General features: G+C 40.7%; 3 protein-coding genes and 3 long non-coding RNA genes across 6 annotated transcripts; 2 read left to right on the forward strand and 4 right to left on the reverse strand.

Moving 5' to 3' along the window:
- Window positions 1-7,387: 7,387 nt before the first annotated feature.
- Window positions 7,388-15,536, forward strand: LOC110967988 (uncharacterized). Its single transcript, XR_007943628.1, has 3 exons — window positions 7,388-7,541; window positions 7,950-7,997; window positions 15,269-15,536. It is a non-coding gene; the product is annotated as an uncharacterized LOC110967988 (long non-coding RNA).
- On the reverse strand, window positions 13,902-82,291 carry lsp1a (lymphocyte specific protein 1 a). Its single transcript, XM_051951571.1, has 13 exons — window positions 81,898-82,291; window positions 51,906-52,052; window positions 38,799-39,189; window positions 38,368-38,501; window positions 37,874-38,114; window positions 36,542-36,679; window positions 30,630-30,673; window positions 26,494-26,575; window positions 24,628-24,765; window positions 23,466-23,564; window positions 22,556-22,642; window positions 21,456-21,564; window positions 13,902-14,847 (listed from the first exon to the last, which is right to left on the reverse strand). The coding sequence occupies exons 1-13, from the start codon at window positions 81,954-81,956 to the stop codon at window positions 14,825-14,827; spliced, it is 1,692 nt and encodes a 563-aa protein (XP_051807531.1). The 5' UTR covers window positions 81,957-82,291; the 3' UTR covers window positions 13,902-14,824.
- Window positions 82,292-89,496: 7,205 nt separating this feature from the next.
- On the reverse strand, window positions 89,497-96,163 carry LOC127534988 (uncharacterized). The gene is made up of 4 exons (XM_051951586.1): window positions 90,597-96,163; window positions 90,333-90,490; window positions 90,141-90,230; window positions 89,497-89,573 (listed from the first exon to the last, which is right to left on the reverse strand). The coding sequence occupies exon 1, from the start codon at window positions 95,140-95,142 to the stop codon at window positions 94,024-94,026; it is 1,119 nt and encodes a 372-aa protein (XP_051807546.1). The 5' UTR covers window positions 95,143-96,163; the 3' UTR covers window positions 89,497-89,573; window positions 90,141-90,230; window positions 90,333-90,490; window positions 90,597-94,023.
- Window positions 96,164-125,772: 29,609 nt separating this feature from the next.
- LOC127534991 (uncharacterized) lies at window positions 125,773-126,950 on the reverse strand. The gene is made up of 3 exons (XR_007943626.1): window positions 126,774-126,950; window positions 126,636-126,697; window positions 125,773-126,313 (listed from the first exon to the last, which is right to left on the reverse strand). It is a non-coding gene; the product is annotated as an uncharacterized LOC127534991 (long non-coding RNA).
- Window positions 126,951-135,430: 8,480 nt separating this feature from the next.
- LOC127534993 (uncharacterized) lies at window positions 135,431-138,048 on the forward strand. The gene is made up of 4 exons (XR_007943629.1): window positions 135,431-135,590; window positions 135,687-135,793; window positions 137,632-137,776; window positions 137,920-138,048. It is a non-coding gene; the product is annotated as an uncharacterized LOC127534993 (long non-coding RNA).
- A 2,073-nt stretch (window positions 138,049-140,121) lies between these two features.
- On the reverse strand, window positions 140,122-142,130 carry LOC127534989 (uncharacterized). Its single transcript, XM_051951587.1, has 2 exons — window positions 141,424-142,130; window positions 140,122-141,135 (listed from the first exon to the last, which is right to left on the reverse strand). Exons 1-2 carry the CDS (start codon window positions 141,928-141,930, stop codon window positions 140,674-140,676), a joined length of 969 nt encoding a protein of 322 aa, XP_051807547.1. The 5' UTR covers window positions 141,931-142,130; the 3' UTR covers window positions 140,122-140,673.
- Between the last annotated feature and the right edge of the window lie 2,049 nt (window positions 142,131-144,179).

Here is a 144,179-nt window from a genome sequence, read left to right on the forward strand (position 1 = left end):
GAGCGAGGCAGGTGGTGTTTCTGAACCTCTTACAGAAGTCTGCAACGCATAAACATAATGTATAACATGACCAAAGGGGGGCAAGTACCTGAATAATTTCTCTGTCCAAGCTTTAAATCCAGCTCTTGTTTGCATGTTTGAACTTGTTTGTCTATGATTCCCCAGTTTGCAAGAAATCTTCAAAAAAAACATTAGTTATACCCACACAGTTTAACAAACTGCAGGCCCTGTAAAATTCAAAGGCTCTATTAGAAGACAAATCATACTTAAAAAATAGAAAAACGTTTTGCCATCTGGCTGACCCACAGGAGTTCCTAAATGGATGACAAGTTTAAGAGAAAAATACTGTGAAATTCAAGGTAACCAATGTTTTATATATGTACTTCTAGAGATAATTTGCTACACATGTCAATAATCGTATACCTTGCCTTCCCTTATAATTTGATTAAGTCATAAAAGTATAAACTCATAAATCTCTTTTAGTTATGCCTTATAAAGTTCTCTGTAAGTCAAGTTGCATTGAATTGAGCTCCCTTTAATTTATTTGATAGTGAATAAGTGGCTGTGATTGTAAATATGTATTTCCAATGTGCTTTTGTCTAAGAAATAACTGCTTATCTAATAGCAATCCTCTGCAGGATCACTTTGATCTGTTTTAAATGTCTTTCTGTTCAACTGTTAGGTCCAAAAAAGTTACAGCTTAGGGATCTTGAATGATCCTCTAATTTCCTCCAGGGGGTGCTCCAATGACAAAGTTTAGAAGAGAGACTCTTGGTCACCCACTTGTAAGACTACCAAATCATCAATGCCACAGAAACACAAACAGACAAACATCAGGCTAAGGACTATAAGTTTGCTTTGGTTGCTGCTGATTTAAAGTTGAACTACGGCGAACACTGAAAAAAAAAACACATAAAACAGGTTTACAGTGCACTGTCTCAATGAAATAACTTCATGTAAAATACAGGATTATCAAAATATTTCTATTCTGCCTAATGAATTCCAAAGAAAATGACAATCCTTCTCTAAGATGACATCTAACTTGTAAGGAACAGCTGGTTAAAGACTGTTTTGCCATTGCAAACTATAATTAATTGTTATGATCCTGTTCCAGCTCCTGCCCTTCTTCCTCCTTTTTCCTTCCCTTCCCCATTATTGCTCATCTGTGTGTTTTGACTTGTTTTTCTTTGGCTCCCTCTGTCTGTCATCTCTCCCTCCTGTCTCTTTTTCCCAGTCACTCACCCCTCTACCAGCTGATTGCTGTTATGAGTGTCAGCTGCAGTAATCAGCTAATACACTACTCACCTGTCCCCCACCTCACCTCAGTTATATAAGCTCTGTGCTTTCTTTCAGTCGCCGCCAGATCATTGAATCACATGTTGCCACAGACTCTGTCCCCCACAAAACCTACTACCTCTGGACTGCTTCTGTTGATGGACTATTCTGCTTCCCTCTTGTTGTGGATTCCCCCCTCTTGGACTCAGTTGTGCTCCTGTCAGTTTTTGGACTTTCCCCAGCCTGTCTAGCCCCATGGTTTACAGTTTCCCCATAGTGTGAGTACCTCTCCTTAGTTCTACTGTATTAAGCGATTTTGTTTTGTAGCATTAGTTTGATTTTTGCTCTGCCTCCCCAGTTCTGGTCTCTGTAATTTGGATTCTTGGTTAATAAAACCCCTTTCCTGATCACCAGTCTGCCTATCTGCTTGTGCCTGCGCCTGGGTTCTCCAACCACCCCGTAACATGAATGTGCTGTGATGTCATTTGAACCTCATTAAGAATCCATAAACTTCTCTCTGGGTAACCTGGAACTCGCGCAATGGCTTCGAGCGAATCCCATTAGAAATACACAACAATTTGAAAGACCTCTTAATGTTACCTCATCTGGGCCTTGGGGAATATGGTAAGGACCATTAGTAACCATGAGGTCCCTACAAGGACCGATTTTAAAAAAAAAAAAAAAATCCAGGAAGTTCCTAGTAACTTGCCTTAGGGTTCTTCTCTCAAGGTTCACATAAACCCAATGAAAGATGCTCTAGAACTCAAGGAACCCTAAAATCTCCCAAGGAAGAAATTAAAATACTTAAATTCTTCAAAAACACGAAGAACATCCCTTGGAGCCTAAGGACACATTCAAGTCATAATGGAGAAATGATAGAAATGGGGGGCTGCACAGTGGGGTAGTGGTTAGCACTTTCACCTGGCAGCAAGAAGATCCCTGGTTCAAATCTCGGCCTGAGCCCGGGATCTTTCTGCATGGAGTTTGCATGTTCTCCCAGTGCATGTGTGGGTTTTCTCTGGGCACTCCGGCTTCCTCCCACAGTCCAAAAATATGCTGAGGTTAATTGATAACTCTAAATTGCCCGTAGGTGTGAATGTGAGTGTGATTGTTTGTCTGTATATGTAGCCCTGCGACAGACTGGCGACCTGTCCAGGGTGTCCCCTGCCTTTGCCTGAGTCAGCTGGGACAGGCGCCAGCATCCCCGCGACCCGAGTGAGGATAAAGCGGTGTATAGAGAATGGATGGATGATAGAAATGGGAAAGATCTTAGTTTCAGTTTAGATCTCTGTTTGATAGTGTTAACTCTATGTTCAGACAAACTGATATTACATGAGTTAGTATACTGTGATTCACTGCTTCCATTAAATATAATTGATTTAAAGCATCTGTATTTGTTTGGTTTTCTGACACATTTGTAGTGCTAAGATGGATTCATTAGAGCTTTTAGCTTCCAAGTCATAATTATGACTTGGAAGAAACTTGTATTTACAACAACTCTGACATGACATGAAACATGACATTGGAACTCCCCTGTAGAACAATGAGAGCACCACAAGAAATAAAACTTAGTCAGAAAAATTACAGTCCCCGTTCAAAAACAAACTGAGCACCTCCATCTGCATCAAGGTGCAGACAAGCCTGGATGCTAAAATCTGCATCACCTTCCCTCTGGAGCTTTAGTTTGGACCCTGGATCAACATGAGTGCCTCCATCGTAGCTTAAAGACCTCATTGTACCATATTACCCTAACAGAGCATTTCACTCTCAGACTGCAGATTTACTTGTAGTAGCCTTCAGTTCTACACTAGAACTGAACTAGATCCCACTCCTCTGTTGTGGGATCTAGTTTGGGTTCAAGAAGGCGGACACCCTCTCCACCCTCAAGATTTGGCTTAAGACTTTCCCTTTAGATAAAGCTTATAGTTATGGCTGTTCAAGTGACTCTGAATCATCTCTTTGTAATGCTGCTATAGGTTTAGACTGCTGGAGGACTCCCATGATGCAATTAACACCTCTTATCTCCTCTACTCTCTCTCTCTCTCTCCCCCCTCTCGCTCTCTCTCTCTCTCTGTCTCTCGCTCTCTCTCTCTCCTTACAAATATTTGTCACCATTTCATGTCACTAACTTTATATCTTTTCTCTCATTTAGGTCCATAAATATTTGGACATTGACACAATATTCAGCATTTTGGGCTCTGTACACCATCATGATGGATTTGAAATGAAACAGTTAAGACGAGCTTTAAGTGCAGACTTTCAGCTTTAATCTTAGAGTTTTCACATCTAATTCAGGTGAACGGTAGAGGAATTACAACATTTTAGATGTAACCTCCACCTTTTTGGGGGACAAAAGTAATTGGACAAACGAGCATAATCACAAATCAAATTGTCTCTTAATAGTTGGTAGCAAATCCTCTGTAGTCAATGACAACCTGAAGTCTGGAGCCCATAGACATCAGCAGACTGTCAGGGTCCTCTCCTCACCCTATTCCTGCCTGGCATCCCAAATACCTCATCCTATCTGTCTCCCTCCTTTGTCTCTCCCTCTCTTGCTCTCCTCTCCATCTCCCTCCTTTTTCTCTCCCTCTCTTGCTCTCCTCTCCCTCTGCTATCTCCTCAGCGCTGCACCTGAGTGGAATGTGGCTTCGCAGCTGCCTTCACTCAGGTGATTACCCACCTCTCCCAGAATCCGGGCAGCTGTGGCTCGTCAGCTGAATACACACAACCTGCAATAAAAGACCGGCTCATCCTCCCACACGCTGCCAGATTGTTAAACTAGACGCTACTGTCAGTTGCTCTCTAGCCACACTGATTCTCTCTGTGGTTTCAGAGATAAGCCATACAAACATGCCTTTCTAAATAAAAGCAGAGAATGTCCTGTTCTAGTGAAAATCTCTCACAAAGAAAAAATCAGTAGTTTTGCAGAGCAGCCACTTGGGAGGCACATTCACCACCAGAAGACCCAGCTGCCCGGAACTCCGCCTGATCTGCCTGTCTCCCTGAAATTCCTCCGAACCCCTCCTGGACTCTGTCGGCATCAAGCCTTTCCCCTTGAACCCCCCCTACTCGGCTCATTTCCCGAATCCTCCAGCCATTCTCCGGCTTAGACCCACACCTGCCTCCCCACCGGCTCTTCGCCCTCATCTGCCTCCGGCCGTCAGTAATCCTCCACCACCACCACCCGCTGCACTCTTGTTCCTCTCACCTCCCTCCACTATTCACCTCCTTAAAGGCATTAGAGGAGATTTAATTTCCTACGACTTTGAACGTAGCATGCACATGCACACATACAACCTCTCCCTCACCCCCCTCTAACCTCCCCCCTCTTAACATTTACGAAGAAACGCCCCACTCCAGAAACTTGCGTAGGACTCGTGAAGTTGTCTTTTACTGCTGGGTCCCCCTGGATCTTTAGCTGCCATTATATAAAAAAAGATGAGCAAAACAAGTCGCCAGCTAACTACGAAGCTATACCAAAGCAACACATACAGAAAACGCGCAAGTCCAAGGCGTACGTAATCTACGTAACTAGGCCTGAGCCAGAAGATTTTTGATTGACAGGAAAGGGAGCAAACCAAACGCCTCGGTCCGAGCGCATTGATTGGCTGATGTTTTTCAGGTCCTGCCATGTCTACAGTTTTTTTTTTCTATTCTTTAGAAACCATACATACATGTCCACTAAAGGTCAGTATATTCATTTTATGTGAATCAGACAAATTAAACAAAAAAAAAAACATCCTCCATAATGCCTTTAAGAAATAAAATCACTTCATTTCACCCAGCCTTGGTGGTGTGCTCTCTGCTCGGGTCCGACCTCCTAGAAACGTGACACAGACACTGTGTTTGGTCCCTGGTGATGTTCTGCCAGGCCTCCACTGCTGCTGTCTTCAGCTGTTGGGGCAGATGAACTCCCCTCCTGAGTCTGGTCCTGCAATGTGCAGCAGGTCTCTTCTTTGTACAGGGAATTTTTCCATCAAAGGAAATCCACAAGAAACTTTGGATTTCTTGGGTTTCACTGTAATAGTTTTTTAAAGTGTCATCTTAGTATGAGCGCTGCCTTGAGATGACACATGTGAACTGGCACTTCATACACTACTGTTCAAAAGAATCTTATGTAAAGGAACACTTTGCATTTTGCATCCAGAGGTAATTGCAAAGGGCAGTAACTGATTCAACCAGAAAGGCTGCATGTGGCAGTGTGGCACTTGTTCTGCATGTTATCACATATGCAGTGGACCTGTTTTTTTTAATGTTGTTTTTACTTTGTCTATAAAACTGACCAACACATTGACTTATTGAGGCATTTTCATGTCCTAAGGCTCATTTTTTCTTACCCTTACCAGCATTTCCAGTTTTGAGTAACTTAACAGACAAATGTTGTCCACACAGTTTTGACAATGAATGTGACAGCCTCATAGTAAATTTCATTTATAACAAGGCTACCATGCATGGAATACTGAAGTAACACTTCAGTATTCAATTTGAAGTCACTTAGAAATGTCCTTATCTTTGAAATATGGCTGGGCAGGTTAACGCATTATTACGTTAATGCCATTATTAATTCATGCTAACAATTATTTTATTGCATGTTAATGCAATTTTTTACTTTTATTGTTCTTATTGTGAAAGTCCATTGCCCACTGGCTCTGAATACACAGACAGACAAACCAAAGATCCCAGGAGGGCTGGACATTGATCAGGATTTGGGATGGGCGTCATCATGTCTCACCCAAACTCACAGTGGAGGGAGGCTTTGGCAGATTGGTTGGATGTAGCGTGTGGGAGAGATGGAGATAAACTAAAACAAGACAACAAATAACTAATGCTAACAAATGCTGCAGCGAAGTAGTTAGCTATAGACTGAATTCTGATTAGTATTGTGGAAGGTGTTGGTCTGAGGAACGTTCTTAGAGTCGCAATGAGTGACGGCACATATGAGCTTCAACCTGCATCACTAGCGGGTGACCCATACACAGGGGCTATAGTCCCCAACGCATAGACTGTTTCTGCTGCTTCCTGATAAAAGAACAATGTTTTTGCTGGTTCCTGTTCAGCAAACATAAGAATATAGATTTATAAATGTTAACTTGCTGTTGCTGAGAAGGTGAATGCTACAATGTTATGGTCATGGCTCTGGACTCTGAAGGTAACTTGTTACCAGATAAAATGTTAATGCCCTTGCTGTGGCAAATAGCTTTAGTTTTATTTGATATGATTACAATAATGTGAAGATTGAGATTTACGAGAAATGCTACTGTGTAAAGGGAATACTGCTGTTAAAAAGCATTTTATTTGTTTAAAGTGTTTGTTCATATGGCAGTGCTTTTAAAATGAAAATACAGAATACATTACTTTTAAAATATTATTAAATTTTTCTCATAACAATGTTATATAACAATAACAATTAATAGTGGAAAAATCATGCAATTAATTGCGATTAAATTTTTTTTATCTTTGCCTAGCACTGATTTTTTTTTCAGTGAGAATAGCACTTAATGAATCAGAAATCGAGTCAAGACATTGTTATTGTGGTAAATGACTATTTCAACTGGAAAAGATTAATTTTTAATGGAATATCGACATATGGGTACAGAGGCCCATTTTGAGCAACCATCACTCCTGTGTTCTAATGGTACACTGAGTTAGCTAATGGTGTTGAAAGGCTAACTGATGATTAGAAAAAACCTATGCAATTATGTTAGCACATGAATAAAAGTGTGAGTTTTCATTGAAAACATGAAATTGCCTGGGTGACCCCAGACTTTTGAGGGGTAGTGTAAATAAAACAGAATTCTTTGAAAGTGGATACCCTCACAGTCCCTAGAAGTCCCAAAATTTCATTTAAGTCCTGTGAATAAGAGCTTGACAACACCCCTAAAAACACTCAGAGATTTATGTGAAATTAACCCTTTCTCATTTTTCTGAGCACATTGTGGAGCCCCCTGTTGGATCTGTACATCCTTGAAAGACCCCTGGGTGGCCCTCAGATCCCACTTTTAGAGCTCTGAGGTCGTGAAACCTTAGGTGCTGTGGCTTGTCGGTGCTGCATCTTGCCTCGCCTCGCTCTCTGTCATGACGACGCTACTGTCACTGAGCAGCTCACAGGACTCTCAATTTATTTTTGGACTGCCATGGCGCCTGTTCCTTCCATTTGTAGGAAGGGGGGTCGAGTTGGGCTCAACATGAACCTGACGTTCTGACACTCCAGGCTGGGACAAGCAGGCAGCAGCCGGCGGGCCGCCCCCCAAGCAGCAGCCGCACAGGTAAACACACCTAAATTGCACCTTTTATTCTCCAGATAGAGAGAAACTGTTAGCAGTGTTGGGCAGGCAGCTGCTGCCGAATGCAGAACCCCCCACCTCGGCAGGCAGAGGTCTGACATGTTTGGGGAGCTCAGGGTGTTTTTTCTTGTCCTCAGTGCAACATTAAAGCACCAACAGGGCTGATCTAGTTGTTAGCTTTGCGCTGTTTCTTCTCCCTGTGGCTTTCGAAACACACCCTGCCCTGTCATTTATCTATTCTGGCTGCAATGTGGCATGAGTAAATGATGATCTTGTTTTAGCTTTGACTAACAACCTTCCTGATGTGCATATATAGGGAATAAAGTTGTCCTTGCAGAGTTTGATTTTGGACATGGAAAATGAATCAGTGATCTTTCCGTTTTTGTCAAGGGGAACCTGCCTGGAGTGCTCTGAAAATCAGCAACAAGTTTATACCTGGTAAGTGTTTTCACTGCTTCCTGTGATTGTGCAAAGACTGATAACTTCACAACACGTAAATGACTTTTTGGGGTGGATTTATTTACTTAAGGAGGCCATTGTGGAGTAGCTTGGTTTTTTATTACACAGCTATTATTACTCTTTCCTCTTTTGAACTTACATCCTGAAGGCACTCCAAATACCAAAACTACCAGAGCCTTAAAAGGAGGAGAGGGTATCTCATGTGTCAGGCAGGCAGAAAGTTCAGGGAGGGAGGTGTGTGTGAGGGATGGGGGGGATTCAGGGTCTAAAACACAATCAGCAGTGGCCTACATTTCACTGAGGTGACACACATAGTAAACTTGGGATATTAAACATTTATTTTTGTAGAGACTTCGTAATGTCAGTGATCTTTCAAGCGCAAGTTGGATCACTGATAGCTGTTTAGTAAGCGTATACGATTCTTGGTTTATATTAATTCCACTAATGTTTGTGATGTAATGTATATGCTTTTTGGAAATGAAAAAACAAGCAAACAAAAAACACTACAAACCAGTCTCAGTAACAGTTCATTTCAGAGGGCCTCTTCAGTGTCAGCGAGCTGTGATGTCATAAAGTCAGATCTTCAGCATGCATTCACTTTCACCCCTCAGCACGCACACACATATATATATATGAACAGCGAACACGCATATACTGTGTGTGTGTGTGTGTGTGTGTGTGTGTGTGTGTGTGTGTGTGTGTACATATATGTGTGTGTGTGTGTGTGTGTGTGTGTGTGTATATATATATATATATATATATGTCAGGGTAGAGACTGCGATTTGGTAGAACTGGAGTCTCTACCAGTAGAGTTTGCGATTGTAATCTCTACCAGTAGAGATGGAACTTTAAATCTTACCCCTGCCCTGACCCCTGACCCTAACCTTAACTAACCCTGACCTTTAAATCTAACCCCTGCCCTGACCCTTGACAAATCTCTACTGGTAGAATTGACAATTCTACTGGTAGAAACTCCAATCGCAATCTCTACTGGTAGAAACTCCAATTCTACCAAATCACAGTCTCTACCATGATATATACACACGTGGACAAAATTGTTGGTACCCCTCAGTTAAAGAAGGAAAAACCCACAATTCTCACTGAAATCACTTGAAACTCACAAAAGTAACAATAAATAAAAATTTATTGAAAATCAAATAATCAAAAACAGCCATTACTTTTGAATTGTTGATTAACATAATTATTTAAAAAAACAAACTAATGAAATAGGGCTGGACAAAAATGATGGTACCTCTATAAAAGATTGAAAACTATTTGACCAGAGTGACATGATTAACTCAGGTGTGTCATTTAATTGACATCACAGGTGTTTCCAAACTCATAATCAGTCAGTCTGCCTATTTAAAGGGAGACAAGTAGTCACCCTGCTGTTTGGTGAAAAGGTGTGTACCACACTGAACATGGACAACAGAAAGCGAAGGAGAGAATTGTCCCAGGACATCCGAAAAAAAATGATAGACAAACATCTTAAAGGTAAAGGCTATAAGACCATCTCTAAACAGCTTGAAGTTCCTGTGACAACAGTGGCTCATATTATTCAGAAGTTCAAGACCCACGGGACAGTAGCCAACCTCCCTGGACGTGGCCGCAAGAGGAAAATTGATGACAAATTGAAGAGACGGATCGTTGGAATTGTATCCAAAGAGCCCAGAGCAACCTCCAAAGAAATTAAAGGTGAACTCCAAGGCCAAGGTACATCAGTGTCAGATCGCACCATTCGTCGTTGTTTGAGCCAAAGTGGACTTCATGGGAGACGACCAAGGAGGACACCACTGCTGAAAAAAACTCATAAAAAAGCCAGACTGGAATTTGCAAAAATGCATGTTGACAAGCCACAAAGCTTCTGGGAGAATGTCCTTTGGACAGATGAGACCAAACTGGAGCTTTTTGGTAAGGCACATCAACTCTATGTTCATAGACTCAAAAACCAAGCATATGAAGAAAAGAACACTGTCCCTACGGTGAAACATGGAGGAGGCTCAGTAATGTTTTGGGGCTGCTTTGCTGCATCTGGCACAGGGTGTCTTGAAAGTGTGCAAGGTACGATGAAATCTGAAGACTATCAAGGCATTCTGGAGAGAAATGTGCTGCCTAGTGTCAGAAAGCTTGGTCTCAGTCACAGGTCATGGGTCTTCCAACAGGACAACGATCCAAAACACACAGCCAAAAACACCCAAGAATGGCTGAGAGAAAAGCGTTGGACTATTCTAAAGTGGCCTTCTATGAGCCCAGATCTGAATCCCATTGAACATATGTGGAAGGAGCTGAAACATGCCATTTGGAGAAGACACCCATCAAACCTGAGACAACTGGAGCTGTTTGCTCATGAGGAGTGGGCCAAAATACCTGTTGACAGCTGCAGAACGCTCATTGACAAATACAGAAATCGTTTAATTGCAGTGATTGCCTCAAAAGGTTGTGCAACAAAATATTAAGTTATGGGTACCATCATTTTTGTCCAGCCCTATTTCATTAGTTTGTTTTTTTAAATAATTATGTTAATCAACAATTCAAAAGTGATGTCTGATTTTGATTATTTAATTTTCAATAAATTTTTATTTATTGTTACTTTTGTGAGTTTCAAGTGATTTCAGTGAGAATTGTGGGTTTTTCCTTCTTTAACTGAGGGGTACCAACAATTTTGTCCACGTGTGTATATTATTTAGTTTCTTTTGCTTTGATGATAGCTTTGCACACACTTGGCATTCCCTCCATGAGCTTCTTGAGGTTTTCCAACAGTCTTGAAGGACTTTGCAGAGATGCTGAGCACTTGTTGGCCCTTTTTGCCTTCACTCTGCAGTCCATCTCATCCCAAACCATCTCTGTTGGGTTGAGGTCAGGTGACAGTGGTGGCTCGGTCATCTGATGCAGCACTCCATCACTCTCCTTCTTGGTCAAGTAGCCATTAGGGTCATTGTTGTGTTGAAAAATAAATGATGGTCTAACTAAACGCAAAATGGGATGGCATGTCGCTGCAGGATGCTGTGGTAGCCATGCTGGTTCAGTGTGCTTTCAATTTCTAATAAATCACCAAGAGTGTCACCAGCAAAGCACCCACACACCATCACACCTCTTCCTTCATGCTTCACAGTGGGAACCATGCATATAGAGACCATCTGTTCTCCTTTTCTGCATTGCACGAAGACACGGCGGGTGGACCCAAAGATCTCATACTTGGAATCATCCGACCAAATCACAGATTTCCACTGGTCTAATGTCCATTCCTTGTGTTTCTTGGCCCAAACAAATCTCTTCTGCTTGTTCCTTTTCCTTAGTAATTGTTTCTTAGCCGCTATTTGATCATGAAGGCCTGATTGCAGCAGTCTCCTCCGAACAATTGATGTAAAGATGCATCTGCTGCTAGAGCTCTGTGTGGCATTTATCTCTAATCTGAGGTGCTGTTAACTTGCCATTTCTGAGGCTGGTCACTTGGATGAGCTTATCCCCAGCAGCAGAAATGACTCTTGGTCTTCCCTTCTTGGGGTGGTCCTTGTGTGAGCCAGTTTTGTTTGAGTATTTGATGGTTTTTGCAACTGCACTGAGGGATATATTCAAAGTTTTTGCAATTTTCCAGACTGACTGACCTTCAGTTCTTAAAGGAATAATGAGCTGTCATTTCTCTTTCCTTAGCTGATTGGTCCTTTCCATACTATGGATTCTAACAGTTGTCAAATAGGGCTGTCAGCTGTGTACCACCCTGACTTCTGCACAACACAAATGATGGTCTCAGCCCATGAAGAAGGCAAGAAATTTCACAGATTAACCTTGACAAGGCACACATGTGAACTGAAACTCATTTCAGGTGACGAGTTCATGAAGCTCATTGAAAGAATGCCAAGGGTGTGCAAAGCAGTAATCAAAGAAAAGAAAAGGTGGCTGTTCTGATGAATCCAAAATATAAATTTTTTTTTGACTTATTTCACTTTTTTTTGTTTAATACATAATTCCATATGTGTTCATTCATAGTTTTGATGCCTTCAGTGGAATCTACAATGTAAATAGTCATGAAAATACGGAAAACCTGTTAGATGAAAAAGTGTCAAAACTTTGACTGGTAGTGTAAATAAGTAATAGTAATGGTACATACTAGTATAAGGTAAATATGAAAAGTTTAGTAATTTAGGGTTAAGGTGAGAGATTAAAATAACCAGCTCAGTGCTTCCAGTGGGGAATGACATCACATCAAATAGTAGCCAAATGTCAATGAAATTAACTAACTTAAATTGCCACCATCAAAACAATTTTTCTACTCATACAATAGACCTATAAATAATTTATTAATTTCACATGTTCACACTCATATTAAAGAATTTTGGACGGGTGCTGTAGATGTCCATGTTCCCAGAATTGCTATTGATTTTGAACTACTACCATCTACACCAGGGGTCGGCAACCTTTAACACTCAAAGAGCCATTTCGACCCGTTTCCCACAGAAAAGAAAACACTGGGAGCCGCAAAATCCTTTTGACATTTAAAATGAAGACAACACTGTATATATCGCTTTTTATTTTACCTCTATGCCCTTGTTAAACAGTCGTGATTAATTAATTACAAAGCCTCTAATTAGATAGATTCTTTTTTTAAATTGTGTCCTTCCACTAATATTTATCTTACTTGGTTAATGTCATTTTTGCTCCTGGACCTCATATGTTACGTAATGTTAGCTGGAAATCAATATTTTGCGAATGTCTTGTAAAATCTATTTATCTATTTATCTTAAGCTAATAACTTTTCTCCGTAAGTTGCTGCTCTATTTTTCCAAGACGACACTCCTCTACAATGACGTGTGTGTGTATATGTGTATATATATATATATATATATATATATATATATATATATATATATATATATATACACTCATTGCTCCTCTGACTCTCTGACCTGCTGCCTGGATGTGACATCGAGCCGTGATCTTGCGAGTAACGTGTATTACCCTATCATTAGTACTTTTGACTCAAAGACAAGACGTGTCTTTCTTGGAGTGGAGCTTTAATATACAGGCTTGCCATTCTTGAGTACAAAACAATGTGAAACTACAGGCGTTGCTTCTCCAGGAGTAAAACAAAACAAGGCATGAAACGTTTGGGAATCGGAAGCTCCGTGTTGTCTCTCTGTATCAGCTTTGCGCTCTCACGTCACAGGCAAAGCACATCCGGTGGAGTGACACGTCAAAGTAAGAGCGGTAATTTCACAATAAAATTCTCTATATTAAAATACATTGAAACGCGCCTGAAAGGCAGAACAATGTATTTTCCAAAGTTACAGGGAGCCACAACAGAGGGCTGAAAGAGCCGCATACGGCTCCGGAGGAGTGGGCTGCCGACCCCTGATCTAGCATGTATTGTTTAGGACATATTTTAATTTTAGCCCTGTGATAGACTGGCGACCTGTCGAGGGTGTCCCCTGCCTTCGCCTGAGTCAGCTGGGATAGGCTCCAGCACCCCTCGCGACCCTAGTGAGGATAAAGTGGTGTATAGAGAATGGATGGATGGATGGATATTTTCATTTTTGGGGAATGTTGACCTAGAATGTTTTCATGTTCGAGCTCCCCCACAGAAGGAAGTGACTGGATAGCATCCTCTTTGCCTTTACACTAAAATTAGGCTGCGCAAAAGCTTCCAGGATCAGCTCTGAAGTGGTAGAATCATCCAGGAAGAGCTAATCTCAATTTTTTGAGTTGTTTCAAGCCCATAGTGCTGATCTCTGGCTTTAATAGACAATACTAACTCATGTATCACCCTAAGCACATTAGTGTGTCGAGCATTTTGCACAGGGCTTGTAGCAGTATGAAAATATCTTTTGGGCATTTGACTGATTTTATATTTTAACTTCCAGACTAAATAAAATCGAAAACAGCTCGTAGAAATTTATTTTAATTTATTCAAGAAAAATGGGTTACAAACACATACAGGCAGTTATCTCAATAAATTGATATTTAAAGTGAAGAATATTTGCAGTAGTACAGAGACAGAAACACCAGTGGGTTAAATGAAAACATACACAAGAAATAGAATGTAAATGATCAGGTTCATGCATCATAAAGCTTGTTTTTGTAATAGGTTCCAAATCAAAGTCCATTTCATGTTCATAGCTGCACAAAGTGTGCCAAATCATGATTTTTTTATGTCCCATCCTATCATCAACATTGTCATTTGGATGAACTATATTTACAGTTTTTGTATGAATGTCCCTCCCAAGCCTAGATTTTTCAGATTGTTCTTTTGCCATTGTGTACATACAGAATAGTGTGATTCATTAATTCTAAATGATTGGACAATGCAAACATTTTCTATTAAAAAAAAACTTTTATCTGACATGTCTCCCCAAACACCAGATTACAAGGGTCAATTAAATATTAAGAATGATTTATCTAAAAACTGCAGTGAAGACAAAAACAGTAACAGTAAAGCTCACCTTCACACATACATATATGTATATATACACACACACACACACACACACACACACACACACACACACACACACACACACACACACACACACACACACACACACACACACAGTATAGCGTACTAGACACAGAACACCAGAAAATGCAAAAACCAAAGAGTAAGTTGGACAAATACAAACCGTTGATTGAATCTTTTGGATTTTAGCTGTTGGTTGCATGTGTTCAGCTAAGAGAGTGGAAACATATGATTTATGGCACATAGGTGAAGTACTGAGACTGGAGCAGTAGAGGAGCCGCTTCTGCTAGTTGACTTTATCGCCAGTAAATGTTGTTGTGAGATCAAGAGGGAGCCTATCTCAGGAGACAGCTTCTCAGTAATCACCATGATCTAAATCTGCAAAACAGACATAAAGAACATGTAAGATATAGAGATGATACAAAGTCCTCTGATTTGTTACTGAATTATCTTTTGTTTTTTAATTCTGGGAAGTTTTCAGGCTTTTAGTTGAAATTAACAACAAAACATCCATAAGGATTAATCATCTTAATCAACTAAAAAGCTTTTTCATCAGAGTAAAAGCTCACAAAGACATGTCAACATTTAAAATATATTTTTAAACTTAATTCAAAATATATTTATTTATTTCCTTTGTTTAATTTAACTGCTGGTGAAACCTGAAGACCAGTAACCAATAGACCTTAATATTATGAGAGGTGTACATATTGCTACTTAACTGTTACGTTTACCAAAAGACGTACAGGTTTGTAGTTTATGTCTTCGTTAGCTTTGACTGTTTTTGACTTGTTCTCCACAGGGTGCAGAAGCACTCATGGCTGTCGCTTATGGTACTGCCAACCAGTCAGGCCTGCTTTCCCAGCAGTACCCTCCCCCTCTGCTGCCTAAGCCTGGAAAGGACAATGTTCGGCTTCAGAAGCTCCTCAAGAGAACTGCTAAGAGAAAGGCTTCTGCTCAGGCATCACAATCTGCCGCACCTTTCCGCTCCAGCCTTTCCCCTGTGAATGAAGCAAGCCCTGACCTTGAGCACAGTGACCACTCCACACCTACCAAGACTCCTGAGACAACACCCAGTCTCTACAGCATCCAGCAGCCTCCACGATTCACCGTCAGGCCACTGTATCAACATGTGGCATCACCTTACCCACAGCGTGCAGCTTTTGGCCGGGCAGCTAGGATGTCGCCTCAGACAGTGGAAATCCCTTCATACTCTTACTCGCAGGATGTCACTACAGTTTCTTCGTATTCACCATCTACTCACCTCTCTGGAGTCTCAGGAGCAGTGGGGCAAGTCACCCAGCCAGCAGTACTCAAAATATCTCTGCCAGCTTCCTCTGTGTCTGAGGCGACAGTACCAGCTGCTGAGTTGAAAAAGCCAGCTGTTAGCACATTTGTTGAAACTCATGCTGGTCTAAAACCTGCTGCAACTATAGCAACCCCACTGTCAATATCAACAAGTCCAAGTCCAACATCTTATCCAATGGCAGGAGGTCAATTTATGACTCGTCCTCTCACTGTGTTAACCCCGCTTGTTAAATCCAAAAGCCCACGTCCAACATTTAAAGCAACTGAACCCTCAAGATCACCAAAACCGATGTTTGATGTCCCTCAAATTAGGATGTACACAGCGACCACATCATATTACGAGACATCCAGGACGCCACCAGTGTATGACACAGCTGGATTAACTGCTATTGGCAGCATGGTACCTCAAAGTAAAACAGATTTTACTCCAGCATCTGAAGTGAGAAGAGGTACAACACCAACAACTCATCCTTCTTTATTAGGCACAGATATCCAGAGGAAAACAGCATCTTCAGATATCGAAAGAGACACTGCACCAACAGCAGAGGTTAACATAACTCCTACATCAGAAATCAAAAGAGTCACTCCACCAGCTGAAATAAAAAGAGCCACTCCAACATCTGAAATGAAAAGAGTCACTCCAACATCAGAAATGAAAAGAGTCACTCCAACATCTGAAATCAAAAGAGCCACTCCAACATCTGAAATCAAAAGAGGAACTCCAACATCTGAAATCAAAAGAGCTACTCCAACAACTGAAGTGACTGCTAAAACACCAATTTTTGAGTTCCAGTTATCAAGAACTTCAGCAGGCCGGCCTAAAACACCAGCATACCATGTAACTCGGGCTACAACACCTGTCTTTGAAATCTCAAGGCCTAATCCTCTCTTGTTTGCTGTGTCGCCAATCACGGTACAGCCAGAGAGGTCAAGAACACCCCAAACAGTTCCTGCTGCAAGCAGTTTACCTGCATCCCGAAGTCTGAAGACTCCTGAACCTCCTGAAACAATGCTGAATGGGGACATCCACACAGACATGACATCTGCAGCCAAACCAACACAACAAAATATTACAAAGTCAAAGTCAGAAAATGACCTGACAAAAGGAATGATCCAAACTTCTCCGGTTGGCTTGCAGAGACCTAAAACTCCGACAACTGTGGAAGTAACAATAGCAGTGACTGGCTGTCAGAGGCCAAAGACTCCAACGTATGAGGCATCTCGACTTATGACCACATCGCCTGGCTATAAAAGACCAAAGACTCCTACATATGGGGCATTGCCTTTAGGTGTGTCACCTGTCGCCTTTCAGAGACCCAAAACCCCTACCCAAGTGTCTCAAAAGTCTGCCTATCGTGGATTGACACCAGCTGAATATGCTGCTCATGGTGGAATTAAAACTTTCTCCCCAGCATTTGGTATCATAAGTTCAGTGCCACCAACTCAAGATGAGGTTAAAGCCAAAGAAGAGGTATTAGGAGTAAGCAAAACACCTAGCCAAGAACCAATTGTGAAGGAACAATCTTCAGTCAGTGTGTCTACAGTCAAAGAAACCCCCAAAGCTGTAGATAAACCCCATCAGAGAGATGAAAACTTTGCCATCACCCCTTCAATCCCCAAGATTGTTGTTTCACAAGCATCTGACTCATCAGGAACAATGTTAACCAAGGAGACACGTTCCGCACCTGGTAAGGCTGCAGAAAAACAAGCAACAACACTGATTAAAGAAATACCAAAGGCCAAATCTCCAACAGCAGAGGGGAAAATTTTAGAGAAACATAAGGTGGAAACACCTGTTCAAGAAACTACTCCAAAGACAAAGACTCCTGAAGCCAAACATCCTCTGCCTAAAGGTGCTGACCAAGATCCCCTGAAGGCAGTTAAGAAACTTTTAGGCAAGGATAAGGTCCAGACCCCTGAGCAGAAAGCAATACCTGATACAAAAGCAGTCTCAGAACCACGAGATCCAATGAAAGCTATAGATGCTACCAAGATTAAACCTGAAGACTCAAAGACAAGCATTGCAGCACCTATTAAGGATACTGCTGCTGAATCTGGAACTGAAAACAAAATGAAACATGGGAAAGCTGAATCAGCTTCCACAGTTAAATCTTCACTTGAGACAAAGGAAGCTAACAAGACCATGCCAGAAGCAGAGCCCCTTCTTAAAGTTATACAAAAGCCAAAGGGAGTGAAATCTAAAGTGAGTGGTTGGTCCCGACTCAAGAAACACATGGTGGTGGAGCAAGAGGAGCCCCAGTTTCCAGACTTAAGCTCTCAGAAGGAGGTCACTGTGCAGGACCAGACTGAGATGAAAAAGCTAGATGAGAAGGCCGAGGATAAGGCCAAGGATAAGCCAGAGGTCCAGGGCGAGAACCAAACCAAAGACACTCCCATGGCAACAAAGATGTGGGACGCTGTCCTCTTCCAAATGTTTTCTTCTAAAGAAAACATCATGCATCAGATCGAGTTAAACAAAAGTGAGGAGGAGAAGACGGAAGAGACAAAACAGGAGCTAAAAGAAATACCTTCATTTGCCTACAGACTGCCTGTACTTCTTTTTAGTCCAAGGTTTGATGCTAAAAAGCTTAAAGAGGCAGCATCGAGGCCGGTCACAAAAATTTCTACTGTGTTTGAAATGGGTCTAATTGGGCGAAAAGGTAAAGAAGAGGAACCAAAAGACTTTAATAGAACAGCAAGGGGGTTCACTCCTACTTAAACTATGTCTTATGTTAAGTGCTAAGACAAAATGTAAAAACCAAACAAAACAAGAAAGAAACAAAACAAAAAAGCTATGATTTATGTTTAATGTACAGGTGCAGAAATCTTAGTAACATAAATGATGTACAGGGCTGGAGTCTTAGTCTGTGTGTAAATGAATGATGTTTGTGGCAGTGTTAAAGAAAACTTGGCCTGATCTTTATACTTGACAAATGCTTTGTGTGACTGGTCGTCAATGTTAAATGTTTGTATTTATGAATTAGCTGGACAGAGATAGCTACATTTGCCTTAAAGTCATTCAGACATTACATCAGATTAAAGTGTTGATGTAATTTCAGAGCTTCTCATTTGTTCCTTTCATCACACATTCATGATAACTATAAATTGTTAGGTTAAGGATTATTTATATGCATTGGTGGCTAAAGATTAGGAGCTTTATTTATACTGGAAAGCTAACTAAACATTTTAGTAAACAAAATCAATTTGTAGTGAAAAATAAATGTTTAAAAAATCTAGTTTTTATAGATAACACATACACATTTTCAATAAAAAATATAATTGCCAGTTTTATTCAAAATGGTGCTACTTGCTTCAGGGTAAGACTTATTATTAGACAATGTAGGGTAAAATGAGTTTTGAATGTTTTTTTTTAGGTTGTAGATGGTTATGTTTTGTGAATGAATCTTATAAAGTCACACTGTAACAATATTTTGAGAGCACGTGTTAATTTCACCTTATACAAAGCCAAACCAAATTTAGACTGAATAAAATGGGCAAACAGAAGGGATTTCCTTCTGTGATTGATGGTATAATCTGATTTTAATATTTAAACACTACCTATTGGATTTTTTCTTTTTAAATAATCTTTATCAAATTAAAGTTCACATTGTGCTTCGTTCTGTTTTCATCTCCTTTGTGGTTAGTGGTAGTGTAATGACGAAAAACTATGAGATAAAAAACAATCAGTGATCTCTATATAATCAATACTCTACATAGTTTACCTGCTTTACATAGGAATAGCTGCACCATGGCAATTTTTAGGAAAATAAAGCAGCCCATTACATAAATCAGATTATACCCCTGGCAGATGTAAGTTAGATCAATGTTTCACATTAAAAATAGTAAAAAAAAAAAAAGAGAACAATTTTTTTATTAAATGAAGAAGTTTAATGTGACTTAAAGATGCTAAAAGCCTGTGAAAGTAGTTGAACAATAATGAAGAGCAACTTCTGTCGTGATGGAGGTGAGTGGGTTAGCGATTTGTGGGGTCAAAGGTCAGGATGCACAGAGGGAATTCAGTGGACAGTGATGCTGGGTGGGAAAGCCAAACTTTATTTTTCTAGCTTTCTTTTCAAACCTGCTGGGAGACAACTAAAGATTTTTTTTTCTAATATTCTTTTTAACACATGTGCTAGAGTTTCTGATTAATCAAGGTACAGCCTTAAAAACATGTAATCTTTAATTGATTTTTTAAAATTGATTTTCATCTTTGAGAAAATCAGAACCTGCACTTTCACTTTCACACTTTCAAAACAAGTCTCAAGCAGAGTCTCCCTTATGCTTAATTTATTTATGTTTTTTTGTGGAGCAGTAAGCTGCAATATTAAGATCATTTCTATTTTTTCCCTAATCAGATCAAAACAAGATTTTACCAACAGCGCAACTACTGCTCACATTATTCATAATATTGAATTCAGTTCAATATTATAAACTATATTGGGCAACTCGCATGATGCTGATTTTACAGCTTAGCATTTCAGAATAAAACCAACTGTGTTTTGTTAGAGGTAATTTATTTTCTGATCAATTATTTAAAGGGGAGCACTTTGAACTGTGTTGTTTTCTAATATGAATCACTGTACTACCCTGAGCAAGAGATGCTAAAAATAAACTTCATTTGAATTTAAGCATTTCTACTATTTTCTCACAGCAGACTAATTTTAGTTTGAAGTTTTGGACTCATTTGTTTTCATGCAGAGTAACAATGAAGAAAGAGACACAGGATTTGTCCTGTTGAAGCATCGGAGACACTTGCATGTCACAGCTAATTAGCAGTTTGCTATGGTGGATACGTATATTTTCTTTTATGTAAATGAATTGTAAGAATTGATTTGGAGTTTAATCATAATTAAAAATACATTACAACTCCTTTCTGGAATACCTAAAGGACAAGTAGGCTCACATCCTGTCTGTCTGAAAACAAGTCTTATGTTCACATGGACAGTGAACAAGTTTCTGATCCTTCCCCCTCACAGACACACTACCATTCAAAAGTTTGGGGTCACCTAGACAATTTCATGTTTTCAACGGAAACACACACTTTTATTCATGTGCCAACATAATTGCACAAGGGTTTTCTAATCATCAATAACCCTTTGAACACAATTAGCTAACACAATGTACCATTAGAACACAGGAGTGATGGTTGCTGGAAGTGGGCCTACCTATGTAGGTATTTATACCTACCTATGTAGGTATTCCTTTAAAAAACAGTAATTTCCATCTAGAATAGTCACTTACCACATTTACAATGTCTAGACTGCATTTCGAATTAATTTAATGTCATTTTCATTTTAAAAAAATATATTTCAAAAATAAGGACATTTTAAAGTGGCCCCAAATTGTTGAGCACTAGTGTATATTAGTACATTAAATAAAATAAAGGTACAGCGTTGATCACATTCAGGCTATGAGTTTTCTAATACAATATCAATAGTGAAGCAATATTCCATCTATATCACTGTCTATGATGGTCTGCTACACTTTGATGCAAACAATATCCGTTATTAAAACAAAATCCATTTGGCAGTACCATGACAATAAAAATTATGATATGAACCCCACACAGGGAATAAAAACAAACAAGAAAAAAAATTGCTTAATATTATGTCACGCATTAAACTGCAACTGCAAGACAGAGAAAGCTGTTTCTTGTTCTAAACCTGTGTCAGTGGTCTTACCAGACATTCTGCTAGTGAACCCTGCTTGATCCTTGTCCTCCAAGGATATCTTCTCATATTTGCCGTGCCCAGTGACGACAAATTTGTACTTTTTACCCCCTGCTGCGCCCTGAGGAGAGATGGGACAAAAATCGGAAAAAGCATGTCAACAGGTGCAAGACTAACAATTAGACTAACAATTAGAGCCATGTTGCTTAATATATACACCACCATTCAAAAGCTTGGGGTCACTTAGAAATGTCCTTATTATTGAAGGAAAGTTTTTTTTTAATGAAGATAATATTAAATGAATCAGAAATACAGTCTAGACATTGTTAATGTGGGAAATGACTGTTCTATGTGGAAACAGCTGATTTTTAATGGAATATCGATATAGGGGTACAGAGGCCCATTTCCAGCAGCCATCACTCCTGTGTTCTAGTGGTACATTGTGTTAACTAATGGTTCTGAAAGGCTAATTGATGATTAGAAAACCGTTGTGCAATTATGTTAGCACATGATTAAAAGTGTGAGTTTTCCTGGAAAACATGAAATTGCCTGGGTGACTCCAAACTTTTGAACAGTAGTGTACTTTAAACGTTAAAACTGAACACAGTGTCTTTAGCTAACATTAACTCCATACAGATTTCATCATTCCTTTTCAGTGTGTGGCTGAGGACCTGGCTTGACTCACTGGCAGATCATCTCACCTCATCTAGACTTCCATAAAGCCCTGGCTTCTGCTGTCACTATGACACAGCCATAGTGCCTCTCTGGCCACCTCCAGTGAAACAAGCTGAGAAGTGCTTCTTCTTTGCAACTCACAGATCTTTTCTTTTTCTGTGTGCTTCACTACCATAGGCCATGCTGCCTCCAGCTGATCATCTCTAACCAGCCCTCAGCCACCTCTGCTCCTCTTTAAAGGGTGTTAATTTAATAAATCCACCTTTTCCACTACAACTCTCAGTGTTATGCTTCTGGGTCCAAAACAAACCCAAACCTCACATGATGGTTTCAGCCTGACTGACAATATAAGACTTGTCTGGCTCTGCCACTGGACTTCCTTTGTGACAACAATGTCTCCATGTTTTTGATTAAAATATGTATGTGTGCATGCATACCTTCACTCTTTGCCCAGGTCTCCCTGAAGAGTCACCAATTATCTCCCACATATTTTTCTTCTGCATCACATCTCCAGGCTTCACATCCTGATGAAACAATAAATAATAAATAATAAACCTAGTTTATCAGTTGTATCTTGGTTCTCCATTAGAGGGAACCCTTACATAATAGACTACCAGCTCTGCACATGAAAACATGCCTTCAGGTCAGCAGCAGAAATGTGATCTCACTGCAGCTGCTCTGTTCATTAAAACCTGTTACACACAGGGTCAGCTTCAGGTTCTGCTTATTAAAATGCTCCTTCACTTCACCTTGGCTTTGTCAGTTGTTTTGTAAGATACAGTTTGAAAAAAAATTGCAGTATCATTCTAAAGTTTGGGGTCACTCAGACAATTTTGTGTTTTCCAGGAAAACTCACACTTTTATTCATGTGTTAAAATAATTGCACAAGGGTTTTCTAATCATCAATTAGCCTTTCAACACCATTAGTTAACACAATGTACCATTAGAACACAGGAGTGATGGTTGTTGGAAAATGGCTTCTGTACACCTCTGTAGATATTCCATTAAAAATCAGCTGTTTTCAGCTAGAATAGTCATTTACCACATTAACAATGTCTAGCCTGTATTTCTGATTTGTTTAATGTTATCTTCATTGAAAAAACTGTTTTTCTTTCAAAAATAAGGACATTTCTAAGTAACCCCAAACTTTTGAATCGTAGTGTATATTGAGACTCTCGTGATTCTTCAGAGGTTTGTGTGAAAGCCTGTTGTAAAATTTAGTGCAGGGCAGCATCACATCACGTCTTCATTGGTGAGGTAACAGACAGTTCAAACAGAAAATATATGTATATATACTAAGAGTCATATACAATCATTTCACAGATAACAGTCTTGTTTGTGACTTACAGTGGGTCTGCAGGGTAACTGTCTGCTGCTGCCGTCTGAAGGGACTCTGACCCACTGAGTGATCAGGTTTGCCACGCCCACCTTCAGACTCTCAGTGTCCTGATTGATAAAGCACAGGAAGGATGAGTTCAAAACACAGCAGGACCCTGAATATGTATATATGTATATATATATATATATATATATATATATATACACTACTGATTAATTAAACTTTTAAGAAGATTTAAGAAGATTTAACAAAAACAATCAAGCTGTCATAAAATCAACCACAATTGTTTTAAGATTTCATCCGTCAGAAATCATACAATGACTGACCAGCCTTGGCAGAGTACTGCCCTCTCTGAATACTTTTCTTGTATATTTATGTATTAGATTATTAAAAAATACATATTACATCTAAATGAAAAATATGTTATAAGAACATATTTATACATTTATTTGTTGAAAACAATATTACATTTAAATAAAAATGTTATGTAAGAAACTGTCGGCCATTAAAATAATGGATTATTATTCAACCTTGATTGTTTTAATAGTAATATTGCATTTTCAAACACAAAACAGAATTTTTGGCATTGTAATTAGTTTGATAACATACTTTTTCTACTGACAGAAGTGAACCTCTATACTTCCTGTATAAATAAAACTAATTAGATACAAACTTACTTCTTCTCTATCTATAATCCTTCATAGGTGGTGCTTGATAATGAACTTCACCTAACACTTATTTCCTAAACCTGATACTTTGATTTATTCTGGCAGGTTTAAAAGAGAAAACCAGACGTGACAGTCAGCAGTCTTTGCAGACATAAGTCCGTTTGTTTGTTTACTCCAGAGAACGCCGTTAAAACAGATTTATACTAAACATATGAGACATGAGAACATTAAAGCTGCTGCCAGGACTGAAAATAGAAGTGTGAACTTGTAGCTTTGAGGTCGGCCAAACTAACAAACGCGATCTTCATTGAGCAATCTGTCCCGATTAGCTTAAGGTGAGTGTTTTTATACTGCAGCTGTTTCTCTGGAAAAGCAAAAGAGATCCGGTTTCTCAATCAGTTTCTGTTAAACTAAATGTGTATTGTTTTGATAATATTACAGCACTTTTAAATTAATATTACAGCAAATTTAAATTCTCTTGAAAACTGGGTATTTGAAGGACCTTGCAGGCGGCTGCCTTGCTGGGACTCTGGCTCCAGGCCTCTCCAACCTCAAACAGGTTCTTCTTAGAGGTGACAACCTCTGGTGAGTTGGGCAGGTTGGTCAGCGATGCCTTCACTGTCCGGGCCTCCTGAGAGCTCTGTACAATGACAACCCTGTGGGTTAATCATCTGTATGTTGATGGAATGCGGATATCAAAATTTTAATTGAAGTCTTGGTGATGTGTATTACAATGTTTCCACTTGGTTATGGCACTCAAAAGTTCTAAATCTCAGTCCTGCCCAGTTATGTCATAACAAAATTGACTATTAAATAGAATAAGGCAAATACTGACATGAGAAACAAATGCAAAATAAATGGCATTTCTCCAGTATATTTTATGTTTTCAATTATCTGTCAATTTTATTATCAGTGTGGTTGTGTTGTCCTTTGGAGTATAACAGAAACTGTGGTGAGAGTACTATGTGTTCTTCATAGATTTCATTTCTACTCTTCATTATATTTTATGTTAGAGCAGTGTTTTTTGTAAGTGCTGCATAAATAAATGTGTCTAGAACAAACCTCAGGTCATACAACATTCTTCTACTAAGCCTGGACAATGGTGAATGGAGGGATAAAAATAAAGAGCTGTGAATGTCAAATTTTCCCATCATATATCTGCCAAACATTCTGACACAAAACGATCTAAGGCCAAAGGTGCTGCAAAGATTTGTGAAAGGGTCCACAGGGTCAAAGCTGCTTTTGTCCCTCAGCTGGTTTCAAACAATGTGAGTCCATAGGTTCAAAACTGTAACAGAATAAATGTTAGGCACTTCTGACTGTGAAGAAAACTTTAAAAGGTTTGCATAAACTTTAGAGGTGAATTTTGGGACAGAAAAAAAAGAATGTTTTTATGCTGACTAGTTTGAAATTTGGGCTGAAAGTGACATTTCAGCAACAACTGCACAGATTTCACAGAATTATCCTCAATATTCCATGCTTTCCAGTTTGTGTATCCAAATTATCACAGTGAGCCCATTACCTTTTCTGTAAGGTCACCATCAATACAAATGTGCATTTTTTAACTCCACTGATGATAAAACTGCCTCTGAAGAACACTAGTGAGGCAGTTTGTTATCAGAGATAAATTAAGCAAGAAGGGCACAATAGACACCTGCAGGGGGAGAGGCAGCCACTGGTGTGTGTGTGTGTGTGTGTGTGTGTGTGTGTGTGTGTGTGTGTGTGTGTGTGTGTGTGTGTGTGTGTGTGTGTGTGTGTGTGTGTGTGCCTGCGTTTGTGTGTGTGTGAGTTTACTTGTGTCTAAAATGGGGACATGCATCTTCACACACACCAGTTAATTGGGGACGCTGTTACATTTGGGGTCCATACACACAGTCCCCAAAAAGATTTTATTACTATGCCAAGGAACTGTGGAGTTATGTGACAACCATGAACAACATTACTCAAAACTGGATTAATGGATTTGGAAGAAATTTTCAGAGTTCAGAAATGACACAAGGACCAAGTGATTAGATTTTGGCAGCAATGGATGTTATATGTGGTAAAGTCAGATATTTTGAAGAAAACATTTGGGTTTTATTCATATGATTTGTAACAATGTATACGAGTGGCCAAATGAGTACACTAAAATATATATCTTTGTGTTAAAATAAACTGTAAAACTGAATGCATTGAATCATTAATTTTACCATTCACATATTTGTCACTATATATGGTCTTTTCTATGGATATACAAGTGAACCCTTCAGTAGCTGCACCGAGTTACAGCAGGGCTTGTGAACTAAGAGTCAGAGACTTTTTTAATTATTTCTGAGGATTTGGTTTTTGAATTAAAAATACAACACTACACATGTGTGTGTGAGCTGACCTCCACAGCATGAGTGTACTGCTCCAGCTTATCATCAATCTTGGACAGCAGGACGAGAGGCTGCGTCTTCTTGAAGCTGTTACTGATTCACACAAAACACAGGAAAGAAATTACAGCCAGTAAAAGTCCAGGCAATTTCCGCCCGAAATTTCTACTGAGATTTACAGAAAGTAAATTGAATGCTGTTCTTGAACTGTTTGGAGTATATGCATGGTTGGGGTCTCATTTGAAAGCTGACAACCTGAATTTTCACCCAGTACAGTCAGAATTACTCTAGGTGCTACTGGCACAGAGTATTTCATGTTGGCACACACTGAATTAGGATGAATTTTTTTCTCGCCTACATTTTTTCCCTAATAAAACACCTGAAAATGAGTGTGGCAGCACTGAAAGAGCTTGAAAACACAATATTGCAAAAGCCTGGGGTCTTACATAGTTCAGGTCAAAATTTCAGAGCAATACTACAAGAAATGAGTGTTTCACACATGTATTTGTACTGATATGCTCCGCCCCTGTCAATGTTGGATACAATCTTTATACACTGTGCACACTCTCTACAGAATGGTATAAATTCATTTTCACTTCATTTTCACATTATTTTCATTCCAAAAACTCATAAAGAACTCAAAAAAATCACTTCAGATAGGCTTCAGTGTCGATCACACACACAGATTGAGAGGAATACAGAGAAACAGCAGGTGGAGCCCGGAGCTCACGAATGAAATATCATATAAAGCCGCTGGCAGAGGCGGGATTTATATTCAAGCCATTCAGCAAGCTCATTGGCTACCAGGCCTGTCAATCTAACGTTTCCTCCGGCGTGATTTGCTGAGAAACAAGTCAATCAAGTGATGTAATCGATATCTGTCAGACTCGGCCATGGTTGGCTATATCGCCGAAGTAGGCGGAAACGAGTCACCTGATTGGTTGAAGTTCGGTTTGAAACGGAGGAGAAGTCTCCAGTATCCATTTTGAATCGCGAACAAAGGGAATTCGACCATGTATGATAAAGTTATAATAGAAAGATGCAGTGAATATGAAACGCACAGCGCCACCACGCGCCGCGTGCACGCGCACGGAGCCGATCGTTTTCTGGATTTTTTACTTATTTCGAGACATGTTTTGGCCAAAGTATTATGCTGGATTGTTTCCTCTGGATGGCTAAGCTTGGGTTCTGGCCGGTTTTTGTGGATTATCTTCTTTTATGACCAGAAACGAGCGTCCAAACTGCGTCGACAGGTGAGCTGTGCACGTTTACATGACTTGTTGTTTGTTGGATAAATGTGTTTATATTACCCGCTGTGGTAATCACATCTGAAAGTGGTTTATACCGGCGGATTCATGAGAATCTCAGCTTTCTATGTGTGTATAGTGTTTGTATAATCATGTTTGCAGTGTCCTTCTATTTAAAAAAAAGCGTAAAAATGGCCCGCCCGCGGGCCGGCGTACTTTAACGGGTTAAAGCCAGAGATGTAGATTCTGGGTTCCAGTAGTCACATTTCCCATTGTGAAAAGTAGGGACTTCATTATTTGTATGTCTGGGAAATGATTCTGCATTTTAATGTGTTTCTCTCTGCTGTCTGTCTCCCCACTTCTGCATATTCACACTTCAATCAAAACCAGAAAAGTCATGTCATCCCAGCACATGGTGACTCAACACACTCCAATCTGGGTTTGTGGTTCAGTAAATGAAAGTCTCTCGGATGTATTCTTGCCTATTGGTCAGATCCAGCATGATTTAATTCTTTAATTTGTTGTCTTCTCCAAGACAATTTCAACATCTTCACATGAAAAATCTGCCACATAATGATGTCACTCCTTCACGGGGAGGGGGAACCCTCATTCATTATCCCAATCGTTTGCTTCAACATGTCTCAGCTGACATCACAGTCTGCTGCTGATCTCACACTGTTGGAGCGAGACATTGGAGACACTGCTGAGAGAATTCACAGCTGGAAGGAGTGACTAAGTTTTCCCTTCAGCAAGAGGCGGGGAAATTTCCACTGTCATGAGTCAGTTTAATTGTTAACTAACATTTCTGAAAACATTTCTGTCATACACTATATGTTTGAGTCAACATTTCAAATGCATGACTTTTGATGATCCCTCCTCTTCTGGCCAACAGAGGATGTGTTTGCACAACTCAATTCACAAAAGCACTAATGCTGCAGGAGTCAAAGGCTATACTGCCATCATGACTCCTCTCAGTACATCCATCCATTATCTATACACCATTTAATCCTCATCAGGGTCGCGGGGGGCTGGAGTCTATCCCAGCTGACTTAGGGTGAAGTAAGGGTTCATTCTGGACAGGTCACCAGTCTACCACAGGGTTACATATACACTACTGATTAAAAGTTTGGGGTTACTTAGAAATGTCCTTATTTTTTTTGAAAGAAATTCTTTTTCAATGAAGATAACATTAAATGAATCAGAAATACAGTTCAGACATTGCAAATGTGGCAAATAACTATTCTAGCTGGAAACGGCTGATTTTTAATGGAAGGTCTAAGTAGAGGTACAGAGGCCCAAGTCCAGCAATCATCACTCCTGTGTTCTAACGGTACATTGTGTTCGGTAATCGTGTTCGGTAATCGTGTTGAAAGACTAACTGATGATAAGAAAACACTTTTCTATGAATTTTCATAGAAAACATGAAATTGTCTGAGTGACCCCAAACTTTTGAACAGTAGTGTAGAGACAAACAATCACACTCAAATTAACACCTACAGACAATTTAGAGTTACCAGTTAACCTCAGCATGTTTTTGCACTGTGGGAGGAAGCCGGAGTACCCGGACAAAATCCACACATGACTGGGAGAACATGCAAACTCCATGCAAAAAGATCCCAGAAAGGCCGGGACAAGAACCAGGGATCTTCTAGGTGCAAGTTGAAAGTGCTAACCACCAAGCCACTGTGTAGCCCCCCTCTCAATACAGTTATTTTAAAATAAAAGCATCCTCACAAAGGCTTCCCTCCTGCTGAGAATTCCTCAGAGCTGATAATTTCCTGCTGCAGACAGCCTGGAGCCAACATACCTCACCAACCACCACAGAAAACATAGCTGCCTGCATCTGGACAGAGTTAAGCAGAACCATAAATCACTGCCTGAGGAGTGTGATACACTGAGAGAGGTGGAGAGGTCACCTCTGACCCTCTCCATCTGTGTATACCTCCATACAGCAGAGAGTTAACCAACTCGGAGGCTCATCAGACAGAGAGAAGACAGAGCTGAGAGTTAATTTGTGTTGAAATGATTTGCTTGTGCTTTAGGCCTATCGGTCCAAATAGTTAAGTTTCATATCTCTGGTTCCAGTTTATATCAGTGTAAATTGAATATCTATCTGAGGTTTTAGACAGCTGATTGGACAAAGCAAGATGATTCAAGTTGTCCCATTTTAGAGTTAACAATTCTTCCATTATTAAGAATAAATAAAATCTGGTTTCTCACTTAGCAAAACCCACCACAATATCAACTTCCAGCAAAATATAATTCCTCCAAGTGAGACATTTTTACTTTGGTTACTCTGGATAAGATAAAATATTCTGACATTCGTTAACACTTTATTGTACTTTTGACTCAAACTGTGAAAGTGACATCATAATTTTTAATGAAAAATTCTATATCAAAATCAAAATTAATCCAAATTCGAAGTATCTTCACTTATGGGCTCTTGCTTATTCCTGTCTTCTTTGGGAATATTCATTGCTGAATGTGAGCAGTAGCTGAATGACCTCATCTGTTCACATACTGCTCACATTCAGCCATGAATGAGTTCAGCTTGAACCATGGAAATCACTGTAAATGATTTCATCAAGCATAATTTACATGTATTTATTTAGTTGGAGTTGGTGAGAAACAAGTACGAAAAAATGACAGAATGCTTGTCATGTTGTAGAAATAGTAGTCATAGTAACAGTAGTAGTAGTAGCAGCAGCAGCAGTAGCAGTAGTAAAAGTACAAGTAGTAGTAGAAGTAGTAGTAGGTTTTTCTTTTTAATGTTTGCCTAAATCTTTAATCTTTGCATTTGCACTGATATCAGGTAGAACAGCGTTCAGTGGTACAAAATGAATGAATGAATGTAAATCACTGGTTGCTGTAAAACTGATCAGGATATTAATGAAGATATTCACCTTTTCTTCAGCGAGCGGTTCAGGGACTCTGTTCTTTCCGTAATCTGTAAAATAAGAAGTCTGAGGTCATTTTTTCAGGTGACCACAGGAAGCTTTCCTCTGTGCTGCTGCCTCGATTCACAAGTGGGTTAATTACAGCTCTTCTGTGCATTCAGCCGCAAACCTCCATGAGTTGATCCAACACAAACAGAGGCAAGCCTTCTGGCCTTCATCAAATTGCGCAAGTCTTCAGAGCAGCCTCACAAGCTGATGGGAACATGAGGCTTTTTACCACATATGTTCCTGAAAAAAATACTGAGTCACACTGTGTATTTTTTTAACTTAATAGTTTTCATAGCTTGTTCTTAGGTGATAAAAACAATAGTGGGATTTAAACCCCATTGTTGTTCCGTATAATGGCAGGATGTAACACTGGAAAAAAAAAAGTCTAAATGGTGTTCATGGATTAAGATGCTGAGAAGTGACAAAACTTGTTTTAGGGAATAGTGTAAATCAGCTTTAAAACCTTTAGATTCTGAACACAGTATTGGAAATAGCATTTATTACTACATCTGACTTAATTTTGCAGTACTTGAATTTTCCTGGGATATTTCCATTCCATGCCACTTCATATAGCTGATCTACTATATTTTATGCGCTAGCAGAAATGCTGTACTATTTTTGTGAGTTACTTTTCAGATTAAGACTGTAAAGCACAGCATTAGTCTTTAAAGACAATGCACTGTAAAAGTTGACTCTACTCTGTTTCTTGAGACAATCTGAATGGTAATTGGCGCTATATAAATAAAATTTAATTGAACTGAATTGAAAAAGTAATATTGCTAAATAAAACAGTTTAGATTTGGTTTATCTTGACCAGGTACAACAGCAAAATGTGATTACTTAGAAATAATAGTATAATAACAAAATATTACTATTCAAAATAGTAGTATGACACTTACTGGGACAATTTCAGTTCACTGACTACATTTTGTTTGAGTACTCATCATTTTCACTGCAAGACTTTGATTTGTCCCTAAGGATTTGGAACAAAAACCACATCTGATGTTTTCTATTTTACTTTACACATCTACAGTACATTTCAGAGCCAAACATTGTACTTAGAAAATTATAGTGCAAAGCATGAGAAATTTACAAACAATTAAAAACAACACTAAGATTAAACTAGTAGTTTCCACCTTTTTTAGCTGGTGACTCTTTACAGTAAATCTGTGTGTCTATGAGCTCCTAGCAGTTCCACAAAATATATATTTTCCCATTTAACTTTCATTTAAATTGAGACATGAAGAGGTAAAGTGATCCAATATTTTACCATTTAAGTAAATATCCTTTCAAAAACTTTTGTTTATGATGTGCTTTGATCTCCGATTAATGACCCCTCATAGTTAACATGTGACCCCTTGGAGGGTTAAAACCCATCAGCTGGGGAAAGCAGTACTAAACCACCAAACTGTATCCAAAGCAGTTAAGACCTAAACCTAAAGGAACTAAATCACAGTAGTGCACCAGTCTCAAAAATCTAACAATCATGTAGAAGAATACACTTTTACTATTATCGTTGATATTTTAACTGAAATGTTATTTTTGGTTTTAAATGCAGGACTTGGACTATAATAATATGTATTTTATTTTTAAGCATTGTTACTTATACTTAGGGAAAGAATCTGAATGTCTCCACATCCACTGCATAACAGCACAGAGATGAAAAGTCCTAGCCATCTGTCCATGCTGACCTACACACCTTGAGAGGACCCAGTCACGTATTTGTCACATGTTCACAAAGCTTCATTTCACAGCATTTTAATTATCTCTCAGAGGACTGATGTTCAGGACAGGATCAGTATTTTCTCTGACCTCAGAGGTCAAACATCAAAGTCAGATTTTTTCTCTGCATGAACACACACACAGACAAAGGAAAGCCCTGAGCTTGTGACCAAAGCTCAGTCCAAACCAACTTCTTCCACAGGCAGCTAAACATACAATCAAATCAGACAGTAAACTGTATACGATGAATATTCTAAACATGAAAGGCACTCAATTGCTGTATGATTTCCAACAGATAAAATCTTTGACTGCAGCGATCAATTTGTAGTAAGATCACAATCATGTCAATGTCAGCAGCAGCTAATCTAGTGTTCACTTGTAGTCATAGTTAGAGTGACGCCATGCTGCTATCTTGGATCTTTAACTAATCCATGGATCCACATTATAAGCCGCATCACTGGCAAAATCTAATCACTTGGTCCTTGTGTCATTTCTGACCTTACCTGAAAATTTCATAGAAATCCGTTGATCCATTTTTGAGTAATGTTGCTAACAGACAGACAAAGCAATGCAGATCGTCACATAACTCTGCCGTGTTCCTTGGTGGAGTAATGATTAGTGTCTGCCACAGCTAAAACAGCAGCTTGTGACAACAGCTAATGGAAACTGGCCAGAAATACTTAGTTTTATTTACACTTTGTCTGGTATTGTTTTTCATGTTTATTTTGCAAATTTTATTAATCGCATGGGGCTTTTGTCACAAAACTGCTGTGTTCCTTGGCAGAGTAACTATGTTTACAGCTATGCTCATTTCTTGCCAAATATCCACAGATTTGTGCGTGCAAAAGCCTGCTGTTGTATAAATTAGTGTAGAATAGCACGACATCACCCATTTTACCTGTGAGGTAAAAGGTTCTTGCAACATGCAGCGAATGTATCAAATACATGACATGAATAAGAATGTGGGGACAAAGACTTGAACAGATGACCACATTCAAAGCACTATGCTTTCCCCTGACATTTCTCTTTTTTCCCACATTTTATTTTGAAACATGGTGGGATTTACCTGTTCAGGGACTGTTAGGCAGAAAACTGCTGGGGGCCCCAACTGACACCTCCACCCAACACCCTCTGAACCCTGCATGTCCAAGTGCTCACTGAGTCCTGTAGCCAGACCTCCTGTGCATAACAATATCTGATAAGTGTTAGTCTGTGAAGACGGACAACCTGATTTAGTAACGCTTCCTGTACTCCTAAACTTTGGGAACTTTGTGTCAGGACCTCTCTATAAGACAACAGCAGATAGCTAGCTATAAATGCAGGATATTGGTCTTGGTGGTAATAACTTGATGCAGCTGTAAGTAATCAGCCAGTCAAAGTTTAGAGGAGGTGAGCCTGATTTGAGGGATTTGGAGCTTGTTGTGATCTGGGTCCTCTGGACAGCTGTCGACATTGACTGGCTTAAATCACTAAGAAATTTTAAATTTTGTTTTAAAGGTCCTTTTTCTCACTTGTATGGACAGCATACCTTTTTCTCTTATCTCCTTAATCTGGCAGTATCACTCAGTGTACTTGTTCATTTTAATGTAAGGGGGAAAGAAATGCCAAAAGAAGATGCACCAGTGCAGAACACACATGCAGTGTCATGCCCATAGACATTTTCGCCAAGTGTCACTGATATAACATCCAACTATGGGGCCCTTTCAGTCATGAAAAATATTTTTGTGTTGAACCTTAAACATGAGATATAAATGTCTTTCAGGACTGAAGGAGCTCATAAAAGATCAAAACTTGTGTCCAAAAAGCATTACAATACAGCCATGTATGGTGGACACAGCTCATCATAGTGACACTATAAAACGTTTAGAATATCAGTGAGTTCTTTGACAACATAACATGCTGTTCCTGGTGTAGCCAGGACATGCTGGCTCTCCAAACACACACACAGACACCTACACACACACACACACACACATGCACGCACACGCACACACACACACACACACACACACACACACACACACACACACACACACACCTACACAACTTACAAGTTCAGATGGAACCCATCAGCTGTGAAGAGAACACACACTTACTGGTCACTCGATTTGTCTCTGGTGTGCATGTACACTAGTGTCCAAAAGTTGTGTCCTTATTTTTGAAAGAAAAGCATTTTTTTCCAATATAGATAACATTAAATGAATCAGAAATACAGTCTAGACATTGTTAATGTGGTAAATGATTATTCTAGTTGAAAACGACATGGGTACAACCATTACTCCTGTGTTCCAATGGTACACTGTGTTAGTTAATGATGTTGAAAGACTAATTGATAATTCGAAAACCACTGTGCAATTATGTTACCACATGAATTAAAATGTGAGTTTTCATGGAAAAGATGAAACTGCCTGCATGACCCCAAACATTTGAATGCCAGTGTATATGTACAAAAGTGGTATCATTCTATACAAGTCCATCTATAAGTTGTATTTGTGAAAGGATTACCAAATGGGAAGACAGATCACCCTTTGTCCTGTCTATCTACATAGGTATGGTTTGATCTGGTTATCAGCGGTAGCTCAACCAAACAGAAGACAGTCGTTTATCGTTTGTGTGTTTTCAATAGTATATATTTTTAATAAGACCATTGTTGCATTATTTAAAGGAAATAATGGCTCCACATCTCTACATATATTTTACATTTTTTCTATCTTAGAGCAACAATGACCAAATGTCTTTGAGGTGAGCTACAGCTGATAAAGACAAACTGCACTTCCTTATATCTGAGCTATGCTGACCAGTGGAGGCCCGTAACCAAAATTACCGAAGAAGCCAGTGTGAACAACAAATTAGATTCAGTGTTTTAACTGTTATTTTCATGTAAACAAATCAGCCTACTGTTACAGTACCGTTATTCTACTGACTTCTCATTCATTTCAGTGAAAAAAAAAAGAGGTTAAGTGCTCCAGGGGTTGTTCAGGGAGCCGGTAGACTGGTCAAATAGGAGACATGGCCAGCAGAAAAGCCGGTTAAGCTTGGCACTTCCCATTAGCCACTCGTTTCTGGTATAGTTAGCTTCACAAAAAGAGCGAGCTTTTCCATTAGCTCTACACTTAGTTAGATTGAGCTTTGGAGTTGGCCTACCGTCCCTTTTGAATTGTAGTTGAACTTCAAAAGGAAGTTTTGTGAAGTCATTTTTTACAAGAAATTCAAGGTCCCTGTCACCATCCATTCTCTGGCTAGCTTGATGGCTATACTTGCTGTGTGGGCTTGTTGGCGCCTGGTGGGACAGCTGCATTAGAGTGGGTATTGTTTATCACAGTTTGTGATTGGTTGGAAGCCAAATTTGATCTGGCCTCCATTATGTTTTTTTTAATGATGCATCGACCATTAAGCAATGAGCCTTGCTTCAATCTGATTGGCTAATACGGGCTGTTTTTTTTCTCTGAGGGAGGCAAGGTGAAGCTGGCCTCTGAACAGACAGACAGCGCAGAGGGCATGAGAGACGTAGTGTAATGCACAAAAAGAGCTTGACAAGAGGGGCGCTGTTTTGCTCCTCACAAAGCAGAAATGCCTGATGTAGTGTTTTGACAACAAGGAATGACAAAAATATAAAACATAAAATACATAGTGGTGAAGATTATTTATATTTTTCTTTCTTGCATATTTTTTGGGGAAGCCAGGCTTCCCTTGGCCTCCGTGAAAAACCGCCACTGATGCTGACACAAGGAAAACATATTTTTAGAGTGATTTTGGCTGAAACTGACATTCAAAACTTTGGTGTCGTACAACTTTGGACAACACAAACTTAGAGTCTTATCAGATTCCAAATATTCACAGTAGTGGACAACATTACGTGGGATTATAACAGTATACTTGTGTGAGCAAGATCTGTGTTTGCATAATATAATTTCATGCTCCCGGAAACTTTTCCTACATGACAAATAATTACTGCTAACTTTGGGGACTTTGCAAAGTGCAGATAACAGCGATTTCCTCTGCAGCATGAATATATGATCTGTCTGTTCAACAATTTGTAGCTCAGAAACTGCTTGTGTAGTTGAGGTTGATCATATGACAATGAAATAAAACACTTGAAAATAATTGAAGCTAAACATTGACCAGGTAGAAGCAGGTACTTCTTTTACCTTGTGTGTGGGAACTTTGGGACTGAAGGGACTGAACATCTCATCTCCATCCACACTGGACGTACTCAGGCTCTTCATCCTCTCTGCTGCCTCCATCCTTCTCCTCTCAATGTCTTCCTTCATCCTTCTCCTCCCGTCCTAGAAGTCATATCACACTTAGATTCACATTTCAATAGGTATTATAGCTACAAAAGACTTAGAAACAGCAACATACTGTATACACAAATATGACACGACTTTTTCACTTTTAAATGTTATTTTTCTTAGCCTCTAGGGAGCGCTGTAACTAAACAAAAGGCAAAAAAAAGGCTCCTGAGACTGCTGATATCTTTTAATATTATAAGATTATCATGCCTAAATGCTAACATTTTTTTTGACAGCACAAAAGAAGCAACATTATCATCCCGCTTGGTCTACGGGATGAATCAAAGTCCAGTCTGCCTGTGGCTCTGATTTGGTCTCCACCAGCTCCAACAAGGAACACATGCCTTTTCAGCCACTAGACGCTCTACTTCTACTAACTTTCACATTAAACATTCATCCTGACATGAGAATGAATATTGATTAACTGTACTTTACTGCTTGAAAACATTGTTTTGGGTAAATATACAGAACCTTGATTTTATTTTAGTCTCAAAAAATATCTGTACGTTCATTATCCAAGCACTGAAGAGGATATTGGGATTTCAATGAGTTGCTGGGAGGTTAAACAGCATCAAGGAGAATCTTTAATAGGCCAGATTGGCTCATGAACATTACTTTTACTAGTTTAGATGTAAAACAATTTTTTATAGACAATATCAAGGTTCCTTTACATCCATCAATCCATTATCTCTACACTGCTTAATAGTCATTAGGGTCGCAATGGGGCTGGAGTCTATCCTAGCTGACTTAGGGTGAAGGCAGAGGACACTCTGGACAGGTCACCAGTCTATCACAGAGCTTCATATACAGACAAACAATCACACTCGCATTCATAAGTACGGACAGTTTAAAATTATCAATTAACCTCAGCATGTTTTCGGACTGTGAGAGGAAGTCAGAGAACCCAAAGAAAACTCACACATACACAGGGATAACATGCAAACTCCATGCAGAAAGATCCTGGGAAGGTGGGATGCAAACTAGGGATATTTTAGTTGCAAGGCGAAAAAGTGCCTAACCGCCAAACCACTGCGCAATCCAGTTTCTGTTGTACCTTCTTCAAAATAAACATTTTACTTGAGACCTGGGGTAACATCTTAAATTCTCAAATTCCCTCTTGCAGTTATGAAAATATATAAGTGATGATGTAGTTTTTCACATATTGTGTTTTCATTGAGGCCTGGTCACCTCCTCTTTGGTCAGCTGTTGCTGCTCCTTCTCCTCCCTGCGACGCTCCTCTTCCTCTCGGACTCGGCGTCTTTCCTCCCTCCTCCTCTTCAGCTCCTCCAACTCCTGCTCAGCTTCGGCCTGTCGATGTCTCAGCTGCTCCAGCTCTTGGCTCTCCTTCTCCTGAAGGCTCTGGCGGATCTTACCAAGACGCTGCTCTGTCTCCAGGATGACCTCTGTCTCCTCAGGCTCTACAGCTCTGCTACTCACAAGGTATTACAAATATAAATCTTTGATTCATACCCCGGCTCTGGACCAAGACACAGCACAACATAGTTTTGTCCAAGGTCGTTTAAGTACTGAAACTGAAACTAAATACAGTGTTTCCATTTTCTGCCCCCTACTGTCAGATAAAAAAGATTATCTATCATTGTATTAGTTGTTAAACTCAAACATTTGTCAGTTTAACCAGAGTTAACTTTTCATTTTCACAAGAAATAAAACATGCTACACACCTGGTTGATATCTTTGTCTTGTTCATGTGTGCTGTCACCTCCTCAGTGGCTGCATTGCCATTGCTGTGTTTTGGCTCTTGGTGAAGGAAAACCTTTGATGTGTAGGAGACTTTAACATCTTTTCCTTTCTCGATCTGTTCATGAAAAGTTAAGGATAACAGACCTTCTTTCTGTACATGGCATGTCATTTTTATTTAACTGTCAAAGACCTTTAAGGCCTGGATGTTGATGAGTAATTTGTTTCTGAACATTTGTGACTCCAGAAACTTCACTCAGCTCAGATTTGGAATGGTCTTACCATAAATCTCCTGAGACTTGACCCAAATGATCTGAGACTGAGCAAGAGTTGACTGATTTTGGCTTGTTTTAAGGGAATAAGGACTGGTGCTTGTAGACTGGCTACTTCTTAAAGAACTCAGCTTAAGTCTTACCTCTGTATTTGGCTTTTGAATTTCTTCCCTCCTCCTTGGAATCAGTTCATTCATCTTCCTTTGCTCCTCCTGCCTTTCTTTCTCCATCCTCACACTCTCAGCTCGGATCACCTCCTCCTTACGCTCCTTCCTCCTCTCCATCTCTGCTCTTTCTCTCTCCTCCTGTTCCCGCCTCTGGCGCCGGCTTGAGGATGTGACTGAGGCCTGGGCAGTCTGTGAGGGTACAGTTTTGTTTCCTGCATCCTCCTCTTCGTCCTCGTCTTCCTCTCCTCCCTGGCTGAGCTCCTGCAGACGTTGCTGCCTCCTCTTCTCTCTGCGTTGAGTCCAGTCACTGAAGCCTTCATCCTCCTCCAGAGATGGAGAGCTATTCTGCTTCCAACCACCATCATACCTGAGGAGGAGATAAAGGAGGTAAAAGAGTCAAGACCATTCAGGTCATCGGCTTGCAAACTACACTGCTTGTTAAAAAATAAAAAAAAAACTGTTGCACACATCTATTTCATTGGACCGCCTTTAGCTCTCAGAATGACTCACATTTGCCGTGGCATCATTTCAATAAGCTTCTGCAATGTCACAGCATTTATTTCTGTCCAGAGTTGCAATTAATTTTCTACCAAGATCTTATATTGATGGTGGGAGAGTCAGATCACTGCGCAAAGTCTTCTCCAGCACATTCCAAAGATTCTCAGTGGGACTGAGGTCTGGACTCTGTGGAGGCCATCTAGCAGATGTCTCATGCTCCCTGATCCACTCATTCACAATGTGAGACCCCTGGAATCCTGACATCGTCATCTTGGAACATGCCCATGCCATCATGGAAGAAAAACTCCATTGATAGGAAGACCAGGTCATTCAGTATATTCAGGTAGTCAGCTGACTTCATTCTCTGTGGGCACATAACATTGCTGAACCTGACCAACACCAGATCATAACCCTAACCCCCACAGGCTTGTAGGCACTAGGCATCTGCCTCTCTTCCTAACCTGATGTGCCAATCACTTTTGAGCAGGGTAAATCTGGACTCATCAGACCACATGACCTTCTTTCATTACTCCAGAGTCCAATCTTTATGCTCCACAGCAAATTGAAGTCTTTTTTTCTGATTAACCTCACTGATCACTGGTTTTCTTAGAGCTACACAGCTGTTCAGTCCCAATCCTTTAAGTTACATTTACATTGGGTGTGTGGAAATGGTCTTACTTTCAGTATTAAACATAGGCCTTGAGTTCTACTGTTCATTTCCTACGATCATCAAAGAGTTTGTTCCAATAATATTTGTTCCTTGAAGCTGATGGTAAACCACTATCCTTCAGGTTTTAATAACACATTGGACCGATTTTTAGCAGTTTCAGAATTTCCTTCATTGTTGTCTTTGCTTGGTGCAGGCCAATAATTTCACCCTTCTGAATCAGATTAGCATCCTTTCCATAACCACAGGATATGTCTTCTGACACGATTGTTTAAGAAATGAGAAACTCCTCACTGCATCAGCTCAGGTTAAAGAAGTTGTTGCCAGCGGAAACATATTTATCACTGCAGTAATTATCCAGTGGAAGGATCTCACCTATTTGCTTAGTTAAATCCAAGTAGCGACTATTTTTGGACAGGGAGTACGGACCTAGCCCAGTTCTACTTTATGCATCTGAGTTTCTGATTGTTCAATACAATGTGCATTATAATGAGATACAATACAGAGAAGTAGTTCTAAACCTGTCAGTTATCAAAATCACAGGCCAAAATATGGGATTGAACAAGAAAATCAAAGATAAGAATTTACAAGAAGCCTGGTGATATTCTGCAAGCACCTTTGTGACAGTAATGAGAAACTATTCTCTTGGCTGTAAATTATTCCATTAGATGGGTTTTGTTTTTCCACATAGTTTTTCCTAATGGAGGCTTAACTTGTTGATTATACCCATGAAAGGACTTTGTGAAAGGGTAATTTATCCTGGAACTGGCCACTTTAGAAGTGTCAGTTCCTGACAGCAAGTCTGATCCGGTCCACAGCAGCAACTCAGTTTCTTTCCATCAAAAGGCATTAAGTGATTTTAGTAACAAGGCTCACAGTTCTTCAGCCAACACAGGATTAGACTGGCTATAGAGAGATGTTTAGTGACAGGACGAGAAGTCCAGACTGGATAAAAACAGAGCATACAGATTCATGATATTCAAAAGTGACCACTATTGGTCTCTGGGTTAATCTGTCCAACACTCTGGCTCACAGTCAAATATCTTGACAATTATACTTAACAAAAATATAAACACAGCATATAATACTTATAATTCTATTCATTCTTCAGGATTTAGTATTTGTTGTTCCAACACGTGACATCTCTACAACAGAATAGATGTCAGAAAACAACCAAGTACACACTATATTGTGGGGTCATAGAACAGAAATCACAAGTTAGTAATCAATGTGTCAACCATCTGCATCATGTAAAATCACATATCTGCAATGCACAGAGTTAACACGGTGGCTGATGCTGCTTGCGGAATGTCCGGCTCTTCCTGAAGGGTTTGGTGAAGTTGGTGGACATTTTAGGGGACAGAATTACGATATCAGACAATCATCAGAGCTTTCTGAAATTATTTCTTAAATAGCAAATGGTGAAGTTTTGGGTATCCAAGTGTCTGGCTAATACTCTAACACATAATTCTTTAGAGCAAGTTGTCACCTTCACAACAATGTTTTTCCAGTTTAGCTGCTGAAATGTATCATAGCACTCTGTTGCACCTAAACATGTGTCTGCACTGAGTGCATCAGTTTAAACAGAGCAGTGCAATACATTTCTAATCTGAATAACCCCTGTAATCACACAGTGAAAAAGAAAAGCATTCAGAGAGGGCAGTGCTCAGTCATTGTATGATTTCTGACAGATAAAATCTTTCAAAAATTTGTGGTCCCCAAAGGTCGATTTGTAGTAGGATTGCAATCATGTGATCGTTAGCAGGCGGCTGACGTAGTGTTCACTTGTAGTCATCGTTACAGTGTTGCCGTACCACTAGCTCGCAATGATACAGAAATTTTTAACAAATCCGTGGATCCAGGCTATAAGCTGCATCACTGCCAAAATCTAATAATTTGTAGTACAGCAGGTTAAGCAAACCATCGTGCACTTTGTGATATAAGCATGAAATTTGGCATGATTGTTGCTTATAGGTCACTTTTTCAGAAAAAAGTGCTAGCCACGAAAAAAATTCAATATGGCCTCCATTTTTCAAGATGGCCGCCAGACGCGTCCCTGTTTTGTAGTTTTGCTAAAAAAAAAAACACAGTTCAAATTATGATATGAACATAAAATTTGGCAGTGATGTTCTGTGTAGGTCATGCTTTAGGTTGAAAGTACTAACAGAACAAAACATTCAATATGGCGGCCATTTTTCAAGATGGCTGCCAGATGCATCCCCATTGAGTTGTTGTGCTCTTGTGTGCCCCTAAAATGGATTGCTATTGCCGGGATGGCAATGAGGATGAGCTCTCATTGCTTACAAAATATCCCAAATGGCTTGCGAACCACATAGCCTCTGGCAGTCAAGTGTCCACCCTAGCCTTCCCAAGCTGGCAGGGGTGATTTTGCAGATAGTGGTTGTGCGAAAGGCGGGTATCTGGCGCCTCAAAACCAGTAGCTCTTGGCAGACGAAACTGCACTAACTGGAACGGGATGAGGAGGACAAGGAATGTCACTTACTGGAACAGAATGAGGAGGCACATCTTTTGGCAGTTGATAGGGCATAAGGATCAAACGGAACAACAAGGACTTCTTCAAAACCAGGAAAGATCCAACAGAGAAGTCAGAGACACAGCTACTGAAGGAGGATTGTAAACTGTTCTCCCGGCTATTCATATCCTGCCAATCCAGAGGGTGTGATTTAGCTGAATTTTTCAAACATGAGAACCAGTCTTTCCCTCCATCACTCAGCAAACAGGGCAAACTATACGTCACCAGGAAGTCGGATCTCGTTGAATTCCTGCAAAGCAAAGTAGAACTTCCAGAAACAAAGCCAGAAACTGACGCACTCATTGTGGATGGTTCTTGCCTGGTGAATACAGTCACACCCAAAACACCAAAGACATTTGAAGAATACACCAAGAAGGACATTCTACCAAAGGTGGAATACTACAGTAGTAATTGCAAGAGGACCGATATCATTTTTGATGTCTACAAGCAGTCTAGTCTGAAGTCTGAAGCACAATCAAACCGTGGAAAGGCTATCAGGAGGAGAGTTACGGCAAAGAGCAAAACACCAACCAATTGGAAAAGCTTTCTCAGGGACAGCGACAACAAAACAGAGCTGTTCAGTTTCCTTGCTGATGAAGTCAGTAAAATGACTACAACAAATCAAGTCATCGTAACAAGGGAAGAAAACGTTCTGACAAGTTCCAGCCACCCTGATGCTAACCTGGAGGAATTGGCCCCTTGTTCACATGAAGAGGCAGATACGAGGATGTTTCTACATGCCTGGCATGCAGCAAGGGATGGATTTAAGTCTCTCCTGATTGAAGCCAATGACACAGACATTGCAGTCATAGCCGTCAGCCTTATGGCGTCCCTGAATGCGATTGGCACGGAGAAAATCTGGGTCAGGTTTGGAAAGGGACAGAACACTCGCCGGGTCCCTATCCATGAGCTTGCATCTTCTTTGGGACCTGAAAAAACCAAAGGCATGCTGTTCTTTCATGCATTTACTGTTTGCGATATAGTATCAGGATTCAATGGCAAAGGTAAAAGGACGGCATGGTAGACATGGAATGTATGCAATGAAGCCTCTGCTACATTAGCAAAACTCAGTGACTGCCCATCTGAAGTTGAAGAGTCAGATCTACGAGTTTTAGAAAGTCTATCATATGTCAGCCAGAACTTCCATGTCCTTCCAAGTGGGGATGGGTCAAAGATGGTGACAAATGGAAAGTCGTCTGGACTGCATTGATACCTATTTCTAAAAGCTGTCATGAACTGACGAAGTGTGGATGCAAGACCAAATGTGGTGGTGGACGATGCAAGTGCTCGAAGGCTGCAATAGGGTGTACTCCACTGTGCAGTTGCCCTTGTGAAATTTACTAAAGCGAGGAACAGTGACTGAACTTTAGGCCTATCATTGCCAGCTACAGCAAAGTAATCCAAATTGAAATGGTCTACCAAACTTCACTTGGACAGTGGTCCATGTTCATTCATAAATGTGAGCTGGCAAACCATTTTTATGGTAGGTGGCATTGTCTTCCTGAAACTGTATAATTGGGTGCTGGGGTAGGGGGTAGCAACTCCGGGATAACAGATAGATCTCAGCAATGGATATTTTTGTCGATGTCATAAATTTGACCAAGTTATTTTTCACTGTTGAACATTAGCACTATTTTCATTCACTTGTTTTTGTCTGAAAGGCCTATTGAGCATGCTGGAAAATCATGTGACCAATTTATTACGGACTAATGGAAGGATCAGTCAGCAAGAAACAACCCTTGGAGCTCAGGAAAGATATCGGAATTATCAAAAAAAAAAAGTACTGGAATGTACGTGTTTCACAAGATTATCCACTGTGAAAAATAGGCTTTTCATCAAGCCAGATTGGCTAATAGTGCAATCATTCTGTTTTTCTGCATGTAATTCAGTATTATGATGGCAATAAATCAAAATGTTTCATCGAATTCATCTTTGTACTTGACACTAGAACAAGACCTCTTCTTCTTTTCCTTTCGGCTTTTCCCTTCAGGAGTCGCCACAGCGAATCAATTGCCTCCATCTAACCCTGTCTGCTGCATCCTCTTCTCTTACACCAGCTACCTTCATGTCCTCTTTAACCACATCCATAAACCTCCTCTTTGGTCTTCCTCTAGGCCTCCTGCCTGGCAGTGGGAAACTCAGCATCCTTCTACCAATATATTCACTCTCTCTCCTCTGGACATGTCCGAACCATCTCAGTCTTTATCTCCAAAGCCTCTAACATGTGCTGTCCCTCTGATGTACTTCTTCCTGATCCTACATAAACTCTCTGCAACTGCAACTCTCTGCAATCCATCCTGGTCACTCCCATAGAAAACCTCAGCATCTTCAGTTCTGCTACCTCCAGCTCTGCCTCTTGTCTTTTTCTCAGGGACACTGTCTCCAGACCAAACAACATGGCTGGTCTCACCACAGTTTTGTAAAACTTTCCTTTCATTTTAGCTGAAACTCTTCTATCACACATCACACCTGACACTTTTCTCCAGCTGTTCCAGCCTGCCTGTACCCACTTCTTTACCTCTTTTCCACACTCTCCATTGCTCTGGACTGTTGACCCTAAGTACTTAAAATCCTCCACCTTCTTGATCTCTTCTCCCTGTAACCTCACTCTTCCACTTGAGTCCCTCTCATTCACACACAGATACTCCGTCTTACTGCGGCTAACCTTCATTCCTCTCCTTTCCAGGGCAAACTTCCACCTCTAGCTTCTCCTCCACCTGTTCCCTGCTCTCACTACAGATCACAATGTCATCTGCAAACATCATAGTCCATGGAGACTCCTGTCTAACCTCATCTGTCATCCTGTCCATCACCATAGCAAACAAGAAGGGGCTCAGAGCTGATCCCTGATGTAGTCCCACCTCCACCTTGAACTCCTCTGTTACTCCTACAGCACACCTCACCACTTTCTTACAGTCCTCATACATGTCCTGCACCACTCTAACATACTTCTCTGTCACTCCAGACTTCCTCATACAAAACCACAGTTCCTCTCTGGGCACCCTGTCATAAGCTTTCTCCAGATCTACAAAGACACAATGCAGCTCCTTCTGACCTTCTCTGTACATCTCTATCAACATCCTCAAAGCAAATATTGCATCTGTTGTACTCTTTCTTGGCATGAAACCATACTGCTGCTCACAGATGTTCACCTCTGCCGTTAGTGTAGCTTCAACTACTCTTTCCCATAGCTTCATCGTGTGGCTCATCAGCTTTATTCCTCTGTAGCTGCCACAACTCTGCACATCTCCCTTTTTTAAAAGATGGGCACCAGCACACTTCTCCTCCATTCCTCGGGCATCTTCTCACTATCTAAGATCCTGTTGAACAACCCAGTCAGAAACTCTACTGCTACCTCTCCGAGACACTTCCATACCTCCACAGGGATATCATCAGGACCAAGTGCCTTTCCACTCTTCATCCTCTTCAATGCCCTCCTCACTTCATCCTTACTAATCTTTGCTACTTCCTGGTCCACAACAGTCACCTCTTCTACTCTTCGTTCTCTCTCATTTTCCTCATTCATCAACTCTTCAAAGTACTCTTTCCATCACACTATTGGCACCTGTCAACACACTTCCCTCCTTATCCTTTATCACCCTAACCTGCTGCATGTCCTTCCCATCTCTGCCTCTCTGCTTTGCCAACCCATACAGGTCAGTCTCTCCCTCCTTACTGTCCAGCCTAGCATACAAGTCATCGTAAGCCCCTTGTTTGGCCTTTGCCACCTCTACTTTCACCTTACGCTGCATCTCTCTGTACTCCTGTCTACTCTCTTCAGTCCTCTCAGTGTCCCACTTCTTAGCTAACCTCTTTCTCGGGATCCACTCCTGCACCTCCTCATTCCACCACCAAGTCTCCTTATCTCCTTTCCTTCCAGATGACACACCAAGTACTCTCCGACCTGTCTCCCTGGTCACATTTGCTGTAGTTGTCCAGTCATCTGGAAGCACCTCCTGACCATCCAAAGCCTGTCTCAACTCTTTCCTGAAAGTCATACAACACTCTTCCTTTTTCAGCTTCCACCATTTGGTCCTCTGCTCTGCATTTGCCCTCTTCATCTTCTTCACCACCAGGGTCATCCTACACACCACCATCCAATGCTGTCTGGCTACACTCTCAACTACCACTAAACTAGAGCAAGACCACTAACAGGAAATTATTGGTGGCCATCTTGAAAAACTGGCCGCCATATTCAATTTTTGGGGGCCAAGCAGTTTTAGCTCATAACATGACCTACACAGAACACTATTTCCAAATTTTATGTTCATATCATAATTTGAACTTTTTTTTTTTAGCAAAACTACAAAACAGGGACACGTCTGGCGGCCATCTTGAAAAATGGCTGCCATATTGAATGTTTTGATCTGTTAGTACTTTCAACCTAAAGCATGACCCACACAGAACACTATTTCCAAATGTTATGTTCATATCATAATTTGAACTGTGTTTTTTTAGCAAAACTACAAAACAGGGACGCGTCTGACGGCCATCTTGAAAAATGGCAGCCATATTGAATTTTTTTTCGTGGCAAGCACTTTTTTCTGAAAAAGTGACCTATAAGCAACAATCATGCCAAATTTCATGCTTATATCACAAAGTGCATGATTTGAAGCGAAATCTGCCTTAACCTGCTCCACTATTGGCCTTTGTGTCAATTTTGACCTTCCCTAAATGTCTGTTTTTTAGTAATGTTGCTAACTGACAGACAAACAAACCAATGGCGATCATCTCATAATTCTGCCACGTTCCTTGTCAGAGTAGCAAATGGACAACACACCCTGATATGTCCATTGTTATATAAAATGCATGGTTGATGATTGTAATTTTAAACATAATGATCCATAATTATCAGGGGGCAGTGAGCAGAAACTCGTAAATTCTTGCTTTATGTTAAGGAGCATTATCACTACAGCAGATTTTTATCATCAAGCAAACTTACCAAAAGGAGGCTTCAAAACATTATTACATCACTGCTGCATATGTACAGAAAACCTTTCAATTACAGACTGCAGCTGTCGAGACACCTCATGTAGAGTCACCACAGCCTGAAACCAGCTGAACCTGTGATGAGATGTAGGAGGACGTTGGAGGTGAAAGCTGTAATTAAGAACCTGAAATTTAAAGTCAGCTGAGACACCACAAGCTTTGACATGGTGGTAGTTTTCTCTCAAGAGCCTTTGTAGTAAACATTCTTGGGAGATTGTGTAACGAGAAGGCAGCTGTGTGTCCGTCCACACATCAACACGGTGGGAGGGAAGAGGGTTGCTTACAGCTTTTCCCATTGGAAACATTTGTTTTTTGTCACCAGACATCCATGAAACTTAGTAAACCAGTGAGCATAAGGCAAACAGCCAGCGGCCTGAGTTTTGAATTTTGAGAATCATGACAGCCAAAAAAAAACAAAAAAAAAAACAACAAAAAAAAAACATTCAGTCCCACAGTTAGCAGCTTGCACAGGAAATCACTGGACACAAAACGAGTGAATGAATAATGTTCTACACTTAATAACAATCTTAGGTTCCCACAAGTACATGGACAAAGAATTTAACTACATTTGGACATCATTTTTACATGATTTATGGTGGGAAGAGGACCAGACCAAGTCTCATTATTAACAAGTCTTAATGACATCCAGTGAAACCAGTTATTTTTCATGTCACCATCGCAGCACATGGAAAAGTAGTTCATTTACAAAGCATTGCTTCCAAACTGCATTTTTAAATTCAGTCCTGACAATTCATGAGAGTTCTCTTACAGAAAACTGAGAACCTGCTTTCAGCAGTTACAGTGGGTACGGAAAGTATTCAGACCACTTGAAATTTTTCACTCTCTGTGTCATTGCACCCATTTGCCAAAATCAAAAAAGTTCATTTTATTTCTCATTAATGTACACTCAGCACCCCATCTTGACTGAAAAAACAGAAATGTAGAAATTTTTGCAAATTTATTAAAAAACAAAAACTGAAACATCACATGGTCATAAGTATTCAGACCCTTTGCAGTGACATTCATATTTAACTCACATCCTGTCCATTTCTTCTGATCCTCCTCGAGATGGTTCTGCGTCTTTATTGGAGTCCACCTGAGTTTAATTAAACTGATTGGACTTGATTAGGAAAGGCACACACCTGTCTATATAAGACCTTACAGCTCACAGTGAATGTCAGAGCAAATGAGAATCATGAGATCAAAGGAACTGCCCAAGGAGCTCAGAGACAGAATTGTGGCAAGGGACAGATCTGGCCAAGGTTACAAAAGAATTTCTGCAGCATTCAAGGTTCCGAAGAACACAGTGGCCTCCATAATCCTCAAATGGAAGATGTTTTGGACGACCACAACTCTTCCTAGACCCGGCCCTCCAGCCAAACTGAGCAATGGTGGGCCCTGACCTAAACCCAATTGAGCATCTCTGGAAAGACATCAAAATGGCTGTCCACCAATGTTCACCATCCAACCTGACAGAACTGAAGAGGATCTGCAAGGAAGAATGGCAGAGGATCCCCCAATCCAGGTGTGAAAAACTTGTTGCGTCATTCCCAAGAAGACTCATGGCTGTACTAGCTGAAAAGGGTGCTTCTACTCAATACTGAGCACAGGGTCTGAATACTTATTACCATGTGATATTTCAGTTTTTCTTTTTTAATAAATTTGCAAACATTTCTACATTTCTGGATATTTCTGTCAAGATGGGGTGCTGAGTGTACATTAATGAGAAATAAAATGAACTTTTTTGATTTTGGCAAATGGCTGCAATGACACAGAGAGTGAAAAATTTCAAGGGGTCTGAATACTTTCCGTACCCACTGTATCAATGTGAGTGAAACAGCACGAAGAGTTCAAGCTAGGAGCTCTGTGACATCTACACTACCGTTCAAAAGTTTAAGGCTACCCACACAATTTCATGTCTTTCATGAAAATTCACACTTTTATTCATGTACTAACATAATTCCACAACATTCTTCTCATCATGAATTAGCTGTTCAACATGATTAGCTTACACAATGTAGCGTTAGAACACACAAGGAATGGTTGCTGGAAATGGGCCTCTGTACCTCTATGTCGAAAAAAAATACAGCTAGAATAGTCATTTACCACATTAACTATGTCTGGACTGTATTTCTGATTCATTTAAAGTTATCTTCATTGAAACAAAAATATTTTCTTTCAAAAATAAGGGCATTTCTCAGTGACTCCAAACTTTTGTATGGTAGTGTATGTAAGAACACGCTACTGTTAGTGTGCTAACATGCTTGCAGTGACTAACATACTGACCTTTAGTAGTTACAATATTCACTACATTCACATTTTCCATTAAATGTATTAGCATGCTAACATCCATTGACAGACCTGTCACATAGCAGGCAAAACAGATGAAAAAATTACCATCAGTAGCAATGGCTCATTTCAAACTAGTGTCCCACTAAGTCATGTTAGTGAGCCAGCATGCTCAATATAACAACTCCTGGACAATTCCCATAATGGGATACAATCGTCATTAGTAACACTTGACTTACAAAAATGTCAACTAGGAAAAAGGTCCATTAGCACTGAAGTTGAAATGCCTGATGTTGCTTGATGAAAAGTTCAAGTACCACCACAGTTATTACAGTTATTACAGTTCAGACTGAGGGGAACAGGAACAGTTTATAGTAATCCATCAAAGAGTTCAAAAGACATTTTAGTTTCAGAGGGATTCCCCAGAGCTGGGTGACATGGCTAAAAAAATTTTCACAATAGAATGTTTGGTTTCAGTCAACACTGATCATTTTTATTGAGTTATTATTTAAAAATACCAGGAAAAAAAGGTTCAATTTGAATTTACCCTCATTACTTTGAATTGAACCAGTTTAGCCCATTTAGCCTATCAAGGCAAAAAGATAATAATATAATCATCATTTTTATATGATTAGTGTGGCCTAAAGAATCCACCAATACATTATCATTATGCTATCTATAGTGATTTTTTTTTTTTTTTGCTGTGGGTCTTGCTGTTATCTGTCATCACCAGGGGTGAAAGTAGTTTTAAATTCTTGCCGGTACTATTACCAAAACCCTCATCTCGCTCTAACTTCATGCATTTTAAAACAGCAAAGTTAAAATGCAAACAAATAAAAACATATTAACATTGTACTGTAGGCCAATGGAATAGGTAGGAATTAATAACACTTGAAAATACGGTAAACTTTTTGCTTTAATTGAAACACTAATAAACATCCAGAATACAAGGCTCTAAGAACAGATATGATGTCACATTCAGTATCCATACATAACATACACATGCATAACAAACGCCTGTGCTCAGCACAAGGTCATTTTGTTGTGGGTACATCTATATTAAATGGGTACATACTATGGTGCCATGATTTCTGCCATGAATTTTTTCAAGATTTCAGCCATCAGAAATGATACAACTGAGCAGCCTTGGCAGATCACTGTGCTCTCTCACTGCTTTTTTTGGGAATAAAATTAGGTAGCCCTATAAGGTGCAGTCAATTCCAGCCATTTTCAATACAAAAAAATCGCTAATATTTTATTTGTAAATAAAAATATGATGAGAAATACAGGGAATATTGGACGCGCATCACGAGGTGCATTTCCTCGAAAACGACCTATTCGTGGATTATATACCGACTTCAAGACATGTTTTGGACAAAATATTTTACTGGCTTGTTTCGTCTGGATGTCCAAGGTTGGATTATGGCCGTTTTTTGTGGAATATTTTCATCTGTGTGTAATAATGAACCCGCAAAGCCGTGTATAGAGAACGGATGGATGGATATTCGTTGTTTGTCGGACAAATGTGTTTATATTACCCGCTGTGGTAATCACATCTGAAAGTTGTTTATACCGGCGGATTCATGAGAATCTAAGCTTTCCATCGGCGTATAGTGTTTCTATCATTGAGTTGGCAGTGTCGTTCTATTTCGAAAAATGCTTATGCAGATATCAAAACGGCCCGCCCGTGGGCCGCTGAACCGCCAACAGGTTAATTTTTTCAGTCTTTCTATGTAATGCTGACAATTTTTTTAAAGAGCTCTTTATGAATTAGATTTTGACTCAGGTTCCTTCTATATGACCAGATGATGGAGGACCATTCATGGTGATACTGTGATGTACATTTCCAACAAATGTGCAATTATTTAAATTATGCAAATATTTACAACAGTAAACTTTTGATTTTTGATGTCCCCATAGGTCTTAGGCTGCTGAGTAGTTGCTCAAGTTGTTCATTTGGCAATCCAGTCTTAAAATAGTTACTGTGATGTTTCAATCTGGGCTAAAGTGGACAAACACACCAACAGAATGAACACCACTCTGGACTTTCCTTGGACACAACTTTATATCCCAATGTATTGATTTTTTTTTCTATGTCTTATCTTACATGCTCTCCTCTGTTGGCATTTCGCCCTCCGGAGATGACTCTTCAGGTGTTGAGCCACTGTTCCTCCTATGTAAAGCCTCCCGAGCTCTTCTACGACGCTCCCTCTCCACCTCTTCAGCATCCTCAATGTTCCTCTGGGCCATCAGTCTGGAGAGAAAGGACATAGTATATTAAAAAATGGAAGGTAATAGAGCATAGGCTGTTTCAGGCATGTAATATGTAACACTGCCAACTTTCCAACTTTGCCAAGCTCTTAAAATTGCCTTTGTACAATGTTGTTGTTTTTTTTTTTTTTTTTTTTTTTTTTACAAATTTATTTAGCCACAGCAGGATATGTATATGAAAAGTGTGTACGCTGTTGCAATATTTGGCAGATATTTGACAAACAGCATGACAGAGACAGAAAATCACATTCTAAATAAACACACACAAAAAAATCAATGCATGGCTGTGGAAAGAGATTAATATAAAGAGGAGCATGTCTGAAAGGAGCTTTTGATTCCACCAGAGACTGGTTAATTGATTACTCTAAATTGCCCGTAGGTGTGAATGCGAGAGTGATTGTTTGTCTGTATATGTAGCCCTGTGACAGGCTGGCGACCTGTCTAAGGTGTCCCCTGCCTCCGACTAAGTCAGCTGGGATAGACTCCAGCCCCCCGTGACCCTCGTGAGGATATAGCGGTGTATAGAGAATAGATGGTAGGATGGAGGACTTGCCCCTGCTGGCTAATTGAAAGAATGAACACTTGAGGCAGTTCTGCATTGGCTTCACTTTTCAGAGGCTACATTTTTTTAATAGACAGTCAACCATCTACACCAGGTCTGTACATCAACTTAAAGATAGAGTTTTCACTTTACTCAGCATTTCAACAAAAATAATGTGCACTTTACATCAACAATTGCCACAATAATCACAAAAGGCTCCTGTAATTCCTTTTTTTTTCCTGAATAGTTCATTCATCAGTGGTGGTTGGGGAACAATAAAAACTGATACAGGAAACATTTTGTCATGCATCCCAGATAGCATTGGTTTCTGAGTCATGTCTGTCTCTCAGACCTCTTGGGTTTCTAAACAGAGACTGTGTTAAGTTGTGAGGGACTGAGATGTGGCCAGATGAACATCTGCTGGGCCTTGGATGAGAAATGACAGCGGTTGTTTATGTACAGGATAAACACACGTTCTTCACCTCGTGTCAGCATGACATCACTGTATTTATTACAAACACTGTTAATCTTTGTGTATCCAGAGTCCATGAGCCAAACATGAGGTCTCTTTTCAACAATGCAGCGATTTACACCGACACCGGAGCTTTTATGCCTGCTGTAAATGGTAACATGAAAGAAACGTTGTCACGCTCCGCCTGCTCCAGTGATCTGGCTCATCAAGCGAACCACGAGCGGCTGTGCTGATGCACAGCTGACTCAAGTTCTAATCAGCACAGCCGGCGTGAGTTTCCAATCAGTGCGGCATATAAGCCCGACTCCCCTCACAACTCACTGCCGGGTCATTGCATCCTCTTCATACCAGACAACGCACTCCTCTCCTCCTCTCCTCCTCTCCTCCTCTCCTACACTCCTACACTCCTACACTCCTACACATCGCTTCCCGGACTCTGTTCTCTCAGTCGGATTACTTGCCTGTTTCCCTGTCATCGGCTCATCACCTCCATTGGCTCTGTCGGTTCTCCCCCTTCTTCCGCCCATCAGACACTGGACTGGACTTTCTGTGAATCACCTTCCCCGCAATTTAGTTTAGATTATGTTTAGCTTACCTTGGCCTTTGGGTCCGCCCTTAGTTTAGTTCAGTTTTTCTCCCCCGTTGTTTTCCTCCGGCTTTTTTTATTCAGTGTTTTCTGTTCATTTATATTTTTCATTAAATCGTTATTAATTTCACCACCCTGTCTATGCCTGCTGCTTGGGTTCACACGCCAGTCCGTGACAAACGTCTTACATATTTTCTTTATTTCCTAGATATAAAATAATTGTTTTGAATTATTCTACTTTACCAATTAAATGATTGTCTAGAGCATAAAATGTGGTTGTCAATAACAGGCCATTAGAACATTTTGTCCAGGGGATTCTTAGAAGATTAATCCAGCCATATGTTTGGCTAAAACTGACATGTGGAAGTGGCAACAAACCATTTATCCATCTATCGTCTATACACCACTTAATCCTCATTAGGGTCGTGCAAGGGCTGGAGTCTATTCCAGCTGACTTAGAGTGAAGGCACGGGACATCCTGGACAGGTGTCCACTCTGTCACAGGGCTACATAGAGAGACAAACAATCACACTCACACTTGACACCTATGGACAATTTAGCCTTACCAATTAACCTGAGCATGTTTTTGGACTGTGGGAGGAAGCCAGACAAACAATCACACTCAAATGCATAGCAACAAGACAGTTTTCTGAAAAGATTTTCATGTCGTGTCTGTTCTCTACTTTTCACTCTACTTTGCAAAGGACTATTGGGTCATCATCAGTCACACAGCCAACGTGACAGACAGCATAGCATATACAGAGACCAGCAATTACATCATGGTGACATAGCTGAATTCACAAGTCGTGGCAAAAACCTATCAGATTAACGATCAGTTTGCATTAGCAACGCTTTAGGGAAAACGCATTGTACGCTGCTAGTTCCCACCAAATCGGAAACTGGATTAAGTGTTATTTTCCTACGGTTTCGATAATGGTCCTTTCACTCAAAAATGTATTTATGCATGTCAGGTTTGGACACGCATATCCACTCTGGAGGTCTCTGTACTGGGATCAGGCTGCATCTCAAATGCAGCTGCCACTGCAGAGTGTAGCATTATAGCATTCATGTGCTTCATTCCTGTCGCACCAGTTTTGGTAGAACTGCAGCTGATCAGTTTTACAACAGGTTTAAGTACTCACCAATTTACAGTTTTTGTTTGAGGTGATAATGTTTTTAATGCTTCCTCTGGCCTGGAGATGGGGAAATTTATTGCATTTGAGAATTCACCCATTGTCTCCTCTCTGTAGAGTCAAAGGTTGATCATTTCGGCCTCACAGTGACTGACTGAATGCGAGAATGTTATTTCAGGTGAAATTTTAAGATTCAGTCGAGGGCTTAAGGGCTTAGCTAAGCTGTCTTCTTACTATTTTCCTGCAGTTGTGACAGTTGTAGCTAAAGGAATTTGAGGAGCAACTAATTCCAAAGAGTTAGCTTAACTGTGAAAAAAAATTGAATGTATCAAACTATTTCAGTTGTAACATGGTCTAAAGCTTGTCTTGATGTTGATCACAGTTCTGCCTCTCGAGCAACATTTGACAACTAACAAGCTCCATGTGGCTGCTCAGGTGTCCAGTTACTAAACTCACATTTGGCTCATTTGGCTTCTGGGTTGGGCTGCACAGTGGGTTAGTGGTTAGCACTTTCGCCTTACAGCAAGAAGATCCCCGGTTCAAATCCCAGCCTGGGCCTGGGATCTTTCTGCATGGAGTTTGCATGTTCTCCCGGTGCATGCGTGGGTTTTTCTCCGCGTACTCCGGCTTCTTCCCACAGTCCAAAAACATGTTGAGGTTAATTGATCACTCTAAATTGCCCGTAGGTGTGAGTATGATTGTTTGTCTGTATCTGTAGCCCTGTGACAGACTGGCAACCTGTCCAGGGTGTCCCTTGCCTTCGCCCGAGTCAGCTGAAATAGGCTCCAGCACCCCCCGCGACCCTAGTGAGGATAAAGCGGTGTACAGAGAATGGATGGATGGCTTCTGGGTTGCTAATGGATCCCTAATGGCTCCCAGGCTCCCTCTGTTCCTCCACCTTCTACTTTCTTGAAGAACAGGGTTGATGAGAAGAGACGGCTTTGCATCTCCAACTCTCTGCACCTTCACTTTTTTTTGTTTTACGCAGTTTACATGCAGACTGCAACATCACCTCCTTTCTCACTCCTTGCTCTTCCTGAGATTTAAATCACCACCAGTTACAAAGAGAACAAACTGAAGCTGTTCTTGGTTTTCAGAGTGACTCACTTGGGAAGTCAGGAATAAAAGCCGACACAGAAATGAGTAGGTTGGTTACAGCAGCATCTTCCTGTTTTGTCCAGTTTCTGAACTTTTTTTCTTTATCTATTTTGTATTTCAAAGTTCATTTTCTAAAAGAAACAGTCTTCAGGTGGCATTTAATTAAACGGACTGAACTTTATATACTTTACTGGGAAAAATTTTCAGCAACACGTTGACAGAAGAAACCTGGAATTGAGTACGAAACATTGTGAACAACCTGCTTTACCTCCTGATTCCCAGTCACCACAATTAAAATGTATTATTGTGCCAAATCCAGGTTTTATTTTTTACAGTTGGTAAATGTGCAGACCAAGGCAGAGCTACAAGTAATTAATGAAAAGGATGAAAACTGGAATTACAGCTATGATCCATGGGTGTACTCCAAAACCCAACACTGCTGGCTCCAATCAGGTGTACAGTTTCCACTCCATTCTACTTATGATTACTTGAATTGATGCCTTTGTTTTGCAAATAAACCAGTTTCTTTATATTTTTGAAAAAATGTGACACTGACACTGTCTCGGGTTGGATTAACCGACAGAGAATTATCAGTTAAATACAAGCTTTGCTAGGCTTTAATTTGCAATTCATCGCAAACCTAGTCCAGCCATGTTTTTGGCCTTGCCACAGTAAGATGATGTTACTATTCTTTGTGTACCCTAATGAAAAATGAGATTTGTTCACTAATTTAGAGGCCCACAACCGGATACAGATAAACTCTACACTGTTCAGCATTGTCATCTGTTCCTCCTCTTCCCCTTCTCTCATTGCTCTTCCTGTAGGCAAGCAGAGATGAGCAAAGTGGAAATGAGTCAGATGACAAAGGTGTAGAGGCCAGTGCTCAGCAGGATGTGTGTCAGCTAAGTGTTTCACCGAGGTGACCCAGAAAACCTTGATAGAGGGTGGTTGTAAATATTTTTTATTGCCAATTGTACATTGGATAGAATACATGTCTCTTACAAAACAATCATAGTTTTATATATTTTATAATATACTAAAATAAAATATAATGCAAAAAGAAGAAAAAAGAAACAGAAACAACAACAACAACAAAAAAAAACAGCAGCAACATCAAACTTAAATAGATTAGATATGACAGAATGGCGGATTTCTACACAGCTTGGGTTCTATGGCAAAAAAAACAAAAAAAAACAGTGTAAGCCTGAGCTGAAGTTTATAGGACAATGATGGTAGCATACACTAAACAGAAGCTGTACACTAACGACAGATGAAATCAATACCATATGACAGGGAAAAGGACCTTTTTACAACCAGCATCATGACAGAGTTATCCTGAGAAGACATTCATATTGTAACTTTGACCTCACTCGATTCCTTCAGGTACTTTAATACAGGCTCCCATACTTTATCAAAGATTGCCCGTCTGCCTGCATTTTCATATTTGAATTTCTCCATGCACAGGGTTTCACTGAGCTCCCTTAGCCACATTTCAATTGAAGGTACTTTGTCTGACTTCCAGTATCTTAAAATAAGTCTTTTAGCCAAAATGGCACCGAAACATAAAGACTGTTGTAAAGACTTACTACTGTTAGAATAGTGAGTTGAGCCACCCGCTGATCCCAAAATGGCCACCAGGGGGCAGGGTTCACACAACCTTTTAAATGCCTTTGAGTAAAAATCGAATATTGAAGACCAGAATGAGTGGAGACTGGGGCACGTCCAGAGCTGATGAGTGAGTGTTCCATCCTGATTCTTACATTTGTCACACAAGGCTGATACATTAGGATACATCTTGTTAACTTTTATCTTTGAGTAGTGTAATCTATGTATTATTTTAAACTGAATTAATTTATGCCTAACATTGATTGAGCATCGATGAATATTTGAAAGACATGTGTCCCAGTATTCTGTGGAAAGAGGCACTCCCAGTTCAGATTCCCATTCCAACCTTTGCTTTTCTGGGCTCGTTTCTATCTGGTTGAAGAGTATCTGGTAAAAATTTGATATTGCTCCTTTTTTTACCTGGTGTGATTTGAATTATTCTTTCAAGTGCGTGGTGTCGTGGGATGTCTGATAACGTTGATACATGGGCCTTTATAAAATTTCTGATCTGCAAATAGCGAAAGAAATGCGAGGCTGGCAGGTTATACTTAGCTTTCAGTTGCTCAAAAGACATCAGATGCCCCCTCTGGTATAAATCGCCCAAGGACCCCATTCCCTTCTCCCTCCATCGAGCAAACACTGGGTCTCCAGCAGAGGGCTTGAAAGCGTGATTGTTACAAATCGGTGTATCACTGTACATATTTGGGGCCTTCAAATGTAATTTGATCTGATTCCAAATTTTTACCGAATTATGTATCGTAAAGTTACCTTTGTACAGTGATTTACTAATTTTGATGGGGCTGTTCAATAGGGCTAAGAGAGAAGTCCCCTCACATGCTGCTTTCTCTAAAGAAAGCCATGCAGGGGATGGACTGGTTATACCCTCAGTAAAGTTTGAGTTCCTCCAAAAAACCAGAATATTTAGATGTGCTGCCCAATAGAAACATTTGAAGTTTGGTAGGCCGAAGCCTCCCTCCTGTTTTAATTTACAGAGATGTTTTTTGTTTATACGTGCTACTTTGTTTTGCCAGAGAAAAGGAGTCACTATTGAGTCCAGCCTCCTGAAGTATACTTGTGGAATAAAGGATGGTATTGATTGGAAAATATATAGGAAACGTGGGAGAACTACCATTTTCATAGCATTAATTCTCCCTACCAATGATAGTGGGAGGGTCTTCCAGAAATTAATATTCTGCTTCAGTTGTTTCATCTTTAAATTCCAATTTTCCTCAAGTAGCAGACCAGGTTTCCTAGTGACAGACACCCCTAGGTAGGTAAACCTGTCCGTGGCGATTTTAAAGGGAACAGACTTCAGTGTGGTACTGTTATGGTTTAGATGTATTGGCATTAATTCACTTTTTTCCCAGTTAATTTGAAAGCCTGAAAAGGAGCCAAAATAATCAAATACCTCCATAATTGATGAAATTGACTCTTTTGGGTTAGACACATACAATAATATGTCATCCGCGTAAAGCGACATGTGGTGTTTTTGCCCTTTAATAGAGACAGGTGATATCCTGGGGTGCTGACGTATTTTTGTAGCTAGCGTTTCTATGATCAAATCAAAAAGGTAGGGGGAGGTGGGATCCCCCTGTCTAGTTCCACGACGCAATGGGAATTCAGAAGAGACATCCTGGTTTGTAATAACACTTGCAGTAGGATGAGCATATAAAATCCGTATCCAGTCTATAAATACTTTACCAAAGCCAAATTCATTTAGGGTCTCATACATGTATGGCCACTCGACCTGGTCAAAGGCCTTTTGAGCATCAACTGATATTACAACTGTTTCTGTATTATGCCTAGTATACAGAATGTTGAATAGACGCCTTAAGTTAAAATCAATATGCCTATTAGGAATAAAACCTGTTTGATCAGGATGCACAATCGTATGAATATGTGTTTTTAAGCAATTTGCCAGGATTTTGCTAATCAGTTTTTTTTCGTTTAGAATCAGTGACACTGGCCTATAAGATGAGGCTTCCAACGCATCCCTGTTCTTTTTTAAAATTAGTGAGATGTTTGCTCTATACAGTGTTTGAGGTAACCTGCCCTTTGCGGCAGCATGCTTAATCATACGCAGCAGGAGCGGGGCTAATTCCTTATAGAAGCACTTATAAAATTCTGTTGTGAACCCATCCGGCCCAGGTGTTTTGTTATTTGGAGATTCCTTAATTGCTTGTATAAGCTCTTCTATAGAAATTTCCTTATCAAGCAGAACTACAGCTTCAGGGCTAAGTTGAGGCAGGTTTAGTTGGGAAAGAAATGATTTAATTTTATCAGTGTCATGTCCACCACTTGACTTATATAATTTTGAATAAAATTCCATAAAATGTGTGTTTATTTCTTTAGGGTCTGTGAGAATAGTTCCCGAACCTGATCTTATTCTGTGTATAGCTTGCGAGGCTTGAATGTGCCTCAGTTGACGTGCTAATAATTTCTGGGGTTTGTCACCTATCTCGAATTGCATCTGTTTGATTCTATTTAACTGCTTATTGACCTGTGAGGATAAAATTGTATTATGTTCTTGTCTCAGGCAGATTATTGAATTCAGGGTGTTGGAGTCTGACGAGACTCGGTATGAATTTTCTAACTCGGTGATGGACTCATCCAATTCCACTAATCTTTTTTTCGACTGTTTTTTCCTATTTGCCATATAAGAAATGATATTGCCTCTGAGCACTGCCTTGATAGCCTCCCATAATGTCGAATCATTGACATCTCCTGTGTCATTTGTTGCTATAATTTCTGGCAGCCTTTCTGACATATATTTCAAGAAGCTTTTATCTTTTAAGATGGTGTTATCAAATCTCCAAGAATAAGTGCTCTTACAGTGTTTAAATCTAATATCAAGGGACACTGGAGCATGGTCACTTACCAAAATATTATGGTCGTGCGAGGTTAGAACGTTGGGAATCAATTTTGAGTCTAACAACATGAAGTCAATCCTTGAGTAGGAGTTATGTACTGGGGAAAAAAAAGAATAGGCCCTGGTGGCGGGGTTACGCAGTCTCCAAATATCAACAAGATTTAGACTGTGCATTATGTTTTTTAGGACCTCACTGGATTTATTCTTTGCTGGTACCTTCTGCAACTGTTTATCTAAAGAAGTATCAATTATACAGTTGAAGTCGCCCCCCATTATAATGTTTGTGTCACTGATATCTGGATCATCGAAGTTTGGACCATAAATATTTATCAAAGTTACAGTAATACCATTGAGCGTTCCCGATACAATTAAAAATCTACCATTGGGGTCTCCGATTGTATATCTGTGGTCAAATGATATGTTATTCTTAATAATAATGGCTACTCCTCTGGCTCTTGCCCCGAAATTTGATTGGAATACCTGTGATCCCCAGCCCATGCGTAGTTTTTGTTTAGCTGTATTTTTAATGTGTGTCTCCTGTAGATAAATGACATCTGCATTTAAGCTTTTCAAATGTGCCAGTATCTTCCCTCTCTTAACTGGATGATTTAAGCCTCTGACGTTCCAGCTCACAATTCTTGCAATATCACCATTATTTGAAAACATGATGATCAAACGTATTTATGTAATAAACATAGATTACATCCATTTGTGCTGTAAGGACTCTGCCATTGTAGTATCAAAACATCTATGCTGCTGCATAACAACATAAACAAAAATAGAACCAAACCATAAAGAACGGTGTCCTCCGGGGTCTTCTGTCTCTCCTTCCCTCCCCTCTGAGAACGAACATCTCCTGGATCTATCCTGCTAGGCTCGTAACCGTCCATACTAACCCGTGCCCGCACCCGCCCCCTCGTTACCGTGAGAAAAACAAACTATCCATGTGCGTCGGGACACCGTAACTGTAGTCAGACGTGGACTGTGCAGGGATCAGCCGTTCCCTGTGACTTTAGCTGGGGCATCCGTCTGCCGTGGTATTTTGTTGTCATCGAGGAACCTCTCAGCATCCTTCGGATTGTTGAATGAGCGTCTGTCTGAACCGACCGACACCACAAATGTCGCTGGGTATCTGAAGCCGCATCTCAGCTCCGCTGCTCTGCATCTGGCTCTGATGCTGTCGAATCGCTGCCGTTGCTTCATTACCGCTGGACCCAGGTCCGGAAAAATGTAGAGTCGTGCACCCTCGTATTGTAGGGGAAACTTTTGTGAAGAAAGTTTCAGAATATGCTCCTTAACCGGATCGTAATGGATCCGTGCGATGATTTGGCGAGGAGGACCGTCAGCTGCAGCTGCCCTGCCGCGGATCCTGTGGGCATGGTCAACTTTGACAGGTTTGTTGCCGAAGTGTTCTTCTCCCAGCAGCTTCGGGATGAGTTTAGCAACAAAGTCTGTGGGGTTACCTTTTTCCAATCCCTCTTTGACTCCAGCTATGCGGATGTTTTGCCTCCTGGACCGTGAGACCAAATCATCCAGTCTCTCGCCGAGTGACTGGGCTACGTCCTCCGATCTTGCGCACCTGTCTTCCAAGGCTTTGATTCGGGACTCGTGCTCGTTCAGTCCGCTCTCATTAGAAGTCACTCTCTCCTCGACATCTTCCATTGTTTGTTTCAAGTCCGCGAGAGATAATTGGAGTTTGTCAAACCTTGTGTCGACATTCTGACTCAGCCGGGTGATTGCAGACATGATGTCTGTAGCAGTTGGCGTCTCACTCGATGGCGTAGTATCTGTGTGCTCCGGGCTAGCTTCCATGTGGCTGCCGCCAGCGTTAGCCTTACTGTTGGCGTCGTCGGCTTGTTGCTGTCTTTCGGTTCCTTTGGTTTTGTTAGTTTTGCCCATCGTTCAGTTATGTGTCTCCGACTATTGCTATCCAGCCTTTTAACAGTTCTCCTCTTTAATTGTATTTTTAAATTGTTAAACTTGTATGAGGGAGCGGAGCCTCACTCAAACACGTCTATCTCATCCCGCGCCCCTAGCGGTCTGATAGAGGGTGGTTGATGAAAATCAGATTTAGTTTCAGAGGTGCAGCAGAAGGGCTGCAGCCTTAGTGTGTCTGGACAGTTTATTCAATGTTACGCCAGAGAACACATATAAAATCACTTTAAAGTTAAAAGCTTTTTGCCATATATATTTCTTATAATTCAAATATATTCATAGTTGCTTTGGGTCCCCCAGAGTCTAGGACTGCCACTTTTGAATCCACTGTTTTGTTTACTTTTCATACAAAGTGTGATGTAATGTCAGTGCCATGTTAGAGACAATGCAGTTATGTGACTATCAGCATTGGTTTTTCTGTTGGTCTGTCTGTTCGCAACATTACTCAAAAATTGACAAAGAGATTTGGATGAAAAAAGGTCAGAAATGATGGGCTGCACAGTGCCGTGGTGGTTAGCACTTTCGCCTTGCAGCTAGAAGATCCCTGGTTTGCGTCCCAGCCTTCCTGGGATCTTTCTGCATGGAGTTTGCATGTTCTCCCTGTACATGTGTGGGTTTTCTCCAGGTACTATGGCTTCCTCCTACAGTCCAAAAACACGCTGAGGTTAACTGGTGACTCTAAATTGTCCGTAGGTGTATATGTAACTGTGATTGTTTGTCTCTATATGCTGCCCTGCGAAAGACTGGCAATCTGTCCAGGGTGTTTCCTGCCTTTGCCCTAAGTCAGCTGGGATAGACTCCAGCTCCCAGTTCATTAAATAGTAGGGATGTTTCCAACCCCCAATGTTGCCGCCCGCTACATATTTAGATCACGTGATTTGGTATCCATACATAACATACACGTCTGTGCTCAGTGCAAGGCAATTTTGTTTGTAGGCACATCTATATTAAATGGTCACATTCTATATTGCAATGTTTTCTGATCATCAAAAACAAATAAAAAATGTGGCATTTCAAAAAAAAAAATGCTGCATTTCTGACATATGAGGGAATGAACAACCTTGGTGGAGTAATGCGCTCTCTGAGTGCTTTTCTAGTTTTAATATTCGGTAACCCTATGTGATGAAATAAAAATGACTTGGTGCTTTATTCAACCAAGAAGAACTAGTGTAAAAATCAGTGAATAAATGAACACATTTGAACTAAATACAATATTCTTTGTCATAAGTTTGATCTGTTTTCATAACTTAATTGCATTGGCATGTAAAGTGACGTAACAAGATAAGTGATACAAATTCAAGTTAGGAGAGGTACAAACAATAGTGTCCACAAATTTCAACAAAGCACAGAGGCACACTAAGATGCTAAAATGTAACGAAACAGTAACCTCACAACTACAAAGTCCTCAGTTCGAATCTCTGTCTGGGATCCTTCTGTATGGAGTTTGCATGTTCTTCCTGTGTCTGTCTGGGTTTACCTTGGTTGCTGCAGCCTGGCCCAGCCCACCCATAGACATGCCTTGTAGGTTAACTGGTGACTCCAGATTGGGCTTAGATATGTTAGTGAGTGTAAGTACACATGGTTGTCTGTGTTGAGCGTGTGATGGACTGGTAACTTGTCGAAATGGAGCTTGCCTTTCTTAATGGACAAAACAGAGCAGACTGTTGAAAACCAACAGAGATGTTGCTGCCATTTTCTGATAGTATTGCAAATTCATGACTTTTTTAATGCTGAATTATTTATTGACACTTTATACATCGTTTTTAAACTATGCTTAAGAATAGCTTCTGAATTGCAATCAAAAATTGTCCTCCAACATGACATTTTTCTTGCCTTTCATTCATTAATCTGACTGTAAATTTTCCTGAAAAGCACTGCAGGACATCTGAGAGAGAGAAGTGTTTAATTATTTTAAAAACAAAGTGTCACACTGCAGAAGGATTTTCTATATTCTAGCAACCCATAAATGCTTTACAAATGATCTATAACTGATCTTTCAGCATTAGTAAATTGTACAGCTCTTTTACATCATTTACACCATGTCTAATCAGAAAGTAGAGCCTAAATATACGTCAATCCATTCAATGTCTATTCTGACTATCCTTTGATAGGTCATAGGGGTGAGTGGGAGGAGTCTACCCTAGCTGACTCTGGGCAAGTTGTACCATTTAGCATTGCTTCTAGACTAAAAGGAGACAACGTCACTATTTCAGTGACAGCATTCACTTACTGCCATTGTAAATACAAGGAAAGGAAAGAAGGAAGTTATGTGGCCACATAGACGATGCTGGGGTGAAGAGATGGGTCAAGAAACCTTCACACTGTAGACGAAAATTTTAAACATTCTACTGTATTTAATTTTAGAATCATTTTGTAGCCCTGTGTGAGTCCTGAAAGTGGTTGGTCAGAGGTGTTTAACTCATGCTGTCAGCAGTTTGAGTGTTAAAATCTGCTGGAGCAAAAACTAAACTCTCATTTCTCTGCCCTCTCATTACATTTCCTTTCTGTAATCATCGCTGTGGGATTCTGTCATGCTTGGCAGCAGCTCAACCGTCTGATTCAAGCTAAATGATTCATCACCATCAGAGTGATTTTAAAGTACCGGGATTACCTTCTTTACTTCCTCCTTTTTGTCCTGTGTTTTATCAAAATCAATTCTTTTTTTCTTCCTTATGTCATCTACTAAGCCAAGCAGTGCCGAAATCCTCCTCCCACACTCAAAACCCTGCTCATAGCACATGGCATTCTGGGGTGTATCAGAGTAATGTTGCCAGACAATGAAAACAATATGTACAAAGCGCTTTCTCTACCTCAGCAGGAGTTCAGCAGGTTTTCACCGATCTTATAGTGTTTGTCAGTAAACTGACACCAGAGGCAAGACTCAACATGTTTCTGCCTGAACGATTATGCAGATATCGGCTGACTAAGTGCCCTCAGGTCTTTAGGTCAGTGTGATTGACAGGAGATTCAACCTGACAAAAGAACTGAAGGAGCAGACAGGTGCAAGTGCTACTGAGGACTCTGGCTACAGCAGACATAGAGACAGAATGTGGTTCAAGTAGATCCAAGTTTTAAGAATGCTTTCAATTTGATTTCTTTGAAAATGGCATTGTAGCTGAAGCTATTACAATAACATTGATTATGATTATTTTGCATAGTAAATACTTGGTGGCCAGTGAACTTTTGTACAATAGACATTTTGGCATGTTATAACATGTGGAGAGCTTCAAGTACCTGGGTGTTAACATCATGAAGGACCTGACATGGTCCTGTCACATCAGCACCCTGATGAAGAAAGCTTGACAGTGTCTCTACCACCTCAGATGCTTGAGGGACTTTAAGCTCCCTCTCAAGGTGCTCAGGAACTTTTACACCTGCACCATTGAGAGTGTTTTGGCTGGGGGTATCACCACCTGGATAGGCAGCAGAACCCAACGGGACATCTTGGCCCTGAGCACCATCAGAACCACCCTCCCCAACCTGTAGACATTTATAACAAATGATGGAGGTTAGAGGCCAAGAAGATTGCTAGTGGGCCCACCCATCCCAGCCACAGACTGTTCTCTCTGCTGCCATCAGGGCGGCTTTACTGCTGCCTGAAGGCAAACACAGAGAGGATGAGGAGTAGCTTCTTCCCACAGGCCGCCTGCTGACCCCGAGGCAACAGACTCAATAGAATTGAAAATATGTGAATATATATATGTACATGTACTTACTTCATGTGTGGTTTTTTTGCATTATTCTTGTTATTCTTATTGTTTCGGTCTGTATAACTGTGTTTGTGATCAATAAAGGTCTTGAATCTAGACTCATGAATCAAGCATGTAAAGCGGAGATCAACAAGGAGAAAAGATCAGCATCTAAAAATGGTCACATGGAGGAAAAAAACTAAAATGAAGTAGAACAAAAATGTAGGTGATGAAGAGTAAGAACAAGGAAAGAAGATAAACAGGGACAAATACATAAGACAATTAAAAAATCTATCTTTTTTCAAGATTTTGAAATCATACCAACCAACTTCTCGGTTTTGGAGACACAGCTGGTTGCTAGCTAATTTGTAGAACAAAGACTCTACAAAAGAAAAAGAAACTTTCAGCTATATGATCACAACAATAGAACTAACCAACAGAAACAGCCAGAAACACAACACAGATACCCACAAATCAGATAAAAGTTGTGCCACCTGCCAACAGAGCTACTAAACCACATATTGTTGGGTTCTCTCTGTCTGCACTTGTCCAGGCTTCAACTGTATTGTCTGGCAACGATTCCCCAGAACGAGAGTAAAGAACAGATTCACCATCTGAGAGGAAAAAAGGTTGAAAGTATTAAACCCTCAGCTGCTCTTTTGTAAGCACACATGCTGTCATCGTCTGGATGACTGGTTTGAATGGCACAATAATAACAAGGTTTGCTTTCAGCCTGAAAGCCTGCCAGGCTCCATGGTGCAGACGAGGATGGTGGGAAGACGTTTGTAAGATGAAGTCACTGTTGTGCTAAAACAAGTCAAGACAGTGGAGGGCCCTGAATCACTTTGACACAACAACAAAAACATTGCAACTTCCCAGAAAAAAAAACACCACTGGAATCACCATACGAGTTGTGAGGAGGCAGCCGGGGGCTTCAATCAGCATAGATCAGACTAATAGCGGTGAACTGCTGTTTGTCTTTACTGGTTTTCATTTTGAACTTGAATATGTCACAATGGTTGCTCAACATAGCTTCTACATCTTCACTAGAACTTAGTCATTTTGCAGCTGTATTGGGGTCATTGCAGAATTGGAGGACATTTGGGCTTCAAAATAAAAAAAAAACAAACTTCTCTTTTACGGTTTGGCTCAGCGTACACATCAGTAGTACCATTTTTGTTCCATGTTGTATTTGTTGTTTGCTAATCCTACTCTAATTACAGTAACAGAGTTGCTAATCCATGCTAATGTTAGTTTTTTCTCAGGAGGAGAAGCTACATATTTAGCTAGCTGTTACTGCTGACCGAAAGGATAAACTTACAAATGGAAAAAAGGAAAGCTATAAAGATTATACTAACAGGGTTGCCTGCATGTTGTGGGACACACGTTCCATGTTTAATAATTATTATTTTTTAAATTATTATGGTGATATTTCAGTTTTTCTTTTTTAATAAATTTGAAAAAAAATTCTACATTTCTGTTTTTTTTTCTGTCAAGATGGGGTGCTGAGTGTACATTAATGAGAAATAAAATGAACTTTTTTGATTTTGGCAAATGGCTGCAATGACACAGAGAGTGAAAAATTTCAAGGGGTCTGAATACTTTCCGTACCCACTGTAGATTTGGTCTCAGGACAAGTACATTTACACAGCTGCATGTTTTAGTATTTTGTTCATGGATGATTTGAAATTTGATGGGTGGGATGTAAAATGTCCTCCAATTCCAGAATGACCCATTTGACAATCCTATTGAGGTTAGCAGCCTCCAAACTGACAAAAAGGGAGTCATCAGGATATGATGCTTAGCTTCAGAGTGCCTGAAGTAGATTATAGTGTCTTTCCTGGGGAACAACTGCACAAGAAAATGAGTCTATGTTCTAATTCAAGTGATCTATTTTGCAGTGAAGTTGATTTTGTTGGCATGTTGCCACACTGTGCTCTACTCGGACAGTCATTCATCCATGAATGTTAAATCAAAAACCCCTGGATACACTATAGAGTTCTTTGAGACTTTTAAAAAGCTTTCTAGGCTTTACCACTATTTATTAGTCAGAGCTGTCATTAGTTTAAAAAAATGTTTGGTGACCTTGGCATTTTTTCATTACTTTCCTGGGAAGTGACAACAGAGGGAAGTGAAGATAAGGAATGTGGAGGATTTATTCCTAAATGGCAGTAAAATGTTGAACACTAGCTGCATGTGCAGTGGACACAGCATTGAAGAGCACTCAGACACCAGTTGTCTGGACCAGAAGTCCAACAAACCCCCTGAGACTGTAATCACCATGTTATGGCTGGATGTCTGGGTGTCCAACCCCCCCATGAAGAGCACAAATGGACCACTGATCCTGAGGTCTGGGATCCCTGTAGGTTTGTTTGCATACAAGCTTTAATGGTGGATGGGAAGAAACAGAAAAGAAGTTTGAAGACGTTGACGAGGACAGATGGAATGCAGCATTAGGGAGGAAAATACGTTAATGTTATTGCTCAGTGTAAACCTAAATCAACTAAAATCCAAAAAATGTAGCAAAGGCATCTTTCTGTTTCAGGCCAAAGAAAATAAATCTTTTATCTGATTGCATTTGCAGCTACATTTTGTATTTTTTTGTTGAAGAGGAGAGTGCCCTAAGAGAAGTGAAGAATGCATTCAGCGTGTGAAAGTTCCAGAGTAGAAATTTTTTATATAGTTCCCACAAATTAGCAGTTGGTTTCCTTTTGGCCCCTCTTTATGTATGTTTATGTAGCACCACGGTTCTGGAGAAAAGTTGTCTTGTCTCCCTGTGTACTGTAACAGTTGTATGTGGCTGAAATGAACAACAAAGCTTCTTAGTTTATTACAACAAAAATCAGCATGGTACTAATTAGCACAGCTGATGTTTAAGCACTTGTAGTTATGGTTACAGAGCACTACCACTACTTAGTGTCTAACAAATACTGATCCACAAAAGGAATGTAGAAAATGTCCTTGCTGATAGACAGAATACTAAAAGATATAAATAAAATGGAAACAGGAAAATTCCATTAACAAAGTGCAACATATATACATTTTATATTAAATTTATTATATACATTTTATATTACCAGAAATATTCACTACTGTTCAAAAGTTTGGGATCACTTAGACATCTCCTTATTTTTGAAAGAAAATATTTTTTTTTTCCAATGAAGATAACATTACATGAATCAGAAATACAATATAGGAATTGTCAATGCGGTAAATGCTGATCCTAGCTGAAAATGGCAGTTTTTTAATGGAATGACTACATAGCGGCACAGAGGTCCATTTTCAGCAACCATCACTCCTGTGTTCTTATGATACATCGTGTTAGCTAATTGTGTTGAAAGACTAATTGATGATTAGAAAACCCTTGAAGAAATATGTTAGCACATGAATTAAAATGTGAGTTTTCATGGAAAATATGAAATTGCCTGGGTGAACCCAAACTTTTGAATGGTAGTGTTTATATTATGACAGATGTACAGAATGTACCACGCTCTGCAACAGAGACTGAGAGGTGTTTCTGCTGCCTGAGTGTTTAGGACAAAATGTGTTTAACTGAAGTGAAGGCGATAAAAACCTGTCATCTGTTCTCATAGATAGGGCCCCTGGAAACAGGAAACTGTGCTCTGTTTACTTTCCCTCCATCCCTCTAATACAGACAACCTGTGGAGGGAGGGAGAGTTCAGTGCCCCCATCACTCATCAGCAACTACACCCCACCTCCCCAAAACATTCCTCAGTCTCTTATCTCTCTGCATCGTAAACACTGAGGAAACCCACCCATGTGTAGGGGGCTTCAGGGGTCAGAGGTGGCTGCACTGCATTTGTTTTGAAGCAGGTATGCCTTCTGGATGACATCAGCACTGTGGGCCGAGCCAGGCCGAGCCAGGCTGGCAGGAGGGGGGGGTTTGTCTCCCACGTAGAGCTGATTAAAAACAGATCGGCTTTGCTGCATGCCTGCCTTGACCCGCTGTGATGAACAACACTTGGTCTGATAACATGTTCCTGGCACAGGTCTATGTTTGTTTTCAGTTTATCTCCAAAATTTTAATATGACACTGTGAAAGATACTACGATATCCTACAGATAATAATGTAGGACAGACGATCCCTTAGTTAACTAGAAAAGCACTCAGACAGCACAATATTCCGTCAAGGCTACTCAGTCATATAATTTTTGACGGCTGAAATCTTGAAAAAATCACAGCACCATAGAATGTGGCCAGTTAATATAAACTGTAAACCTTCTTTGCTGGAGTTTCTCCTCACCATATAGAGTTATATAGGCCTTTCCTAAAAATCCATCAGTCCGTTTTTGAGTAATGTGGCTAACAGACAGATATACAAACAGACAAACAGACGGACAAATATACGCTGATCATCACATAAGCAGGAGAAACTAGAAAAACACTCAAAGAGCACAATACTCCGCCAAGGCTGTTCCTTCCTCCATGTGGCATTGTCAGAAATGCTGCATTTGTTTATTAGTTATTGATGATCAGAAATCATGGCAACGTAGAATGTGGCCATTTAATATGGATGCACCCACAAACAAAATGACCGTGCACTGAGCACAGGCATGTGTTATGCATGTATATGTTATGTAAAGATACTGAATCGCGTGACCTAAATATGTAGCTGGCAGCAGGAATTGATGGGAAACGGAAAGATCCCCACAATTTAATAAAATGTTCTTTGTATAATTTGATAAATACTGATATGTCCACAGCTGTGGATTTTTAGTAGGATCACAATCGTGTGATTTTCAACAGGCAGCTGACATAATGTTCACTTGTTGTCATAGTGACAGTGACCCCATGCCGCTATCTCACAATGATACAGAATTCCTGACTATAAGCTGCATCACTGCCAAAATGTAATCACATGGTCCTTGTATCATTTCTGACCTTCCCTCAAAATTTCATACAAATCTGTCTGTTTTTGAGTAATGTTGGTAACAGACAAGCAACCAGACAGACAAACCAGCACCGATCGTCACATAACTCCGCCGCGTTCCTTGGCGGAGCAATTATAAAAAACCTTCACACTGAAACAGCAGTACTAGTAAAATTTCCATCCAGTTGCTCTTACAGCTTCTTGGCAACTTCTGATGCCAACATTCAGCATCAGTCTACCACAGACAATAGCATTGGTCATGTGGTGATCATCACCAAAAATATCCTCTTAACAAAGGCAGGTCGTGAAACAAAAGCAATGCCTGACCAGGATGTAAAAACATAATACACATCCTTCACTTCGCACAATGGAGGGAAAGTGTGACATCAGTCTGATGTCCACCTCTGTTTTCTCTTTAAACATATTACTTCATAACAACAAGCCAATAATGACACTAATGATGTCATCACATCTGGAAATGTAAATTTTTTTTTTATGTGTGAAAAGCTAGACAACTAAACCAGAAATTTTCTCATCATAGTTTCTCCAAGATGTCAGTGATGATCTTCAAATATTAAAACGAGTCCAAAACCATACAGAGACAATCACACAAAACTATTTGAGCAGTTTACTAATCATCAGAAATGTTGCTGACTAATTTTCTATTGCTCAATTAACTGATTAATCAGCTTTTGAATATTTTGGAATTCTTTAAGCAATTCTGGGAATTTTCAAAGGAAACGTTAAACAAATGAGTTTCTGGAAGAATGACAGTAGTTCAAATGTACCAAAATCAACAGAAGCGTCAAAAAAGTCTGGATGAAACTGAATTGCTTAATAGCTAAACACATAAGAATGTCGAGTGAATCAAGCCATCTGACATGGTGGATAGTAGATATAAGACAGTTTAGCTGAAATGCCTCCAACGTGCGAGTTGCACAGTGCTTTTGGATGATGTCATTGTTGCTGTCAACTCCTCCAGCCTGAGACCATCTGCTGACTGGACTGAATCACAGCGAGGCGCTGCCTTCTCCAGCTGTTATCTGCTTCATAAACACAGTTGACTGCTGCTCTCGCTGTGACTCACAGATGACAACACCTCAAGGCTCACTGAGATGCCACAAAGAGGCTCACAGGGCTGTAACTCAGTGCTGTAATACAGTGTATGACAAATCCATGCATCAGTTTCCTGTATAGAAACTCTTACGTAAATGGAAAATCACTTGATAGACTGAAAAGGGAACTCTTTCTGCTTTTACATTAAAGTTGAAAAACTCATTTTGAAGGCTAACTTCAGCTTAAAGATCTCTATAGGTCAAAAAAAATGTCCTGCAATCAGATACAAATGACCCAAAACGGAAACACCTTCTCAGACTGCAGTGTTCATAAATTAATTTTCAAAAACAGAGATATCTTAGGGCAGTCTAATACAAACAAGGACTGTAGATCTCATTCATATCACAATAGACCTGAACAGAGCCAGCTAAACACCATTAATTATGATGGGACTTTCAGATTGGCATTACTCTCGAAGAACAACTAAGGCTGATTGTCATGATCTGGACTGTCTGACAAGTAAAAGAGATACTGCGCTCTCTGAGTGCTTTTCTAGTTAATCTTTACCACAGCTCTGTCTGGTCAGATTTGTCTCTAAATTTTAGAGACAATAAGCATAACACCACACCTACTTGAATCACTGACCAGGTCAGACATGTGGGTGGTGATGCAGAGCTATGTATCCTCTGAATGTCAGGGGAATCTCATCCCTCTGATGTCAAGTCAAAAGGCTAAAGTCTAACTGATGTCACAAGTCACTGGTGTAGGAAAAGTTTCATATTTTAGGGAATACACCCATCCCTGTCTGGTGGAGAGTCAGATGAGAAGATTGATGCTACACCTATATAATAATAATAATAATAATAATAATAATAATAATCTTTATTTATATAGCACTTTTCATACAGGAGTTGTAGCACAAAGTGCTTTACAAAAAGACAAATAATTAAAATAGATGAAAGAAATTGTGACCCAAATCCACCCCACTCAGCCCTGAACCCACCCACTCGGCAATCCATACACTGTATTGTTAAAAAGCAACATAAATAAAAGACAATAATAAATCAGGGACATTGTTATACTCAGTACGTACTGAGGAAACACCACCTTAAAGGTTTAAAATAGGTAAACACTGGAGGTTAGTTTAAAGTGTAAAATAAATTAATAAAAATAAATGAATAAAATAAAATAAATCCATAAGTAGATCAGTAAAATAAATAGATAAATAAGTAAATAAATTCAATTAAATATATCATATAATAAAATAAAATAAACTAAAACAGAATAAAAGATAGATAAAATAGAATAATAATAATAAAGATAATAATAATAATAATAATAATAGTGATAATTATAAATTGGGACTTGTAAAAAGAATATGAACATTAAAAGGTAATTCAAGTAAAAGCCAGACTAAAAAGGTAGGTTTTAAGTTTTTAAAAAGCTTTTTTTGGTAATGTCCCGGATATGTAGCTCAAAACTGAGCTCTGAATTGAATAAAACTCCTAAATTTTTAGCCTGCCCACACGGATTAAAAGATAATGCTTGTAGTTTGCTGACCAGTTTCTCTCTCTTGACCCCTGAACCAATGACTAAAACCTGAGTTTTGTCCTGGTTGAGCTGTAAAAGGTTGTCTGTCATCCATGACTTAATATCTAAAATACAGTTAAAAAGGGCATCAAGTGGCCGTGTGTCATCAGGAGACACGGCAACATAAAGCTGAGTGTCTTCAGCATAGCTGTGGGAATTGATGCCGTGTCTCCTGATGACATTACCTAGTGGGAGCATGTAAAGATTAAAAAGAGTAGGGCCTAAAATTGAACCCTGGGGAACACCACAACCATGTCATGACATTGTGATAAATGATCCCCAAGGTTCACATAAAACTTTCTATCACTAAGATAAGATTTAAACCAGTTAAAACAGTGCCTGAGATGCCAATAAAATCATGGAGTCTACTTAAAAGAATTTTGTGGTCAACAGTATCAAATGCAGCACTCAGGTCTAATAAAACTAAAACAGAGGGTAATTTGTTATCCATATTGTACCTGAGGTCATTAACAATTTTGACCAGAGCAGTCTCTGTACTGTGATTTTTCTTAAAACCAGATTGATAAATTTCATAAATATTTCTTAAACTAATAAAATCATTTAACTGGTTTAAAACAATCTTCTCTAAAAGTTTACTTAAAAATGGCAAATTGGATACAGGTCTAAAATTATCAGCTACAGCTGTATCCAAATTGCTTCTCTTCAGGACAGGTTTTATAATAGAAGTTTTCAAAGCAGAGGGGAACACGCCTGTCTGAAGAGAATAATTTAAAATAGTAAGAAAATCCTGTTTAAAAAAAGTCATAGAAGTTCTTAAAAAGGGATGCTGGAAAGGGATCTAAAAGGCAGGTAGTTAGCTTGAGTTGTTTAAAAACTTTTTCAAGCATCACAGCATCAACCAGGACAAAACTTTCCAGTGTTTCCCCACTTAAAACCAAAGATTCTGAGGAGTTAAAACTCAAAGGCTGAGAAAGTAAAAGGTTTGATCTGATAAAATCAATTTTACTGCTGAAGTGGACTGCAAAGTCATCACATGACAAGTCTAATTCCTTAGTTTGATTAAAAACAGGGTTGATTAATTTGTCTATTGTTTTAAAAAGTACCTTACGATTGTTTTTGTTATTGTGAATTAATGTGGAAAAATGTTCCTTTCTTGCCTGTTTGATTGCTGTGTTCTAAATCGTCAGATGATTTTGGAAAATATTGTAATTTATTTGAATTTTGTTTTTCCGCCACTTCCGTTCAGCTTTTCGACAGTTTCTTTTGAGGTTAATGATATAACTGTTTGACCAGGGAGGCTTTGATTTTGTTGATATTCTTTTGATTTTTATTGGTGCAACAGTGTCTAGAGCTGACTTTAGTTTACTGTTAAAATGATCAACAATAAAATCACAGGAGGAAGGTAAAACATGTGTGGGGGTATCAGTTAAAATGTCATTAAAATTTGCAGTCACTTCAGCAGTAAGATAGCGCTTCCTGATTGTACGCACTGGGATATCTTGTTGCTTAAAATCATTAATATTAAAAAAACACACAAATATGTCCCTTAAATATAATGTTTTTTATGGATTAAACAAACAAGTCATAGCATGTCAATTATTGATCTATTGCAGTGCTGGGAGGAAGATTTTGTTCAGCCTGGAGAGAGCAAGGTTAGCTGTTTCCACTTCTAACCAGCTGCCAGGTAGCCCTTCATAGACAGGTATAAAATTCAAGTGTCATTGTCACCTAACTCTCTAAAAATTACATTATAAAAATGTCAGGCTTTTAAATAAAGTCAAATTGAAGTAGAATTTCAACAATTAGTCAATTAATCAATTACTATTAAAATAATCGTCAATTGTTTTTGCATTAATTAATCAGTTTGAGTATTATTTTAGGAACAAAAGTTAAAGTGATTTAAGTTTCTCTGATTGCAGCTTGGGAATGTGAATATGCTCTGATTTTGTTCCTCTTCTATGACGTTGCACAGAATATCTTTGAGTAGTTGACAAGACAAGATATTCATCATCTTGTTACTTCAGAAAACACTAATCAACAGTTTTCACTATTTTCTTAAGTTTTATATGCCAAACTACTAATCAGGTAATTGAGAAAATGATTAACAGATTATTCAACACGGTCTCACGGGGATTCGTGAAACTGTCACGTCAGTTTTTGTTTCGGTTTCGTGCGCACCAACACGATGTCGTCATGTTTTTCGTGCCGCTCACCACGAGCGAAACCGCTGTGGTAATCACATCTGAAAGTGGTTTATACTGGCGGATTCATGACGATCTAAGCTGTCCATCGGCGTTTGCGGCCGCAGCGGCCGCCGGACATTCTTTAAATTCCTATGCAAATTAGGCGGATTCATAACGATCTAAGCTGTCCATCGGCGTTTGCGGCCGCCGCCGCCGCCGCCATTGCGGCCGCCGGAGATCACATCTGAAAGTGGTTTATACAGGCGGATTCATGATGATTTAAGATGTCCATCGGCGTTTGCGGCCGCCGCCGCGGCCGCTGCTGCGGCCGGATGTCTGGCAGCCGCAATGGCGGCCGCGGCCACGGCCGCGGCCGCAAACGCCGATGGACAGCTTAGATCGTCATGAATCCGCCTAATTTGCATAGGAATTTAAAGAATGTCCGGCGGCCGCAGCGGCGGCCGCAAACACCAATGGACAGCTTAGATCGTCATGAATCCGCTGGTATAAACCACTTTCAGATGTGATTACCACAGCGGGTTTCGCTCGTGGTGAGCGGCACGAAAAACATGACGACATCGTGTTGGTGCGCACGAAACCGAAACAAAAACTGACGTGACAGTTTCACGAATCCCCGTGAGACCAGGCTGGATTATTCAATACTGAAAATCATTAGCTACAGCGATAAAGTCAAATTGCAAATCTGCAAAACACAGTAACACAGCAAACAGAGAAGAAAAGAACAGTAGGAAGAACAGCATTGTCAGTACATCTTCCACAAACACAACACACCAGTGACTTCAGATTCAGAAACTTTCAGACAACAACTGGTTCATCCCAAGGATAAAACACCAACACACAAGTGGAGCAACATTGTATATGCAGCCAATGCAGCAAGGAGTGAACAGACTTGTACATAGGGGAAACTAAACAACAGCTCCACAAGTGCATTAGGACAAAACTCAGCAATCCACCTGCACATGAATGATAAAAGACACTCCTCTGAGGACAGCAGTATAGCCATGCGGGCTGGAGTGACTATGCACACTCGCGTACAAAAGTTTGGGAAGCCGTTGGTAGTAAAAAGGATAAACTGTTTAATTTGGGTAACTAAGGAAGCTTAACAGCTAGTTTTTGGCTCAGGCTCATCAGGTTTACAATACAAATGCAGACGAGATGGGTCAAATTTCCATGACAATTTCAACAACATTGACAGTGCTGGTTCACTGTTCCAGGACCAGGTCGGTGTCAGGACCAGGTCAGGTCGGGGTAGAACAGTAGGCAGTATAGGCCTTACTCCCAGGGAGAATGAGCAGTGTGATATCTCAATAGATTAAACCCCCTCTGGTCCCCCTTTCTAAATATAGGAACAACCACCCCAGTCCCTGGACACTGTCCCTAACCTCCATCCAACACCGAAAAGGTGTATCAACCAAGAGAACCCTGCAGTGTCCAAAGCTTGAGTTTAGGTGTAATGTCATCTACCCCTTTCATCTGAAGCTCATTGATCACCTCTATATCCTCAATAAGGAATATATTTAAATTAAGTTTCGGGTCATGTAGAAATGTACTTATTTTTTGATAGAAAAGCATTTTTTTTTCAATGAAGAGAACATTAACTTCACTAGAAAATGACTCAGAGAGCACAGTACTGAAATAAGCCTGCTCAGTCGATTTATTTCCGACGGCTGAAATCTTTAAAAAATTTGTGGATACAGAGTATAATTCACATCACTGCCAAATGTAATCAAATGGTGTCATTTCTGGCTTCCCTGAAAATTTCTTCCAAATCTGTTAATCCTTTTTTGAGTAATGTTGCTAGTAGAGAGACAGACAGACAAACCAACGTTGATCATTACATTTCTCTGCCGAGGCTCCGTCTCCCTGGTGGAGTAATCAGAAATACAGTCTCGACATTGTTATTGTGATAAATGACTATTCTAGCTGGAAACGGCTGATTTTTAATGGAATATCTACATAGGGGTACAGAGGAACATTTCCAGCAACCATCACTCCTGTGTTCTAATGGTACATTGTGTTAGCTAACGGTATTGAAAGGCTAATTGATGATTAGAAAACCCTTGTGAAATTATGTTAGCACATGAATAAAAGTGTGAGCTTTCGTGGAAAACATAAAGTTGCTTGGTTGCCTCAAACTCTTGAACTGTATTGTGTATCTGAAACTGCCCATCAGTCAATTAGAACTGAGGAAACTTCTTGGATGTGAGGTGAAATGTCAACACCCTCAATGAGAGGTCCTGTCACTTTTTACCAAAGCTCTCATTTTCTTCAGTAAATGCTAAAGACTTTCTGTAGAAACATTAGGTTTAGTTTAGTTTAGTTTAGTTTATTGATAGGATCCCCATTAGCACAGCTTAAGCTGTCGCTATTCTTCCTGGGGTCCAACAGTAAATACAAATTAAAACAATAACATATATAAAAACCAATACAAATCAAACAAGACACATAAAATACATAACAAGCCACTTCAATTCGTTTTACAGCTTAGTCAACATCCGATTTCTTTGGTCCCATTTTCAATCCTAGTTCGATATTTAATCCACATCTAGTATTTCCTCCCGATTCACCTTCACTGACACCCAATTTCACCAACTGACTGCATTCTACACAATTTTCTCTTATCCTATGAACTTCCCTTCTGTTCTTTCAATAGGAATGTCTTTAGTTGTTGTTTGAATTTATTTGTTTTCTCTTCTAACGTTATCCTTTCTGGCAATTTATTCCATTCTGACATTACCCTGCAAAGGAAAGTTCTTTCCATAGTATGTGATTTTACTTTAGGAAGACAAAATTTTTTTGCACACGCATGTCTAGTATTGTAACTGTGTTTGTCACAACTGAATGAAAGATTGTTGTAAAGTATTTTAGGATTTTTATGAGTTATAATATTTATTAAAAGTGATAACGATGAATATAGTATCCTCCCCTGCACTGCTAACCAGTTTAATTTATTTAGCATTGATTTAGAGCTACTTTCCAATTTGTAGCCCAAAACCATACGAGCTGCTCTATTTTGTAAGATCTGTAACCTTTTTAACACTGTTTTTGTTGCATTTGACCAAACAGGCGAGCAATAATCTAGATATGAGAGGACCAAGGCGTGTGTGATTTGTATAATTGCTTTCCCTGTTAGAGCATGTTTGTACCTTTTTAACATTGAAATTGCTCTTGCCATTTTTGTACACATCACTTCTACATGTTTAGCCCATGTTAATTTATTGTCAACTATAAGACCTAACAATTTTGTCTCTTGGACCTGTGTTATTCTTACTCCATCTATAAATAATTGTAAGTCATGTATATATTTGATACTATTTCTTGATCCCACAACCATTGAAACTGTCTTAACTGTATTTAATACCATTTGATTATACTTAATCCAACTTATAACATTTTTCAGTTCTTTATCTAAAATACTTTTCAATTCATTTACAGTCTGTGCTGATGAATAGAGTGTAGAGTCATCGGCATACATGACAACTTTAGCTTTTTCTAGAACTAGTGGCATCTCATTGGTATAGATATTGTAGAGCAAAGGTCCAAGGCAACTGCCTTGTGGCACCCCACATGTTACAGTTTTTTCTGTTGAAAAATGACCATTGAAAAAAACAGACTGTGTTCTCTTATCTAAGTAGCTTCTAAACCATATTACTGCTGACTTCTCGAAGCCATAACTTTCGAGTTTATCCAAAAGTAGTTTGTGGTTTAGAATATCAAATGCAGCCGAATAATCTAACATAATTGTTCCTACAATATTATTTTTCTCAATTTCTTTTAACCAATCATCAGTCATTTGTATTAGGGCAGTGCCTGTTGAATGCTTCTGCCTGTAGGCATGTTGATAATCAGTTAGCAAATTATTTTCATGGAAATATGCATTCACTTGTTCATATACAATTTGTTCCATTACTTTTGCTAATACAGGCACTAAACTTATGGGGCGACTATTGTGCCCAGAGAATGTGCTTTTTTTATCTTTTGGAAGTGGAATCACTTTTACTTTCTTCCACTCACGAGGACAGTAACTATTAGTAAAACTTAGGTTTATTATATGACAAATTACAGGAGCAATGTAGTCAGCAGCCATCCTCAAAAGGCATGGATCTAAACCATCCAGACCTGCTGGTTTGTTTTTTATATTTTTAAGGATTTTCTCAACTTCTTTTGTTGTTACACTTTTTAAATTAAATCGACAGTGTTTGCGCTCCATCAATTTGTCTCTTATTAATTTGTTTGATCCGATATTATTATCGGTTTTTGATAATGTTGTCTTAAGGTTTTCAACTTTTTCTATGAAGTAACTACTGAAATAGTTTGCAATCTCCTTCGGTTTTGTTAGGAAGACACCTTCAGCTTCTATAAAAGCAGGTGTTGATTTCCTGTTTCTTCCTATGATGTCATGTATTATGTTCCACACTTTCTTACTATCATTTTGAATATTATTAATTTTATTTTCATAAAATAATTTCTTTTTATGTCTATTTAGTTTTGTTATTTGATTTCTTAATTTACGATATTTAATCCAATCATCCTGATTTCCTGAGGAGTTGGCAGCTTTCTTTGCCTGCTCTCTCTGGTTTATCATTTGTTTTAATTCTTGATCTAACCACGGTGTTTTTATATTTTTTGTGCAGAACCTTCTGAGAGGAGCGTGTTTATCTGCTATTGACCCAAAAACATTGTTAAATAATTTTATTGCCTCATCAGCATCAGTTTGCTTCTTTATTTTTAACCAATTTACCTGTTTAACTTCATCTAGGAAATGTTCCAGTATAAACCTTTTATACGACCTTTTATATATTATATTAGGTCCAACTTTATCTATTTTAACCTTCCTAACCGTAAGAATTAAATTATGGTCAGTACATCCCACAGGAATGGATACAGTGCCTGTACAGAGTTCAGGTGTATTTGTAAAAATATGGTCTATACACGTAGCAGTTGTTGTCCCATCATTTTTATAACATAATCGTGTAGGTTTTTTTATGAGCTGCACAAAACCATTCACAGAGGTTATTTCTGAAAGCTTGTCCCTTAGAGAACATTTCTTTACCAACCAATCAATGTTCAAATCTCCTACAAAATAAGTTTCATGACCCATCGCACTAATTTTCTCTAACATCATACTAATCATGTTCATATAATCATTATTTGCATTTGGTGGCCGGTAGCAGCATCCTATTAATAGAGGCTTTATGTATGGTAAATGTACTTTAAGCCAAACTGCCTCTAGATAACCCTGAGTACAATCTTTCTCAGGTCTTGCCCCTTTTTAATAGCTCTTACTATTATTGCCTTTCTACATTTGGTGAGCACTGATTGTTCATGATCCAATGTGTTGTCTGCAGTGTCCCTTAGCCAAATCAGCCAAGAATTTATGCCTCTCTACACATCTCATGTCTCAAAAGACAAACCATCTTCCTATTACATTGTGAGTCCTATACAACAGCAGAATGAGCTGTTATCATCTGTGGTAAAAAGAAAAAAAAACAACTCCCTAAGAGTCACACTAGAACCTGACAGAATGAAAAAAACATTCTTCCCAAAGACAGGACGTGCCACCACCCGTAAGCACCCAGAAGACAAAAGAGCGACCGTTCACCTCTGACATCTGTCGCTGATTCCACTTCCCTTCTCAGTGAAACAGAGCTGCCTCGACTGTTCTCCTCACCGCCAGTTTGCTCTCACAGACCAGACGTCAATTATTGCTATGATTCAGTTTGGAAATGTGTTTCAAATACTGAAGCACAAAATAGATTTCAATATGACTCCTTTGTTCTTATTGATTAATGTGAAAGAACGTAAGTTGATTCAAATCCCCCAAATCCCCCCAAAACCCCACAGGACCGAAAACACCCCCAGTAATCCCACTGTTCCCATTTTGACCAACATGTGTGCCACAACACACACACACACACACACACACACACACACACACACACACACACACACACACACACACACAGTTAAAATATGAAAACAATCCTCTTTGTCCTTATCTGCAGATAGGACATGCTGATGTTTTCCAACAGTCATCCTCCTCATATTTCACCTGTGAAGCTTAGCAAACCGAAGCATGAACTAAACTGTGTGAAGCATGTAAAGTGTATGTGGTGTTTAAATATTAACCTGAGCTGCTCCTTTCTGCGTGAAACAAACAGAAACCAACAACACAAACAGAAAATGATCAATGCATACCTCATGAGGTTTTGTAAACCTTCTTTGCTGGAGTTTCTCCTCACCAGAGCGTTGGACATGGTTCTTGTTTGTTGTCTTCTACTGTTTGTCTTGCAATCTCCCCTAGAAATCAAGTAGATCACACCGGCCACTGAGATTAGCTTTCTCCTCTTTTTCTTCTTTTCCAGATCGACGCTGACACTGAAGGCAGCTGTCTGTCCTGCAGCTGCACAGAAGCCCACGGCTCAGATTATGTGTGAGAGAGACAGTGGGATATACTAGAAAAGACCCACACACACATACACTCCTGTTGTTCTATATCACACACAGTTCTCTGCCCTGCAATGCTTGTTGGGAATGTCAGCGAAGCTCAGAGAGACTCCCTTCTCTAACTCGTGGAGGCTGGGTTTTTAGTCATTACACTCCCCCCTCCACACACACACACACACACACACACACACACACACACACACACACACACACACACACACACACACACACACACACACACACACACACCTCACCCCCTCCCTTTGTCCTACATATGGTTTTCATTGAAGAACTCAGTAGAGAGAGGCTTAACTTCTCCCTTTTTTCTTTCCTTCTTCTCTGCCTTTCTCTCTTATCCCGTGTGACGTGATCTTCCCTGAGGGGGAATGAAAGACGATACCTGCTCCCTGAAAAAAAAAAAAAAAAAAATCCACTACTGAACCATCCTGACCGCTCCTCAACATTTCAATCTCTCTTCGATTGCCTGGCAGATTAGCAGACAGCAGCCAACAAAATCAAAGTGAGGGAGCCCTAACTGAAGTATTGGTGTCAGACTGTGAAAATATTCTGATTGTAAGGAAGCCCACAATTACATACTGCTTTAGGTTAGGAAACATCAGCAGTGAAATGTGTACAAATGTTGAAAAGCTGAAGTAGTGATTCTAAAGAAAAGAAGCATTTTGTTTATGTCTGAACAAAGATGAGGAAACTGTCCTCCTCCTAACACCGAAATATTTACAAATATAGAGTCAGGTCCATAAATATTTGGACATTGACACAATTTTCAGCATTTCAGCTCTGTATGCCACCACAAAGGATTTGAAATGAAACAATCAAGATGTGCTTTAAAGGCAGATTTTCAGCTTTAATGTGTGAGTATTTACATTTAAATCAAATGAACAGTGAAGGAATTCAACCACATTTTATTTGTGCTCTCTATCTTTTTAAGGGACCAAAAGTAAATGAACAAACAAACATAATCCTAAATCAAGTTGTCAGTTTTAATATTTGGTTGAAAATCCTATGCAATCAACAACAGCCTGAAGTCTGGAACCTAGAGATGTCACTTGACGTTGGGTTTGGTCTCTCTGATGCTCTGCCAGGCTTCTACTGCTGTTGTTTTCAATTCCTGTTTGTTCTTGGGACATTTTCCCTTCAGATTTGTCTTAAGCAAGTGTAATGGATGCTCAACTGGATTCAGGTCAGCTAAATGATTTGGTCATTGCACAATATTTGCCTTAAAAAATTATTTGGTTACTTTCACAGCAGGCTTCAGGTCATTGTCCATCTGCACCATGAAGGGCCATCCAGTGAGTTCTGCAACTGTCACATCATCAATAAATATAAGAGCACCAGTTTCATTGGCAGCCATACGTGCCACCACCATCACACTACCACCATCATGCTTCACTGAGGAGCTGGTATGCTTTGGATCTTGAGCAGTTCCTTCCACATGCTTCACACAGTGAAGCATGTGAAGTGTATGTGGTGTTTAAATATTAACTTGAGCTGCTCCTTTCTGCGTGAAACAAACAGAAACCAACAACACAAACAGAAAATGATCAATGCATACCTCATGAGTTTTTGTAAACCTTCTTTGTTGGAGTTTCACCTCACCAGAGTGTTGGACATGTTTCTTGTTTGTTGTCTTCTACTGTTTGTCTTCAAATCTTCCTCTCCCTAGAAATCAAGCAGATCACACCGGCCACTGAGATTAGCTTTCTCCTCCTTTTATATATACACCACAAACCTGTTTGCATCCATTTCACTTGCTTAAGACAAATCTGAAGTGAAAATGTCCCAATAACAAACAGGAATTGTAATGTCGCTTAAAAATGTGTTTCTACTTTGTTTTAGCAGTTCAGTGTGGTTTGTTTATTCTTGTAACCATGGTAATGCAGTACCAGTGCATGCTGGGAAACAGGAAGTAAAAATGGCCATGCGGTTACCATGCGGCCAGCTGCATTGTCAGCAGGCAGCTGTCCACTGCCTGCTGACAATCATGATTGTGATCCTACTACAAATCCATCGCTGTAGACTTATTGGAACTTATGCGGTATCCATATGTAATGGACACATGCAAAACACACGCCTGTGCTCAGCACAAGGTCATTTTGTTTGTGGGTACATCTATATTAAATAGCCACACTCTATGGTGCCGCAATTTCTTATCAACAACAACTAATAAACAAATGTGGCATTTAAAAAAAGAATATGAGGGAATGGTGTACTGGTGGAGTACTGTGCTCTCTTGTTGTATTATTATGTTCATGAAGGGTCCTAGTTTAGCAAAGCAATTTAAATCATATCTAAATATTTTCATAAACATCGTCAAGGTTTATTTTTATGTCTAAATCAAACTTAACCTATGCAGTGGCAGTGAAGTATCAGAAAACTGTTATAGTTTTGCAGTGGTGATGGCCTACTGTTGACAGAGATGTTAGATTAGAAATGCTTACACACCGTAGAGTCAATACATTATGACTATGCACAGGTGAGCCATCAGTTTTTGTAGTCTACTGAAATGGGCACGTGCTAAGCTGACCTGAGTATTCTAAGTATCAGTATGTGAATGCCAGTGGCCTTAACCCTCATCAGTACACGTGGCAAAACCAATTAATCCGTACACTTGGGGTCCAATTGGACCATAGTAATATTTCATGTGTCACATTTCTGTATCTGTCCATGTCTTCTCAATATATTTTCCTGAAATGCGTGTCGTCTGTAGATAAAATATTAACAAAACAATGAAATTACTCCAGGGTTTATACACCAATCTTGAAGTTAAATTTACTACCATTTAATACCTTTTTTTACTACCTTCAGATTTTTTTTTACAACCATCAAGACACCGAGTTGCAAGTATTAATCAGAAACCTTTTTTGATATGCACGCAGATTTTGACATACAACACTTACATCATACTTACCACTATCCAAGGAGACCTAGTTATTTAGCTACAGGGTATTAGATACAGTAACTGGTGCAATGTGAGGTGGGGTGCCTTGCTTCAGAGGCGCTTAAGCGATGGAATGGTATTGAATTTAAACTTAGGTGCAACCTTTTCAAGATTGACTCCCAACCATTAGGCAACAGCTACTAATACTATAAAAGAAGAGATTTAGACAAAATATTGCACATTTATTTCCTGTCCCCATGGAAGAGTCCACTAGCCCATTAAGAACATGTTTAACAACCACACAAACCAGTAAAAACAAATTGAGACAAGGATTGAACAGCCAACTAGGTTTAAATGACCAACAAATCTGCACGCAAATTTTCACAAAACACTTAATCAAAAAGAGAGCAGGATGATAAAATAAAAAAATCTTGTGCCAAGTGCCTTAACCTTTCATAAAATAGAGAGAGAGAGAGAGAGAGAGAGAGAGAGAGAGAGAGAGACAAAATCAGAATCTTACAGCAAGTGCGTCAGCTGCACAGCCTGGTCCTCGTTAGTTTTGTCCATTTGCACCAATAGACTGTGTGCACGTCAAAAATGTTAACTTCTGGGTTCTGACCGGGAGGGCTTACAGGTCCTTCTGGAGGCTATTTCGCAGCATGGATAACATGGAATCAAAAAAGAAAAACACTGTTTTCTCGGCAAAACAAAAAAATCAGATTTCAGCGTGTTCAAGGTCGATATGGGAGGTACTGTAGTGTACCATTATGTTCGGCTTCTGGTGTTTATAACGGTTCTATAAGCCTTCACCGTTTTCCAAAAGACCGGCATTTGCGGGCTCAGTGGATTGCCAAAATTAGACGAAAAAAAATGTTTCACACTGAGCTGAGGATCGGGAATATTAATGCATAGTCACTGATCAAACAGCAAATATCTGATAAACTATAACAACAATCCGTGCACTCTTCAGTCATTTGTTATTCCGTTTTGACATCTAATCAAATATAGAGGACGCTACCACAGGCAACGCACTCCGTGGTCGGACAACTGGGGCAGACGGGGGCGTCTCGGTCTCGCCGCTGAGAGCCACGGCGGAGTTATGTGACGATCAGCGTGTGTGAATCATTTCCTTGTTACCCACATCATTCAAAACGGACTCGGGGATTTGAATGAAGTTTTCAGGGTCGGTCAGAAATGACACAAGGACTAAGTGATTAGACTTCGGCAGTGATACGGCTTAAAGTTTGGATCCACGTATAGGTTGTGGGAGAGCAATCTGCGGACAGATGAGCGCTAATCCACGATCCCGCAGGCCGCGGTCGCTCTCGGAAGTCGAAGTGGCATCATCCAGGGAGATGTCAAGTTAGCATTGCAGCAGCTAAGTCAGCTTTGTACTCAGTGCGCACACGGAGGATTTCAGCTCTCTAACGACCAATGAATGCATTGCTATGACGTCGACGTGAGCGACTGACGAACGTTCCGGTATAAAATTTTGCAAGCAAGATATGTTTATTTTATTTATGTTTATTTTTTGATCAAAATGAAACAGCTCATTGTCTAAAAGAAAAAAAATTAATACCTCGTTTTTAAAAAATAATACCTTTTGCCCAAATTTAAAACCTTTTAAGGCCATTAAATTTTGCGTTTTTGATTTATCACTTTTTAATACTTTTTAAAACCCCGCGGAAACCCTGTACTATAGATGCTTACTGACATGAATTGCTTACAATATTTGTGTAAGAACTCCTGAATTATAATGAAACACAATGCAACTGAAGCAATCATCACAAGAGCAACATACCATAAACATATGAAGAGTTCATTTGCAAAAATATAAAACTTTGTTTTATAAATTTTCAAAAAAATCATTTTTTATTGTTTACTTGAGATAATAATAATAATAATAATAATAATAGTAATAATAATAATTATTATTATTACAATAACACAAATAATTTATTTTTTCTCAATTTTGTCATGTAATTTTCTACTGAGTCAAATCCACTCAACTTCAGTTTGATTGATATCATCTCAAGTAAACAAAAAAAAAAGTTTTCTGAAAATTTGTGAAAAACGGAATTATCTGTTTCTGCAAATGAACTCTTCATATGTAAATAAAAGATGCACAGTCTGTCTGGGGTCTGGCTGGGGTCCACATTCACCCCAAACAATTTTTTATATATACACCACAAACCTGGTTGCAATCAAATAGGCTTTGGTGTGTGTGATGACAACTGCGTGGGTGACACCTACCTAAAGGGACTGAAAAATCCAACTTGTAAATAAAAAAAATATGACAAGTTGTATACCCCTGGGGTACGCACGGACCCCAGATGTACTGATGAGGGTTAATTATACTGTCTTGGGGATGTGTACGTGGTCAGCTGCAGACACTATGGACACCACAGCAATGTAGCTGTTGCTATTATGTACATTTTAGATTCTTTGAAGTTTGTGTTCCAAAAATGCACAGTAGAATGCATATTTCATGCACTTCTGTATATTTCTTGTATTAATGTCTGGAAGGTTCCAGTCTCCTCTCTGCACACAGATATGATATTTTCATGTCTTCAGTGGAAGATTTTGAGGTGTTTAAGTCACATACTTCCTGCACATCATGATTTATTTATGATACAAGTTCTGATTCAGACTACTGTTAAACAGATTTGGCTTGAAAAACAGATCCAGGTAAAATTAAAAGCTCTTATTTGAATTTAAGAATTGCAAAAATCCTGTTGATCTTCACTTGTACATGTGATGTATCCAGGTCAGCTGAATTCAGAGGCGAATTGTTGCTGAGCACACGCAGGAATTCTCCTTCTGCCCTTCACTCTGTAACAAACAAACTCTACATCTTTGTCTTGCCCACCCCTCCCAAAACCCTCACACACATATTCAACACACCGCCGTTACTATGGCAACCACTCAAGTGCTTGCTTGGTGGCACGTCAGACAAAAGGACATTCTGGGAAGTGAATTCATGGTGTGGACAACCCCCTTTATGCTGAAGCTCATAAAATAGAGCTGCAGTTTCCAGTGAACCCTGGCTGACCTGAACACAACCTTGACACTCAGACACAGAATGCAAGCACACAGCAGCTCAACAACTTTGCCTAAGTGCGTACCTGCAATCATTGTTTCTCCTGAAAAAAAAACCAACTCATATCTTGAAGAATGGCCCATGGAAGCTTCAAACACTAAGTCACTCACTATTACACAATAACAGTGTCAATAAAAGTCAAGAATGGCACATCTGCCCAGAGGTATGTATCCATACTATAAAAACTATATGTGCCAATGTAACAGTGAAGAATGGCACATGTAAACTTATGTAAACACACTCACAATCACACACAATATAACTCATATTCACTCTCTATTTCACACACACAAAAGAAAAATATGTGCCAAAGTAAGAGTCAAGATTGGCACATCTTGCTACAGGTATGTAGGTATGCATAGTATAAAAACATTTAAAAGAAAAAGATGTGCCAATTAAACAGTGAAGAATGGCACATGTAAGCTGTTAAATCTCACAATACAATAACAGTGACAAAATAACACTGTCTCAACCAGACGAAAGAAAAATATGTTCCAATGTAACGGTCAAGAATGGCACATCTGCCCACAGGTAGGGTATGCCAATATAAACATGCTAATACCAATATAAACAGTTCAACATTCTAACACATATCTTAAAGACAACTAAGTGTCCCAGTGAAATGCATGACATTGGTTTACAGAAGTAATTTGTTCTGTAATGATCGCACACGCTGGGTGCTATCAGAGCCCATCTCCATGAAGAGGTGTTGAAATGCATCAAAAGTGTACTTGAGTCTCTTTGGATATGACATATTGAGAGCATACAGCAGTCCAAAAAGGTATGCAAGTGCAGTGGGAAGATCTGGTACTTCATTCAGGACAATGGTCTCCTCCAAAATCAGAGCAATGTCCTGCACCATTACTGATGAAGTCGGTGCAACACCATCCTCCAGAACAAATAGTATGCCCACAGCCACTCCAGTCCCAGATAGCAAACTATGGGTGAATCAATGTTGAATCTATGTTGAGACCTAACGTCGAAATTACACAGAAAGCGCAAGGTTGATAAAATGTTGAGTCAACGTTTGCTTACATAGATTACATGTTTGCAAACATAGATTCAACATTAATTAAACACTGACCTGTCAAACATTTTAATTAAACCAAAATACAATGTAGATTCAATGGTATCTTTTAAACACAAACTTCAATGTTGACAAAATGTTGTTGAATCAACGTTGATCCAACCATCAGTCTTCAACTGTAACCACAATTCAACCTTCTTAACCCTAATTCAACATTGATTTAACATCTTTTGCTATCTGGGTAAAGTGTGATTTATGGTTGAAAAGCAAACGTTGACTCAACATTTTATCAACCTTGCGCTTTCTGTATAATTTCGACGTTAGGTCTCAACATAGATTCAACATTGATTCACCCATAGTTTGCTATCTGGGGTGGTTGCCTCATCTTCGGGATCACACTCCTGTAAAACAAGAGCAGTATTTACATTAGATTTTAGGTCAAATATTTTACTACAGTACAAACAACATGCTTACATTACACGTTTCGGAAAGCAAAGAGAAATCTGTCAAAGGACTGCACATCTTCACCGGGTGAGTAATTAAAACTTTACATCTTACTGTGTCAGAGTATTAGCGTCTGATGACACTGATACAAACAAATGAAAGCTGCAAAACTCCTGTGACCTTTCTATTATGTTTTATGAACATAGATTCAAAAGGTGTTAAAATATGGAGGTGCCATGGATGTCAAACTTTGAGGACTTATACAACAAAAACTGAACTAGGGATGATAACTTTTGTTCAGCACATCCTCCTCTGTCATATACTACATCCTGAAGTAAATGTGCGTGGTGTGGGCGTGTGTGTCGCAAAATATCAATAAACTACATTCTTGGGGGCATTCATGCCGGATGATAGAGGTTGCTTCTCTGAGAGTGTCCTGATAAAATACCTGGGTACAGCACTAGAGCACTTATGTGGGCATGTCAAAATCAAAATGCATTCTTTTTGCGATATGAAGTACTTACGAGACTTTGTCTGAACAAATCTTTGGGGTCCTCCCGAAGGAAAACTGGAAGGCCTCGAAGCGCAGCATCTTGGCGATGTCTGACAATGGTCTACAAATAAACACTGTATTTAGTTTTTTTTTTTTTAAGTTTTCAAACAAAGAAAATTATTCCACATGACATGATTAAAATAAAATGTTTCCAACATTGTACCTCATCATCAAGCTTATCCAAGACATCTTCCATTTCCTTTCCAAAAGCTCCTTTTCGGGCACGATACAGTCGCAGAAGTTTCGGTGTGTATTTGTCCACAGCCATTCTGAATGTTCCCAGCAAGTCCTTGTTTGTGATGTGGAAAACTCCTCACATATCTGCCAAAACACATCAGGATATGTACAAATCAGAATAATTAATAAGAATTCAAAATAACATTACACACATAAAAAAAAACAAGGGAACAGAAAAGCAAACACGTACCTGTTCTTTAAAGAACAAAGCTGGCCATCTATTTTGGACTTCCACCACCATTGGTTGCTCCTCCACTATCTCTCTTCTCCTTAGGGAAAATGTTAAGTCCATCTTCTCCCTCACAAGTGAATGATCAAATCATGCTTTCTTGGATGCTTCCACCAAGAGAAGTCTTTGTTCCTCAAGTGACGCATCATCTTGTTGTTGTGGATGTTGAGGAACATAGTTTACTTCTCCACGTCTAGCTCTCTTAAGTGTGTATTTAGTTGTATCCCCATCTACTCTTCTCTTTTTATTAACAGACACTTCACTGCAACCTGCCTCTCGCAGCTTTGCTCTGTAATTATTGAGCTTGTTTCGAATGCTAACCAACCATCCCTCATATCCCTTGCCTTTACCAGGCTCCTTTAGGCAAGGGTACTTGAGTATCAGAGCTGAAGCAATAGATTCAATTTCACCATGCTCTGGATAGGCCTTGATGTCAAAAGCTGACTGAGCAATTTTGTCAAGAATTTCAATCTTCATGTCTTTTGACACATCAATGCTGATTTGGGTCTTTTTATATGTTTCATTGCCTTTTCTCAATTTCAACTCTACATCAAGAGATAAATCAGGGATAGGAAATGGATCAGGCCACTCTGAGAGGCTGCGCAGATACCTTGGAGAAAGGCTGTTTGCCTGGCTTTCAGAAGAGCTCATGCTCACAGTGTCCAGGGATGATATGGAACCAAGAGACTGGCTGTCATTTTCAGCATGCTGAGAGCCTTTTTTCCACTGTATGTGGAGGACAGCGCGGCTATCAGGTAGCTCTGAAATGTCTGACAAATTACAGAGTGCATTTTGGAAATCAGGGTCTTCACACTGTAACGAAAAGTCTCCTTGGAGTTGTAATTTTTCTTTGAGAAGATCAATGAGGGCATCCACTGTTTCTGGAACTTGAGACAACTGAACACGCCATGCTTCCCCTTTTGAGATTACAACTCGAAGTAGCAGTGCCTGAGACAAAAAAAAAAGATAAATACATTAACTCACAAAGCTTTGTTAGAAGGATGAACAGTTATGATGAATTTCAAGATGCATACTTACCATTTTCCTTCTTTAATACAAACGTTGTGATGGAGCGAGTCCATCTCTAAGTGTCGACAGGCCAGGAGAGCCTGTCTCCTCCTCAGCGTACTACGCGGCGCCAAATTCATTTCCACAAACACCGACAATATACTCGTTTCATGCCATTTAATTAGCGCATTTTCCATCGTGTCTAAGGGTGCACACTTAGAAACGTTGGTCATTTCCATCTTAAACATGCTAATTTCCACACTCACCTTCCGTGTTGCGAGACGCTGTGCTCTGCGTCCTCTCCTCTCGCGCTCGGGATGCGCACTGGCAAAACCTGGCTGTTTCCGCTACGATAGATTAAATATCCCGTTCTCATGCACACTGCGGATCATGTGATTCCAAAAGAGGCGCACCTTAGCAATTAAGGGTTTTCTGATGAGTATAAGGTTTTATATGAAGGGTTTTGGGGCTGGTGGTTTCTGTTATACATGTGGAAATTGTGCAGGCATAGCATGTCACCCATTTACTTGTAGAAATGGAGTTTTCTTTAGTTTTCTGTCTTGGGGGTGTATCCCGGGAGGAGCCAGCGGGGTATATAGGGAGCTTCCCCGCTCCACAAGTGAGTCGGCTACCGGTTACATAGGAGCCCATGGGCTCTGTCTGAGTGATGCAGAAATTAAAGGGGAAATAGGTTTTTTTGGTTAAAAGTTGGGTTTTAACTTTTGATGGACTTTTTACATTTTGGGTCATTTCCACTGTTAATATTTATTCATATATATATATTTTTGGCACCTTTTTTTGCACTGTTCAGCACTAAATAAAACACGTTAAAACGCAGTTTTTGCCATTCTCAATTTTTTGTGAAGAATCCCGCCACAAACGTGCTCTCAGTGTCACCCAAAGCTTCCCTCCAACATAATAAGCTGTCAAAGGGTGATAATGAGTCAGTTCATTGGCATCCAGAACAAATAGTTCTGCATAATCACTGTCTTCAACTTCAAATGGTGCTCAAAGTACCACACAGTAAGTCTTTTTGACAGGAAAGACACTTTATCAGAACAGACTAAAATGCTCAATATCTTGGAAAACTCTGGCTGTCCAAATCTCTGCCCTGACATGATTATCATGTTTTGAGCATATTCTGTTCCAAACAGCTGTACTTTACAGGACATATTGACAATGTCAGCATTTGGAAATTTGGCCAGAATAGCATTTCTGCAGGGAGAATCCAAAGATGACACTCGAACAGCTTTCACTTTTTCAGTGTTGATATCAGACTTAAAGAGGCTCTGCCCATCCAAATGGTAGGCCATCAATTGCTGATGTTTTGTAGCTAAGGAGAGAAGCAAATTCTTTGTATTATGCACATTACGAGCAACTTTCTTGAAGAGACCATGTTTGGATTCAAACCTCATAGTCCAGAGATCGACCAATGGGCCAAAACAGCGTATGAGGTGTGGGTAATGCTCAATAATATGATGTTTTGGTTTCAAAACAAAGGTGGGGAATGTTGCTTTCACTAGTGAGCGGTGATCTGACAGCTTAAATGTTAGGTAACACAATGCCTCCTCTGTGAACTTATCAGACACAACAATTTCCACTATCTCTTTAAGATCCATTAGAATTTCCCATGACGGTTCATTTACCGGAACAATGTCACCAATCATGAGTGGCAGCAGTCTCAACAATGCCCAATTTTCATGTCCATTTCCCCCGATAGAATGTTTGGAGAAAGCTGCTTTTGGAATAATCTTTGGTTTGTTGACTTTGTCAGAGTTTTTGTAGGGGAATGACCTAATAATATGATTAAGCCTATCAAGTGTGAAAAAGCTCTTCGAAATTAAGTCTTGCAGACACAAAGATAACTCAATTGGAATTACTCCTTCAAATAAATCGTGCAAAATATCTGGAGGGAATCCTGTCACAGGATGGAAAAAAGAAAGGTGCTTGCTTAGTACACACTCTCCTTTCACTCCATTCACGCTCTTAAGAGCTGGATTTTGGTGGAGCTCTTCAACACATCTATTGTGCTGCTCCACAGTTCTCAAATGGAAGTCACTTGCTTTCACAGTTGCTATCTGACTATGACTGACCAAACAAAAACGACAAAATTTATCTACACTGAAACTTTCTTGGAATCCTGCTAAACTGTGTGCTCCTAGGTTATCTGCACAGACACAGAAAAGTTTTACTCTAAAGTTCTCTGAGAGATCTGCTCCATACTCTTCAATGAATTTCAGATCCTTCAACAATGGTTCCAGATATCTTTCATAACCAAATTTCTTCACATCAATACTTTTTCCTAATGCTGCCAACTGGATAGAAGTAAGACTAGCCCGGAACTTTGCTGGTAAATTTAAAACAATCCAATAGACACCTACTACTTTATGAATCTTCCTTGATGTACCCAAAGGATTGCAAACTTCGAATTCATCAATGTAAGAGCTAAAGTGATGTCTTTTTCTGTGTCTGTACAAGTATTACTCTGTTTAAAGTAATAGCTATCCTGGAATGATCGGAATACACCAGCTACGTGCTCTTGTCTGAAACTCAGTACACTGACAAAATCAGGACGCCTCAATAGATTCTGGAGAACTGCTTTCAGGGGTACGTAGACAAATTTATTTTTGCTGTTTTGTTGGTAAAGATATTCTACTGGTTCAATGAAAGGGAAATTCTGCTTGAAATACTGGTTCCTTCTGTAGTCTGTAGATAGACAGCCCTTCCCTGATGTTGTTACAAGTAATGGATTGGACAAAAACACAGATTCCACTATATCTTGAATAAGACTGTTGTCAGTAGCAATGTTGTGCTTTTGAAGGACCTCAGCTACAGACTGAAAACAATGGGACTTTGAAGCTGTAAGTATATCATTGGTTTCCTCAACTATTTCCTGAACTGCACTTCGGGAGACATGTAAGACTGTTTGCAAAGACAGTAAATGTTTTGCAATGTTATGTTCTATTGATTCATAAGGTATAAACTCTAAAGAATCAGTCTGAGCCTCCCCTGAAAAGCTGCCAGAATCTCTCTGTAAAGATGTTGAGGCTTCACCGGTCACCTTAGGAACACCAACTAACTCACTTGCACTAGAGTGAAGAACACTCCTTAGGCCACTGATTGTGTGCCCTTTGTGCTTCCTGCTTCTGTGTGAGCTAAATCCTGAGTAACTATTTGTTTTAAATTGATCATCTAAAAAAGGACACTGAATTGTTTCCTGAACTTTTAGATGATTTCCAAGATGCTTTGTGATATCTCCTTCGGAACACAATTGATGGAAATCACAAAGCATACATTTAAAAATTATGCCCGACTGATGACTTTGCTGACCTTTGCTGTGAACTCTAGATAAATGTGATTTCAGAGCTCCCCGAGTCCTAAAAACACATACACAGGTGGAATGGACACAAGGCCAATGATGAGGTCTTCGATGATGCACTTCGTAGTGTCGGATAAGGTTTCCCACGTTTCCCGTGAATGAACAGAGCTTGCACTGCATGTGGTTTTCCCTCCCTATAAATAAAAACAATAGTCAAGAACAGGTTGGGGAAAAACTTAAATATGTAAAACATAATCATTGGAAAATTTGCTGCAAGCAGATATACATAATATTTTATTAGGCATCAACTGGTGGTTTTACATGCATGCAACAGATCTAGGGTTTAACATAACTTCTCAACTGTATACAGAACGGCACCAACGTGGCGTATTAACGTATTTCATGCGCTTGCATAAAACGCGCGCACTGTGACAGCTGCATTTTGAAAATGTCCGATGTCATGCTATGCCAATGTATCACAGCAATGTCCCGCAGCACCGCGAGTGAAATGGCGTGCTGGCGGGCAGCCGAGTGACACAGGCGGCAGGCAGGTGAAACGAGGGCGGCAGAAGAGGAAAGCACCGCTGAGACTTTGCTTGTGTGACTAAATGCACGACTGTCAAACAAGTCGTGAGGGAACACAAAGCTAGGTTAACTTTCTAGCATGCAGGCTAGTAATGTTAGCTAAACTGAGAAGCTAACCAATTTACTCAGACACATTCGATATTCATTTATATAATGTCAACACGTACATTTTTAGACAAAATACTTACTTTCACATTTTGACGGAAGCTTATACCGGATTCAAATCGGCGTATTACTTTCTCCTCCAACTTCTCTCCTTCAGTGCAGTACTCCCGCAGTCTGTGTGTGCTACCAGACAGACCGCACTTGCCCTGCGCCAGTGGGGCAATGTCGGAGCTGCATTATGAGTATTTTTTTTGGCTTTGTTGTACCAACAACAAATTGCAAATCCTGGTAATTTACAATAACATATTTTTTCATGATTGAGGTGCACCTTATTGCTTTAACATTTATTTTTTAGTTAGATATTAAATATTTAATTTTCCATGTTCAAACCGTTTAGTATACACACTCTGGTGAATAGATTGTCGTTGTCTTTTTTACAGTGCTGACGCACTGCAGTGACAAGTTTGCCGGGCAGCGCTGCGTGAAATGCCGTGGATCCCGCAGCTTATTTATATACAGATACATTCATGAGTTACTTTGCATTGACCATTCATGGTAAAATGTGGATGTGTTGTGGGCAGAATGTGAGGTGGATCCACCTGTGCAATCTTCCAGCTGGTGTGTGATTTATCAAGAAATTGCATGCAGCTGTGCTTACGCGAAGTTTTATAAATCAGGGGTGAAGGGCATACGCCCTTTTCGTATTATAGGCGTACGCAAACTTTAGTATGAATCCTATGCAATGTTTTATAAACGAGGCCCCTGCACTTTTTTTTTGTTATTTGTGGCACTCAGAGTTGTTCATTTGCCCATATGGCATTGTCAGAAATGCAGCATTTTGTAAAGAAATGCCGCATTTGTTTATTAGTTATTGATTATCAGAAATCATAGCAACATAGAATCTGTCCATTTAATATACCCACAAACAAAATGACCTTGCACTGAGCACAGGCGTGTGATATGCATGTGCATGTTATGTATGGATATCAAATCGCGTGACCTAAATATGTAGCGGCTGGCGGAATTGATGGGACCCGGAAACACCCTAACAATTTAACAACTGTTCCTTGTATCATTTCCAAAAGAAAAGTTCTAAAATCCGCAGTGGTGGATTTGTAATAGGATCGGAATTGTGTGATCATCAGTGTAGCAAGACTGCAAAGGCTCTGGAATTCCTGAGCTGATCAAAACTCAGGTAAGCTCTCCCTCTCCAGCACTGACCAACACCCATCTCTATAGGAAGATTGAGACATTTGTATTTCTGTAGATTTTCATTCACAGAAGGATGGAGCTCCTGTGAACATTTAAACCCCTGGAATAACTTCTTCTTTTTAAAAGACAATGACTTTCAATTATATGCTATGGATGTTTGTTTAATGAACTTTCATGCTAAAATCCCTTTTCAGCTTTAGGAGACCCTCAGCCGGAGACGTCTCTGCATTCCACAGATCAGATAACAAGTCGTAAAACTTTATGGCAGAAGGCTGGAACAGAGAGAGACACTTTCTTAACTGAAGAAACTAATTACTTCAAAGTTCATATTTCTGAGATTTATTTTGTTCTTTCCTGATTACCAAAGTTATAGTGAGATTATATTGTACATCATATCCGAATTTGACAGTTATATCTTTCACAGAAGCTGATTATTAATTTGTGATGTTTAATCTGATTCCTTCTTTATTACTCCATTTAGGTTGAATGATGACCATCGTATTTACCTGTTACCAAATCTCTGACTTGTTGTTATATTTTCACTGTAATACATATTTTTAATGTCATAAACATAAACATATAGTTATGAATGAAATGATTCACATAATATGAACATATGTATTAATCTACACATTTAGGAACATGCCTGTCTCTTTCACACAACTGAAATATGGTGGAGAGATAGACAGATCGCGTTTTAATCGTTTAATATCCCAATGTTTTAATTCCCTCTGGAGTAGTTTTCCATCTCTCCTCTTTGAGACAAAGGAAGGGGTCATGTTACCACCCAGAGATTCACGCCGAAGCTTCCCTCCGCCTTGGGGTCCTCCCATGGTCCCTTTGGCCTGATATAAGCCTAAGCAGCCCCCACCTTCGCTCTCTTGCTATCTTAGCCCTCTTGCTCTCTTACCGACCGTCTCTCTTACCCGCTTCACTTCCCTTTCTTCACTACCTGAGGAATCCATAACAGAGATTCACATTATTTTCTTACCTAAAGCGCGTTTTTCCTATCTTTGAAATTCCCTCACCATCTAAGTTTGTTAACTATTTATCTTTTAATGTTTTTGTAACTTAAGGAGACATTTTGCTCGTTATTCGTTTTAATCTGAAGAACCGATTCAGAACCAGCATTTATTTTTCTTAATTTTGACCGTTTTTCATCAACACCCATTTTTCTTGGCTAAAGCCTGAGAACCATCATTTTTAAGCACTCAGCTGAGAACTCCGGAGACCTGCTGGATCAGGTCTTTGCATAGAACCGATCAACCCGCGGCAGGACATCCAGGCGGCCATAACGACGACACACCGCTCCGAACCTGCAAGTCCAGACGGTTGTGCTGCGAATCTGAAGGCCCCACCAGTCCCAGCCCATGACGGTTCACTTCAATAACTCCAGCTGAGTTTGCTCTGATTCCATTCTATGGGTGATGTACTAACCGCTTGGTCATTTAATTCATTTAATCAATTTATTCTTTTACAAATCATTAGAATTCTTAATCCAAATTACCGGTTACCTCGTCAGGTTAGCTCTGGCTAATCCTCACCATATTTCCTTCTCTCTCACACCTACTTACACACACACTCCCACATTCCACGCACACACGTAGTCCTGCACGCACACACACACACCATATCTACATTGTACATAGTTCACTTGTCATTATTTTCATAGAATAGTTAATAAATACCTCATTTTAGATCAAACTACAGTCTCAAGTGTTTCTTTGTGTAGAATGTGGTCAATTTAACCGAGGATTCAAGACTTTTTGACATGAGATTGATCAAAATTTTTATGAATATTAATTTTTTATTAAAATTAATATTTTTCCCTAGAGATCTAGGGTGGTGCCCCAATTATTAATAACGAGAGCTATAAATCATAATGTAGTACCGCTACATCAGCAGGCAGCTGACGTAGTATTCACTTGTAGTCATACAAGTCTTCAATGCCAAAATCCAATCAGTGGGTCCTAGTGACATTTCTGACTTTCACTGAAAATTCATCCAAATCTGTTTATCCATTTTCGAGTAATGTTGCTAACAGACAGACAGACAAACAGACAATCAAACCAACGCAGGTCATTAAATAACTCTGCCGCATTCTTTGGCGGTAGGGTTACCACCTGTCCCTTAAAATACGGAATCGTCCTTTATTTGACAATTAATTGTAGCATCCTGTATTGATTCAATATGGGACGCAAATTGTTCCGTATTTTCATAAATGTCCCATACAAGTCTGTCACACACGTATCAAAACTGCTTTATAAACAAAACAAAAAAACAGGAAATATTAAGGGCAGCCAGTTTCATCTTCGTTAGACCTATGTAGCAAGGACCCGATGCGAGGTCCAGCGGATACACTTTTGTCTTGTCACGGGTTTCCTGGTTACAGACGCTGCTGCTCCCGCGAGTTTAAAAATGTCTACACCCAAAACTCCACCACATCCAAAGAAGCAAAAACATTTTCAAAAGCACAGACTGGAAGACTGGAACCCCTGGTAATAGATACAGGGCAAACTGTGGTTTCTGTTGCTCATAGACTAGCTGAAGTAAGGCAGCATCAGGAGACCAACATGTAAGAAACATGAGAACAGAGAGAACCCAACCAGCAGGTCACAGTTCATCATCATCTAATCATCTCCTGAAGTCCCTTTGGTAAGGGACATCAGTACATGGTTGTGAATTTACCAGAGGATGATTATAGTCAGACTAATGTGGCCGTAGACTCTACAGTATTTTAGTTACTCAATAAATGCCTAAGTTGTTTAATAGTACTTTAAATGCTTTTAATTTTTTTAAATATCATTTATTTAATAGCCTATATGTGATTAATAAATGGCTTTTACCTATCTAAACAAAAACTCACTCAGAACTCTGATATGTTAACGGCACTAAATATATAAGTCAGTAAATACATTCATACACACATAAGTAAGTTAATACATTCATTGTGTTAAGAAAAGATTTAGATGAAAAAAATATCTGTAGAGAATTTCTTTGTACAGCATTCTGCATTCAATTGTTTATGTTTTTGCAGAATCCAGTATGGTTGGCCGTTACGTTTTATTAGTATGGTTTCACTGTTTAAAATGATGCCACATCTTTTTAGACAGATCCTGTGATCATAAAACAATACCAAACTCTTAGTTTTGCGTTAATAAAGCACTTAAAGCTTTAAGTATAACTACATGCTTTTTTCAAAATTAAATATACCACTCCTTGAGTGGTAGTGGCCCCGCGTTTGGTAAAGTTGGAAAGATATTCACAGATTCAAACTTCCAGCATCAGTAACTCATTAGATATAGGTTGTCAAAACATTAACAATGCCTCTTTCCCATCGTTGTAAGGCAGATGATGTGCTACAAGCCCAGTTTTATCTAAAGTAGCTGTCTTTCAAGTTGCAGAAATAATGTTGGTGTCTATGGAGGGAACAGGTACGGTCCGCAAATTGCAAAACCGCTGCAACAGCGAAGAGAGACACAAATATTCAATAACCTCACTCTGATACACTGCAGTGTCAACAGAACCACTGCAGCCTTCAACTGGCTCCAGTTGACACCAGTGTCATTCCTGCAGCTTGAAAGACAGCTACTTTTGATAAAACTGGGCTTGTAGCACATTATCTGCCTTACAATGAATCGAAAGAGGCATCGTTTATGTTTTAACAATGTATGTCTAATGAGTTATTGATGCTGGAAGTCTGAATCTGTGAATATCTTTTCAATTTTACTGAACTGTGGCCCCGAGGAGTCGTGGTGGGCGTCCTTTATTTTCATTTCTGAAAGGTGGCAACCCTATTTGGCGGAGTAAAAATCACCAGGGTAGGGTCTCAGCTTATACAAATCAATTCTTGTCTTGAATTTTCTGAACAACAAAACTACCTTTAAAAGAAACAGTGAATGGTGAAAAATGCTGAGGAATGTGAATCATTTTGTTGGCCAACATTCTCAGCTTCGGTGCTGATAGTTATTTATGTTGGCTGGTGTACTCATCAATCAGACGCTGTTACAACCTCGTCAAATGTCATCCTGTGACTGAATCTTTGGCTGACAGAGCTCTTATGAGATTTACAAGGTCTTATAGAAGTTTAGTGTACTTAATCAACCTCAGACAGGTGAACTGTCAGACAGTCACAGTTTATCAGCTGCAGTTTAATATTTTGTCCTCAGGTTGAGCTTTCAGCTTCACTGCTTAAGAAATCAGAAATAAACAGGCCTGTTAGTAATTTGAACAGTTTGATTAGCTGCTTTTAGTTATGTTTTAGTCTGTTATTGCTGTATTATGTTTTATACATAAGCTTGTGTATTGTCTATTCTCACGTGAATGACAAATATTGTGTGTTCATGGTGAAGCAGGATGAATGAGTACTGCATCCTGGCTTTGGGTTGGCTGGTGTTTTGCTCCTGTGACTTGCATTAACCAATCATGTTAGAGGACACACTATAAAGCTGGGCAATGGTTACTCACCGTTCTCTTGCTTTGACATCAGGAGCATGCCCCCGCTCCCCTCACTTCCTGTTTACATTTTGCCGACAGGTATGGTAGCAGTTGCTGCATCGTTTGCCCTTTGTTTAAGGCTGTTTCCATGTGTTGTGGCTATAGTAGCATTTATTGTCCTCATAGAGTCACCGTGGTGCGTCAGAAGTGAGCCGCACACAGGCTGTGTTTTGTGTGTGTCCAGTCCGACCTGTGAGCAGCTCACGGCCAGTTACCGGTAGGCCTCTTTTGCTTGCTTTTGCGTGCTGTGGTTATGTTGCATGCATATAATAGCTTGTCATTTTAGGCTGTTACTTTGGCTGCAGGTCGTTCCCTGTTCTTTCCTTCTGGACCGATGCCGTGGCCGCTGTCTGTCTGGAGCTGTACGAGCTACGCTGGATCACAGACACAGGAAACGCTGCTGCTTTGCCTTAGTGGGTTTATTTTGCCTTAGTGGGTTTATTTTGCCAATGTTGGTCAGCATTGTGGTGGAAAGACAGGGATAGGGCTAGCTGAGTGGATTGAAGAGGTACCGACATGTATGAGATTGTGCCATTTGTCCATTTCCGATCAGGCATTTTTTTGTTTGACCATCTTGGGGGCACCGTCCAAGTGCAGAACGGGGAGACCCAGCAAAAATAACTTCTGTGCTGCAAGAGCTCTATGGTTGTTGTGACTCCTACGTGGCCCTACAGGAGGCGTTCTTTTTGAGACGACAGCAAGAGAGAGACCCTGCTGGAGTTCTCCCTTGCACTAATGGGTCTTATGGCGTCAGTGAAGCAACGTGCACCTAGTGGCATGGCTAATGCAGAGATTTTGCTGTGCGACCAGTTTGTGGAGCACGTTATTGATAGTTCCCTTCGTCAGGAGTTGAAACAATTTGTGCGTAAACTTGTGTCCTCTTGTCCCCATTTAGATGTAAACATGGGTGGAGTCAGCATTCCTTGATACTGGTTCCATGGTGTCCACCGTAACAGAGAGCTTTTACCATCAGCACTTTGAACCTTGGGGTCAAGAAAAGCTTCAGTCTTGCCACTGGCTTCAGCTCAGGGCAGCCAACGGGTCGGCCATCCCTTACATCCAACCCGGTCTCACAAGGATTCGTGAAACTGTCACGTAAATTAATCTATGGTTACGTGCGCACCAACACGATTTCTCATGTTTTACGTGTTGCTCACAACGAAATTCAAACCAATGTATTTCAAGCAGAGGACTTTTCATGCCACTCAGAACGTATTTCAAACGAATATTTTTAATGTAAAAGCGTTGCGAATCCAAGCGGAGGACTTTTCATGCCACTCAGAACGTATTTCAAACGAATATTTTTAATGTAAAAGCGTTGCGAATCCAACGCTATATTTTGCATTACATCGTCCCATATATATATAATGTGATGCCTTTATTTTTGCTGCAGGATTTGGGTATTTGAGATTTAAAAACGTTAGTGTTTGTTTGTTTGCAAACGGGTTTGATTTTGTTTTCATATCTGAATCTTAATCACACCTGAATAGAATGTTTAATTAATCAAATATTCCTCGTGTGTCATGTTTCTCCTCGGTCAGATTTAAGCGAGTTACGTAGGGCATTTTGAATCGGTATATTATATTTTTAATGTAAAAGCATTGCGAATCCAACGCTATATTTTGCATTCGCAGAGGCCGGCAATTAGATGTGGCTTCGGGTCAAAATTTGTGTAAACATTATTCGGCCGTTTGACCGACAGGCCAGTGCACTGGTATTTATTAAATAATTTTGATGAGTGGGTATCTGATGCCTATATAGCTCAGCACGTTAAGCAGGTGACTCAAATACAAGAGTTGGTCTTGGACGTGGGTTTGATTCCGGTCTGCTTTATTATAATATTTGGGAAGTTTTTCATACACAAATGCAGATTTCTAAACGGACTGCTGTAAAACTTTTTAACATGACTGAAGATATCAAACTCATGGACAACTCCTAACCCATTGGACATTCATGCGGACAGACTCCTGTTTCAATTTAAAACAAAACAAAACAAAACAAAACGTGCAGCACTTCGACACCTTTCTTCTTCGGTGGTGTCTGTGTAAAACAATGTCCATAATGCAAACAGCACACCTAGCGCCATGAAGCACAAAATGCAGGTGTAAATCAATGGGGTGCTGAACATAGTAATATTCATAGCGGAAATAATAGGTAATAGAATATTCTGAAATGAAGCTCGACTGTAGACAGGTATTTTGCAAACACTGTAAACACACACACACACACACACATTAATATATGTTAGAGAAGCAGATAATGGCAGTAAAGTCAATTATTTTAATAATTTGAAGAGACAATATATGATTACGCTATATATACATATATAAACAAAATACTGACTAATGAACACATATTTCTATATAAAACTATATATATATATATATATATATATATATATATATATATATATATAATATCATTTTCTGACATATCTTTTTTAATATATATGTATGAATTATATTGATAGTCTATATGTGATTTATATAATAATTTTCTCTGATACATAACTTATCTATTACATATATATATATATATATATATATATATATATATATATATATATATATATATGTGAATGATGTTGATACTCCATCTATGATTTATATGTATTAATTTTCTCTGATATATAACTTCTATCTATTGTTTTATCTAAAAATATGTGTTCATTAGTCAGTATTTTGTTTATAGCGTTGGATTCGCAACGCTTTTACATTAAAAATATTCGTTTGAAATACGTTCTGAGTGGCATGAAAAGTCCTCCGCTTGGATTCGCAACGCTTTTACATTAAAAATATTCGTTTGAAATACGTTCTGAGTGGCATGAAAAGTCCTCTGCTTGAAATACATTGGTTTGAATTTCGTTGTGAGCAACACATAAAACATGAGAAATCGTGTTGGTGCGCACGTAACCATAGATTAATTTACGTGACAGTTTCACGAATCCTTGTGAGACCGGGTTGTTACATCGGCTACTTGGAACTTGAAATTGAGCTCTGTGGCAAGTTAATGGAACAGTGTGGGGTTTTGGTGGTCAAGGACCCTCCTGATGTCTGTTCAGGTCCCCGGTGTACTTGGTATGAATGTTATACGTAGATGTTACCATGTGCTCTTTGGGAACCATGGCCTGGCTTTGTTTGACTTGCCATCAGTATTTGAGGCTCCTGGAACAGTTGTGGAGGCCCTGCAAAAGTGCCACCAGTACAGCGTGCAGGCTCCTAAGCAGATCTTTGGCAAGGTTAAAGTGGGTGGCAGGAAGGCTTGGCGGATCCCTGGTGGCGTGATGCAGGTATTCCGGCCACGTGCTCCGAGCAATACTCGGGTAACACTGTCTTGTTTGAGCTTTGGACTCTGGCCTTCCTGCTGGATTACTTGTCTCTCCTGCTTTAGTTCGAGTGATACAGGACATGTCTGAAATTTCCATTGTGAATGTAGGATCCACTGATGCATTGCTCTATCGTCATACAGTTGTGGGCAGCCTGGATGAGATAAATGTTGAGACATCCTGCTCGGGTCACTGAGGTGCCATCTGGTCTGGCCACAGTGGCATCCCAATCAGTTTCTATTTCTGTACCGGAGCAGATAGCAGCCATGGATCTGTCTTCCTTGCCTGCTAGGGAGCAGGATCAGGTACGGTCCCTTCTCACAAAGTATACTTTTGTCTTTGCAGCTCATGAGGGGGACCTTGGCTATACCAACTTGATCGCTCATGACATTCCTCTCCTGGATGACACATCTGTTCGGAAGTGCTACCAGCGCATTCCACCATCTGATTATGAGCTCGTGAAGGAGCACATCCACCAGTTGCTTGACACACAAGTAATCAGAGCAGCAGTCCTTATGCGTCTCCTAACCCTTTAAGGTTTGGGCAATTTCCGCCCGAAATTTCTACTGAGATTTACAGAAAGTAAATTGAATGCTGTTCTTGAACTGTTTGGAGTACATGCATGGTTGGGGTCTCATTTGAAAGCTGACAACCTGAATTTTCACCCAGTGCAGTCAGAATTACTCTAGGTGCTACTGGCACAGAGTATTTCATGTTGGCACACACTGAATTAGGATGAATTTTTTTTCTCGCCTACATTTTTTCCCTAATAAAACACCTGGAAATCAGTGTGGCAGCACTGTAAGAGCTTGAAAACACAATATTGCAAAAGCCTGGGGTCTTACATAGTTCAGGTCAAAATTTCAGAGCAATACTACAAGAAATGAGTGTTTCACACATGTATTTGTACTGATATGCTCCGCCCCTGTCAATGTTGGATACACTCTTTATACACTGTGCACACTCTCTACAGAATGGTATAAATTCATTTTCACTTCATTTTCCACTTCATTTTCATTCCAAAAACTCATAAAGAACTCAAAAAATCACTTCAGATAGGCTTCAGTGTCGATCACACACACAGATTGAGAGGAATACAGAGAAACAGCAGGTGGAGCCCGGAGCTCACGAATGAAATATCATATAAAGCCGCTGGCAGAGGCGGGATTTATATTCAAGCCATTCAGCAAGCTCATTGGCTACCAGGCCTGTCAATCTAACGTTTCCTCCGGCGTGATTTGCTGAGAAACAAGTCAATCAAGTGATGTAATCGATATCTGTCAGACTCGGCCATGGTTGGCTATATTGCCGAAGTAGGCGGAAACGAGTCACCTGATTGGTTGAAGTCCGGTTTGAAGCGGTCGAGAAGCCTCCAGTATCCATTTTGAATCGCGAACAAAGAAAATAGGACCGTGTATGATAAAGTTATAATAGAAAGATGCAATGAATATGAAACGCACAGCGCCACCACGCGCCGCGTGCACGCGCACGGAGCCAATCATTTTCTGGATTTTTTACCTATTTCGAGACATGTTTTGGCCAAAGTATTATACTGGATTGTTTCCTCTGGATGGCTAAGCTTGGGTTCTGGCCGGTTTTTGTGGATTATCTTCTTTTATGACCAGAAACGAGCGTCCAAACTGCGTCGACAGGTGAGCTGTGCACGTTTACATGACTTGTTGTTTGTTGGATAAATGTGTTTATATTACCCGCTGTGGTAATCACATCTGAAAGTGGTTTATACCGGCGGATTCATGAGAATCTCAGCTTTCTATGTGTGTATAGTGTTTGTATAATCGTGTTTGCAGTGTCCTTCTATTTAAAAAAAGCGTATACCGATAAAAAACGGCCCGCCCGCGGGCCGGCGTACTTTAGAAAGATGGTAGTCTCCGCATGTGCATTGACTACGGGCAATTCAAGAGCAAAACTAGGAAAGACGCGTTTCGTCTTCCTCGTATCGAAGAGTCCCTTGATGCCTTAACAGGCGCTCGCTGGTTCGCCACCATGGACCTTGCCAGTGGTTACAACCAGGTTACAGTCGCAGAGGTAGACAGACCTAAAAAAGCCTTCTGCACTCCATTTGGCCTCTTCGAATGGAACCGCAGGCCTTTTGGCCTTTGCAATGTCCCAAGCACCTTACAGAGGTTGATGCAACAGATCTTTGGTGATCAGCAATGCCAGTCATTGCTGCTGTTCCTGGATGGCATCGTGGTTTTCTCTTCCACCGTTGCTCAACACTTGGAAAGGTTGGAAGTGGTGCTCAGACGGCTGCAACAAGCGGGACTCAAAGCTAAACTTACAACGTGTGCCTTTTTCCAGCGGGAAGTGCGTTATTTGGGTCATGTGATCTGTGGCCAAGGTGTTGCTACAGACCCAAGTAAGGTGGAGGTGGTGGCGAATTGGCAGCCTCCAACTACCATCTCCGAATTGCGGTCAGTTCTCAGCTTTGCGAGTTACTACCGCAGGTTTGTGGAAGGTTTTGCCAAATTGGTTACCCCTCTCCACAGGCTGGTGGCAGAGTTGGGGGGCTCCAAGTCTGGGAAGAGATCAAAGCATGACGGGGCTGAGAAGTGGTCCAACGAATGTCACCAGAGCTTTGAGGCCCTTAAAATCGAACTTACCACTGCACCTGTGCTGGCTTATGCAAACTTCTCTCTCCTTTTTATCCTTGAGGTCGATGCAAGTCATGTTGGGAGCGGTGCTGTCACAGGAGCAGGGTGGTAAAGTCAGGCCGATTGCTTATGCTAGCAGAGGTCTGCGGCCCACTGAGCACAATATGGACAACTACAGTTCCATGAAGTTGGAGTTTTTGGCACTCAAGTGGGCCATGACAGAAATTCAGGGAGTATCTGCTTGGTCATAAGTGTGTTGTTTATACAGACAACAATCCACTTTTCCACCTGTCATCAGCCAAGCTTGGTGCCAGGGAACAATGCTAGGCAGACCAGCTTGCACTCTTTGATTTTGATATTAGATATCGCACAGGGAGGGTTAATAAGAACGCTGATGTGTTATCCCGTCAGCATCCTTCTGGTGTACAGGACCTGGAAGCTATGCTCCCTTGCACATCACTTCCTGAACCCTTGCAGCAAGCCCTACAGTTGGTCCAAAGCGACCCAAGCTGTTATTGCAGCTTTGCCTCATTATGCCCCTGCTGACTTCTGTCAACGTCAGCAGACTGATCCCGTTATCCAGGAAGTCTTGGTGTTCTGGACCCAGCAGTGGCATCCAAGCCACACAGAGCGCAGACAATTTTCTCCACCTGCATTGGCTCTTCTCCGCCAATGGGATCACTTGGTGGAAAGAAGTGTAATCTTGTATCGGCAGGTCTGTCGTTCCGAAGGTGCTGCAGAAATTTTGCAGCTACTGTTGCCGACTGCCTTGAAAGAGGAGGTGCTAACTGAAGCGCACCAGAGGCATGACCATCAAGGGGTTGAGAGGACCCTGGAGCTGCTACAGCAGTGGTGTTATTGGCCAGGCATGTCCTCTGCTGTGGCACAGTGGTGCCAGTATTGTGACATGTGCCAGGTTGCCAAGAACACACAGCCAGTTGCTCGCAGCTTCATGGGGCACTTGCTGGCCTCTCGACCAAATGAAATCCTAGCCCTGGATTTCACTGTTAGAACCCACCCATACTGGGATTGAGAACATCCTCGTCATGACTGATGTGTTCAGTAAAAATACAATGGCAATCCCTACTCGTGACCAACGAGCCCCCACTGTGGCTCAGGTTTTGGTAACGGAAAGCTTTTGTAAGTTTGGTGTCCAGGCCTGCATACATTTTGATTAGGGCCGTAAATTTGAAAGCTGTCTGATTCAGCGGCTGTGCAGCCTTTATGGCATTGAGAAATCTCGTACCACCCCATACCATCCGGCTGGCAATGGGCAGTGTGAACAGTTCAATCGAACTCTTCATAACTTGCTGCATGTCCTGCCTGTCTCTCGGAAGCAGGACTGGCACTCCTGTCTGCCCCAGCTGCTGTTCGCTTACAACACCACCCCCCATCAGTCAACCGGTGAGTCTCCATTCTTCCTAATGTTTGGCCAGGAGCCCCGTCTCCCAGTTGACTTTTTGTTGGGTCATGTCCAGGACCCTGTTGGTGGTGCTGTTACGGAGTGGATTCAGGAGCACCAGACCTGCTTACAGATTGCCTTTGAGGGTGCCCAAGAGAAGCTGCGGGTCGCGGCAGAGCGCCGAAGAAACAATCATGATCGGCATGTTCATAATGCTCCCTTGCGGGAGGGCCAGTGTGTGTTGTTGCGGGACTTCAGTGTGAAAGGGTGTAGTAAGATTCAGGATCTGTGGGGCTCTGTAGTGTGTAGAGTCCTAAAAGCACCAAAGGACAGGGGCTCTGTGTACACCATTGCCCCTACAGGTGACCAGTCTAAGGTCAAACATGTCCATCGTACACAGGCAGTGGACAGTGCTGGTGTTTCTGATTGCGCTGCTGCCCCTCTTTTACCCTGTCCTGATCAGGAACCGATTTATTGGTTGTGAGGCATGACATCCCTCAAGCAGCTCCTGGTCGGACAGCTGCAGTGACCCAAACCACAACTTGGTTGCTGCTTCCACAGGCTGACTCAGTTCTCCCTGGACAGGGTCCTTTAGTGACTCCCTCTGTCACAGCAGACTTGCCTTCTGCGCCATCAGTGGGACGTGGTGCCGTTGGTCAGCTTTGTCCTCTTTCAGGTTATTTGTGTTGGGCTGCCTCGGCTTGTCTCTGTGGCTGCTGTCAAATGCTGCTTATTTAATGTTTGTATGTATGACAGCAGGGTATAATTTCTTTCTTTCTTTTCTGCGTTTTTTTTAGTATTTACTGCAGTCATGAGGTCATGTATTTGTTAGGTATTTTCTTTGTCTGACTTATGTTTGTCATGTGACTGCACTTGATTAGTTATTTTGTATTATCAGTGGATTTGGTTTAGTTATAAATTTGAGTTTATTAATTCTTTAATTGAACGTTTCAGTTTTCATAACTATTCTTTTGGTTATTAAGTAGTTTTCCTCAGTGTTTGTGATTATTTTATTTTGTCAATTGAGTTTTTGTAACCCTGCTAATGAATATCCCTTCCCTTTATGATTTGTAGGAGCGGTGGGCCTACGGGGGTGGGAACTGGTGTCGCCAGGTGGTGGAAACCCCTTCCTGTGTGGCGTGCTGCTCATCCCCTGGTTTTGTTTTGATTTTTCACTAAGGTGTGTGTGCATGTTCACATGTGAGTGAGGTGATTTCTCCTGGGCTCCTTTGTGATGCCCGTCGGCCCAAACCTCTGCCATATATGCCAAATAACAATACTAGACTTGTTTAGGTCAATAATACCTAGACTTGTTTAAGTCAGCAAATTTAATAAATTTAGCGCATTTTAGTTGATAACGATAACAAATTCATTCATGAAATAAATCGACAAATTTAATTAAAAAGCGGGCCGGATGTCCGGCGGCCGCAATGGCGGCCGCAATGGCGGCCGCAATGGCGGCGGCCGCAAACGCCGATGGACAGCTTAGATCGTCACGAATCCGCCTAATTTGCATAGGAATTTAAAGAATGTGCGGCGGCCGAAGCGGCGGCCGCAAACGCCGATGGACAGCTTAGATCGTCATGAATCCGCCGGTATAAACCACTTTCAGATGTGATTACCACAGCGGGTTTCGCTCGTGGTGAGCGGCACGAAAAACATGACATCGTGTTGGTGCGCACGAAACCGAAACAAAAACTGACGTGACAGTTTCACGAATCCCCGTGAGACCGTGTTGGGTATTGCCAACATCTCACAAATCTCTCTTAGGTTCAATTTCAAGTCTGCAGACCACTTGATGTCATTGTGAAGATCTGTAGTCAGTGTTTCCACCCATCCTTCAAATGGCTCGCAGAACTTTCTACAGGAATTATGCACATGATGACAAGAGTCTCCATTGATGTCTAGGAGTTGGGGAGCCTTTTCACTGCGAATCTTCACCTCCAGTCCATTTTTAGATCCCCTCATCACAGCACAGGAATCCATGAGGACAGACACAAGATTACCCCAAGGAATATTTTTGTCTGTAAAGAGTTTCTCCAATGCTGAAAATACACTGGCTGTATCCACTTTGAAGAGTTCTATTGATTGAAGGTGCTCAATCACAATCTGTTGTTGTTTCAGAGACACATAGCTCACTAGGATGGCCAGTATTCTTTTATCTGCGTTGCTGGTGCTTTCATCAATGTTTAGGGAAAAGGGCCCGTGTTGTGCTCGATGGTTTCATCTGTGAAAGTCTTCCCCAATCCATGGGTCATCTTGTAAGAGGCTGTCTTTCTTTCCAGTTTAACATGATTTAAGGCTTTTGGGTCTTTTGCTGTGTTTATGATGACTGGGGCCAACATCAAAGGCAGACTGTGTTCAGCAAGAACTTCAAGGACAAGTGCCTGTTAAATAGAAACAAATTTATCAGTAAAAATGACAGAATTTTTAAACATCAATTGATACATAATTAAAGACAGTAAAAACAATGTAAATTTATTCATTACAACAATGTTTCTTGAAGGTTTAAAAAGTATTCATTTGTCAATTCATTATCAATTTTACAAATGTACATATAAAATAAATAAATCACTTACTGTTGGATGTAGACGATTTACAGAAATGACTTTTTTGAAATAAAAACAGCGGAAATCCACCATCACTGAAACTCCATGCAAAAAGATCCCAGGCTGGGATTTGAACCAGTGATCTTATTGCTGCAAAGCAAAAGTGCTAACCACTGTGCAGTCCCCCTCCAGTCCTTGTTTTTTTTTTTTTTTTTTAAAGGAATAAGATCATGACAAAAATCATGTCTTAAAGAAGAATCGAGTAATAATAATAAATACTGAGATGAACTGAAATCTCTTTATTCACAAGTTATTTTTCATGACCCAGTGGCCTTAATATTCCTTCCTATTGTGTGACTTCACAGTGTCTAAGCCTGAACATTTTATAGACTACTTTATGAAGCAGTTCATGAAACATTTTTATATGTAGCAATCAAAGCAATAATTGGCAGCTGGCAGTTGATTCAGCAGTACTGTTATTCTACAGACATCAGTAGAAAGCCATTCACACTGACACACAGTTGTTTTTATCTCCTCCAACTTCCCTGTTGGAGAACAAACATTTCATCATCCATCAATAGAGAAACCACAGTCAGTCTGTTGGTTCACCTTCAGCTCTAAGCAAACAGTTTGTGTTTGTTGCTGGAGGTTATCTGGTTTCGCCAGGTATCATGCCGCTGCCAATTCCCTGAAGCTGGGGATTTTCGAGGTGAAATATCTATCCCGCCTGGATTCAAAATCAGAAGCAGCTTTCAGAGCTGTGTTTGTAGAGTTACACTTACAGCTTAGAGAGCCCCTAAAGATGTTACTACATAATAAAATCAAGTATCAAACAATGTTTTGGAAACGACTGAAAATGGGAAAGATCTGGACAAACCAGGAAATCCTAAAGGCCTCAGTGTCCCTCACACAAGCTAGTTTGTATTACATCATGTGACATGTTCTGAAGTGCAACACATGAAAAATCTTGACCTTCTAGCCACATTCCAATTTCAGTTGCTGTTATTATTCCACCAAGGAATGAGGCAGAGTTATGTGATGATTGCCATTGATTTGTCTGCCTGTTAGCAACATTACTCAAAAATGGACAAAGATTTGGATTAAATTTTCAGGGAAGGTCAGAAATGACACAAGGGCCAAGTGAGTAGATTTTGACAGTGATGTGGCTTATAGTCTGAATCCACAGGTTTGTTAAAGATTGCGAGACAGCAGCATGGTGTCACTGTCAATGACAAGTAAACACTATGTCAGCTTCCTGATGGAGATCACATAATGGAGATGCCACTACAAAGTACTAGTAGTCCTACTAGTACAGAGATATATTTGATGAAAACCTTGCTCAGGACCTTAGACTAGGCTGAAGGTTCACCTTCCAACAAGACAATGACTCTAAGCACACAGCTAAAATAATGAAGTAGTGGCTTTGGAACAACTCTGTGACTCTTCTTAAATGGCCCAGACAGATTAAACCCAATTGAGCATCTCTGGAGAGACCTGAAAATGGCTACCCACCAACGTTCACTATCCAACCTGAAAGAACTGGAGAGGATCTGCAAGGAGGAATGGCAGAGGATCCCCAAATCTAGTTGTGAAAAAGTTGTTACATCATTCCCAAGAAGACACATGGCTGTATTAGCTCAAAAGGGTGCAAGTACTCAGTCCTGAGCAAAGGGTCTGGATATTTATGGCTATGTGATATTTCAAATTTTTTTTTAAATAAATCTGCGAAATATCTACAATTCTGTGTTTTTTTTGTCAATATAGGGTGCTGTGTCTGCATTAATGAGGAAAATGAACTTGAATGATTTTTTAGCAAATAGCTGCAATATAACAAAGAGTACAAAATTTAAGGTCTGAATACTTCCGTACCCACTGTCGGCAACACACACTTGTGCTCAGTAAAAGGTCATTTTGTTCGTGGGTACATCTATATTAAATAGCCATATTCTATGTTGCAGTAATTGTTAGGATTGGTGGGAGTGGTGAACCCAGGTGCAGACAAAGACATAAACTTAATGCATAATTAAAGGATTTATTAACAAAACCAAAAAACCTTTAACAACTGAAAGCAAGACTTGGTGGACCAAAACTAATAGAGGAGGGAACTCAGGAGGGATAAACTAACTACACAACGACCACAGGAAGACTGAGAGAGAAGACCAAAACTAAATTAGACATCGACAACAGCTAGACTAAAAGGGAGACAAAACTAAACAAGACAAAGGCTACAGGAACACTAAGAGACTACAGCAGGGGAAACTACAGCTAACTAAAGAACAAAACTAGGATCTTACAACAATGAGTCCAGTGGGGGTAGTCCGGAGAGGAGATGAAAGATGACAAAATCCAATAACTGAAAGTCCAGCGGAGGAGGGTAGTGAAGAATAACTGCATGTTTTGTCCTACTATGCACCAGCGAAGGCTGAGGGGAAATGGCCGAGCTTAAATAACAGGGAAGGGGACCAGGTGAATAGAGTGGAGCTGATTGCAACAGGTGAGAGTAATGCACTAATCAAATGATGAAACCAAGGGACGAGCGAAAGGGAGAGAGACAGAAGAGGAAGACAACAGACAGAGGGAGACAGAGACACACAAACCAAACCACACAGACAAGCCACAAACACAGAAGGAACCAACAGGCCGCAAGAGGGCTAAATCCTGACAGTACCCCCTCTCTACGTGTGCCTCCAGGCGCACAACGAGTCGACACCAAAAGCACCAAGAAGAGGAGGGACAGAAACAAAAAAGCCAAGCGACGCAGGGTGGGTGGAGGGGGTCAGGACGGAGGGACAGAGACAAGAAACACGAGAAGGGCGGGTGAGGGGGTAAGGACGGAGGGCCAAAAAACAACCAGTCCACAGTAGTCCCGGGCGGCACGAAGGCGCGCAACAAAGGGCAAGTCCAAACAAAACAGCGTCCCAAGCAAGACCAGAAACCAAAAACAAAATACACTCCAAGAGGAGGGCGAAACCACTCTGGAGGCCGTCCTGGCCGGAGACGGCGGCGAAACCACTCTGGAGGCTGTCCTCGGCGGCGAAGGCGAAGCCCCTCTGGCGCCCGGGCTGGAGACCGGCGGCGGCGGCCGCAGGCATAGGAACAGAGGATTCCACTGGAGGAGGGCCGGCTTCGGCGGCCTCGACACTCGGAGGGCCGGCGGCGGCGGCGGCCTCGACACTCGGAGGGCCGGCGGCGGCGGCGGCCTCGACACTCGGAGGGCCGGCGGCGGCCTCGACACTCGGAGGGGCGGCGGCGGCCTCGACACTCGGAGGGGCGGCGGCGGCCTCGACACTCGGAGGGGCGGCGGCGGCCTCGACACTCGGAGGGGCGGCGGCGGCCTCGACACTCGGAGGGGCGGCGGCGGCCTCGACACTCGGAGGGGCGGCGGCGGCGGCGGCGGCCTCGACACTCGGAGGGGCGGCGGCGGCGGCGGCCTCGACACTCGGAGGGGCGGCGGCGGCCTCGACACTCGGAGGGGCGGCGGCGGCCTCGACACTCGGAGGGGCGGCGGCGGCGGCCTCGACACTCGGAGGGCCGGCGGCGGCCTCGACACTCGGAGGGCCGGCGGCGGCCTCGACACTCGGAGGGCCGGCGGCGGCGGCGGCCTCGACACTCGGAGGGCCGGCGGCGGCGGCGGCGGCGGCCTCGACACTCGGAGGGCCGGCGGCGGCGGCGGCCTCGACACTCGGAGGGCCGGCGGCGGCGGCGGCGGCGGCCTCGACACTCGGAGGGGCGGCGGCGGCGGCGGCCTCGACACTCGGAGGGGCGGCGGCGGCGGCGGCCTCGACCCGCGCTGGAGCTGCGGCGGCGGCCTCGACCCGCGCTGGAGCTGCGGCGGCGGCCTCGACCCGCGCTGGAGCTGCGGCGGCGGCCTCGACCCGCGCTGGAGCTGCGGCGGCGGCCTCGACCCGCGCTGGAGCTGCGGCGGCGGCCTCGACCCGCGCTGGAGCTGCGGCGGCGGCGGCGGCCTCGACCCGCGCTGGAGCTGCGGCGGCGGCGGCGGCCTCGACCCGCGCTGGAGCTGCGGCGGCGGCGGCGGCCTCGACCCGCGCTGGAGCTGCGGCGGCGGCGGCCTCGACCCGCGCTGGAGCTGCGGCGGCCTCGACCCGCGCTGGAGCTGCGGCGGCGGCCCGCGCTGGAGCTGGAGCTGAGGCGGCGGCGTCGACCCCGCTCGGGAGCCAGGGCTGAGGCGGCGGCGTCGACCCCGCTCGGGAGCCAGGGCTGAGGCGGTGGCGTCGACCCCGCTCGGGAGCCAGGGCTGAGGCGGCGGCGTCGACCCCGCTCGGGGACTGCGGCTGGGCCGTCCGAGGACGCGAAGCTTGGCGGCAGAAACTCCACGATGCTGGGGGGCGGCGAGGTTTGGGGGTTCTTTGAGCCCCGCTTCCGTCGAGACTTCTTTCGAGAAGGGGGCTTGTCAGAAAGCTGAAGTATGGAACCAGAAACAGCGGTCGGAGGGTTTCCACAGCTCACCGGAGAGTTCAAAAATTCAAGAAGGTAATCCGGTAAGTGGTTTATCAACTCAGGTCTCTTGGCGGCAGCCCTTCGTCCCAACACCACCAGTTCATTGGAATATTCTGGAACCAAACTATTTGCCCATTCAGTCCAAAATTTCACCAGGAGTTCGAGATACTGACGGTAATCGTTACAAGAAACAAAATAAAAGGCTTCTTGGGGGTCAACTGAGGACTCAAAGTCTGCTGGGTTTTCTGGTGGCTGGTGCATAATGTTAGGATTGGTGGGAGTGGTGAACCCAGGTGCAGACAAAGACATAAACTTAATGCATAATTAAAGGATTTATTAACAAAACCAAAAAACCTTTAACAACTGAAAGCAAGACTTGGTGGACCAAAACTAATAGAACAGGGAACTCAGGAGGGAACTCAGGAGGGATAAACCAACTACACAACGACCACAGGAAGACCAAAACTAAATTAGACATCGACAACGGCTGGACTAAAAGGGAGACAAAACTAAACAAGACAAAGGCTACAGGAACAGGGCGGCTGTGGCTCAGGTGGTAGAGCGGGTCGTCCAATGATTGAATGGTTGGCGGTTCGATTCCCGCTCTCGCCTAGTCATGTGCTGCATGCCGAAGTTTCCTTGGGCAAGATTCTGAACCCCGAATTGCCTACCAGTGACTGTTCCACTGGTGTGTGAATGTATACTGACTGATGTTGCAGGTTGATTAGCAACCTGCACATTAGTGTGTGAATGTGTGTGTGTCTGGGTGAATGGGAGCAATTGTTGTAAAAGCGCTTTGAGTACTCTGATGAGTAGAAAAGCGCTATATAAGAGCAAGTCCATTTACCATTTAACACTAAGAGACTACAGCAGGGGAAACTACAGCTAACTAAAGAACAAAACTAGGATCTTACAACAATGAGTCCAGTGGGGGTAGTCCGGAGAGGAGATGAAAGATGACAAAGTCCAATAACTGAAAGTCCAGCGGAGGAGGGTAGTGAAGAATAACTGCATGTTTTGTCCTACTATGCACCAGCGAAGGCTGAGGGGAAATGGCCGAGCTTAAATAACAGGGAAGGGGACCAGGTGAATAGAGTGGAGCTGATTGCGACAGGTGAGAGTAATGCACTAATCAAATGATGAAACCAAGGGACGAGCGAAAGGGAGAGAGACAGAAGAGGAAGACAACAGACAGAGGGAGACAGAGACACGCAAACCAAACCACACAGAAGCCACAAACACAGAAGGAACCAACAGGCCGCAAGAGGGCTAAATCCTGACAGTAATTTATTTATTTTAATCAATAACTAATTTTTTTTAATGCTGTATTTCTTACAATGCCACAAAGGGGAATGAACAGACTTGGTGGAGTACTGAGTTCTCTTAGTGAATTTCTAGTTCATTATACACTCAACAAAAATATAAACGCAACACTTTTGTGTCTGCTCCCATTTTTTATGAGATGAACTCAAAGATCTAAAACTTTTTCGACACTTTTTCCTGATTAGACACCATGATTAGTGCACAGGTGTGCCTTTGACTGCCCACAATAAAAGGCCACTCTGAAAGGTGCAGTTTTGTTTTAAGGGGGGGGGGGGGGGGTCCAGAGCATCCCGAACATGCTCAATGGGTGACATGTCCGGTGAGTATGCTGGCCATGCAAGAACTGGGACGTTTTCAGCTTACAAAAATTGTGTACAGATCCTTGCAACATGGGGCCGTGCATTATCCTGCTGCAACATGAGGTGATGTTCTTGGATATATGACACAACATGGGCCTCAGGATCTCGTCACGGTATCTCTGTGCATTCAAAATGCCATCAATAAAATGCACCTGTGCTCTTCATCCATAACAGATGCCTGCCCATACCATAACCCCACCGCCACAATGGGCCACTCCATCCACACAACATTGACATCAGAAAACAGCTCACCCACACGACGCCACACACGCTGTCTGCCATCTGCCCTGAACAGTGTAAACCGTGATTCATCCGTAAAGATGTTGCACCTTCAACAGACACGAGTCACGTTCCGTCTCAGCTCTGCAACTTTTTTTATTCTTTCCAGTTCACTTCGGGGTAATTCTTCTTCAAAGCGCTCGGAATCACATAGTACAACGACAGATCAACGAAAAAACTACCACGACCACCACGCCGGCCGATGACGTCACATGCACTATGACCCAACCCGGTCTCACAAGGATTCGTGAAACTGTCACGTAAATTAATCTATGGTTTCGTGCGCACCAACACAATTTTCTCATGTTTTTCGTGGTGCACACAACGAAATTCAAACCAATGTATTTCAAACAGAGGATATTTCGTGCCACTCAGAACATATTTAAAACTACTGCAACTACAGGTTTGATTTTATTTTCATATCTGAATCTTAATCACACCTGAATAGAACGTTTAATTAATCAAATATTCCTCGTGTGTCATATTTCTCCTCGGTCAGATTTAAGCGAGTTAGGGCACTTTGAATGGGTAATTATATTTTTAATGTAAAAGCGTTGCGAATCCAACGCTATATTTTGCATTACATTGTACCATATTTATAATGTAATGCAGGGGTTGGCAATTAGATGTGGCTTCGGGCCAAAATTTGTGTAAACATCATTTGGCCGTTTGACCGAAGGGCCGGTGCGCTGGTATCTATTAAAGAATTTTGTTTAGTGGGTATCCGATGCCCATATAGCTCAGCATGTTAAGCAGGTGACTCTTGTACAAGAGCTGGTTTCCGACGCGGGTTCGATTCCAATCTGCTGTGTTACAATAAAACAAATAGATGGAAGTAATATAAATTATAGAGTATCAACATCATTCACACATATATATAATAGATAAAAGTTATATATCAGAGAAAATTATTATATAAATCACATATAGACTATCAATAAATTCATACATATATATTAAAAAAGATATGTCAGGAAATGATATTATATATATATATATTGTTTTATATAGAAATATGTGTTCATTAGTCAGTATTTTGTTTATATACACACGTGGACAAAATTGTTGGTACCCCTCAGTTAAAGAAGGAAAAACCCACAATTCTCACTGAAATCACTTGAAACTCACAAAAGTAACAATAAATAAAAATTTATTGAAAATTAAATAATCAAAAACAGCCATTACTTTTGAATTGTTGATTAACATAATTATTTAAAAAAACAAACTAATGAAACAGGCCTGGACAAAAATGATGGTACCTCTATAAAAGATTGAAAACTATTTGACCAGAGTGACATGATTAACTCAGGTGTGTCATTTAATTGACATCACAGGTGTTTCCAAACTCATAATCAGTCAGTCTGCCTATTTAAAGGGAGACAAGTAGTCACCCTGCTGTTTGGTGAAAAGGTGTGTACCACACTGAACATGGACAACAGAAAGCGAAGGAGAGAATTGTCCCAGGACATCCGAAAAAAATTATAGACAAACATCTTAAAGGTAAAGGCTATAAGACCATCTCTAAACAGCTTGAAGTTCCTGTGACAACAGTGGCTCATATTATTCACAAGTTCAAGACCCACGGGACAGTAGCCAACCTCCCTGGACGTGGCCGCAAGAGGAAAATTGATGACAAATTGAAGAGACGGATCGTTGGAATTGTATCCAAAGAGCCCAGAGCAACCTCCAAAGAAATTAAAGGTGAACTCCAAGGCCAAGGTACATCAGTGTCAGATCGCACCATTCGTCGTTGTTTGAGCCAAAGTGGACTTCATGGGAGACGACCAAGGAGGACACCACTGCTGAAAAAAACTCATAAAAAAGTGAGACTGGAATTTGCAAAAATGCATGTTGACAAGCCACAAAGCTTCTGGGAGAATGTCCTTTGGACAGATGAGACCAAACTGGAGCTTTTTGGTAAGGCACATCAACTCTATGTTCGTAGACTCAAAAACCAAGCATACGAAGAAAAGAACACTGTCCCTACGGTGAAACATGGAGGAGGCTCAGTAATGTTTTGGGGCTGCTCTGCTGCATCTGGCACAGGGTGTCTTGAAAGTGTGCAAGGTACGATGAAATCTGAAGACTATCAAGGCATTCTGGAGAGAAATGTGCTGCCTCGTGTCAGAAAGCTTGGTCTCAGTCGCAGGTCATGGGTCTTCCAACAGGACAACGATCCAAAACACACAGCCAAAAACACCCAAGAATGGCTGAGAGAAAAGCGTTGGACTATTCTAAAGTGGCCTTCTATGAGCCCAGATCTGAATCCCATTGAACTCGGAAGGAGCTGAAACATGCCATTTGGAGAAGACACCCATCAAACCTGAGACAACTGGAGCTGTTTGCTCATGAGGAGTGGGCCAAAATACCTGTTGACAGCTGCAGAACGCTCATTGACAAATACAGAAATCGTTTAATTGCAGTGATTGCCTCAAAAGGTTGTGCAACAAAATATTAAGTTATGGGTACCATCATTTTTGTCCAGCCGTATTTCATTAGTTTGTTTTTTTAAATAATTATGTTAATCAACAATTCAAAAGTGATGGCTGATTTTGATTATTTAATTTTCAATAAATTTTTATTTATTGTTACTTTTGTGAGTTTCAAGTGATTTCAGTGAGAATTGTGGGTTTTTCCTTCTTTAACTGAGGGGTACCAACAATTTTGTCCACGTGTGTATGTATATATAGCGTAGTCATATATTGTCTCTTCAAATTATTAAAATTATTGACTTTACTGCTATTATCTGCTTCTCTAACATATATTAGTGTGTGTGTGTTTACAGTGTTTGCAAAATACCTGTCTACAGTCAAGCTTAATTTCAGAATATTCTATTACCTATTATTATTATTATCTATTATTCCCGCTATGAATATTACTATGTTCACCACCCCATTGATTTACACCTGCATTTTGTGCTTCATGGCGCTAGGTGTGCTGTTTGCATGTTGGACATTGTTTTACACAGACACCACCGAAGAAGAAAGGTGCCGAAGTGCTGCACGTTTTTTTTTTTTGTTTTTTTAATTGAAACAGGAGTCTGTCCGAATGAATGTCCAATGGGTTAGGGGTTGTCCATGAGTTTGATATCTTCAATCATGTTAAAAAGTTTTACAGCAGTCCGTTTTTTCATATGTTTCAGTGATGAGAAGAATAGAGAAATTTTTTTATGAAACATATTAAAAATAGGTTTACATTTTAGAAATCTGCATTTGTGTATGAAAAATTTCCCTAATATTATAATACAGCAGACTAGAATCGAACCTGCATCAGAGACCAGATCCTGTACAAGAGTCACCTGCTTAACATGCTGAGTTATATGAGCATCGGATACCCACTAAACAAAATTCTTTGATAAATACCAGCGCACCGGCCCTTCGGTCAAACGGCCAAATGATGTTTACACAAATTTTGGCCCGAAGCCACATCTAATTGCCAACCCCTGCATTACATTATAAATATGGGACGATGTAATGCAAAATATAGCGTTGGATTCGCAACGCTTTTACATTAAAAATATAATTACCCATTCAAAGTGCCCTAACTCGCTTAAATCTGACCGAGGAGAAATATGACACACGAGGAATATTTGATTAATTAAACGTTCTATTCGGGTGTGATTAAGATTCAGATATGAAAATAAAATCAAACCCGTAGTTGCAGTAGTTTTAAATATGTTCTGAGTGGCACGAAATATCCTCCGTTTGAAATACATTGGTTTGAATTTCGTTGTGTGCACCACGAGAAACATGAGAAAACTGTGTTGGTGCGCACAAAACCATAGATTAATTTACATGACAGTTTCACGAATCCTTGTGAGACCGGGTTGTATGACCTCAATAGTTATGTAGAATATAACTAGTAACTATTGTATTTAGTTTTTTACATTTTTTAACACTTAATGACATCTTAATTATTGGCAATGTAAAATATGAAAAATTAAAAAAAAAAACGAAATAATAATGCCATTTATTTCTAGGCCTCAGCACCCTCCCCCACTAAATAAAATGTTGCCAAACATTTTCTCAGTTTTTAAACTATTGAACACTAGATGAAAAGGTAAGTAAACAAGTATGTATGACACACAACACATTTTTTTCCTTTTCAGGACAATGAGGTTACTAGCAATCCATTTTTTTTTCTTCACAAAAGTCTCTCTTGGCTACAATACAGGATGAAATGTTCATAGTCCATAAGTACTGAAGGGTGCATCGTCCGTAGAAGCATTGGTGGGCCCCCCAAATCTTCGCAAATGGGACAAGGAAATTACCATCTACACCCAAAACTGTGCACACATTTCATAGCCAGGTTCTCTGTGTCTATTCTGTCAGTGTACACACTACTAATTCCCTCTTTCTAGTATGTACCCCACTGCTGTCTTGCTCCAAAATACTAACATACTGTAATAACCTTCAGTTTCTGAACTTATTATTAAAATAAATGTTCAGATAACCTGTTTGCATATTCTGTAATGTGTGTCAATTACTCCAGTCTTCATGAACTATAACTCGTGTAGCAAGTCAACAATAAACTAACTTTTTAAAGTATCTCTTGTGTGTGTAAATCTCTATTCATGACAAAAAGGATACATACATGATGATCTTGTCAGCAGGTCATGACTGGTTCTGGAGGGCTCTCTCACACTGACAGGAGGCTGTCAGCTGCCGAAACGTCGGCTGGCCTAGCTGGTCATAGGTGTAGGCACGCCTGGGCTGTCGAACTCTTCTCGGCCTTTCCCTCCAGGTTGCAGCGTCACTCTGCTCATCCTCGGATTCCACAGCTGGAGCATTGGTCTTTTCCTCTGCACTATGTCTCTCCTCCACATGTTCCTCTTCAGGATGCTCTTCAGGTACAATCACACCCTCAGGTCTGTTTCTGAGCCTTTCACTCCTGGGGCAGAACTCTTTTGCTTCAACATTGAGGGGCAGGTCTGGAGGTCTTACTGCTGTCCATATGGGATACTCCTCCTCACTGGAACTGTCTGAGTCACCTGGATAAGTGTCGTGTTTGGCTATATGTTGTCTCTGTGTTCTTTGTTTTGTTTTACTTTGACTGTCTTTCTCTTTCAAATTGGATTCACACCTCTCTGGTTTCTCCACCAGATAAGGGCATGGCAGGAGTAGGTTTCGGTGTAACACACGTCTTCTTCCTGTTCCTTGCAATTGTAACCCCCATAAAAATCTAGCGTCTTATTCAAGTGAGTAATTTTATTGGTAAATTAAAATAAGTGTCCATTCCCGAATGGGTCCATGAACACACCTTTCACATAGATGAGGTCGTCGTGAAAGTGCATCCGCATCACCGTTTTTCTTCCCAGCCCGATAGAGTAGCTTAAACGAATAGGTGGAGAGTGCAGCTAACCAGCGATGTCCTGTTGCATCCAGTTTTGCTGTTGTCAAAATATATGTGAGCGGGTTGCTGTCAGTAACCACAGCGAAATCTGCCCCATACAAATAATCTTGAAACTTCTCGGTAACGCTCCATTTTAAGGCGAGAAATTCTAGTTTATGGGCAGGGTAACGGCTCTCACTCTGTGATAGACCACGGCTGGCATAGGCTATTACTCGAAGTTTTCCCTCCTGCTCTTGGTACAATGCTGCCCCAAGTCCAGTCACGCTGGCATCAGTGTGTAGAATGTATGGACGAGACAGGTCTGCAAATCCTAGGACTGGAGCAGTGGTAAGCTTTTCAATTAACAGTTCAAAAGCGCTTTGACATTTTGGACTCCAACGTTCACCAAAGGGCTGGCTTGGACTGTAAGTTGGTGATTTCACAGCTTTCTGATTCTTTGGCTTTCGAGCAGGTGAGTAACCACGAGTCAGGTCATTCAGTGGCTTTGCGACGAGAGAATAGTCTTTTATAAAACGACGGTAGTATCCTGCAAAACCCAGAAAAGATCTCAATTGTTTTAATGTTTGTGGAATTGGCCAGGTTTTGATGGTTTCTATTTTTTCAGGGTCTGTTTGAACACCTTGCTCTGAAACTATGTGGCCCAAATAACGGACGAAAGTTTGGAAGAATCGACACTTTTCTGGCGACAGTTTCAACCCATATTCACGCAGCCGGTTTAGTACTCGCAATAGCCGTCGCTCGTGTTCCTCCAATGTATCCGAATAGATTATTAAATCATCCAGAAACACGAGCACTTCTTTCAGATGAAGGTCCCCCATATACCGTTCCATCAAACGTTGAAATGTGCTCGGCGCATTTGTAACACCTTGGGGCATCTGGTTAAACTCCCAGAACCCGAGAGGGGTGACGAAGGCAGTCTTTGCTTTATCTTCCTCGCTCATCGGGATCTGGTAATAACCAGACTTCAAGTCGAGTACGGAAAACCATTTTGAACCAGTGAGGGCTGAGAATGATTCTTCAAGATTTGGTAAAGGATATGCATCTTTAATTGTCTGGAGGTTCAATTTTCGGTAATCAATGCACAATCTGACTTGGCCGTTTTTCTTCCGAACCACCACAATAGGAGATGCAAAGGGCGATGATGATTCCCTTATAACACCGGCTTCCAGAAGTTCACGCAGGTGGTGCCGGACGGCTTCGATATCCTGCGGATGGATAGGCCGGGCTCGCTGTTTAAATGGTGTATTGTCGTGAAGCGGAATGTGGTGTTTTACGGCTTTTGTGCATCCGAAATCCAGGTCATGTTTGGAAAAGACCTCTGAGATGTTATTTAACCTCTCTGTGACCCTCTTCTTCCATTCAGGTGACAATGGGGAATCACCGAAATTGAAACTCAAGTTAGTAGATTGTTTCTCAGCTGGAAGGTCAGTCACATGATGTTCAGACAAGATACAAGCATACGTCTCAAGATCCGCAATCACACTGTAAGGTGGGATGAATGTGTCTTGCTCTGACTCATTAGTGATTACCACTGGAATCTTATATGGAGGTAAAGTTGGTAGACGAACAAGACAACTGCTGACACACAAACCTCCTGGCAGGGTGGAGGTAGGATGTTGGACGAGGGCGCTATGGTTGAATATTGGAGAGGAGACTTTTGCAGAGCCTTCAATAACAACAGTGCGGCCGGCCGGTACACACACTGGTGCCTTACTTAAAAGCTGTACAACCAACCCGGTCTCACGGGGATTCGTGAAACTGTCACGTAACTTTTAGTTTCGGTTTCGTGCGCACCAACACGATTTCGTCATGTTTTTCGTGCCGCTCACCACGAAATGTTTTTCGCTGTGGTAATCACATCTGAAAGTGGTTTATACCGGCGGATTCATGACGATCTAAGCTGTCCATCGGCGTATACTGCTTGTGTGATCGCGTTTGCGGCCGCCGGCCGCCGGACATTCTTGAAATTCCTATGCAAATTGGTAAGTGTACCACCGGCTTATGGTTAGGTTATGGTTAGGTTATGGTTAGGGTTATGGTTAGGGTTATGTTTAGGGACGATGTCATGCAAAATATAGCGTTGGATTCGCCACGGTTTTACATTAAAAATATAATATACACATTCTTTTGAAATACGTTCTGAGTGGCACGAAAAGTCCGCCGTTTAAAATACATTGGTGCGCATTTCGTGGTGAGCGGCACGAAAAACATGACGAAATTGTGTTGGTGCACACGAAACCGAAACTAAAACTTACGTGACAGTTTCACGAATCCCCGTGAGATCGGGCTCAACTCCAATGTTGTTACTCTCCCTCTGCTGGTGTGACAGCTGAAGTGTTTTTAACACAGCTCTATATCCATGAGCACTGGGCTGGAATGTTTGGTGTTCACCCAGATATTGTTCATACAGAGGCTCGAGAGCGTTCATGCCAATTAGAACTGTAGCAGGAACTTCAGAGTGCGCGTCTGGAACTACCAAAGCGAGTGTGGACACTTCATAATTTTCACCCACAAAATCTCTGGGAAATTTTACAAAGATATTCACATAACCGAGATATGGAACTGTTTGACCAGCAGCGCCTTCAACATGTAGAAGATCGTAAAGTGGTTGGATCGGCAGCTCGCCACGATTTTACTTATGTAGCAAGTATGAATTGTTGCTAAAGTTATGAATATGGACTAGTTCAGAAGATGTAAAAGTTCATCTCTAGGGAGGTGCGTGCATCAGTATAATAAAAAACAGACAATTGAATAGATTTTAAAGTAGCTTGTGTATTATTTACAGTGAGTTGAAGTGATACATATTTACAATCTGCAGAGATTTAAAAATATTCCCAAGCTTGAGTAGTTCACACAAAAAAAAGTATTTTTTCCCTTTTTTGTCACGGTTCACAAAACATTGGTCAAAGCACAATAGAACACAATCAACCAACCAGAATATAATATTCTCCCTTTCTCCTCCACAATTTTCCCACTTATTGGTGGAAATATTTTACTGTCCGCAATAAAGTTAAGAGAGTTTTGTATCATTGTCCATAGAAACCACACAGGTTGGGATATGAAATAGAGTCCATAGCGCAAAGCAGTTCATATGCGGACAGCGGGGGACAGAGAGAACAGGGGAGGACTGGCTGCAACAGCCCCTACCAGACCGCAGGACTGAGTTGAGATGGTAACTTGGTTCAGGCTCCTTTTTGGGTCAGCTCGACAGAGTTGAGATGGTAACTTGGGTTCAGGCTCCTTTTTGGGTCAGCTCGCCTCGTATGGTTCTGTGCCAACCAAGCACACCTGGCCTATTTAGAAAACAGGGCCGACTATTAATTCTTAAGTTCATTCAGTTCTGTTAATACTAGCTAGTTATTTCATTTCAATACATACACATTCAAATAACAGTTCAAGACACTCAAAAACATACATAAATAGTTCAATCCATTTACTGTAGCTTAAAGTGCTTAAAGTGCTTTTAGGTTACAATGTTGAAACCAAAAAAAGGGATCAATAAAAACATTGCCGATACGGCTTTAAAACAACCCAAAGCCTACCAGCATTAGCATCACAGACCTGCACTAAAGTAAATGAGTGCGGCTAATGCTAATAGCGGGACAACAGACTCACCAATTTCCACAATGAACATCACCCAGCAAGTACCCAGCGTCCTATCCGCGATGGTGTCCGACCTTTATAAGTGGTACATTCAATTAAAAACACACACGATTTAAAATAAGCACGCTTAGCGAAGTTAGCGAGACAAACCTGTTGCAGCCGTTCGTGTTGCCTTCCTCCCGAGTCTATAGTAAGAAGCGCAGCAGTAACTTGTATAGGGAGGAACAAGGCTCATGATTGGCCGAAGCAGGCTTGCTTGTGCGTGTGTGCGTACGTCACGTGAAAGGTGTGTTCACGGACCCATTCGGGAATGGACACTTATTTTAATTTACCAATAAAATTACTCACTTGAATAAGACGCTAGATTTTTATGGGGGTTACACAATGGCTCAGCTGAAAGGTCTAAGGATTCATCTTCAAGCAGCTTGGTGATTGGTCTCACTTCGATGTCTGGTAGGTATTTTGTTTTCCAGTTGGTTCCCACAATAGACACTTGTGAACCGGTGTCCCACAGTACTGTGGTGTCAACTCCTCCTAGAGAAGCTCGAACTAGACATTTCTTTCCCACTAGCTGCACTGTTTGCCACTGTTTACTGGTGAGAGGTGCTCTTACGCTAAACAGTTCTGCTTTCTCTGCATTTTTAACAGGGCATTGCATGATTTCATTTTTACTTGTCCTGGCTGTGATGTTTTTCTTTCGGCATCCAGATGCCCAGTGTTCTGCACTGCCACACTTGTAACAGTGGTCACATTTCTCATCAGGGTTTGACTGTTGACATCTCCAACATTTTCTAGTATTGACAGTTTGAGGCTGGGGTCTGTATTTTCGGTTTGGCTCTTCACTGACTCTCCTTTGTTGAACTTGAAACTGCGGGGTCTGCTGAAGGCTTGCAACCTGCGTGGTGAGGTTCTGAATAGCTTCACATAGGGCTTTATTACTTTGATCCATCTTTTCCATGAGTGTATCACGTTTGTTTTTGTTTGGCTTGGACACATGTTCAGTTTGTTCATTTTCTTCACCAATAGTTGCTACTCTGATCATTTTTGCTTTTGAAGTGGTTGACAATTTGTTCTTTCTTTCCATCTCCAGACTATAAGCAGCTGTCATTTTCTCCAGAAGAACTTCATCTGTAACTTTGGGATCTTGTAAGTATGGCTTTATGTCTGTTCGAATAGTGTCATCATGAAGACCAGTCATGACTGTTTAAAGGAACTGGTTTTGAATTAATTCCACACTGTACTTCATTCCAGACTTGACTCTGTCTGAAGCAAGGAGAGTCTGTTGTCTGAGGTCCATTGCTCGCATCAAAAACTGGATGGGCGTTTCTTTGGGGTCCTGCACTGCACGTGTGAAGGAGTGGTACAGCTCTGTAGCATCTTTTTCAATGAAATTAGTCCGTAGAATTTGTTTGAGTGCTTGTAGTGTCAAATCTATTCTACTTTCTAAATAACTCTTCAGTTTTGTCCCTGGAGCTATTGCTTGAATCACAGCTTCCACAACAACTCCTTCAACATATCCTTTCTTTAGTGCTCTTTGGATTTGTCTTTCTAAACTTGAGTAGGTTAATTTGTCCTTTTGATTTGGCTCTCCTATTTGTCCGGCTATTTTTAACTCTCTTCTGTAAAGCGGATGGACAAAAGGCACATTTTTACTAGCTACAGCAGCTGCTGCCTTCAGGCTTGTACCACTTTCATTCTGTCCTCCCGTGTAATTGGACGTTGTATAATTTTTGTCCACAGGGTGGTGATCTTGGACTGCGTTTTCAAGTGGAGATTCGTCACTTCCATCAAATTTATCTTTTAATAATTCGTCAATTCGGTCATTCAGTTCCAACAAAACAGACATTCCTTCATCCTCCCTTGAGGTAATTTCTTCTCCTTCAATATACTGAAGAATTATTCTTCTCAACTTGCGAGGTAAGTCTCTATCATGTTCATCAACTGCAAGTCTCAGTGCATCACACACGTTATTCAAATCCAGCGTTTTCAGTGTCAGTAACTTTTCTTCTATTTCTGCCACAATATTTTCCCACACTGGCGACATCAGTTGCAGTTTCGACAAAGTCGTGCCTTGGAGTTTTGGATGAAGTTTGCAGACTCCGTTAGCATTAGCGACGACTCCGTTAGCATTAGCATCCGTCCTTACTCGTTAGCTCTCTCGTCACTTTCTCTTTCGCACTGAAGAAAAACTCCGGAAACACCAAAATTATGTTGCACCCTCAACAGACACAAGTCACGCTCTGTCTCAGCTCTCAGTGTTTTCCGAGAGCGACCGCGGCCCGCGGAATCGCGGATTACCGCTGATCTGTCCGCAGGTTGCTGCCAAAGTCTAATCAATTGGTCCTTGTGTCATTTCTGACCGACCCTGAAAACTTAATTCAAATCCCTGAGTCCGTTTTGAGTGATGTGGGTAACAAGGAAATGATTCACACACGCTGACCATCACATAACTCCGCTGTGGCTCTCAGCGGCGAGACCGACACGCCCCGTCTGCCCCAGTTGTCCAACCACTCCAAGACTATATCGCTGCAGTCTCAACCACGGAGCGCGTTGCCCAGGGTCGCGTCCCGCTCAGGTCAAACCTCCGGACAACACAGACATTTCTCTCCACTCTTTGGTGGAATAATTAATCTAATTTACCTCATTCTTTCAGTGCTCTAACAGATCTGGATGCAACAGTTTCCATCATGGTGATTTGTCTGGTCTGTTGTCTGCTCATTTCAGCCGTTCTAATATGTTTCGTGATTCTTTTTTTTAAAAAATTGTGTATCAATCAATGATTTTCTTTTTCTTTTTTGTATTCCACCACAATATTGCACAGCTGTAAAACAGTTTAGCTCCACTTTGGTGAAGAACATCAGTGAATTAATTGTTTATCATGGTCTTCAGCAGTAATTTTTAGTGGTAAATGAGAGACGTTAGTATCGCACGTCTGCATCTTCAAACCATAAACAGGAAGTGAATTCGGTGATGTACGTGCATTACGTTTTCGCTGGGAGCTGCTATGATTGGTGGAACTCACGGGAGGCGGGCCAAAATTGCGGGAAAGTTGCGGTGATTGGACAAAATTGCAAGGCCGCGCAAAATTTGCGGAGATTGGTTGATTTCGCATGATCACAACATTTCTGGAGGGAATTGTTTGGGATTGTTTGATTCATGAATGAGAATGTCCTCAGAGAGGAAGCAGGAGATTGGCAAGGGCCAGCAGACTATGTTGGCCTTCCTAAAAAAACAGGTGTTTACCACTTTTTTTGCTTGCAAACTATGATTTGACATTACTAAAATTTACTGAAACAAATCCCATGAATGTAGACATTTCATAGATTTGTTCAATTACATTTTATGAATGAATGAAATGACAATACAGGAGAAATGCTGCCCAATTTTTTTTTGCATGTCTGGACTTGGAAAATATTCTGGGTGCTACCCATATAGATCTAATTTAGCCTTTTTCATTAATGCCCTAAATGATTGTAAATATTTTGTAAGATGAGTGAAATGATAAAATACAGGGGAAGTCCTGGCCAATTTTTTTTCACATCTGGACTTAGAAAAATATTCTGGGCATTTTGACTTTTTAATTTATGTTCTGATCTGCTGTATAATAATCAATGACTTTTTGTTTTCAGAGCTAGCAGTCACTCAGCCAGCAGCAGTCTGAGTGAATAAACAAAACATGATTTACTTACCATATATTGATGTTAGTTTGTTTCATTCCCAGAGCTGCCTGGAGTGCCTAGGTTCCCATAAGTCTATGATCCCGTAGTTAAGGTCTCACACATAGTCATTAAATTAGGTTAATTAATTTTTTCCCAAAACCAAACATACAGAAAGATGCACAACATCTATGCTAAACATGTAGTTATGTTACAAGCCAGACAGCATACTACAGAGGTTTACTAAGAGACCAGACACACATACTACTGGTGAAAGTGCAGTTTGCATGAAAATTGTGTACTTAAAACTCACATTTTGATGAAATGTACTGAAATACACAAATCACATGACATAACCAAGTGCTAGAAAAATGTTAAATTACACAAATAAAATGCACCAGAGGCCACCAAATAGCACTAAAAAAATCAAAATTTTTCTTGGGGGGGGGCATGCCCCCCTAGATTGTGCATGCCTCCATTACACAAGAGTGGTGCAGGCTACTTTATTTCTAGTGCAGGCTACTAATACTTCTTGGGAAAACTCTGAGCTCTGCAACTTTTTTTATTCTTTCCAGTTCACTTCGGGGTAATTCTTCTTCAAAGCACTTGGAATCCCATAGTACAACGACAGGTCAATGAAAAAACTGCCACGACCACCACACCGGCCGATGACGTCACATGCACTATGACCTCAATAGTTATGTAGAATATAACTAGTAACTATTGTATTTAGCTTTTTACATTTTTTAACACTTAAAGACCCACCGAGGAAGATTTTAGCGGAAATGTAGCGTTGCTGAAGCAACGCTACATTTCCCGTGAGCCTCGGCGCGCACTGTTGCAAACCGTCATAGCCAATAGCCACACAGTGTTTTTGCTACAGAGTTAGTCAACTAAACCAGTCACAGTCAAACGAATCCCATAGTCTACTAACCACACATCACAAGCAACACACACAAAAGACAAAAGAATTGTATCAAACTTACAAAGAACTAAAGTTACGTAGCGGTCCCGAAGCGTGCGACCCAAGTCCCGATGAACGCACGGGCCACGTCCGTGAACAAGGTCGAAGCGAGGGGCACGGCTTCAGGCCAAGGAGTCGTCCTGTCCACCACGCTGAGGAGGTAGGTGAACCCGTGGGAGGCGGGGAGGGGGCCCACCAGGTCGACATTAACGTGGTTGAACCTCCTTTCAGGAACAGTAAACAGCTCCAACGGGGCCTTGGTATGGCAGTGCACCTTTGCACGCTGACAAGCCACGCATGAATCGACCCATGTCCGCACATCCTTCTTCAGCCCCCTCCAGACGAACTTCTGAGCCACCTGCCGGGATGGGAGAGGCCATGCATGGCCTCGAAAACAGGATGCCACCAAACAACGGGGACCAGCGGCCTAGGCTGTCCAGTGGAAAGGTCACACCACAACCGGACACCCGAGTCGCTGAATGGACCGTGCCGACGATCGCCCTGGAGAGGCAGTCCGCGACCACGTTGGACTTGCCAGAGACATGGTGGATGTCCGTGGTGTACTCGGAAATGAACGACAGCTGGCGCTGCTGGCGGGCGGACCATGGTTCAGCAGCTTTGGACATGTTCGACGAAGACCGTGAACTCACAGCCCTCCAGAAAGAAACGGAAGTGGCGGACCGCTAGTCAGATGCCGAGCAGCTCCCTGTCGAACGTGCTGTATTTGTATTTGTATCGTCCAAGTAAACGAAAACAAAAGGCATGTCTCTCAATACTGAGTCCATCAGCCGTTGGAACAACTGGGCTGCGTTTTTAAGTCCGAAAGTATGGAGTTATATTTGTGCCACAATTCTGAGCGCACAGTGTGAAATTTTGAGCACAGAAAAATCTATTTTGAATGTAAAACTGTGTATCTTGAGCGAGCAATGGGGGATTTTGAGCACAATAAATATACTTGAACAAACAAAAATCTATTCTGTGCTGAATCAGTGTGTTTGCTCATTCAGTTTTACTCATATGTCCTCTCAAACTCTAACTTGGTGCTCAAACAGGCCACTGCGTGCTCTCAGTCCTCTCCTCTCTCTCTCTCAACCTCTGCGCGCTCAGGTTGTCCTCTCGCTCGCTCAGCTTGGAAAACACGTTACAAATGTGCCACATCAAACTACATTCTGATTGGCTATTAGCTCTCCAATTAGATCGCTTGTTATATTGAACCGGAAGTAAACAACCCGCCATTAAATCAGAGAAGAAGATTTGAAAGGAAGCGCGATTTGAATGCAGTGTTTTGCTTCGACATTGAAAACAAGTTTCGGTAAGTATTTTTATTATTATCATCATCATTGTATCATTATAGGTATACCGTGTTAGTTTTGTGTACTATAGTGCTGTAACGTTAGGGTTGTGTTGTTTCGATAGTTTTAGATATATGTATCGCTATCTGGCGCCTTTTTTTTATTGAAGAACAACATACAAACAGTAGCTTAAAGTATGCAAGAAAAATAAAATAACACATTAGCTAAGGATACACTATATTAAATAAGAACGTTATGATTACAGGTATTTAATGTTTTAATGAAATTTAGTCCCATCATGTCTATCAGAAAACATGTTAACGTTACATCCTGAATTGATGTAGGGTCACGGTGCAGTTGAGTCTGCAGCCAGAAATCTGGTGTCGTTGCTACTCAACACTTTGGCCACAAACAGCTCACCAAGACAGGAGACAGTGCAGCCAAGGCAGGAGACAGTGCAGCCAAGGCAGGAGACAGTGCAGCCAAGGCAGGAGACAGTGCAGCTGGCCTCTAGAAATGTAACTGTGCAGCAAGAAATGACCAGGTTTGTTGTTCAAGCCACACAACGTCATTCTCATTTGCACTGGAGAAAAAGCGTATTCTTGTAACTGCAATGTGTTTATGTCCCTTGTCCCATTTATTCAACAATTAAGATGTGTAAATTAAAATGTCACACTCAGACAGGAGTTTGGTTTACATGTTAAAATATGAATGCAACATTTATTAAACTCACATAAACTTGTTTTAATCCACAGATCTTTTCCAGGACATTTCAGGTCAAATCTCAACCGTGGTAAAAAGAGGTGTTTGACTGCCACCAAGCATCTCCTTAAGATAACCAACAAGACTACTGCCCTGAATTTTTATCTGCTCCCGAAAAATACGTCACACACACCATTGCCAGGAGAGGAGCTTGAGCTCCTCCAGGCAGGCATGGGGAGACAAACGGTAACCCTTCCCGAAGATGGTGACCACACAGAGGTACGGTTGTCAGTCCAGTTGTTTGATGTATCATTAAAAGTAGTTATTTTTCTTTTGTACTTCATCTTTACTTATGTGCACTGTCAATGTTTCTCTCTGTGTCATATCCCCCCCAACCCACCCCTTTAAATGTTAACCAAGATTTCAAGGCTCCTGGCCGTAACATTTCCAAAGATGGAGGGTCTGTGTGGAGGATGGCTCTTGCACAAGGCTACAGGTTTGTAAGAATTGTTTTAAATTTTGATATTTACTGATCATTACATCCCACTCTCCCATTTTTGGTGTCTGTAAACCCTTATATTGATTACTTATGTGCTGTTGTTAGCATTAGAGATGGTTGACTGTCAAAATGTATATTTCTCTCAACAAAACAGATGATTTTTAAAAAAAATTTTCTTTCTCTTTATCTGGTAAAAAAGGTGGGAGTGGTCGACGAAAATTAACTGTCATTCCACCTGAAGCTGAGGGATATACCACCAAAGCTCTGCGTGCTGTGTCAGCAGGCGGCAAAGCAACTTTTTACATTGTACCACTTCAGGAGACATTGGATACTTCTCCTCTTCCTCCTGACTCACAGCACTTCTCAAAAATGCCTAAGAAGTTGTGTTACCAGTGTAACGAAGTGATGCCTCTGCAGATGCTTGCAGTGCACATCAAGACGTGTACAGGAAAACTGTCCTATGACGATGATGATGATGAGGTGGGGGCAAATTCTTTTATTTTTTGTTGAATCACCCTTAATAATTACAATTTAAGTGTTAATTGTTAATTAAATGTACTCTTTTGTAAATCTGCAATCCTCTGATGATGTATGTGTTGTGGAGAAAAAGTGTAAGGTAAGTATCGCATATAATTAAAATCCTAGATCATTTGGTTTGCATTGCACCAGGTGATCGTTTTTGTTTTTTCACATTGAGCAATATTTTTTCAAATTTCAGGTGGTTTGCCCACTTTGCACTAAAGAGTTCCCAGATGATGAGATTGCAGTCCATGCTAGCTTATGTGGAGAGAGGTAATCTGCTTTGTCCTGACATGTATACTAAACGTTTTCATAGATTTATGTCCATATATGGTCTGTACAGTGTTTGATAATACTGTTTCATGCACAGCTTTGAATGTGCTGCGACTTCTGCATCAAATGACAACAGTCCAAGTACAGCAGCTCAGACTACAATATCCGAACCAAAGAGGTATGTTTTATTAAGATGATCTTTTGCATGTGTTTATTTTTAACAGCACATAAATGTTGTGCACCATTATTTACACAACAAGCTCTCGGTTACACAAGACCTAGCCATAACATACTCTCAAATGACTTGAATGTGTACAAATTGTGTTTGTGAATTTAAGACTATCGTATATTTCTTCTGTTGTCTTCCTAAGTGTGGAAGATGTACTTCTCTTCATTAAACAACAAGTTGACACCACAACAGAATTTAAACTGTGTGTGGACAGAGAAGACCTTCTTGACAGGGGCTTTCTCCAATGGAAAAGGAAAAAAACTGCATCTCCTGTCAGTGCTCTGACAGTGGTCTATATAGGGGAGGCAGGCATTGATACAGGAGCACTTAGAAAAGATTTCCTGACTGGTAAGTTAGTCATGTCACTGTTTCTTCTTTTATATGAACCAAAACTAATAGATCATCTAAATCTGGATATTGCATATTGCAAGAAATGATTTCAGGTATTGAAAAAAGATTCTTCGAAGGACCTGGGAACCAGGGTAAAAATCCCAAGTACTCTTTGACAGATCTCGACAACGACAATTTCAGGTTGGTAAACTATATATATATACACACACATATATATATGTGTGTGTGTGTGTATATGTATCATAAAATATATCCTATATACATGTCATGAACGTAAGCATTTCTTTTTCTACTGAAACTTTTTCTGCCTTGCACACAGAACTATTGGGGAAATAATGGCAGTCAGCCTTGCACAAGGGGGTCCACCTCCTGCTTTTTTGAAAGAGTGGTGCTACAACTTCCTCTGCACAGGAGAGGTGGACTGTCATTCGCTGTCTACGGAGGATGTGGCCGATCTAGAATCCAGTCTACTCATCAGCAGAGTGAGTGTTCTTTTTCATTGTTGAATATGAATTATTTCTATCATGCGTTAATACCTATTGTATTATTTTCTTCATCTCTATATTGCACGTTTTCAGGTTCTAAATTCTGCTGATGTCCAATCTCTGATGATGTACAGTGATGACATCGTCAGCTGTGGATACACAGGCCAGATCAAACTGGAAAGCAAAGAAAGCATAATTCGGTAAGTATTAAAACAATACTAACATTCATTTTTCATTAATTTTTTTTATGTAACAAACATCTTAACACATTGCTCACACTGACACATAATGAGAATTGATGATCAATTCAATAGGAGAAAATAAACAAATACACACGTGGACAAAATTGTTGGTACCCCTCAGTTAAAGAAGGAAAAACCCACAATTCTCACTGAAATCACTTGAAACTCACAAAAGTAACAATAAATAAAAATTTATTGAAAATTAAATAATCAAAATCAGCCATCACTTTTGAATTGTTGATTAACATAATTATTTAAAAAAACAAACTAATGAAATAGGGCTGGACAAAAATGATGGTACCCATAACTTAATATTTTGTTGCACAACCTTTTGAGGCAATCACTGCAATTAAACGATTTCTGTATTTGTCAATGAGCGTTCTGCAGCTGTCAACAGGTATTTTGGCCCACTCCTCATGAGCAAACAGCTCCAGTTGTCTCAGGTTTGATGGGTGTCTTCTCCAAATGGCATGTTTCAGCTCCTTCCACATATGTTCAATGGGATTCAGATCTGGGCTCATAGAAGGCCACTTTAGAATAGTCCAACGCTTTTCTCTCAGCCATTCTTGGGTGTTTTTGGCTGTGTGTTTTGGATCGTTGTCCTGTTGGAAGACCCATGACCTGCGACTGAGACCAAGCTTTCTGACACGAGGCAGCACATTTCTCTCCAGAATGCCTTGATAGTCTTCAGATTTCATCGTACCTTGCACACTTTCAAGACACCCTGTGCCAGATGCAGCAAAGCAGCCCCAAAACATTACTGAGCCTCCTCCATGTTTCACCGTAGGGACAGTGTTCTTTTCTTCGTATGCTTGGTTTTTGAGTCTATGAACATAGAGTTGATGTGCCTTACCAAAAAGCTCCAGTTTGGTCTCATCTGTCCAAAGGACATTCTCCCAGAAGCTTTGTGGCTTGTCAACATGCATTTTTGCAAATTCCAGTCTGGCTTTTTTATGAGTTTTTTTCAGCAGTGGTGTCCTCCTTGGTCGTCTCCCATGAAGTCCACTTTGGCTCAAACAACGACGAATGGTGCGATCTGACACTGATGTACCTTGGCCTTGGAGTTCACCTTTAATTTCTTTGGAGGTTGCTCTGGGCTCTTTGGATACAATTCCAACGATCCGTCTCTTCAATTTGTCATCAATTTTCCTCTTGCGGCCACGTCCAGGGAGGTTGGCTACTGTCCCGTGGGTCTTGAACTTCTGAATAATATGAGCCACTGTTGTCACAGGAACTTCAAGCTGTTTAGAGATGGTCTTATAGCCTTTACCTTTAAGATGTTTGTCTATAATTTTTTTTCGGATGTCCTGGGACAATTCTCTCCTTCACTTTCTGTTGTCCATGTTCGGTGTGGTACACACCTTTTCACCAAACAGCAGGGTGACTACTTGTCTCCCTTTAAATAGGCAGACTGACTGATTATGAGTTTGGAAACACCTGTGATGTCAATTAAATGACACACCTGAGTTAATCATGTCACTCTGGTCAAATAGTTTTCAATCTTTTATAGAGGTACCATCATTTTTGTCCAGGCCTGTTTCATTAGTTTGTTTTTTTAAATAATTATGTTAATCAACAATTCAAAAGTAATGGCTGTTTTTGATTATTTAATTTTCAATAAATTTTTATTTATTGTTACTTTTGTGAGTTTCAAGTGATTTCAGTGAGAATTGTGGGTTTTTCCTTCTTTAACTGAGGGGTACCAACAATTTTGTCCACGTGTGTAGCTACTATGTACAATACAAAATATTGTTCAAACCAGTATTCATTTTTTCTTCCTGTACTTTTCTTCAAAGAGCAATTGTCCTACATTCTACAACAAGATTGATTCCAATGCTACAGCAATTAAGAAAGGGCATGGGACTGTATGGCCTGGTGGAGCTGATGGCTACATATCCCACAGCTTGTCACTCCTTGTTTGTTCCTGGGAAGATCACCAAGGTAAGAATTTTACTTACCACTTATTTTGTTCTTAAAGACAGTATTTTTGTTCTGTGTGACATTTTCCATTTTCTATTTCATTAATAGCCTGAGTTTGTGCACTTACATATATTTAAACAAATATGCATTCACTGTCTTTATAGCCTGATGCTGATTTCATTATGATGAACTGCCAGCCACATTTCAGTGAAAAGGGCACATCAAAGGAGAGAAATGAGAGAAAGATGATGAATTTCCTCCAAGATTTCTTGCAGGAAATAGAAATGCAGGAGATTGACGTGCCAGGTATTATATACTGTATAGTATACACATAACTTCTAAATATCAAAGAATATTTAAGTGTGTTTCTTAAATTCATGTTATTTTATATATCTTCATCACAGATGTTGAGACGGACAGTGCAGAATGTGATAAGCAGCCTCTTACGGTGCCACATGTGCTCCAGTGGATGACAGGCCAATCCCACATTCCTATCCTCCCTGATGAAAAGAGACATTTCGAGATAACATGCAACTTTGACCATGACTGCAGAGAGAGGCTTGGAGACCACTCGGTTTGTTATCCAATTGTGAGTGCATGCACCCAGACTGTGACTTTTCCAATACAGCATCTTAGCACTTACAATGAGTTTAGAAGAATTATGAGTGAAGCACTTCGATATGGTTTTGGATTCCACAGAGTTTAAAAACTCTACTCAAATGAAAACAACTGATTAATATGCCAATTCAGATGGACCATCGCTGTTCTATAGGAAAATCAGACAAGAGTTTTGTTGTTCAGAATACCTCATAGCACTACACTGAGGCCATGTCCACACGTAGCAGGGTATCTTGCAAACGGTGGCTTTTTTCCTCCGTTTTGCCCTATCATCCACACGTCCCCGGGGATTTTTTTCATCAAAACCGAAGCTTTCTAAAAACTCCGGTCAAAGTGTGCTTTTGCGGATATCTCCGGAGCAGCGGAGTAGTGTGGACATCAATAACCGGAGTTTTAGGGTCCGCAGCCTCACCACCTGCGCGACAACAATGCGCTGACGTCATACACACGCGACTTTGTTTTCATGAGAAACAGCATGGATGCCTTAAAAAGTCTGCTGGTGATTGCCATTGTTCAGGCGCTTTTTACTTGTATCTTTTTGCAAGCTCAACTAATGCTTGCCGTGGAGAACCAAAGGCGAAGGAGCATATTAAGGTCTGCTCTCCTCCGCCAGACAACTATCATACGTCCAAGGCATATTTCTCGTGCACGACGCCGGTTTTGGGTCATGCCAGGACGCACTGCGAGCTGGTGGGAGAACTTTGAGATGGAAGTCGTCCTCCCGGAGGAATGGCGTAAAAACTTCCGCATGTCACGGGCCTCGCTTCTGTCTTTGTCGGAGCTTTTACGTCCTCACATTGAGGGGCAGACTACAGTCATGCGGTCACCTGTGGATGTTGTCAAAAAAGTGGCGTGCACGCTATATTATTTAGCGGACGAAGGAAGACTACGAAAAACCGCAAATGCGTTTGGTTTGTCAAAGCAAGTTGTCTCAAAGATCATCAGGGAGGTGTGCAAAGCTATAACCGAACACTTGGGACCTCTGTACATAAAGCTGCCAAAAACTGAAAGGGCAGTGCATTCACTTGTGGACAGTTTTGAACAAGTGCATGGCCTCCCTCAATGCCTCGGTGCCGTGGATGGTACACATGTGGGTTTAAAGCAACCATCATCCAATTCCACGGATTATATGAATAGGAAAGGACATCATTCATTGAACATTCAGGCTACTTGTGACTATAAATACTGCTTCATGGACGTGGTGGTAAAGTGGCCGGGAAGCGTTCACGACGCGCGTGTTTTCGCAAATTCGGCTATAAATGACTTCTTCAAAAGAGGAATAATCCCCCCTTGTCCAAAGCAAATTGTTGACAGCGAAGCACCTATCCCTGTTTACATTTTGGGAGATCCCGCCTATCCCTTACTGCCGTATTTAATGAAGGAATACGCAAATGGTGGGAGCACAGTACAGGAGCAGTATTTTGGACTTTCTTTATGCAGAGCGCGCATGGTTATCGAATGTGCCTTCGGACGATTAAAGGCGCGATTTGGAGCTTTGAAAAGACCAATGGACATCAATGTACATGAACTGCCTTTTGTTATCTATGCATGCTTTGTGCTGCATAATTACTGCGAGGCCTCTAAAGACTCAGTGGATGACAATCGTGTTACAGAAGCCATTCAGCATGATAAAGACAACCAGCCAGAATCAGAACCAGACATTAGATTAAACAGTTTAACCAACGAGGGAAAAAGGGTCAGAAGAGTTCTTACACAATATCTTGATCCATAAGAGACAATTACAGCAGTCGTGGATCAATGACTTTTTATTGCAAGAGTAAAAGTGCAGATAAAAAAAAAACAAACACTTTTGCATTTTTACTTTAAGGCATAAAGTAGTAGTACTAGTATTGGAAAGTTCTCAAGTGCCTCACATTTGTTCTTTGCTACTATGTCATTTCTGAGCTTAAGATATCTCCAATATTAAGCACCATTTTATACATTGTTCTGGTTAATGTTGAAACATTGCACCCAAAATGTATGTTCATATGTTTGCTGTATTTACTGCACATAGACATGTCTTCGCTTTTTTTATTCATCTTACTTGACAAAACATATTGTGCTTGTCACTGAACATGCAAAAGTGCAATATGCATCTCAAAATGAAAAAAGTACATCCAAAACCTTGAAAAATAAAGAGGCCTTCTGAATGACCTTAGTGCAAGTAATATGCAGTTCTTTTTTCTACATCAAACACCATTCATGTAAACAAATGACCTTAGAACACAAGTGCAAACTTATCTGTAAACAAATGATACATGTCCAAAAGGGACTGAACTTGAAAAACTGTAAAGACTTATTTAATCATCACTGAAAAGAGCTTGTGTGTATGAAAACCCTGTGAGCCCTGTGCTCTCTGCAGGAGTGCTGGTGGGGTTTGCTATATTATTTGGTGTTCCTCGGACAGAGGATGAGTTGTTTGTGAATGTGTGAAAGGCTTGATTTGTGTGGGTTGATTGCATAGATGGTGTGTGAGTGTAATATTGCCCTCTTCCTTCATAAGGCATGTAGTGGGAAGGTTGTGCAGAAGGAGGCTGCATGACTTGTCTTAAAAGAGAAAAACCCTCAGCAATGGATGTAGTGAGCATGTTCAGAGTGTTGGTCATTTTTGCAAAATTGTCCGCAGCTTGTTTTTCAGATGACTCTAACAAGTCCACCAGTTTTTTCTTGACTCGTTGATCCTCCTCTAATGCATGTAGCCACTGTGTCTCAGCAGGCAGCTTCCTCTTCAGACGGTCGTGCTTGTGTCCCCTCAGTTTAGCCTTTATAACAAAAGTAAAATAAAAAACATGACATTACAATTAAAAAATGCATTGCAAACAGTATCATTATACTGGGTTTAAATAATACAATGGCAATTACTATTCTATTTATCTTGGCACTGAAATATATCTGATGTTTACAGTGACAAAAAAAAAGTTATTAATAAAATTGCAATTTCTTTAAGTACTCTTGAGTCTCTCACTTATTCAGGTCACATATTTGTTATATAATTGCGCTGAATCATTTGCATTTATCGTTATACAATGTAAAATATTTTGAGTACATACCTCAAGCAGCTCTCGCCTTTGTTTGACCGCGGGTGCACTGCTCTCCTGCTCGGTGTCAGACGCAGCCTCACTCGGCTCCATGTTTGATGAGGACGATGTACTGGGCGAGGGAATAGAGTTGTCCAAGTCATTGGTTTCGATCCCAGAAGGCATTGTAGTTGTGGCGGGGGAGCCTCCCCATATCTGTTCACACAACTCAAAGTAAAGAAGAACGACTCTTCCAAATCCACTCTTGCGTCCATTATCCACTGCCTGTCGATATTTGTTTCTGATAGCCTTCATTTTCGTGGTGAGAGTAGCCCGCGTTATCTCCGCCCGCACATGAGGGAACTCCTTTGTGGTCTCCGCAGGATACTGCTCCAAAAACAAAGTCAATATGTCCACGTACTTGCTTTGACAAGATTCCCAGTCTATATTTTCCTGTGTCTTGTTAACTTTGTACTCCAAAACAGCGTTTAGAAGCAATTCCGACTCCTTGTCGGTCCAAACAAACGAGCCTGGCGCCATGTTTCATGTTTTGCGGAAGTGACAACAAGGACGGACGTTCACTCTGATTGGACAGGATTTGGCGTGCTACTGCCACCTAAAGGCTTGGCATGTTTGTGCATGTGCTTATAAACGCATATCTCCGGTTTGATATGGACGCGGATTTTTCCTATAAACGAGGTAGTGTGGACACAAATTTTTTTTAGACGAAGGGGGGTAAATATTCGGTTTTAAAAAAGCCCTGCTACGTGTGGACAAGGCCTGAGTTTAGAAGAATCAGGAGTGAAGCAGTTTGATGGTGGATTCCAGTGTTTAATAGCTATACTCAAGTTAAAACAAGAATGATTCATATGCAAATGGATGTTCTGTATCTCAAAGTTTATTCAGATTTGTTGTTTAATACCGCTTACAGGATGCTTTGTTTGTATTAGTTATCTGTAACTAGTTAATATGTTGAAGATAATGCTCAAATGTCATTAACCTTGTGCAAGAATTGAATGTACAAGTCACGACCATGAGACTCAGAATGGTCCAGAGGGTCAATAGTTCTCTGAAGTTCCTCCAGAGCTTCGTCCTCCAGTGGGCATGCAATTTCGGGGACCACAACTGCTCCAGCAGAATCCTGTTGCAGTACAGCACTCTCCCAGTCGATGCCTGGGTCTTGAAGTTCCTACAGGTCCAGAATAGCACAATTGAGTCAAGTCTGTTCCTAATGTATTGTTCTACCAAGTATTTGTTTTACAAAAATAAACAAGATGGCTACATAAGTGTATTTGCTTATACTTAAAATAGAAAGTGAACAGGTGGCTCTTGCTGAAGACATTACACATCATACGCTTCTCATCACTCAATGCAACCAACAGGCATTATGGGTGTTAGTGAAAAAATGTAACAGCATTATTTACACAAATCATGACAAGCTCATCTTTAGACAACCATGTCCACAGGAAAGATTAGTGGTCACAGTCCAATTTTCTGCCAGAAAACAAGATAGGTGTCTGCTTTCATCACACCTTTACAACTCATGTTTTTGTGTTTTTTAATGTCTTGGATGTGAACTTGATGTACCTCAAGTCTCTCTCCTTCGTCAAGATTTTGTATGTGTCCCATACACCACAGCTGTTCTGGAGTGACACCTCCCTCTGTCCGTAGAGGATGATTATTCCATCCTCCACTGAAGGTGTTGAGGTCGGCCCGGAGTCTTGGGACAAAGATGTAGTGCACACCGAATATGTGTACCATATCAGAGATATCAAGTAGACCGTCTTCCTCCAGTGAGTGAAGGACCTCATGGTATTTGCTTGTGACTGCAAACCAGACGTCACGCCAAAGTCGCTCTATTCTAGAAAGAAATTTGAATTGGTCAACTTAAATTTAAACATCAATTTATGCTTTCATTTAACAACAGAACTACAATAATTATGCAGTCAAAATAAAAGTCTGACATAAAGGTAATGCTGCTACATGAAATACTTTTGTACTTTATGATAGAAATATGTAAGGTAAATGTGTAAGAAAAGTAGCCTGATTGATTACAGCCTACTTAGAGGCAATTTTAATCAATCATTGATTACTTTTTTGCATTTAAAAAAAATGTGTAGACAAATGTGATTATGATCATTTGATCAAAACAGGAATTCCATACTGACTTATACTGGCCAATGTAATTTTTCAAACCTACAATGATAAAAGAACTACACTCCTCTCCAAAAGTATTGGAACCGTGAGGGAAATTCCTTTATTTTTGCTGTAGACTGAAAACATTTGGGTTCGAAATCAAAAGATTATGAGACAAGAGATCAACAGATTTAAACCCTATATAGCATGCATTTTACCTGCTTAAGAGGAAACTGAAGGGAGTAGCACCCCAAAACAAACAAGCTTGGAAAAGCATCGCAAAAGAAGAATGCAAAAGTTTGGTGATGCCAATGGGTCACAGGCTCGATGCAGTTATTGCATGCAAAGGATTTGCAACTAAATACTGAGTGTTATTAAATTTAATTTTAAGTCTATCTGTTCCAGTACTTTTGCTTGGCTAAAAAATTGGTGTTCCATTACCAATAATGATATCTCATCAGATCCAGGTGTTAATACCTGGAAATAAAAGCTAAAATGCTGATCTTGTGTCTCGTATTCTTCTTTTAATGTCAAACCCAAATGTTTTCGGTCTACAGCAAAAATAAAAGGAATTTGCCTCACTGTTCAATTATCTCCTTAAAATCACATCTACTTCTTTTCCCTCCTAAAAAATTCCAGAATCTATGTATAAG

This window comes from Acanthochromis polyacanthus, chromosome 8 (genome assembly GCF_021347895.1).
Source record: "Acanthochromis polyacanthus isolate Apoly-LR-REF ecotype Palm Island chromosome 8, KAUST_Apoly_ChrSc, whole genome shotgun sequence".
NCBI classification, from domain to species: domain Eukaryota; kingdom Metazoa; phylum Chordata; class Actinopteri; family Pomacentridae; genus Acanthochromis; species Acanthochromis polyacanthus.

Bases quoted from the DNA above. Each gene is read 5' to 3' on its own strand.
- lsp1a (XM_051951571.1), bottom strand. From the start codon at position 81,956: ATGTCCAACGCTCTGGTGAGGAGAAACTCCAGCAAAGAAGGTTTACAA. The intron at 22,643-23,465 runs GTAAGTCACAAA...TTGTTTCATCAG, and splicing joins AGTTACCCTGCAGACCCACT to GATGTGAAGCCTGGAGATGT. The intron at 21,565-22,555 runs GTATGCATGCAC...ATCTCTCCTCAG, and splicing joins GACCTGGGCAAAGAGTGAAG to GGCGCAGCAGGGGGTAAAAA.
- LOC127534988 (XM_051951586.1), bottom strand. From the start codon at position 95,142: ATGCAGTGCAAGCTCTGTTCATTCACGGGAAACGTGGGAAACCTTATC.
- LOC127534989 (XM_051951587.1), bottom strand. From the start codon at position 141,930: ATGGCGCCAGGCTCGTTTGTTTGGACCGACAAGGAGTCGGAATTGCTT. The intron at 141,136-141,423 runs GTATGTACTCAA...TTTGTTATAAAG, and splicing joins AAAGGCGAGAGCTGCTTGAG to GCTAAACTGAGGGGACACAA.